The sequence below is a fragment of the Xiphophorus hellerii genome, chromosome 11 (assembly GCF_003331165.1).
Source record: "Xiphophorus hellerii strain 12219 chromosome 11, Xiphophorus_hellerii-4.1, whole genome shotgun sequence".
Classification (NCBI taxonomy): domain Eukaryota; kingdom Metazoa; phylum Chordata; class Actinopteri; order Cyprinodontiformes; family Poeciliidae; genus Xiphophorus; species Xiphophorus hellerii.
In genome coordinates this window covers 619,473-762,799 of record NC_045682.1, presented here as the reverse complement: position 1 = coordinate 762,799, position 143,327 = coordinate 619,473, and the positions used below count along the sequence as shown (strand labels likewise).

Below are 143,327 nucleotides of genomic sequence, written 5' to 3'. Positions count from 1 at the left end.
CAACATACTAATTTAATGAACAGGAAAAAACATTGACAGAAATGTAAGTACTTATCACTGATATTTGCTCTTTCTAAAACATGTTTTAGAAACACATTTCTAAAACATATTTCAAAAGTGTTTTGGTTCACATTTTAATAGAAAATGTCACTGAACCTATAATAACTCCATCCACCCATCCATCCATCCATCTTCTTCTGCTTATCCGGGGTCGGGTCGCGGGGGTAGCAGCTTCAGAAGGGAGGCTGTGATGGACCGAGTTAAAAACAGGAGAACTCACAGGACATATTAGAAAAATAGGGTTTTTTATTTTAACCCAAAGATTATAAATCACAAAAGATAAACTGAGCTCATAAAAGAGGTCAAAGAAACAAAACTGAACTCAGGCAAAAATGTAAACAAACTGGCTGCACAAACAAACATAACTAACCTAACAAAGAAATGACACACAGGGGTTATATACTGGCTGATCAGACAAAGTAAGACACAATAGGGGTAACTAAACAGAATACAATTACACATAACACAAAACAAATAACAGTACAGCTAAGTGTGGCTAAACTAAAGACCTAAATATGAAAATCAAAAATAGTAAACTTTAAATACTAATTTAATTAAATACAAAACTTATCTAAACAAAGAAACTACAAATTCCCCCTGCCAGCAGGAACTAGTGGTGGAGTCCAATCAGCATTTAAGCCTGCTGAGCCCTGGCCCCCATCCTTTGCTGTTTGGCTCAGCTCTCTCTTCACCACGACGGACCGGTACAGTGCCCGCTTGACGGCAGACGCTGCGCCAATCCGCCTGTCGATCTCCCGCTCCCTTCTTCCCCCATTCGTGAACAAGATCCCGAGATACTTGAACTCCTCCACTTGGGGCAGGACATCCCCCCTGACCCGGAGAAGGCACTCTACCCTTTTCCGGCTCAAGACCATGGCCTCGGATTTGGAGGAATTGATTCTCATCCCGGCCGCTTCACACTCAGCTGCAAACCGCTCCAGCGAGAGCTGCAGATCACGACCTGATGAAGCCAACAGGACCACATCGTCCGCAAAAAGCAGAGATGGGATCCTAAGGCCACCAAAACGGATCCCCTCAACACCTTGGCTGCGCCTAGAAATTCTGTCCATAAAAATAATGAACAGAATCGGTGACAAAGGGCAGCCCTGGCGGAGTCCAACTCTCACCGGAAACAAGCCCCACTTACTGCCAGCAATGCGGACCAGACTCCGACACCAGTCATACAGGGACCTGACAGCCTGTATCAAACGGCCCGGTACCCCATACTCCCGGAGAACCCCCCACAGGGCTCCCTGAGGGACACGGTCGAACGCCTTCTCCAAGTCCACAAAACACATGTAGACCGGTTGGGCAAACTCCCATGCACCCTCCAGGACCCTGCCGAGGGTGTAGAGCTGGTCCAGTGTTCCACGACCAGGACGAAAACCACACTGCTCTTCCTGAATCCGAGGTTCGACTATCCGACGGACCCTCCTCTCCAGGACCCCTGAATAGACCTTGCCAGGGAGGATTAAGAGTGTGACCCCTCTATAATTGGAGCACATCCTCCGGTCCCCCTTTTTGAACAGGGGGACCACCACCCCAGTCTGCCAATCCAGGGGAACTGCCCCCGATGTCCATGCTATATTGCAGAGTCGCGTCAGCCAACACAACCCTACAACATCCAGAGCCTTAAGGAACTCCGGGCGGATCTCATCCACCCCCAGAGCCTTGCCACCGAGGAGCTTCTTAACCACCTCAGCAACCTCGTCCCCAGAGATTGGAGAGCCCAACCCAGAGTCCCCAGACTCAACTTCCTCAATGGAAGGCATGTTGGTGGGATTGAGGAGGTCTTCAAAGTACTCTGCCCACCGGCCCACAACGTCCCGAGTAAAGGTCAGCAGCACACCATCCCCACTATAAACAGTGTTGGTGCTGCACTGCTTCCCCCCCCCCCGAGACGCTGGATGGTGGACCAAAATCGCCTCGAAGCCGTACGGAAGTCTTTCTCCATGGCCTCTCCAAACTCCTCCCACGCCCGAGCTTTTGCCTCAGCAACCACCCGAGCCGCATGCCGCTTCGCCCGCCGGTACCCATCAGCTGCTTCCGGGGTCCCACAGGCCAAAAAGGCCTGATAGGACTCCTTCTTCAGCCTGACGGCATCCCTCACCAAAGGTGTCCACCAACGGGTTCGAGGGTTATCGCCGCGACAGGCACCGACAACCTTGAGGCCACAGCTCCGATCGGCCGCCTCGATAATGGAGGCACAGAACATGGTCCACTCAGACTCCATGTCCCCCACCTCCCCCGGGACGTGTTCGAAGTTTTGCCGGCTCCTTCCCCACCAGAGAGGTGACATTCCACGTCCCAAGAGCCAGCTTCTGAGGATTGGACCGCCAGGGTCCCTTCCCACGTCCGCCACCCATTACACAATGCACTCGACCCCTTTGGCCCCTCTCACGGGTGGTGGGCCCATGGGAGGGGGGGCCCCATGTTTCCTCTTCGGGCTAAGCCCGGCCAGGCTCCATGGGAAAAGCCCGGCCACCAGACGCTCGCGTCGTGCCCCCCCTCCAGGCCTGGCTCCAGAGTGGGGCCCAGGTGACCCGCGTCCGGGCGGTGACTCTACCAGGGGCATGAAGCCCCAGACAGCATAGCTCCTAGGATCATTGGGGCACTCAAACCCCTCCACCATGATAAGGTGGCAGCCCAAGGAGGCCCTATAATTATATTTTTTAAAAACCTGTTAAAAACCTGTTGAATTAAACATTAATTGTGTAATAAAAAAAACTATACTAGAAATAAGGCCACCTTCTTATTTTTTCAACCTTGAATGGTGTGGCATAGAAAATTCAAGTTAGCAAGGAGGAAGGTATGGCTGGAATTACAAATACTGCTTTCAAGAGACTATTTTTGTCTTGCAGGAGGCTCTGTTTAGGTTAACAGGATAATGCCAAAAAAATAAGAATTAAAAAGCTATAAGTTGAACTGAACTATCACAAATTTAAGATTTTTTGGGAATGGTGTACACATACATTTATTTCTTGCTTTAGTTCAGTTTAGTTTAGGCATTCTGATTTTTGTGCAATATTTATTTAGACAATGCAAGAAATATTTCTATAACAAACTGTTGCTAGGCCTGAATAGTCATAAAATTAGCTATTTTTTGGGAACTAATACAGTTAAATAATTTGCGAAGATGTTTTTTTCTAAGAAAACACCCACACCGATTCTGGAGCACACTTAAATCAAGACGGTTAACTTGTTTCAAAACAAGAAATTTCCTAGAAATTCTGAGGTAGGAAAAGATTCATTTAGGAACACTGCAGTCAACTTGTGTAAAAGTCTTAATACTAGGTCTGCGAAATCATTCTCAAGATTTCTTGGATCACTCTTTGGAACATAGGACATCTTGGTTGTCATTTTATACTTTTTATGCTAGATAATAGCTAAAAAGTGGATTTTTACCACTGAATACCAGGCTTAATTATTTACACATCCCAGCATTGTTTTATACACATTTAAATAATAAAAACAAAAACTGCAAGAAAAAATTACTTAAAGGTTATTTTACCCACCTAATCTCAGAAAAAAAGCACTCAATGTTTTATGTGTACAATTTTGAACATTCACATCTCAAACTGTGATTTTATTCATTCAGGAAAAAACCTCATCAAATACTAACTCAGTTGCTGTTCAGGTGTCACGAGAGAGCAATCATTACGAAGCAACAAACCATTTTGATGAAGCAACCAACATTAAAATAATGACAAAAATTCCAGAAACCATGTCGCAAAATATTAAAAACAAAACTCCTTGTATCCAAGAGTCCAGATTCAGCCCGTGTTTGAAAATACGTGGTTTTAGGTTAATATTGTGTAAACCACTGTAACAATGACATTTCTGAAATTAGGGTAATGTGGTGTGCAGATATTTCAAACCATTTGCACAGATCAGTAGCTAAAATTAAAATCCAATCTACGGATAAACAAAACATTTCAGTGCCTGTGGTTAAAAAGAGGTAGTCTGGCACAAACACACACTCACACGTACAAACACACATATCTCAGCATTTAAAGGTGAACTGGAGATCATATATTCTTTTCACAGACATGAAGTTGAGCAGTTGGCTTTGGTTTGTCTGCACAGGTCAGAAGTAGTCATCCCAATCACAAACTGACCTGCTACTTTCATCAGTGTTGGCAAATGCTTCATATAAACAAAAAAAAGATAAGGATTTAAGGAAAAAAGGCCATCCATGGGAGGACTCTGGGAATGCTTGCAATATTGATATGCATGAGCATCTGCAAAAAATTACATTGAGACATAAACCGAGTTGCCCTTTAAGTGCAGAAACATCATTCATCCATTTACAAGGTCAGAGAGCCAATTAAAAAAATAATTTAAATGCAATTACATGTTCACTCTTGCACCTCATCTGAAGCAGCTGAGCACTTCTCCTGTTTAGACTCATTGTACTGAAACATTCGGTAACATACAAACCAGAGATTGAGTAAAAAAATAAACGTCTCAGCTTTCTCCTCCGGACAAAATCGGCAGGAGCGTCCATGTACTGAAAGAGGACGAGAAACTTTGGATGTACTTTTTTGTTCAGAATCCAACAACTCGACTGTCTGTTCTTTCTTCAAGTATAGCACGTTGTTGTGGATGATTCCCTCCTGCTGTGACATTCACTAACTCCTCTGCTAACTCAGCGCTCCGGGCCAGCACACGCTGCTGTTGGACTGGAAGGAAACAAGGGAGAGGAGGGCGGCAGCCTGATTGGAGGATGTTGGAGCTAAAGCCATGAAGGCGTATTAGTCAGGCTTGCCATGGTCCTCTAGAAATGGTGTCGGACACGTTCAACGGGTTACTTCTTCCTGTTATGCAGCCTTCGTGCCTGCAACCTCTGACGTGCACCGGACGGCTTCGATCCGGCTCCAATAGAGAAGGTGGGGGTTGCAGGAGACCCTGTGAAGTACAGAAAAATAAAACTTCTTTACATTCGGTTTAGACTTCTAGCAAATATTTGGCTTTTCAAACTCAGAAACTTCCACGATTTTTTCTCAAACAAATTTCTGAGATTAATCTTAAAATGTCACAGTTTTTTTTTTTTTTTAACAAGTGGAGGTAAGAAATGTCCTTTTCCTTAAAAGGAAATAGAATTTTTTCATGAGATGTAGAGAAATTCCCGAATCAAGTGGGAGAGAACAAGACTTTCTGCAGAACACCCGAAGGTTAAAACGATGTGATTTGTACAAATGTACCTCAATAAAACATAGACAAGAATTGGAATTAACAAAAATTAGAAGCAGCACTTTCAGGCTTTCAACTATAGGAGACCAGTCTGGAAATGGCTTATCACTATAACCTACCGAAAGGACCAGCGTTAAAGCCTTGGACTGGAGTTGCTGGACTTCCAAAGGGAATCGGACCTGGAGTGGCACCCTGGCCAAATGACAGGGTTGATGTCCCTGAAGAGAGAACCGCACAAAACATTATGATTTAAATGAAAGATTTACAGATATTCTGAAAATCAAGTTATCTTCAGAGCCCATTTATCTACTAACATATCATTTACTAATTTGAAAACTTAAGCAACTGAAGTCGGTTTTTCTCACCATGTGACTCGCAAGCTTTTAAACACAGATTACGAAATTTCAATGCCTATAGGACGTATTACACGTAATTCAACAGGTTTTATCACTTCTCTTACCACAAATTATTGCTAATGAAACACCCACATTCCTTTCCTGTTTTTTGCAAAGTTTTCCTCTCCATCTTTTCTTTTTTTTATCAGTTATGAGGCACCGTGACGGAATCTTAAACTACTGCTGTGAAAGTTACTCAACAGTTTGTTGCTAGGTAACCAAAGAGCAAGTGAAACAGTTGATGGCATCAACTTGAGCAGCTAAAGCCTTTAATCTGCCTACATATCCCAGAATGCTGTGTTGTTCTACTCTGGATCAGAGCCGAGTTTTCAGATGCATCATCTATTGATATTGATCACATGTCAATCACAATACATTTTGTTACTGATTAACAATACAATTATTGTAACTTTTAAAAATCTCTTCCATCATCCTGCTATGAGGCTACAGATGAAAGTTAGCCTCTTTGGCATATTTATATGATGTTTTCATGTTGATTAATATGCATTGCCCTCTTATAAATAAATAAAATTTTAAAAAATCTAATTTCAATAAAAACCTCACCAAAAGCTGGCTTGTCTGCAGCAGCACCTGCTCCAAAGTTGAAGCTTCCCATCTGCGGTGCTGTATTACTGGAAACTGGTGTTCCGAACTGGGGGCACGACATACTGGCTCCGAAGTTGAATCCACCAGTCGTAGGCTGAGCTGATCCAGAGGCTGCTGGCTGGGCGGCGCCGCTACTGCTTCCAAATGGGAACGTAGAGGTGGAGGAGCTCTGAGTCTGCGTTGATCCGCCGAAGCTTGGTGTGACTGAAGGGGCTGCATTGGCGCCAAATGCAAAACCAGTGGAGCCGGTGCCAAACACTGGTTTAGCTGGAGTCCCAAAGGTGGGAGCTGATGTAGCAGCGGCAGGAGCGGGCGCTGCGAACGTGAATGGAGCCGGTGCTGTGGCGGTGCCAGCAGTTGTGGATGATGCGGCACCACTCCCAAAGGTGAAGGGCTTCGGGGGAGCCGACGAAGAGCTGAAGGCCGGTTGGGCTGTTGGTGCTTCAAATGTTGGCTTTCCAAAAGTGAATGTGGGCTGTGTGGGCTGGGTAGTGGCGGTAGCAGCAGTAGTGGCCACAGTTGCAGTGGGAGCAGCGGTGGAAACCGTGTTGGCAAGACCAAATCCCCCAAACGAAGCAGTAGTGGTGCTCTGGCTAGATGAGGGTTGACCGAAGGAAAACACTTTGGGAGCTTGGGGATCCGGCTGCGCGGCTCCAAAGCTGAAGTTGCTTGTTTTGGAGATCGCAGGAGCAGATGCAGCAGTTGTTGCTGCAGCAGTGGTGGCTGCAGCTCCAAACTGGAACATGCTCCCTGTGCTCAGAGGCTGCCCTGAAGCAGAGCTGCAGCTGCTGGTTGTGGGCGGTGAGGACCAGTTCCCAAAGAGGGATTTAACCTCCGGCAGGGTTGCAGGCTGAGTCGTCGTAGTGATGCCAGCTGAAGCATTGTTAAAGCCAGAGAACGAACTGGAACTGCTGGTTGTCACGCCAAACACGGATAATGTAGTGGCAGAGAGGGTGGAGGCTGTGGAGGTGGCAGAGATGGAGGGGGGCTGCGGAAAGATGGGCTTGAAGTTCTGGGGCTGGGGTTTGGTTTCTGACGAGGATGCAGGTGAGGAAGTGGTTGTGGCGGCTGCGAAGATAGGCTTGAACACGGCAGTCAGGAGAGGATTGGTCGTGCTGATGGGCTGAGAGCTGCTGGTTGGAGCTAGAGGTGGAGCAGCGGTGGTGGAGACTGAAGGAACAGAGGAGCTGCTGATCAGAGCAGGCAGTCCAAACAGGGTCGGTCCGGTTATAGGTGCAGCAGGAATGCTGGTGGTTGCCTTGGAAACCTGAGCCAGCACCTGGGTGAAGGCAGAGGGTTGGCCCACAGTAGCAGCAGAGGAGGGAGACTGGGACTGAGAGGCAGGTGGGGCGGTAGGGATTGGGGTGGAGGTCTTCAGGGTAAAGGTGGTGGCAGGTGGAGCTGTGGCTGATGCAGACACTAGAGACACGGAAGAGAACAGCAGGTTCAAAAATGCATTAAATTACAGCGGAAGCGATTGTGATTAATTGATTATTGAAATATTTGTCAATTAATTTAGTAATAAGTTAATTTAATAATTGTTAACTGGCAAACACAGAGCCGAAATTATACAAAAAATAATCAAAATATTTCTTTAAAATGCTACTTTTTGTCTGTAAAAATATGTTCTACTCAGAACAACTCAAGTGGGAGTTTTAACTTCAACTGGTTCAAATTCTGTAACAAAAAAATATATATATATTTTTAAAGCACCTTTGCTGCTTCAAGAGCAGAAGAGTCAAGCATCACATGCTGATGTTAGAAGAAATGTTTAGCTTTGCTACAAAATGATCAAGCATACACTCAAGGTGTTTTTACACTGGCAAGTCACACACTAACCGGTTAATATGTGGTTCGGTTCTACCATAAGTAGAGAGGACATAAAAGCAGCAACTGCGGTCTACTCTCCGCTGATGTTTACAGTGACACTCAGTAACGGAGAACCTTGAGGTTCTGGTTCTAACAGGCCAAAATGAAACCAGTTATTTGATTTTGTCTTATAGAAATTCATTGCTGGCCCAAACATAATGGTAAAGACTCAAATCGGCTGATTATGTCACTACACATATAACAACATTCTGGCACTTTACTTTTTTTAAATGTGCAACCTTTTGGATTTAGGTAATGCAGTCAAAAGATGTAAACCAGTAGTCACACATAAACTTTATTATTATTAAATTTTAATACAAATAAAAAAAATAAAATTCACATCACAAGTTTTGATGATGGAGCTGCAAAACCGCAGCTCCATCAGAAAGTTGACCACAGCTGCACCGTTTCTCTCTTCTTATTATTGTCCGTATTTCAGAGACAAGCTGGTAGCAGCACTGCTAATTCAGTCATTCTGCTGCAAAAGTTACAACACGTGTTCCTGGCGTTGCTCCTTAATCTCATAATAAACTTCTCCGTACTAAACAGCTCTCTGAAAGCAGACAGCACGACCGCAGTCCACAGGTAAACTCTAAATGTTGTTTGCAGTTTTCAGGGACATAAATCACGAGCCAATCAATGAATGTGGACAGCTGTCAATGAAATCTTTTCTGTGCCGTACCCTGCTGTGTGCTGCTAGGATTATCCCTGAAGTAGGACTGAGCCACGCCAGATTTGATAATGGAAAACAAATCTGTCCGAGGCGGACTGAGAAGAGTCTAGTTTAAAGGCGCCTTAAAGGAAACCTTTTATTGCATGTTAGGCAATTAAATATTTTATTTAAAAAATAATTTAATTATTTGTTTATTTGCATATTTTTATGTATTTTTAATATTGTATAAGAAGGCTACAGTGGTTAAATGAAAAATTTGCTGAATGTGCAAATAATTTTATCTGATTAATTGAGTAATTGTCAGAATAATCAATAGATGAATGGATTAGTAACATAATCGTTACCTGTGGTGGTGTTGGCAGCAGACGTGGAGCTGGTGGGGACACTGATCTTCACTTTGAGGGCCTCCAGAAGAGTGCTGGGGCCTGCAGGAGCTGCTGCACTGCTGCTGCCACCAGGAATCGGGTCCAGGTTAATGACTGGAACGACAGAGGTGGATGTGGGCAGAGGAGCTGCCAGGAGGTTGCTCATGGCCATGGGTGCAGCAGGTTGAGTTGAAGTGGAGGCTTCTGGAGGCATGGACTTCTCTGGTTCTGAGGCTAAAAGTCAACATTTAACAATAAGATGAAAGAGAAAAGAGATAAAAATTCCCCAACAAATTCCTTTAGAGTTGCTCACCAGGAGTCTCCAGGACTTTCTGGATCTTACTGATGGCTGCCTTTTTCTCTTCGTCCAGATCTCTTGCTGTGATGGTGTAGCCCAGCTCAGGGGGTGGAGGCTGAAACCAAACGGGCATTTAGACTGAAATCTATGTTCCCAAAAATTAGAACCAAAAGGTCCAGACACGCCATAAAACTCCCAGAAAACTGCGCACAAGTCTGGGGTCATTAAAATGTTTTTATTTTTTTCAGAATTTGCTAAAGAGCTTTTCAGAGTTTTTGAAGGTTTACTAAGGCTTTCCTTTTACTAACTTTTATTCAGTCCATCACCTACCGAGCTGCCGAGAGTTTTAGGCTCTTTTCCCGTTTTTTTTTTTTTTTTTTATAGAACTGCATTTAATTTCTGCAACAAAAATCAACATCCCATATAACTGTAGCAATCAATTTTTTTGAAAACATTTTCTGTTTTTCTTTATATCAAAACCTACAAATAGGAATGAAAAAATACAACAGATTTTCTGCAGTAGAAATTTAATTAATCAAAAATTATAAAATGTATTTTTTCAAAATGTCACGTAATATTTGTGGCATCTCTGCACAGTAAATTTGTTATACATAAACTAAGTAGCATTTTCTATTCACACAATCAAATGTCAGGATTTACAGCATCAACAAGTCACCAGTTATGTGATGGTGTGAAATGCTGTTGAGTTGGATGTGAAGTTATGATTTGGGGCTCAGGGTTCCAACACTTTTCTGAACTCATATTTCATTAGTTTTTCCTTTTCAGGCCACTCAAACAAAATAGACAAATAATTATTATTTATGATAGTAATTATTTGTGCTAAACATATTTCTTCAGGGATCAGACTTTTAATTTGGTCAAAACGACATAAGAGATAAATTCAACTTTTAGAAAGAGAAAAAAAAAATATCATATTTGCCTTTTTAATAGTTTCGACTCAGTAAAAACTTAAAAGCAATCCCATCTTTTTCCAGACTGTAGGAATCTCTGATGCAAATTAAATGCATCGTTTAGGGTAAAGTCTTTACATTCTGAACTCCTTACCAGAGATATTTGATCATCCCGGTTGCTGGACACCAGCTGGATCTTTCTTTTTCTTTTTCCGCCACTTCCAGTTGAGTCTCTTGTTGTGACAGGAACTTTGGGGACTGGACTTTGTTTTGCTACAAGATAATCAAAGCTGGATAATTAAAACAAAGTTCCTACATTTTTCTCATAGTAAAATTCAAGCACTTTTCAAGATAAAATTTCAAACTTTTCCATCACCACATTTTGGAGTTAAAAGCATTACAAAATAACTAAAGAAGCAAGTTTCAATTCACTATTATATAAAAACATGTACTGCATATAACATCTTGTAATAGCATTGAACGAACGTAAGATGGGGGTGAAGGGCAGGAAATAGACCAGGGGACAGCCGAACTTAGGTCCAGGGCGAAAGACGACCGGTATACCAGGGGACAAAAGTAAGAACGGGGGGCAGCAATACGGGATATTTACGGCACCTTCGTTCACCACACTCAGAAACTCATCTACCAGCCATATACTGCCACAATGACTTTCGCCAAACGTTTGTTCAGACCGGGATGATATGAAATTTATTGTACGGTTCGTCCGTAAAGCTACACTAACACTGTAAGCATTAACTACTCAGCCGCCCGCCGTGTTCAGTCTATCTGCTCACCTGTATAAATACTCCTGCAGCTCTTCCCGCCATTCGCTTTCAACCATCGGCGGAGGAAGGCTGCCGTACTTCAGGCATTGCGCCAGTCATTTTAAGGATACTTATTGGTCCCCCAAAAATGATGAAAACCTGGACATTATCATTAATCAATAAAATCCCCGAACTTGAAAACTTGGACATTATGCCGCTAACACTTAGCCTTTGTCAACAGCTCAGAGGCGGAAGTCAGAGCTACGCGTAACGCAAGTAATGTTCTGGCCGGAACACGGTGCACTAAATAATAAAACATAAATTAACAAAGCTTCGAGGCAGGTAAAATTTCCTTGAAGAATTTTAATAATCGAGGTACTCGAATCATTCGAGGAATCGTTTCAGCCCTAATCTAGTGAAATATAAAACTAAACCATAAAATATGTGTTGAAATGTCTCTCACACATACCCGATGCACCTGACTGATAAGAGAACACAGAACCAATTTAACAAAAAAAGTCTTGCAATTTAAATGACTTTGTTCAACTTATAAATTTGTGTGAAATAGTTATTTGTATCTTTTATATAGGTGTATAGAAATATCAGAATAGAGCTGGAAGGAAGGAAGTCTCGACCCGACTCCAGATGTGTGTGTGTGTGTGTGTGTGAGAGAGAGAGAGATACAGGAAAGAAGGAAGGAAAGGAGGGAGGGAGGGAAGGAGGCAGGAAGGAAGGAAAGAAAGAAGGAAGGAATGAAGGAAGGAAGGGAGGGAGGGAAAGAAGAAAGAAAGCATTTGCCATTTCAATTTTAAAATTTTAAAAGTTCTTGAGAATAAAGGAAGACTGAAGGTAGATCAGACTTACAAGTATCGGGTGTTTTCTCTGACATTGTGTGATCTGACCTCACAGAAGATGCTGAGCTGGGAGACTGGATGTCTTCCTCTCTGTTTATGAAACAACATGTTTAAGACTCAACATTTAGATATCAGTGTGAATGACTGTTGGCAACCAGAGAGCAACAGACCTGGCTCTTTTAGAGGCTCCTTCTGGAGTCTGAGAGCGAGATGATTCGAGGCTGGACAGAGGAGAGCTGGGAGCTGACGGCTTCTTCCACTGCAGAGGAGAACGGGGATGTGAAAACTGAAGAATGCTTTAATGTCAGGGTTTCCTCTACATGGAATGGATCATGGCGCACCGTCACAGCAAAATAAAAGGCACCACACCTTCAGAATTAAGTTTTGTTTTTAAATATATGTTATTTTTAAAGCATGTGAGATGTATACAAATATAGCATATGCTGCACACTTGTACTAACCACAATCAAAGTTTGAAATGAATTTAAATATTATGAAACATTAAAATTTTGTTTATTTTGAAAACCCAAACAGAGCAGGCTCCTGCCTGTCTGGCTGTGAAGCTGGCTACTGTGCACCATTCTTCTCTTAGGAGTGCAGAAAAACTACAGACAGTCTGAAGTAGAAGGAGAGAAAAGGTGAAAGAAATGTACCTGAATGTATTTTTAGTTCAAGTCTGTGAAAACAACCCTAATGCGAATGTATGATGCATTTGAACAACAGTAAAGTTGTTAATTAATATAGTTTAGGGATGCTCTGATGAGATTTTTTTGCATGCATTAGCTGTTAATTTTCACTTTAGCAGTAGCTTGCTATACTACTACGTGATCTGGAAAAATGGAACCATAAAAAAAATTTAAAATCACCCAATTTAGACAAAAAACGTGCAAAAAACATGCAGGCACAATGCAGCAACTAGTCAGTCAAAAAGACAACTGTAAAACCTGCCATCATTAATACAATATTTAACAGTAAGGCTTTCAACACCCTAAATTATACATAAAGTCAAATAAATCTCACAACACTGCCTATATCAAATCATGTCAAGTAAAAAAAACAACAAAACATTCATTCCAAGTCAAATGCAGGTTGCATTAAAATAAACAATCCTAAGTTACTAAATCAAAACTGCCTGACAGTATGGCTAGTTCTGGTTGGTTGTTTCTGACCGGGCGGGTAATTCTGCAGAACACTGGGAGGAGGCAGAGGAGATCGATTTTTTTCACAGATTATCTCTCATGTCAGGACAGTGAAACTAGGCCTGTCACCATAACAAATTTTGATTAATTGTCCCAGAAATTATTGTAATAAACAATAATATTGTCATTTTGAGACCATTGTTAACTAATTGCATAAAAATTGCATAACAATGCAAGTACACCTACTTAGAGTACATTAAAATATTTTCAGAAGAAGGGATCCAAGGAAGATGCTGAGATAACATTAAATGGAGATGCTCAATGTTTGCCATAGAAATGACAGTGATCTGTACCAGGACATGTGTAATATTTAAATATTTCTAACTTTCCTTGTGTCATATTAGTTATTGAAACAAATCTACACTCACCCAAGAAAGCCCAACCCCACGGTTTAAAAACAATTGTAGAGAAAACCCTGTGTCTCTACTATGATGACAGTGCTGTACCTGGCTGAGGCCAATTGAGGAGCTGTAGGAGCTTTGGATGGCGTTTCTCCTGGTGCCGGGGGTTCCTCTGGCAGCATGAGCCCCAGTACCAGAGCTGATGGAGGAGGTGCGGGACCTCTTCATGGTGGTCTCGTCTATCGCCAAGGTCATGCCTCTTTTTAGGCTTCCTGGTCTGGGAGAAGAAGAAGAAGAAAAAACAATGACACAAACACTTAGCCTCACATTAACAGGGGTTTCTGAAAAAACATGGAACCTGCAAAAACCAGAGTGAGGAAAGAAGATGGATGAGAAACGCTCAGATAAATGGATTGCTGAGTGATAAACAGATGGATGGATGGATGGAGTGGTAGGTGAGACTTTTATACAATAGAATGGGGAATAAATAACGGTATTTTCCAAACTATGTTTCCTTTTTCCATATTTATCAAAATCCAGAAAACATTTAAAGATGACCTCAAAAACTTCCTTGAAAGGGCTAGGATAGGTCTGTGGACTATGCAAAACATGTTCATTGCATTTTTTACACAAAATCATTCTTAGATAATGAGATTTTAGTCTGCTCAGTTCTGCCCATTTTGAACAGAAATGGGCAGAACTTTCAGAATGAGCTGTTCTAGGGCCTCTTGTCACTTTAAATCCAAATAAGCTGCTGCTGGCCACACCGTCCAACTCAACTTTTTCGTTTACACTTGCACTTGAAAAGGCTGGAAATATGCAATTATACAATCCTACATCTTTGAAAAGCAGAAGTGGAGTCTCTTGCACAACCAACAAGAATGCAGCAAGAGATTTCTGAATGACAACCAAAAGTAAAACACTTGTGCGTTCTAGCAGTCATTGTACAGCACACATAGCAGCAAAACCACCTAACCAAAAGTTTTGAAGTTTCACTTGGGTTACTAAGTGATGGGCTGAGCTAGGCTGGGGTTACTAGGCAATGACTCAGTGTGACTCAACAATTGGGAGAATTTTGAAGTTGCTTGTTTTCTAGACACCAAAAAACATCAACTTATTGCCAAAAGATGTCTGGGTTTTTTAAGTGCTTGGACTGTTTTTAAAAGCAGTTGAAACTCAAATGGAAGTACAAAAACGGTCCCCTTTGAATCAAATTCCAGACTACGCAGAGTCTGTCTGACTTTGGAGACTCTTGACTGACTCACTTGGGGACCAGCTGGGATGGCGTTCCGTTGGGCAGCAGAGGCTCAAAAGCAGAGTGAGAACTTCCATCGCTGTCATTACGCCTGAGGAGGGGAATCAGAACTGATTAGTGAAAATGTAGGGTGTAGGGATGTGTAATGATCTTAGCCACTTGCTCTGTATTACTGCCAGTCAATTACGTCATCAACAAGAATAACAGCGATTAGCCAGTAGACTACAGATCTCTATCGTAGGTCAAATTTCTACTGTTTCTACTGTACAACGTTTATACCGTGCATTCCTAGTAGAGTGGAGTTTTAATTAATAATCAATAAGAGTTCAGCAATGTAATGCAACTCTATACATGATTAAAGTGAAAAAGTTTTGTTTGCTAAAAATCTAAAAAGGTTTTCTTTTCTCTGATAATTCATTGTCCATAAGTAGATTCCAGGTCATACTGTGCGTATAAAAAGTATTCAACTCCTTAGTGCTTTGACCAATCATGATCATTATAATTTGGCTTTTTTGCCCCCCAAAAAAAGATTAAACAAACCTTTTAATATCAGAGAAAATTAATGACAAAATCGCAATTAAATAGAACTATGCAACATGAGTGCATAAATATTGTAGGGCTGATCTGGTGAATACCTTTTTGATGACCCAATTAATAATTGGATAGCAAAAGGTGCCTTATATGTGATTTTCTTTAAGAATTCGAACCAGGTGAAGAATTTTTTCATCTTAAATTCAAAAGTCAAAAGAGTTTTGACTCAATTACTGCTCAGAAAATGCAATGTTTCAGAGTCTGTATACTCTGTATATATAGTTAATTATTCAATTACTAAATTAGTTGATGATTACTTCAATAATCGATTCATCCTTTTAGCTGAGTCTTCACATAGAGTGGAATGGAGACCTATCCACACAGACCTGAAGAGAGTGAATATTTTTGCAATAATTTAATTCATGTTATATATTTTTATTTAATTGTCATTATTTTATGGAACTTGGTTTTCACCTTGCAATTTTTCTACAAAAAATTTGATTTTGTTGGTCATAATTACTTTGTTAAAGCAATAAAAGGGTAAAATATACAATGGAATGAATATTTTTACAGATTTGATTGCTCCTACAACAAAACTACATTCCTCATATTTTAGAAATAAGAATGAAATACTTTCTAAATCTAAAGGTCTTTCAAGAAAAATAGATGTTATGTTAACTTGATCCAGTCATATTTACCTTCTTTTGCTCCTCTGCTCTGTTGTGAAGTTCCTATCCTCGTCCTCCATTTCCCTCTTGCGGCTCTCCTTCAACACCCTCAGGACACTCTCTCTGGAGCAGGGGTCAGCAGGGGCCCGGGTGAGCCCAGCACAGCTTTGATGGTTCACACTAGAATCCAGACCAGACATGCAACTAAACTTCAGGAGACTTGTTTTGAGTTTTCAGTTCAATAACCATTAAGATTAAGACAGTTACGAAACAATATGAGACCTGGGGTTCCTGTGGTCAGGTCTTGCGATCTTCACGGTGACAGGGCTGAGGGCAGACGGGGAATTACGAGGACTGAGGATGTTCTTCTTTCTGAAGCCATCCCACTTGACGGGAGGCAGAACTCCCACTGAGGACACACCGAGCTGCTGCAGGGGGTAGTGACGCTGAGGGGTGATGGTGAACCTCCCCGGGGCACCCAGCGTCTCACTGCAAGGAACATAGTGAGGTAAATGTCACTTCCATCAAGTAGAAATGTACAGCAAAAGTTTAGTATAGCAACAGTTTCTCTTTGATAACAACAAGTGTGACCAGAATAATAACAAGAAAAATATTGTCTAAAGAAGCCTGTCAGCTGTTCATTCAGGTTGCCATAGAAAACACGATTATATGAATAAATGAGATAATTTACAACAGTACAGTAAATAACTTCTTTATGTCATGTCATTTTATTTTTGCTCTCATAAGTTGGAGACGGCTGCTACTCACTTTAACTTTATCTCGTAGAAAATATAAAAATGTCTTGTCATGCAAAAAATTTACATCAAAGACAAACCTAATGAGCTATGATGTCTTGTAAAGGATATGAAGATAAAAACGACACAAAATCTCTGATTGGTTCATCTCAAATAATATATTCTATACAGACTACCTATGTCAAACTATTTACTATCAAATTGCTGGAATAACCTGGTCATTCAGTATGTTAAGCTGACTTCATAACGCTGCTGAACGTTATGACCAACTGCAGCAACCTCAGATCATAGCGATGTCTCTACAGGCATCACTTCATCAGATCACGACCTTCTTAAATCACTCCAGATAAGGATTCACAACCTTTTCGCAACTCAGAGCTACTTCACGAGTACTGAGTAATATGAAGGGCTAACAGTTTGATAGACATAGTTTACTTTTAATTATACCACTTAATTATTGATTTATCTATTTTTGGAACAGCTTGGGAGCAACATTTGAAGAAATGAGAGGCAGCTTGTGACTAACTTCTTAACAAAAACAAAAAAGGAGGGTTTGGAAGTTCAAAAAAAATTTCTTAGAAAAATGGTTTGTCTTCTCGTTTCTGCTTTTGACTTTTACTATGCAACACATTAGAATGGTAAAAGGCTTATATCCATCGAGTTTGAGTAGTTTCATGAGAAAGTAAATTAAAAAGTTGTATTTTTGCCTAACCCTAGTTAGCAACAAAAGTTCGCAATTTGATTAATATTTCAAAAAGGTTTTTACTGCCACGTTTTAAAAGCGTTTTTGTTACGTTTCTGCACATGCGAGCCTTATCTGTGTGCTATAATCCAATATAAGTGAAAGTGAGCAAATTTAAACCCGCCAATAAACTTTCATCTCGAGGATGAATGGGTTAGAAATTCTAAAGGAGGAGGTAGACACGTCTTTATATTCTTGTTTAATTACCCAGTGAATGAAAGTCTTCTGTTCGGGGTATAGACAGCATGGTTGGATCTGGCCAGCCTTTCCCGCAGCTGCTCTCGGGGGTTTCTCCCGACTCTTGGCCTCCCAGAGTCGGCGGTTGGACTTTCGGGTTTCCCGATATAACTCCCCATGAGAAAATCCCGGGGGCTGAAAAGAAATGAGTCGCTTGACAAGGCTTCTCTTCGATAAATCCCGGTTTCACTAGGTCTTTGTCTGAAGTGTCCCTCTGTTTCTCTGTGCTCAGCTTTGTAGCTGCTGATGCTCCTTTTCGGTTTTCCCCGTGCAGCCAGCGACACGCCGGTCGTCTCCAAGCCCGGCAACCAGCCCCGGAACACGGCTGGGATGTGTAGCCCACCCCGAGGATTCGGGCCTAACCTGGCGGGTAGATGTTCTCCACTGCGATAGTAAAAGGCAAAACAGCAGACTGATAGAATTAAAGTTCCGTAAATAATGATAGGTATATAATAAAATACTAGCAAAACTAAGCATAAAACAGAGAAAAGCGCTAAATGTTTCTCTCTAGGTGACATGGCGGTAGCGCGCCGCCCGACGACTCTCATATCTCTTCATGCTGCTTTGGGAAGTTTCGGTGCGCCAGCGCCCTCTACCGAGCAAAGCCAGGAATCACAGACATGAATGAAAGCACTTTAAACCTTTTGAAGAATGTCTTTTTTACAACTGTTAAATAGTTTAATCCATATATATATATATATATATATATATATATAAACTTGTTTAATTCTGTGATCTATTTTAATATTAGTTAAGTGAGGGTCAAAGTCTGTTTATGCCCAAATACTTCAATTTTAATTTTATGAACCCACAGGCCCCATCTCCAAAATTTTGCTGTCACTGTGTGCATTTGTAAAATGTAATCTGCATTCATGTTACTTTTGGTGTAATGCTGTTGTCCTCTGAGTGGCCTTGCAGCTCAAAATGATGTAACATTTGCTTCACTGTGGATGACGATATCTTCAGTCAGCATAAACCAAACATGCAAAACATGTTCAACTCTGGGACTCAGAACCCATCTCCTTCCTAGAAAGTTAGATGGACATTAACATACTTGCATATAATTCTGTGAATCAATGAACATGCCTATGAAAGTGTACCTTAGGGTTGAAGCAGATCTGTGTAAGTCCTTAATTGTCATTCTGATGTCACATCAGAAAGTAGTGCTGCCTTACAATGGAAAATATTAAATAGATTTAGGCAATAGATGCATGATAAAATAATCAATCCCAGCATTCCTTTCCAACACCAACTCATGAGTTTCAAGCATTCGATTACACCCAAATATGTTGTCTGACCACATTATTAAGAAAAGTAGGCAGAACAAAACATTTTCTTTCAAGGTCCAAAACTGGGTTGTTTCTCATTCTCATTTATGAGGAAAACAGAGAGTACAAGGTCAAGTTGAAAAGAAGTACAGTATTTGGGTTTATTTAAATACATTACAGAAGAATTCAGTTTCATGTCATTTGCAAGAAATTGACATGGATGATCTGTTAATCTTTCATGTAGGTGAAGGTTTTACATGAAACAATGAGTAAAAGTAAGGTCAGATTTTCCACTCAGCAAAAAGGTGCAAAACAGTCTGCTTGGTGCTTTTGTTGTTTTTCCATTAGTCTATTTGATCTTGGCTAAAGCAACAGCTCTCCTCTCAGTGTTCTGAAAGAGAGCTCGGACCAGACTCTTCACCTCCGAACTGGAGAACTCTACAGCCAGTGGACCCTTTCCATCAGTCCATCTGAGGAGAAGAATCCCAGAAAGAAGAGTCAAAATTGGAGGGGGAAAAAAGGGTTTTTGTGAGTTTACTTTCCATAAGAAACACCACTGGAAAGATTGTAATGATAAACAATAAACCAATTAATCACATGATAAATTAAAATGAGCTTGAGTATTTACTTTTAGACAACAATCATTAGAAAGATGCTCGTCTTCAATATTGTTAAAAAGCTGCTATTTTGAAAAATGCTCCAAACATTTGACTCTCAGTAGGAAGCAGATAGTTTGCACTACTTGTCACTTTTGCCTGTTTCCCATGTCTAAGGGGACATTTTTAAAACTAATTTTGGTTACAGAGATTTCATAATCCATTTTAATTATTGGGGTGTTTTGTTTATTTTGAATATTTAAAATGTTTTCCAGTTCCTGAGTTAGATGGTCTTTAAAAATTAAGGTTTTTGATCTCCAACAGAATGCTCTTGCATTATTATGCCTTCATTATTGTAATAGTTAAAAATGATCTCAAATGACAAGATCATTTGTCACAATAATTTCACGGATAATTTATTGTCCAGCTACAGTATATTTGTTATTGTGACAGGCAAAACATTGGGTCAATTAATTTAATTTTTACACAATTTATACAGCCTTATAATTACTTTAATCCCAACTAAGTAGAAAAAAAGTTTTTTAATGTTTGAACTCACTTAATATTAAATAAATTCTTTAAATATTTTAACATTGTCCTTATCAATACCTATTTAAAAAAAAGATCAAAGCCTCAGCTTGTGCTTTCAGAATGAATTCTCTTTGTACTGTCACGACTTTAGCGGTTCTAACCTGTCAACGATCTCTTGCAGGTTGGCTCGTAGCACAATGACGAGCTCCTTGAAAGCGCTCCACTTCTTCACGTAGAGTGGCACCTCCTCCTGATACTTCTTATTTTTGTTCTCCTCAGCCAGGGGAATGAAAACCAGCGGGCCTTCCTCAATGATGGTCTGGCATAGGGTATGGAGGTGCTCTCCATCCTCAGAGGAAATGTCCTGCACATAAAACCCCAATTAGTTCTATATGCTAGATGACAGATAGTTGAAAGGATGAATACAACTTTTAGACATCTGGATAGAACATTAAGGCTGGAGAAAATGTCCTTTCCCTTACTTATCTAGACCTGGAAATCAAATTCCAACCGTTTTCCTCATTGTATTGGAATATTAAATGTACTCAATATGTGGGTAAGTTTGTCATAAAGTGTCTTAAGATCTTATGAAAGCATGTATTTTTGAGTTTTTCTTTTATACATTTAATAAAAGACTTGGGTGTCAATTTTCTAAATGAGGTTACACTAAAAATGTAATAAAAACATATTACAATGAAGACTTGAGCAGAAGGCCATTACAATACGGAAAACACAGTAAACTTTTACTTAAAGGTTTTTTCTTTTTCTTGTTTTAAAGTAAATTCCATAGCAAAATGTAATAAACTAAGTACAATCTTAGGAAGAAAATTGTGAGCATTTTTCTAAGCTACTTATTTAACTCCATATATTTTATATAGTTTACGAAAAGGAATCTTGCCTTCTTAGAATTCAACAAATCCTTTTGGTCTGAAGCTGACTAATCTTAGCAATATTTGGTTCACCGTGAATTAAGAACAACATACAGTAATTTAAATTAACTTTTAACCCACCTTTAGTACATCACATGTCAACAACACATAAATGTAAACAGCATAAAAAAAAACCAAAAAAAAAACAAACCTCAAGCATCATGATTTTAGTAATAATTTCTGTGATGGCCGTGTTGAGCAGGTTGCCCATGGCTTTACAATAGATGCTGACAGGAAGCACGTCCTGCCACACAGTTCCCAGCTGCTTCAGCTGATGAATCACCTGCACATACACAAATACATCAGCAATTAGTGAGAAATCGTGTATAAATGAAAAAACATTACATAATAAAATAGCATTTTTTTCCACGTATCAGGAGTACATTTATTGTGTACAAGAGCTTGAAGTTTATTCATAAAATATAAATATATAAAACTGTTCCCGTACGACATAGACGGACACCGACAGTAAGCCAAGACAATGCCTTATTTACATTGTCACATCCCCACATAAACCTGCTGCAAAATGAAACAATAAAATCTCACTAGACACGCTGAACCGATACAGGTCTCTCTCTCTCTCTCACCTGTCTTACTGCTTTGCTAGCTGCAGTGTAGTTGTCCTCATCGTCCAGGTTGCAGAAGTTGTGGGCCGTGGACAGTCTCTCAAGGAGTTCAGCTCTCTGGACGTTCAGCTGGGCCAAAAAGCACTGAGCACCTAACAAACAGAGGACAGTCTGAAGCTTGTGCAGATCTAAATGTGTGTGGCTCCACAAATATACAAATAAACTTTCAGGAAGTTTTTAATGGCAAGATTTTTTACTTGTTTTCTAGAAAGTTAGAAAACCGAAGCCCTCTTCTTGACAAGCTGGCAAAATGTTTAGATATCTCTGCATTAAACACCAACTCATTATAAAGACTTTTTAAGACCATTATGAATTAAATGTAAGACTAGGGATGCTCCGAACAGGAATTTTGTTGCCAATTCCGATACCGATCATCCATGAGGCTGATCTCTGCCGATCACCGATCATTGCTGATCGCCTGGAATGGCTGTTAATTTTTCGCTTTAGGTATAAATGATACTATATTATCTGGCAAAATGGAAAAATTATCTGGCAATAAATTCACCTAATTTAGACATAATAGACATATTTTAATACATATCTAAAATCTTTTTCTTTAATTTACATGCTGCAGCTTTAAGCAGACGTTCGGTGTGAGAGTTCACTGTCTGGTGGAGAAGAAGGGAAAGGACATTTTCTCCAGTCTTAATATTCTATCCAGATGTCTAAAAGTTGTATTCTCCATCTGTGAAATATTACTACCAGTAGCGCGTAGCGGCGGTCCAAGAGCGAGAGCAGAACCAGCGTCTTACACCGGCAGCTCAAAGACTTGAATTGTTTTACAGGTTATTTGTTTAGCTTTCTGATCATCATGCTCTATTAGGACCATCATGCTCTTCCGGGTGAGCATGATGTGCACCGCTTTGCCTCCTTTTTCATGGAAATCGGCCAAATATGATCTGTGGCCGATCAATCGGCACACCTCTAATGTCTATATTTTTCTTAACTGCTGGCTCACCCAGCTTTCTGAATCCAGGCACCATGTCAACAAAAGTCGCAACGCCCTCGCTGAGGGGCTGTGGCAGGTGGGCTCGAAAATGGTGCCCCAGTGTGAGCAGGTGGTGCGCCAAGTACATGCAGTTGTTGTGCTGGACAGCAGCAAGGTGGGGAAACTTGAGTAGGTTCTCCCTAAAAAAAGTAAAATTACAAACATTCATCTCTCCAGAGACAGTACTTGGTTTATGCGACTTGGGACAGAAGCATTCTTACTTGTGGTATGTCGGCACAACATCATAGAAAAGCTGGAAAATGTTTCTCACTGTGAAGAAGAGCTGCAAGGCGCTGAAAAACAGAGAGACATATTAGCTGGGTTTTTCTCCCAAGAGGAGGCCGGCTGCATTTAAACAGTTAAAGTCTCTAAAACTTACCACTGAGTGGAGCTTCCTACAGCTTCACACAGCGTGTTGACAGCCAGCTCCATCAGCTGTTGCACAGACTCACTGATGCGACAGACTGGCAGGCCCAGACTGCAGGCAGACAACTGCTTGGAGTTCTCCATCGACACCTCTTCCTTCACCACCTCCTGCTTCACTTTCACCTCTGAACCGGGAGGAGGGAGTTTGGGCAGCCGCAGTTTCGACTCAGGGCTGATCTAATGGAGGAGAAAAGAATCGAAGCTACTGAGAGAAACAGACTACAGGAACTTGACAGGGGGGAAACAATGTGAGGATGCTGCTGAAAAATTCCCACATATTTTTTAAATCAAGATTCAATTCTAGTCCAGGCGGAACTGTGCCACATTGCTTGATTCACTTTTAATGCTTTCGTAACATTTTTTTCCCTCTTCCGTCTTGTTGTTATTGTCTTTTTCATCATCTGTACTTGTAAACTTAATCATTAAAAATAAGTATGAGAATTAGGGCTGCAACGAATGATTATTTTAGGAGTTGATTATTCTGATGATTAATCAAATAAAATAATTGGCAGATTTTACAAATTTTCCATAAAACCTCAAACATTTTTATTCAATATTAGGACTATATTAAAATATGCAAATAAACAATTCAATTTCATTTGAGCTAAGAAAACAAACTTTCTTTTGCCTAATATGCAATACAACATTCCTTTAGTGATTTTAAACCAGATCAAGCTAAAACTGCCACTTGAGGAGTTTTGGGTAAAACATATTTACATATAACGGTGTTTTATCTTAAATTCTAAATGTATATATTTCTTTGTACAGTTTAGGTTTAATTGCTGCTCTGAATGCACTGTTTTTTTTTCAGCATATTGCTTCTTTTTGAATCTGTTTAGTCCAGTTAGTAAACAATTAATTGATTGCTAAATTAGTTTAAAATCTGATAAAGTGCATTTTTCCCATAATTAAGAGTTGATTATTTACTCTTACTCATTAAGAATTGCATTCCACAATCAAGGAATAAGAGTTGATTATAATTAACTCTTATAATTGAGTCCTTAGCATCTACAGCACTATATTCATACATTATAAACCTCCATTTCCTGTGCAGACCTGACCTTGACTGTTGATGGAAACGTACTTTAACCGTGTTGTGCATCTTGGAGGTCATGAGCTTGCGCGCCGCTACGATGACGTCCCTGCACTTCTTGCTGGCAAAGTGGCAGTTGACATCTCTGGCGTATTTGAACAGATCTGTGGAATTGAGCTGCAGATACTCCATATTCTTCAGAGTCTCCTCGAATGCTTCCGTCTCTTTAATCACCTTGGACACAGAAAATGTGATTCAGTCAAAAGCATGATTCAATAAAGAGGCAGAGTTGAAGTGTTTTGGGTACGTACAATGTTGTATCTTTCAAGCTCGCTGCTGTTGGTGGGTATAGAGTACACAAGACAGTCATGGATGATGCACTTTGATGTTTCCTCCCAAACCAACTCTCCAAGGATAGCAGAGAGCTTTTTATCTCCAATGGAAACATCTTTATGGAAAAAAAACAAAACAGCAATTTGATTTTAGCCTAAGACTATCTCAAGATAAAAAATATAATATCATTATATGCCTTTTTCTACCCAGCAGGTGCATGTGTAGGGTCTTTAACAAGAGCAGTAGTTTCTTGTAGACTTGAGAAGGAGTGGATCGCTCCTTGTTCTCCTCCTCTAAACACTCCAGGCCCAAAATGGTTCCCTCACCTTGTTGCTCGGACACAATAAGCTCAAGGGATGCATACATAACCAGCGGCTTCAGCATGTTCTTCAACAGAACCTGACCTGAAAAGAAAAAATGAAAAAAGCTTGAATGTGCAGCACAAAAACAAAATAAAAAGATTTCATCAGCATAGCTTCTAGTCAAAGTTCCAAACTTGAACATTTGCAGCTGTCGAGCAACTACTTTATTGAAAAATAACTAAAGTCAAAACAGACAAGTAGAAAGAAGGATGGACAGATGGAAGAATAAAAGGATGTATGGAGAAAATAAGACTGAAAAAGGCAAACAGATAGAGGTACATGTTTAGACAAGTTGCGACCTATTTTGTTGTCCATTCCCACTCTTGGCTGGTGGTCAAGAGCTGAAGAAAACAATTTCAAACTCTACAAGTGGCTCCCGGGACACACTTTGGACATAGCTGGTTTAAACATATATGTCTAGACAGGAGGATCAGGGAATACATGCATTCCATGTATTGAGTTGCATTTTTACATTCTATTTCCTTTTTCCAAGCTTATGCAAACCTGTGCAAATACACAGAAAATTCTAAAATGTTGCTTGTTCTTACTGAAGAGTTTGATCTTGTTCTGAAGGTCTCCCTGGATCGCTAGAGCTTGCAGGACGGAGCACAGCAGAGGGGTTGGCTTCTGCTCAAGATCTTTACTGTAGGCTTCACTCAGCACCAGCTCTACCTTATGGAAGGTCTTCGGACCTGCAAATTCTAAAGAAAAACTTTCAACCATCACTACTACTGCTACACAGATAGTCAAAGAGGTATATTCGAAACTGTACACAACAGTTTGGGTAAATATTGGAAATATTTAAACAGAGAGAATTTCTTAGCTCTTTTCCACTAGACCAACTCCAACTAAAAATGTCTCACCCTTTGTGGACGGTATTCTCCAGATGACGAGGCGTTTCCACTCGTCTCCCAGGTGGTAAATTAAATTCTCTCTCTGCACTGTCAGCTCAGAGCTCAGGGAACTAAGCAGAGGAACCTGGGATGTTTTCCAATCCTTCAGTGAATCCACGTTTTTCCACGCCTGTACAGGAAGATGATCCATATACATGAATGTTTTATTTAGTTAAAAAAAATGTATGATCGGCAGCTGTAATTTCAATATTCACATGGATACTCAACCAGGTTTTTCCCTTTTTTCCTTTTGTAAATTCATTTTAATTAATAATGTTAGTTGTAATAGTTAGTTGAAAGCTGAAGTACCTCTGACCTTGATTTTTTTTCAATAAATGAAGCAGTGAGATATTAATTTAAATATTAGAAAAAGCTTAACGATTTAACATAATTAGTGATTAAGCTTTTAACGTTAGGCATTTATTGCCTGAAAAGTTAACACACACACAAACATAAAGAGAAATACGGCTTCATAAAGTCTGTGCACAACACAGAACAGAAAAACCCAGCAAACACTGTGTGACTTTAATCAACTTGCACTTAGCTGTCAGATTATCAACTAGGAATTCAAAAACCAAAGTAATGGTGTGGCAAGCAGAAATAAGGGATGTCCTTTCAATGTAATTTAATAATAAAAAGAGCTGAATGTGAAAACTTTGGAATTTGTATTTTGTAGAAGATGGGAGAGTCTGGAACAGCTTAAATTTCTTTTTTCTTTAGAAAAATGTAAAAAAGAAAGAAAAAAAAATCAAGAAATTTAGCTAATAATTCAGCTAATTTTATAAAATATTTTGAAGCTGAATTAAAGAATATTTTATTTTTCATAATCCTGCAAAACAAATCATGCCTACAGGTTGAGCAATTGCATCACCATCTAAACATTTAATCTATAAGGAAAGCAGATCTTACTTTTTCCAGATGGGTGGCAGCATCGACATACTTTTTCTCCTGTAGTGTTTTGTTGAAGTCTTCCATCGCACTGTGAAACTGAATCACAAAAAAATAATAGTAGTAAAATGAATCAAAGGCTGCAACATCCAGCAGAAAAGCTCAACAAATACCATGTACCTCTTTTAAATGTTCAAGCATTTTTATGATCATTGTGTTCTTCTCCAGCTGCTGCTTCAGCTTAATGTATTCATTCACTGCCACATGGATGTTCTGCTGCACCTAAATCCACACAAGAAAAAGCTTAATAGTCACAATGCTGCATAGAGTAGAGTGTCACTTGGACTAAATTTTATCTATACCTCAAATTCAATGCAGTTTTTAAGAGTTTCCATTTCTTTAGAGACCATATCAACCTGCTGCATCAGGTCCTCTGATGCTTGAAGGTTTGGGAGAAATTCACTGTACTTTTTGTTTATCATGTCGCACACTTCCTCCTGCATTAGAACACAGAGAAATTTGATGAAGAGGACTTTAGTGCATCAGCAGTCATATAACAGAAATACAAAGTTGAATGTAGCGTCCATCCATGTTGGTGAATGTTGTCATTCACTCTACAAATTTGGTCTTTCAGGAAGAAAGACATACGAAACTACGGTAGTTTATATGATCAGAGCATCTGTAAAACCTCAATTGCCTCTTCAGCAAATACTTGCATTAAATTTTCAGAAATGGATTTGTTTAAATGTAAAAATATAGTAAAACTAATGAAATAGTGAGAAGTGCAACATTTTTGCAGCAAGGCTGAAAAACCTGCATTCAAGGACACCCAAACAGACAATTAACAAAATGTTTTATACCTTTTATAACATCATGGCAGTCCTGTAGATGTACTGAATTCTGTTAAATAACTCTATGACTACTTTCTGAGAGATTAATGTTACTTTAAATCTCTCAACGGAGCTCAGCTAACAGCTAGGTGTTCACATCTAATCAAAGTTCAAACTTTATTTCACACTAATGTTAGCAGCGGCTAAAGCTAGTCAGAAAAAAAACTACCTTGGTATCTTCCACCTTCCGGGACATCCTGCTTATTTTGCTGGCCAGGTCCTCTTTCTCCAGCTTCCCGGAGCTGGCGAGCACCTCGGTAACAAACGAAGCCATACTGCAGACTAATGTTATAATGTCTGAACAACACGACGACACATCAGCAGTAACAGTCCACCCGCGCTAAGTACAACCCGCCTCCGCTACTTCTTCTGTGGTGGAGGTTGGGGGTGAACTACTGCCCCCTACTGGGCAAAGTATGCTGATATGCTCATCATTGGCATAAATGTCACTAAAGTTGGGCTTTTTGTAATGCCTTTGAACTGTTTTTTTTGTCAAAGATTAAATGATTACACAACCAACTACAAATGTATTTTAAAAGAAGAGTTGGGTGCGTAAATATAAATTTTTTGCAAATCCTAATTCATGGGGGGGCAAATTATATAAGTTCATATAGGCGCACCAACATTTTTATAGCCACGAACAAGCTTCAGGCAAAATTCTGCTTAAAATATAGTTTGGCTCTTTCTTTTTATCAGAAATTGCAGAGCTAAATTGTCGTGGTTGATTTTATGACACAGACATGGCAAGGTAGTTCATACATTTTAATGAGTTTGATGCTGAAGCCTTTACAGAAGTCTAATGTCAGTCTGCTTCCAAAACCAAGTCTGAACTTCAAGGTCCAGAGCTGCAAGTGGCTCTTTACCTTACTTGATTAAGGAATTAAGTGAAATATTGTCCTGTTTTGTTGTTGTTGTTTGTATTTGTTTTATTTGTTTATTTTGTGCCCCCACCATAAAAGACTGGTCCCATCATAATATTGTTCTAGAAAATCCAGCATTGTTATTGTGATTTTGTTGGAACAACCATTTTCAAGTTTCAACTTGGTAGTTGTTGATTTGAGGATTAGATGTAAAAGATTTGAAAGTATGGTTCTTATTCTATTCAGTTTTTCCACTGCAGCAGTACCACTGGCAGTGACACACCTGCCACCATCATGTTTGGCAGTCACTAAAGTGGTCAGTGTTCTTCATAATATTGTTCTTGGTCTGGGCATATGTAGAATTTACTGCAGCTATGGGGCTTCAATGGGATTTTGTGCAATATATCCACTCAGGGAGAACTCACATTTCACAAGCATCTTATTTAATTCAGTTTTAAGCTTGTCCTGATGTGATATTTTTGCTTAATTGTATTTTTAATTGTGCAGTATATCATTGTGAATAAATGTTTTGTTCAAAATTTTCTGTGTTTACACCTTTTTTTCATACTCTTGGAAATAGTGGATAAATAAAGTTTGATTTCCTTAACCATTTCCTTTGCCTGCATTTGTATTCTTACCATGAAAACCAAATATAATATGCTCATACCTCAGGGAACATTTAGCATCAATATAATAATTTGAACAAATATAACAAATTTCCTATTATTATTATTATTATTATTATTAAATAAATAATAATTATTAGAGTTTGCATGTTCTCCCTGTGCATGTGTGGGTTCTCTCCGGGTTCTCCAGCTTCCTCCCACAGTCCAAAAACATGACTGTCAGGTTAATTGGACTTTCTAAATTCTCCCTAGGTGTGAGTGTGTGTGTGCATGGTTGTTTGTCCTGTCTGGCTCTGTGACTGGCGACCTGTCCAGGGTGTACCCCGCCTCTGGTCCGGAATGTTAGCTGGAGATAGGCACCAGCACCTCCCGACCCCGCTAGGGATTATTTTTTATTGGCGTTTCTTAGATTTTCATCCAGATCAGTAGATGGCAGTAATGATCAATGGAGATCTCAAGCAAACCTTCATACTTTAAACGAAGAAAAAACCCCACCCAAAATCTCTATGGAAACGACAACCGTTAGTTGACGGTGATCTGTGCCGAACATTCGGAATCTTCTTCCTTTAGCTGCTGTGCTGATTAACTACCTCATCGAGTATTTAGTTTATAGACCTTCCACCTATAAAGTGTGTCTGGTTAGCAAATGTTAAGTTGATGCGGATTGACTGGCTAATGTAGAACACTGGTGGCTGTAATTGTTTGATAATGGCAGAGTGCTGGAACACACACACCGGAGATGCTGTTTATCGCTCCCGGGATGCCATCAAAAACTTAAAAATAAAGTAAGTAGCTTCTTGAATAAAGTTGTTAAATGTGACTGATAAAGGTCGGTTTCCATGGTATTCACATTTCTGTTCGCACGCCAGAGTCCGTATACAGAGGGTGACCTCCACAGCGGTCCTCTCACAGCACCTCCAGCACCAGGTTTTGTCCCAGAAATGCAGGAAGGATATTGAGCTGAAGACTCTCACCTCACAGGGCCAGACAGGTACTGTAACTACTTTACGGAACGGACAAATAGTGATGGGTCAAGAGCATATCAGAGGATGTTTAGTCACTGTAATGAGAGTGGATCTCAGTCATTTGGTATCTCGTTTTTTGTTGACAGGCGACAATGAAGAGGAGGTAGTGGTTGGCTGGCAGGAGAAACTCTTCAGCCAGGTAGAAGTTTTAGTGGTTTAGTGTGTTTGTCCCTGAAAACCAACAACTGGTCTAGCAAAACACCTGATTATATGCCCTTTTTGGTATTTGGACAAATATTCTACATGTTTTACACATTACAAATTATGTTGTAAAGAGTTGCTAAAATTCAAAAATGTACAATTTAATCAAAGTAATTTTATAATTTAACCCATGTTCCATCATTTGTGCTTCATCAACTTCAGTGCTACTTCAATGATTTTCCTTAAGTTCCAATCTGTTCTTTTTTAAATTTTAATTCTGTATTTGGTTTATACAAAACATGTCCTCTGTTTTGGTGTCCAAACTAACACTGTCTGGACCACTGGACAGGATGACAGTTGTTTTAAATGTCCTTCACTTGTGAGTATCTATTGAGACATCTTTAAACCTCCTTAAAGTCTTCAGCTGTGGTTATTCCTCGTCACTTTTATTGCATTTTACAAAATATTTTATGGTAATTGACTTGAGTTTCTTGATTATTTATAGTACTCAGTATTGCTGACATGTATCTTAAATATCACAGTCTCTAAACATGTCATAAAAACCACATGGTATCATAGGGTCTCCTATTTTTTGCCACATGACCTTAGCTCCTACCTCATGTTTCTGTCCGTGGTTCCAGTATGAAGTGGAACTGTTCCAGAACGAGGCAGCCTGTCAGACTCCGCTGGACCGCCAGTATCACTCAGAAATCAGGGCTCTCAACAAGGCCAAGGGGCGACGCAATCAGAGAATTTTCACATACACTGATCACGATCGATACACCAACTGTTTCCCACTCCACCAACTGGTGAATTTCTTTAAAAAAAAATTTTTTTAATTATTATTATTGTTATTGAATAAAATACTCTTCCAGAAGTTGGATCGAATTAGTTTTAACTGTTTGCTATACTCTGCATCTCTGCATAGTTTATATTTTTGATTGATAGCTTTGATCTTGTCTTTGATTTCCGTCTTGAAAACAGCACAATGACTTGGTCTCCACGACCAAATCAAGTCCCACCTTTCTGGCTGAGAGGATGGCCAGTGTCAGACACAGACGGCAAGAGAGGCGCACCATGTAGGTGAAAATCCAGCGCAGGCAAACATAAAATGGTTAAACAAAATAATGCTCAAATTTTTGCCTGAAAAAAATGGATGTGAAAAGTCCAATGTTACAAAAATATCTATTGTTTTTATAGGGATAGTAGCATCACTAAGTCAAGAATCATCAACTGGGATCCCACAGATGAGTTTGTCAAGAGCAGTCATGTGGTAAATAACGCCATGCAGACCATGCACATCATGGGTGACTTGGGCCCACCTGGAAAGTAAGACTATGAGATATGTTCATCATATATGAAAACTGATATGTTTCAAGTTCAAGCATATCAAGTGGTGATGATTTTACCATCATCACTTTTCACCAATCAACTTACTGAGAGTGCCTATTGTGAATATTATTTCATATTCTTTGCACCTGCTGTCTCAGGTTGGGCCAGAAAGAGAATGAGTGTTTGCTGGCAACCATAAAAACCGATGGTAGTGGAACTATCATTGTAAAACCCAACTTCAACAAAGGCAGAGAGCCCTACAGGCAAGTTTACAACACATCATAGCAAAAGGAAAGACAAGGAGGATCCTCCTAATCTTTTCTACATGTTGTCAAAAACTCCAGTGTGTTTTGCTGGGATTTTCTGTGATGTACCCACACAAAGTAACTCAGAATTGTAAAGGGGAAGGAAAATGAAGAATAGTTTTCTAAAAATGTTACAAATCATAATTGAAAAATTGTGACATTCACTCATATCCACCCTTTTTACTGTGGTACCCTTTAATTAGATCCATTGCAACCACTTACCTTCAGTCGTCAACTAATTTTTAGTTGACTACTGAATCAAGTTGACTACTTGTATCAAAGTCCTGGGAAATATGTGGAAGAAGGCTCATGAATATTTTTGCAAAGCAAAGCAAATAAAAATTCTGAGAATTTCATTGAAGAAACAATGTTAAGGAAATCAGCTAAAAGTCAGAGTGATGCTCTGTTTTGCAGGATTGTAACAGATGGGGAGAAGAGAGAAGTATGGCGCTTAACTTTGGAGAACGCATCCAGAGTGATGAAACCAGAGGAGCGAGAGAGAGAGCAAATCATGTACAAAGATGTATGAGATTATTTGTGTTCACTTGCTGCATTATTGGAGTCAAAGAACCAATATATTAATACATTCTCTTTTGTTTGCTTGCAGTTGTATAGCAGACACAAGGAGTACCTCAACAGCCTTGTAGGACAGGACTTTGAAATGGTAAAATACATATTAACAGAAGAAACACTTGTGTTGTTGATTGAACAGTTCAGGCCATACGGTCCAAACCTTAAAAATATTTTGTAATATTTGAAGGTATTGATTCAAAATTAGTATAATACAGTAGATTAAATATTATCTGCGCTTTGTCCTGCAGCCTCCTGTAGGTATCCTACGTTACCTGCTGCACGGAGAGATAGGTAAGGAAAGGTGTTTGGATCTTATTATGGAGATTCACATTTATACTTTGAAACTCCCATGTATCTTTCTTCTTTCCAGTGTCGGCTAACGACTTTGAATACGATAACTTGTACATCAACTTCTTCATGGAATTGCCAAATAGTGAGTCACATATAGTATGTATTTTTGGTTGTGATCGTGTTGAGGTTTAATTTTACCAGGTTACTTTTAGAGCAGCATATTACTGCAAAGATCATTCAAGTCTGGATAATAGCATAAAAATTTCTGTGCTCACCCCTCAGGTTATGTGTTTTCTAATATTTCCCTTTAGCCACTTAAATTTCAGGATGAAAGTCAATTTTCAAGATGGTTGAGGTTTACGAGTCAGAAATTATTGCCAGAAAACGTTACCCATTTTGATGACTTGAATTAACTTTATGTCACATCAGATGTTTTTGGTGAAGTCATCCTATTCATACAACTTTAAATGTAGCAAAATCAGAAACTGGAGGACTTTGCTGTTTGCGAATCTCACACCAGTAGTCATCAACTGGAAGAAGATGAAGATGTGTGACACAGACTGAGAGGCAGTTGTCTTAATGGTTAGCATTAGCTTTCACTAATTGTTTTGCTTGTTTAGTGGTTTAGTGGTTAGCTTCTGCTAATTTTTTATGTGCAAAAATACAATTTTCTTAATGATTATGACAACCATCTTTAAACTTTCAGTGGCTATGTGTTTTTTTTTTCTTCAAAAAAGCAGAGTCCTAGGAACATCTGTGCCCAGTTCGGTTTTTGTATTCACATGTGAAAGATTTTGCTTAAATATTGAATTATCTGCTGCATTATTTACTTGATATGTGTTTAAGATTGGTCCAGCTTACCGTTCCAGTCGATGTCAGGGGTTACTCAGACCTGCAGGACCAAATCACTGGGGAAGGTGTGTACTTTATTTATTAACTTTAGAGAATCACTGAAGAAATGTATTAAAACCTGTCATTTGAAATCTGTCAACAGGAAAACATAGCGTTCTTCAGCTACCCTTTCAGCTTTGAGGCTTTTCATATGAGTGAAAAAGAGAACGAAGGTCAGCAGCCCTTTGAATTTATTTCTTGCATAAACAACACAAAAATGTGGTTTAAAGCATGAAGGAGAATTGCCCCATGTACACTGACATAAATATTTTGTTAAATACATTTCTGGTCTTTTTGCATCTCACCTTCACATGCAAATAAAGTTTTTTGTTTTTTTTTAAATGATGTTGAAAAACTTCCTTTGTAGTGAATGTAGATTGGATATCTGGATATTATTGATATGCTTGATCTACATTTATTTGCTAGAAAATATAAAACATAGCAAAGCAGTTTTTTCTATTACAAATCTGTCTCACTTTATCATGACTGCTTCCACCAAATTTCAGCTGTAAGGTGAAGAAAATAATGTGAGCAAACAAGAGAAAAATGTATAGTTTCACAGAAAATGTGAATTACAGTTATTTTTAGCCGTGCTCAGGATCTTGTTCTTTAGACTTTGATGCAGTTAATTACAAGGTTATTCCCAACCCTGCTTCAATAAGAATGGAGTCATACGCATTCTTTATATGGTGATTATTTTTCAAGCACAAAGAAAAAGTTTTCATGTAAAAAATATCCAGAGTCGTATAAAAGGTTCTACAAAGGTTCAAAATTTCACTACATCTTTCTATAAAACAACGACTGAATAACTTGAAATAGAATAGAATATTTCAAGTTGGTCAGTCTTGAAATATTCAAGAATAGTATAGAATAGAATAATCCTTTATTTGTCCCTCATTTAGAAAATTCAGTTTATTAACAGCAAATATACCAGCTGAATTCAAAGCATACAGAAACACCTAAAAATTGTTAATATTAAAAATAAGACTTCTTTTTAATTTCAGAATTAATACCCCAGTGGCCAGTGCTTTACTTCAAAGTTCTGTCCCTTGACTTCTGGCAGCGTTACCGAACTGAAGGTTACGGATATCTACTGTTTCCCGACATGCCTGGTATGAATCCTCCACTAAAAGCTGGGGCTGAGGTTATGAAGCTACAAAACGTATAACTTTTTCTATTTTTGAGATCAGTCTTTTATTCTGATTTGTGAAACTTTTCTCTCTCTCTCTCTCCTTTTTTTATTTTTATTTTTATTTTTTTACATTTACTAACAACTTGTGAAAGTCTTTGCTTATATTTTACCAGAACTTAATGCTAATTATTCATTTTTGGCTTGATGGTGCAACATTACAAAACCTACATATGATAAATTAATGTGGTAAAGGTCAGAACATAAATTAACTACTGCAAAATATGATTTAGATGTGAAATGTTTTGTTCTAATAGTCTGCAATATCTGTTGCATCTGTGCAAGGTAAACACACAGTGACATGTCACACATGGAGACCTGTTCAGATGGGGACAGTTTCTGCTTTGAGGCGCTTCTTTATCGGAGGTTCTGCAGAACTTGAAGACAACAGCTACGTCAGAGTACCAGGGACGTTTAAGGTAGACTTGTAACTGTTAAACTGCACATAGAGTCCAGTCCATCATATGAGATATCTTCCATTTATTTATTGTTCATTTATTTTAGTAACTGAAGTCACCAAGTGAAACATTATATAGATTAACTACATAAAGACTGCTATTTTCAAGCTTTTATTTCTGTTGATCATAATTTTCCACTTTCAACAAATGAAAACACAACATTTAAAATACTACAGACAAATGAAAAACTTTTTTTAATACAGAAATGTGGGCTTAGTTAAACATGTGTTTAATGCTAGCAGGTGTTTAACACCTGCTAGAGGTTTGTTAGTTTTAAAATGTACTTTTAATCTGACAAACAAACCTAACTGTTTGTCAGACACATATCCTGTACTATATATAGCACATATAAAATAGGATAAGCATTACATATCCTATTTTATGGAAAATGACTACATATTACATCGAAGTGGATCTACAGGCTTTCCTAAACATACCCTTTGGCATCTAATTTTAATAAAAACTGTTGTGGGGATCACATTTATTGTTTATCTCTAACTTAAAAGTATCTATGTTTCAAAAAGACAAATGCAGACATTTGCAAGAGTAATGAAAGATTTAAAGCCCTCAATGTTTAGATGTTTAATGTTATGTTTGTGTTTGGCTTCAGGGAGAGAGGCTGAGTCGCTTTGGCTTTTGCACTGAAACCACAGGAAGTGTTACCTTTAGGCTGTACTGCATGCAACAAGCCAGGTAAACTCCTTCCACACATCCAGCTAACTAAAAAGAACAATGAATCAATTGATGAATACATTTTATATTAAAAATTTTCTGTTATTTCAGTCAAACGGGCCTACATAGAGTGTTTGTTGCTACTAGTTGAATGTTACTTTCATCTGACCGAGCCACATGGCTCCAGCTCTGTTCCCATTAGCATTCAGCAAACTCCATTCAGTCACAGTAAGGATAGTAGGAGAGATGGTGTCTAGTGGTTGTCTATAAGGACACTCGGTGGGGACCCGGAAATTCAACCACACACAGGAGTTTGCAAAGGAAAAAACAAGTTTAATTTAATTTTCAGATTCTGGTTGCTGCTCAGGATGTGATCATCAAACACAGCACTGAGAAAAGAGGGGAGAAGGCTGGTGATGCACTGATAGAGGGGTAACTTAGAAATGTTCAGCTTAACTGACCTGTAGTGCAGTGGACAGGTGGAGCAGAGGAACCAGGTAGAACAGGCTGCTGTGGAATCAATGAAACTCTCCACAAGGATATCCAAGAGGCAACACCCAGGGACTAAGACAGTAATCAGGCAGAGGTCATACACGGGAGGGCAGAGAGAGCAAACTTAGCTTGAGGGGCAGGCAATACTCGGTGGTCGTGAGGCAAAGCTTGGGTCAGGGTCCAGAAATCCAGAACAGTTGGGATCCGTGAAGGGCTTGGCAGGGGGGGGGGGGGCAATCCATGGACAGAAAAGGGTCGAAGAAACACTGAAGGCTTGGAAGGAAACGCTGGATCTCTACTGGCTCATGGCTGTCGATAATCTGGCAAAGAGGCAGAGGCTGAGAGGTGTTTAAGTAGGGCGGGGACCAGGTGGAATGGGTAAGCAATCAGGCGTGGCAGGTGAGCTGAATGAGTGTTTAAGCACAGCATGGACAGGACAGAACATGAATTGTGACAGTACCCCCTCCTCAAGGTCCGGCTCCAGAAGGACCACATGGCTGGTCAGGATTGGACCGATGAAACTCCCTGATCAGGGATTTGTCCAAAACATGTTGGACCGGCTCCCAGGAGCGCTCCTCTGGCCCGTATCCCTCCCAGTCCACCAGGTAATGCATGGACCGACCCCAACGTCTGGACCGAAGGAGACAACGCACAGTGTAAGCGGGGCCTCCATCGATGATCCGGGCGGGAGGAGGGAGTCTGGAGGAGGGTACCAACCGTGAAGTGAAAACAGGTTTGACACGTGACACATGAAAGGTGGGACAAACCCTGAGAGTCCTGGGAAGTTCAAAGCCGAACAGCCACAGGGTTGACCACTTTGAAAATTGGGAAGAGTCCTATGAAACAAGGAGCTAGCTTGCGGTTTTCAATCCACAAAGGGAGGTCTTTGGTGGATAGCCAGACCTTTTGTCCTTTGAGGTAGGTGGGTGCTGGGAGTCTGCGACGATTGGCAAATCTGGAACATAAAGCAGAGGTCTTCAGAAGGGCCCTGCGGGCCTGACGCCATACCTGCTGGCACTTCAAGGCAGAGGCATGCGCAGAAGGAACTCTAATGGGCCTTTCTTGAAGGGACAACACAGGAGGCTGGTAACCTTAGACTGTATAAAAGGGAGACAGGCCTGTAGAATTAGAAGGGAGAGAGTTGAGTGCATACTCCACCCACGGTAGGTTTTGTGATCAAGAAGAGGGATCATGTTCACAGAGCATACGAAGCTTGGTCTCCACTTCTTGGTTGATCCTCTCCATTTGAGGGTGGAACCCTGATGAGAGACTCACCGAGATACCCAGGAGACCACAGAATTCCTTCCAGAATCTAGAGACAAACTGGGGTCCCATGTCAGAAACAATGTCAGTAGGCAGACCATGCAGGCGGAACACCTCCCGGGCCAGAATCCCTCCCAGCTCCTTGGATGAAGGCAGTTTGCGAAGTGCTATCAGGTGGGACATCTTAGAGAATCGATCTACGACTGTGAGAAGGGCAGAATGGTTATTGGAAGAGGGCAAACCAGTCACAAAATCCATGGATATGTGGGACCATGGGCGGTGTGGAACAGGGAGGGGTCGTAGAAGTCTAGAGGGTGGCCTACGGGATGGTTTAGCCTGACAGCAAACTCTGCAAGCCTTGATGAACTCAGTAACATTTCGTAGCATGGTTCCCCACCAGAAACAACTTCTGATCACTAACAGGGTCTTAGTGACTCCTGCATGACAGAAAAGTCTAGAATCATGGCAAAATGACAGTACCTCAGGAATTAGGTGCTCAGGGACAAACAGTCGCTCTTTAGGACAGTACTCAGGGACGGGGCTTTGTTGATGGGCTTCTCTTATTGTCTGCTCCAGCTCTAGCTTGGAAACTGCTAGCCGCACAGATGTGGGGAGCACATAATCCTCTTGCTTAGCCCCATGCCCCTCCTTCATAGTCTCATGAAGCCTGGAGAGTGCATCTGGCTTAGCGTTCTTACTCCCAGGTCTGTAAGACAGTGAAAAATTAAAATGACTGAAGAACAAGGCCCACCTGGCTTGCCTGGGGTTGAGTCTCCTTGCTGACTTGAGGTACTGCAGATTTTTTGAACAGTCCAAACCACGAAGGGTTCCTTAGCTCCCTCAAGCCAGTGCCTCCACTCCTCAAGTGCCAGTTTGACTGCCAGCAGTTCACGGTCACCAACATCATAATTGGTTTCTGAAGAAGACAGTTTTCTGGAAAAGAAGGCACATGGGTGAGTGCCTTTACTACTGGCTCGTGGCTGTCGATAATCTGGCAAGGAGGCAGAGGCTGAGAGGTGTTTAAGTAGGGCGGGGACCAGGTGGAACAGGTAAGCAATTAGGCGTGGCCGGTGAGCTGAATGAGTGTTTAAGCACAGCATGGACAGGACAGAACTTGAATCATGACAGTTGTCATGGAGATGCCATTTTTTGCTGCAGTTCTGCAGCTGTGAGCTTTGCAGACTTTTAAAAACTCAATTACCATGCTGCTCTGTTTGCATTGCAAGATAAACTTTGGTCTACTTGAGAAACCTTTTAAAAAACAGATTACTTAAGTTAACATTTGTTTACTTAACTCCATGCTCTACCAGCTGAATCATGCAAGACAGCAAACATAATCATCAATCAATAACTAAAGAAATTACTCACATAATTAGAGTTGTGACAAAATAAACAGCTGACTGAAATACTAGAAAAATATTTGCCACATAGTAGAGAAGATTCAGAAGCATGCAGATGAAAAAAAGGTCTTACCATTATTATTATTATTATTTATAAATGGTTAAAGTCTAAATAAAATGACAAAATGTCAGATTTAACTCCTATATGCAATACACACTTTAATCTTACCAAAGAATAATTGAATGTCTGGTTCAATGTATGCATATTTGGTTTGTTGGTTTCAGGGCCTTTGCTGATGCTGCCCTTCTGAAGAAGAGAAGACAGAAAGTGGTCGACCACCTTGGAGGTTTTAGCCAGCAGGGAATGGTCTGCAGCATTCTGGGTAAAAACTGCTGACATTGAATTTCAGTTTTGATTTTAGGGAATTTGTGGTTGGGTTGCTGAAACTGCTCTTTCCATGTATGTTATAAACAGTTAGAATTTTTCTAAGTCAGTATAAAGACAGCAGAGATGACACCAATTATTCAGAGATGATTTTTATGTGATATTTAATTTTAATCAAACGGAAGAATTTACAGGCAACTGTGGCTCTGTGGGTAGAGTAGTTGTCTTGAGATCTGACGGTTGTAGGTTTGATTCCAGCTTCCTCTTGCTACATGTCTATGCGACCCTAGGCAAGGCACTTAATCTCAAACTACCTACTGATCTGTATATCATATAAATGTGTGTGCATGGTGAATGGGTGAATGTGACTCGAATCTAGTGTAAAGCACTTTGAGTGGTCAAAATGATTGGAAAAGCGCTATATAAGTTCAGTCCATTTAAGAATTTAGCTTTTCTGTCTCCTCTCCTCTTTGTGGGGTCTGTGAGACCAGTTGAAGTGTTTCTGTCATTTGGAGGCTTCAAGCACAAAAAATGAACATCTGTTAGCTCTATGACATTTTGTGGCACTAGAAGTTATGTGCAATGTAGTTCATCATATTTTCTATGTATTAAAATCTGATTTGAAGACTTAAATTTAACAGCATCATTGGTTTATTTTATTTTATTTTTTCAAATAATCTAAGAAAAAATGTATCTTAGAAACAGGACATGCTTACATCAATATGTCCTTACAGTTGAAATTTTTATGGTTTAAAAATCTGTTTGAAGTCTCCTTTCCATATCATTGCTCAAAATAAAATAATTATGATTTTTCTTGCACCTGTTTGTTTCCTTTTAGAGGCCTACCAGAGGGCTCATAAAAGGCTGCAAGAGGCCAGAGAAAGTCTTCCAAGAGATGTTCTTAACTCTGCTGCCCAACTCCAGCCGGAGTCCTCTGCATAGGAGTCAAAATGAAGCTGAAAGCAGAGCCAGCATATCATCTGTGCATACAGAAACACAAATGTGTTCTGAGTAATAGCTTGGTAAGCAAAGGAATACTAAGTTGCTTATATTCTTTTGTTTCCCTTTGGCATTATATTATTTCATAGTTATTGTTAGTCTTTGGTTAAAAAAGGACTGACTTTCAAAGACAAAATATTCTTTTTCTAATACTTTTGTCATTAATTTTTCATTCAATTTGTAACATTATGGATCTAGTGACATAAACGTACAAACACAAAAATTTGCTTATCTGTGTGTAGTTTTTTCCTTTGTGAATATAGCCACTTTCAATCTGTTGTCACATAAAATCTATTTATGTGACAATACAGTAAGTTTTACAGGAAAGCTACTGAGGGTGAACATCACATTGCCAATATTAGCTGTTGATCTAAGCTCAAAGACTTCAACTTTGAGCTGAGTAGTGTTTAGCATTGTTTGCAGGTCACATAAGAGAACCTGTCCTTCCTACAATAGAAGTCTGGAAGATAGTTATAGGTTTGGAATTACCCAGACCTGAATCTGATTGATAATCTGTGAGAATTACCTTGCAATCTGGTAGATTTGAAAAGTTTTTGTGAAAAATACTCAGACTTCTACCCCCAAAGACTGAATGCTGTAATAAAAGTAACTAAGAGTTCTTCAGTAAAGTATTAATTTAAAGACTTGCAGACTTATATAACCACAGTATTGTTTCCCAAACAAATAGATATAAGTTTTTTCTTTTCACTTGAGTTGCACAAGATAGTTTGGGGCATTTTTTGTCTTTCTTTTTCTTTTTTCACATCCAAGTGTGCACTGTGTAGGCCTATTATGATTAAAGGTCATTATTTTTAAAAAACTGAAACATTAAGAAACGCGACTTGAACCTGTTAAATATGCGTAACTTTGCATTCCAATGAAAACGGGTTCTTAAAGTGTTGCGTTCAAAACCGTGGGACATTAGTTCTGACAGCAAAAATATGGTTAATGTGAAAAAGATAAGAATTCCTGTGTACCTCTGAGCCCAGACTAGAGATGTTGTTGTTAAAAATAAACAAGCAAAAAGATTTTGGAAACAAACATCTTTGAGTTGTTTAAAATGTTAAAAACATTTAGTAAAACTTTCACTAACTGTTAAATCTACTAATTTGTAAAATCAAATATTGCTCATTTAAAATAAGGCATTTGTATACAATCTTGCTGTCATAAACAAGCGCTACAAACGTTTTTCTGTATGCTTAAAACAGAACAAAAATCTGAATTCCGAGGCTTTTCCGTCAGTTACAAAGGGAAGTTATCCGATTTCTCTTGACTGTGAAAGCACCATTCTCCATCTTCCTCTGAAAAAGGGAAGGGACCAACCTGCGTCCTGCTGCACCCCATTGAAAATTGTCTGTTACTTATTCTAGAAGGTAAGTAAATTATCTCTTTGCTAAATATTATTATGACACTATTTCATTTTTGTGACTTTTGTGTCAGTCAGTGTGTTGATCTGTATATTGTCTTTGGTGCATTAGCGTATGTCCTGTCAGCAGGAGCAGCGATGATGGGAACTGGGCCGCTGCTCTCTATCCTCCCGTTTTGCGTCAATTTTAACACAATCTTTAACTGAAGCCTCTTCGCACTGCTCGGTTAAAAGTTATTAAATCGAGAAATTAGTCTGACATAAGGCTTTTGGTCACTAGTTTTGAAAGTAACTGGAGATGGCGGTGCTCTTAGCTTGTAGCTAAGAAACAACGCTGAAGTTCACATACGATTTGGAGCTTTCTATTTGACTTAAAGGCTAATTCATTCTTTTTGTTAGGAACTTAGGCTACTTTTGATCAGATCAAAATGCAATGATCAAAACTGGCTCAAAATATTTACTATATTTCAAAATGCAATGATCAAAACTGGCTTGAAATATTTACTATATTTCAAGATAACTTAATCACAGGAGGTGGAAAAGCTATATTTGGGAAAAGACAAAAGAAACACTTTTCTGGCAATTAGCTCACCTCAGACGGAGTCCTGATTATAAATCACAATATTGTGAATCCGTACAGATTCCTCCAAAGCACACTTTTATAAGCAGTGAAGAACAATGTAGTCTGGGTATGACCCGGCAATGTATTTCAGATTGCTCACAAGAGCTGATTGTTTTAAAAGCAGCGAAATAGCCCTTTACTGATGTGTTTAATCAGACACTAACTTCAGCGCCCCAGCTAGCCAATGTTAGCAAGGTGGGAGGGTAGAGGTTGGAATAAGTTGTTGCGAACTGGAAATTTCGTGAAGGTTAAATAATGTCACAACCTGAAACCCTTTTAACCATCAAACACAATAATTCGGGGCTACAGAAATTATGTAGGGATAAAATAATGGCGTGGACGGATGAGGGAAATAGCCGTTTAATAAAGACACAGGTGTGAGGTGTAACGTTATCAACGTTTCGCTCCCTTACCCACCTTCCCCCCACTGACATGTCTGTGACGCAGTACCAATAAAGTGCAATAACGTGAGAAAGTAATCCACATTATTGAGCAAGGAGAGCGATGTGAGTGGCAATGTTGGTGTTTACCAAAATTATTTATATTTTTGTCTGCCGCAGTCTAAGCACATTGTTTCGCTTTGAATCCGTTGAATCGTTTTTTCATTTTGCATATTGGAAGTACATCTACAGTTAAAACCAGTAGTTTATATACACCGAATAAAGAGACACGCGCACATTTTTTTTCTTGGTCTGAAGTTAAATCAGACCAAGCTTCTCTTGTTTTAGTTAGAATTAGCAAAATTATTTCTACTTGCTAAATTCCACAAAATTGAGAAAATAACATGTTATTTATTTAGTAACGCATTCTACATACGTTTTCCTTCTACTACTCTCTCCATAATTTGTTACACTTGGGAAACACCACTCTAAAAACAGTTTATTTAGCTGTGACATTTTGTGGCTTAACCTGCCTGTGTAGATTGTCAGAAGGTTTTCTATTAAACGGTTTAAAATTAGTCCCATGTAGTATTTTAACTTCCAGAGAAACTGAAGTCTGGGTTTTGTTAAGTCAAAATTAACATATTCCCTTCTGTTAACAGAAATAAATGTTTAAATAATGCATTTATAAAATATTGGCGAAGTTATTTTTTTTCAATGTACAGAGACAAACCTCTAATTCACTCATTCAAATCAAGTGCAGCTAAAACAAACAGGACATAATGTGCCAATTAAATTGAATTTAAAATGTTATTTTCTTTTTCAATTGTTTTTCATTTCTGGATATTACATTAAAAATTACTGGGCATAGAATGTCATGGAATGAAGCTGAACAGTTAAACAACTCTGATTTATGATATAAAATGTTTTTGCCATTCCAAGCTGATGTGTTGAAAATAAGCTATGGTTTAAAAATAGTTTTCAAGAGGACCAATTTTCAAGACCATGAAAATTTGGGCCAATATCTAATATTATGATATTAGTACTGCCATTATGGCAGTACTAATGATATTTATGTATTTTATATGCATTTCCCTGACACCCCATACTGTTGCGCTGCCACATGACCAACCATCGTCCCTCACCCCTCTGAAACACTAAAGATGGATTGAAATATCAGTTATTAATATTGGTCAAGTTTTTTTTGTCGAAGCTATATCAATATAGCTTATAAAAGTAAGTGACATCAGCCGATACTGATGTTAATAACAATATATTGTGCACTGCATCCCAAGTTTTTAGTTAAATATTAACTAACTATAACGATTTCTTATCTTTGCTTTGGGTTCCTGGCAGACAACAAACACCACCATCATGACAGACTCCAAATATTTCACTACCAACAAAAAAGGTGAGTATAAAAATTTTTATCAAGACAGTTTTTTTCTTTAAAGAAGGGATCTGTTTTTTTTTTCTATGAAAACTTTTTTTTCCTTTAGACTTAAAGATAAAGAACACTTTAAAAATAAAAATAAAGTAATTGTCTTTCATGTCTATGTGTTTCATCTTTCAGGGGAGATCTTTGAGCTGAAGGCAGAGTTAAACAATGAGAAGAAAGAGAAGAGAAAAGAGGCAGTAAAGAAGGTCATTGCTGCCATGACTGTTGGCAAAGATGTCAGGTACACCAGCAGACTGGACTTTGCATGTTATTTGGGCAGTTTCCATTCATCCATTTTCTGTACACCCTTGTCCCTAGTGGGGTCAGGAGGGGTCACCACCATCGCAGGGCAACGCAGGGACAGACAGGACAAAGAACCGTGCACAAACTCACATCTAGGGAGAATTTAGAGAAACCAATTAACCTGACAGTCATGGTTTTTTTAACTGTGGGAGGAAGACAGAGTACCTGGAGAGAACCCACGCATGCACAGGGAGAACATGCAAACTCCATGCAGAAAGACCCCAGGTTGGGAATCAAACCCAGGACCTTCTTGCTGCAAGGCAACAGCTCTACCAACTGTGCAGTTTATCCCTGCTATAAAAAAAATGCAATCCTCAAAGGATGATGCTGCCACCACCACTATGTTTTACTGTGGGTATATTGTGTTCATAATGATGTGAAGAATTTATTTTTTCACCACAGTTTAAATATAAGCCAAGAAGTGCTTTTTCAGCAATATGCCAGATTTTATAACCACCCATCACATAAATATATTTCAATAAGTTTTAGTCATCACAGTTTTTAAGGTTAAGCTTGGGAGAAAAACTGGTGACATTTTTCTCCCCAGTATTTTCAAGATATCTCAGCTCTTTTGATCCCATTTGTTTGACTTTAAATAAAACATGCAAGAAACAATATTGAGCCATCAATGTTATCTAACCCCAGTTGTATTTGTTCTCAGTTCTTTGTTCCCAGATGTGGTGAACTGCATGCAGACTGACAACCTAGAGCTGAAGAAGTTGGTCTACCTCTACCTGATGAACTATGCCAAAAGCCAACCTGACATGGCCATCATGGCTGTGAACAGCTTTGTTAAGGTAAGACTTTTACTTTAGATTAAAATTAGAAAAGATTAAAAAATGTAAATTTAGCTTGCACAAGAGAGAGTACATGTCACTATGCTATCGTTCTGGACAGCTACATTTGTGTCGGGTCCTTCTGGATACAAACTTAACACACTTTAACCCAACAGTAGCTGTGTTTCCATTGACTATATAATTGCCCAAATTGAAATGACAAAAACACATTTGCTTAACGGAAACAGGAATAAAAGAAAAAAAAAAAAAAACTCACATTTTTTGATAATAAATTTTTGCATTAGGAGTAGGTGCTTTTTTGGCTGTATCAAAATGACTATTTCACAAAAATGCATTGGAAATTAGACACTCTTCCACACAAGTCATTTGATCAATAACTGGATGCTAATAGTGGTAGGAGGATGTTAGCATGGAATGTTTAAGTGTTTATGAATTTTTTATTGCATGAACAAACTTATTCATGTGTAATTTTAATTACTTTTCTTACTTAATGGAAACACCACAATTGAGAATTTTTTATTTTTTATTTTTTTACATTAGCAAAATATCAACAGTTTTGTGCGCATGTGGTGTGAGCAAATGAGGTTTCTCTTTACAGGACTGTGAAGACCCCAACCCTCTGATCCGGGCTCTGGCTGTCCGCACCATGGGCTGTATACGGGTGGACAAGATCACAGAGTACTTGTGTGAGCCACTAAGGAAGTGTCTGAAGGATGAGGACCCATATGTGAGGAAGACGGCAGCTGTTTGTGTGGCAAAGCTCCATGACATCAATGCCCAGATGGTGGAAGATCAGGGTTTCCTGGACTCTCTGAGGGATCTCATCGCTGACTCAAACCCCATGGTTGGCCTTCTTTTATTTTATTTTATTGATATACTTAGGGCTACATTTGTTTATGCCCAATCAAATAAAGTTGTTTAAATTTCATTCATGAAACGCTGTGTTTTACAAGCTTGACCGTCATCCCACAGGTTGTTGCCAACGCAGTTGCTGCTTTGTCTGAGATCAGCGAGTCTCACCCCAACAGCAATTTGCTGGACCTGAATCCCCAGAACATCAACAAGCTACTGACGGCCCTCAACGAATGCACAGAGTGGGGACAGATTTTCATCCTAGACTGCCTGTCCAACTACAACCCCAAGGATGACCGAGAGGCTCAGAGGTAGAGATCCTGGAATCCTTAAAGGGGACCTATTGTCCAAAATTCATATTTTGCTCATTTCTATACTTCTCTTTGGGTTTCTGCTGCTTCTGAAAATAGCAGAAACGCTTAAAAAACCACTGTCATTTGTTTTGGCAATAAGTTGATGTAAGCTCCTTTTGGACTGCACAGCCTGACCCAGGCCTGCCTGGTTCCAAACCGGGCTGAGCGTTTTTGCATTAGCACTTCCAGCCCAGTCCCACCCAGCTCTCTGGAACCCCTAGAGCTGCGGTTCCAACCGGGCCGGCCAGACGGGGCTCGTTTGGAGTTAGCTGTTGATTACTGCGTTGGCAGGACAGAGACAAGTTTTCTTCCAGATCTCTGGGTCAGAGTAGCTTTTTTTTTTAAATTTTTTTTTTAAGATGTGTCATTTTAACATGCAGGGTCTCGTCATCATCTATTTTTGTAAGTTTTTAAATGATAATAATAACATTCAATTGCGTTTTTCTTTCAGTTAATATTATATTCAAGAAGTTGAATTTAGGATCCACATCATGTCATCAGATAAAGCAGATAAATATATGTAACTTTTTCCCACAGTCGGGGAGAGAAAAAAAAGTACACTGACATTGGTCCCACTAACAGCATATAAATAATAAAATTAAATGATCCAGTTTAATTATGAGCTGTTCATCTGCAGTAGCCTGAACGTATATAATCTTATAACTTCCTGGTCTGTATTGGTTATACATAGTCAAATATCTCAGGGTTTTGAAGTTGATCTGGAGGATGGATCTGCACTCTGTGCTACACTGGGATTACAAGCGCACTTCAGCTAAACATTTTATTGGTAAATGTAAATAACATTTTTCCAAATGATGCGTTCAGAAGTTGGCAAGGCTCTGAACAAGGTAATTTTCGCATCTTGTGTCGCCCCAGCGGGGAAAATTCTGCAAGCCCTACAGTGCAAAAAGGGCTCGAGCAACCCAAGCGGAGCTGGTTTTATGGCTGTATGTGCTGTAAAATGGCAGCTGGAAAACACAGGAGTTTTGTTGTTGACTTATCATCCAGAGAACACTTTATGCATTCTTGTAGGTTGTGGAGGAGACTCCATTTCTGCTTTTCAAAGATGTGTGGTTGTATAATTGCGCATCTGTTTGGGTAGGCGTGGCCAGCAGCAGCTTATTTGGATTTAAAGTGACAAGAGGCCCCGAAACAGCTCATTTTGAAAGGAGCTCAAAATAGGGAGAACTGACCAAACTGAAATCTGATTATCTGAGAATGATTTTGTGCAAAAAAATGTAATGAACATGTGTTGTACAGCCCATAGACATATCCTAACCAGTTCAAGCAAGCATAATAGGCCCCCTTTAACTTAATCCGTCTTTAATAAAGATTGTTTTTGAGCCAAACTATGTCTCGTTCCTCTCTGAACTCATGCTGAGATTCTTCCCCTGTTGTGTCTCAAAGCATCTGTGAGCGTGTCACTCCTCGACTGTCTCACGCCAACTCAGCAGTGGTCCTGTCTGCCGTCAAGGTCCTGATGAAGTTCTTGGAGCTCCTGCCAAAGGACTCGGACTACTACAACACATTACTGAAAAAACTGTCTCCCCCACTCGTTACTCTGCTGTCTGGCGAGCCAGAGGTCCAGTATGTGGCTCTGAGGAACATCAACCTGATTGTTCAGAAGAGGTATGAGATCGACATAGCTGTTTGAGCTTGATACATTTTAGGGTGGAAAGCATTAATCTGATTTATCGCAGTAAATTAATTATTGAAATCGTAATTGACTAATTTAGTTGACGTATACGGCATATATGAAAAATATGTATATTTTGCACTTAAGTAAAAAAAAAAAGAAGAAAGAAAACTTTTCTGTAAATGTGTTCTACCCAGAGGTCCTCAAGTGGCAGTTTTAGCTTCACCTGGTTAAAATTCTTTTAACCAGGCACGTTTTGCTATCCAGTTATTAATCAGTTTATTCAAAAATAATCAAGAAATTCACTCTACATTGTATTGATGTTAAGTTAAGCAGAACGGACTGAGCTTTTCACGTGTTATTGTTAATATTTTTAGCTGCAGATGCATTGTATAAAAAGGCTTATATGGTTAAATGAAAAATCTGCAGAATGTGCCCATATTTTTACCCCAATAATTTATGACTAAGATAATCTCTAGTTGCATCCCTACTGCAACCAGCAGTAGGGATGAGATTAAGTCTCTTTGAGATTAAGACTTTGAGATTAAGTCTCTCAACATGAGCACAGATTTCCCACACACCTTTGTGTAAGGCACTTTTCCACTACACCACCTCTAACCGGTACTGTTCTGGTCCACCTCAGCAAAGATTAATTTTCCTTTAGCAAATCTGGCGCAGCTCTGCCTAGTTCTTCTCAGATTTTGGTACCCACTTCAGGGGTAGTACCAGCAGCAGGGTACGGCACTGCATTCATTGATTGGTTTGTGATTTACATCACTGAAAAGTGCAAACAACATAATTGTGAGCGTAATTATGAGTGCACATGCATAAACTCTCTGATGGAGCTGCTGTTTTGCGCAGACAGTGTGAAACACTGGAACTACGTAATATTAGCTTGTGATGTGAATTTTATTTTTCCTTTGGATTAAAAAAAGTAAAGTGGCTACTAGTTTACATCTTACCTTCAGCACAGCGCCAGAAGGTAATTATATTTATATGTATAATGAGGAACAGAACGTCTGATGGAAAAGCTCACTGCTGGGGTAGAACAGAGCTGCACATTAACTGGTTAGTGCACAACTTGACAGTGGAAAAGTGCCTATATTGAATTTAAGTGTTAGAGTTAGGATTTGTACAAGGGAAAAAAAATACTTGTGGTATTCAAAAGTATTTTTTTTTAAAGGCATTTTTCTTCTTCCATCGTTTAAGTTCTAAGTTGTTTTATGTTCTGTCATAAATTTGTAGCTTCTGTTTTCATAATGAACTTTTGTTTTTATTTTTTGAAATAAACAAGAAAACTTCCAACAGGGCCTAATGTGTGTGTGGGCGTGTTTGTGTTTTTTTTCTTGCAGGCCTGAGATCCTAAAGCAGGAGATTAAAGTGTTCTTTGTCAAGTATAACGACCCGATTTATGTGAAGCTGGAGAAACTGGACATCATGATCCGCTTGGCCTCTCAGGCCAACATAGCCCAGGTAAATTCCATGAAGAAAACACATTATTGTTATTTAAAGGCAGGCTCTATTTTCAAAATAAAAAAATAAACGTTTATGAAAAGCAGTTGGACATTACTGACCTTTAATATTGTCCAACAAAAAATTTCACTGACCTGCTTCTCCTCTAACTTTGCAAATATATACTGCCATTTTCCAAAAGAAAAATCTTGAAAATACAATCCATTTTTTTCAGTGCTTAGGCAGATGTGATATTTTGATTAGTTTAATGTTTCAATGAAAATATTTTTTTCTTGTATTATTTTTGCTCTGTGTATAAGGTGGGAGTGATATTTTTGGACTCTTACAGGTTTTGGCTGAATTGAAGGAATATGCCACAGAGGTAGATGTTGACTTTGTGCGTAAGGCAGTACGAGCCATCGGACGCTGTGCCATCAAAGTGGAGGTGAGAAGTGACTGCTGTCACCAGATCTATTTTTTTTCCTGAGAAGCCACCAGAATGAAATACTTACTAACTTAACAGGTACTTGTCTGTTAAAACCTCAGAAATCCAATCTTCTTCTAGTCAGTGAATGCTGACGCACCAACAGGTCTTGGTGACAGTGACTTTTTTATGTTGGGATTACTAGTGAGGGCTATAAGGCTGACATTTTATAGACAATTTTTAAAAACACAAGGAGACACACAAAAAGGTGGAAAAGTATTTTCTATGGCGGTATGCCAGCTGTCCAAGACACTACTGAGAGCTAGATGCCAACAGATAATTCCAAGGCTGCAGCAAAGTTGCTTTGTTTTGTCTCTCTATGCTGTGTCTGTTATGGAGCTTGCTTTATTTAGCAGCTTTTTGGAAATGCACACAAACATCAAGTTAAAGGACATTTTTCATTCTACAGAGAATACACACAGAGACCTATGTTAATTATTCTAACCCCTTTAATCACTAACATTGGAGGCTAAAATTGGCTTTAGTGGCAACACCATGATGATTTTGTATTAGGACTGGGCGATATGACTTAATGATAGAAATTCAGATCAGTTGGTGTAGTTCTGTCTTTGAAATAGACCCAGTTGTTTGCACCATCATTTCAACATTACTGACAATAATCTGATGCTGATGTGTTAAAAGATTAAATATAATCTCTGAAACGTATACCAAAGTTTGCACAACATTCGTCATTTAAATCTTTTGTTTTTTGTGTTGGCGTTCTCAGAAACTTCCGACTTCATTTTGGCAATATTACGATTTTATTCTGGTAATATTGTGACTTTACTCTCATAATTAAAAAAAAATGTGCCTGGTCTTATTATTCTGTAGAGTTCACCTGAATTCAACGTCCATATAAATAGAAGCTGTAAAACATGCTTGTCTAACAAGATGGCGGCTTTGGGCACACTGACCAGTCCACTCCTATGGGAACCCAAGGAAATTTGTGAAAGACAAATCCAAATATTCCTGAAATTAAATCTTAAAATATCAAACATTTTATTAATGGAGAAAATGTATTTATTGCCCAGCATTATCTTGTCTTTGTTTTTAAAATAACAATCAAACACAAACGAGGCGAACAGATAATAAATACTCCAGTAAGATTTTTTTAGTAGATGTATTTGTCTGGCCATGGCTACAAGCTCTGAAGTGGACTCACTGAAAGGATCTACTGTATTGTTGTATGTTAGTATGATTCTTTTATATTGAGGATGTGTGTGTCTTTTGTTTCTGTAGCAATCGGCTGAGCGCTGTGTCAGCACTCTGCTGGACCTGATCCAGACAAAGGTCAACTATGTGGTTCAGGAGGCTATTGTGGTCATCAGGGACATTTTCCGCAAGTACCCTAACAAGTATGTGAGAACACCCTGACTTACATCACCTGTCCAGTTATCTTTACGTCTAACCACTGAGATGTTGATGTTCTTTAGATATGAGAGCATCATCGCCACGCTGTGCGAGAACCTGGACTCCCTGGATGAACCCGATGCTCGAGGTGCCATGATCTGGATCGTTGGAGAGTACGCCGAGAGAATTGACAACGCTGACGAATTGCTCGAGAGCTTCCTCGAGGGTTTCCACGACGAGAGCACTCAGGTGAGTTGGTTAAAAAGAAGGGATGTACAAGTTCTTGTGAACTTCGCTTTCATCTCCTTGAATGGGCCAAAAACTAACTTGGATAGTTGTAGTGAAAGCTAACATGTTTACTAGCCCTTTCAAAAGAAATCAGTGCATCTCGCTGTTTACATTCTGCATAATTCCCCTGCTATCCATTACATCTATATACAGTTTTTTTCTTTGTTTTGCTTTGCAGGTACAACTCACTCTTTTGACAGCCATTGTGAAGCTATTCCTGAAGAAACCATCAGAAACTCAGGAGCTGGTGCAGCAGGTCCTCAGTCTGGCCACTCAGGTTAGTGTAGTTTCTGTTACAAAGTCAGTTCTGCAGAAATTAAATGGATTACTCACTTCATAAAAAATTATTTTGGTAATTCTAACTGACCTAAAACAAGAGAAATTTGTTCTTCTTTAACTACAGACAGCAAGAATAAAAGATGTGCTTGTCTTTTTGCTTGGTGTATGTAAACGTCTGGTTTCAACTGTATGTATGATTTAAACTTTAGCAGATGTTTTTCAAAACTGCATATTTAGATTTGTGACTATGAAGTAGTTTTGTGTACACAAAACAGTTACTTTAAAAATGTCTTGTTTTTGTTATTTCCAATATGAATTGGAACAGGGAGTAATTATTTTTCCCCTATTTGTGTTTGAGTTTTATCTTTCATTCTATGAACCACTTATGAACAACAGACTTTCACACCTGCTTCACAGAATATATTTTCTACTGAGTCAAGACTTCTCTGTTATGGTGGAAAATCATTATCACAATTTTGTCACTTCAAAAAATAAAAGTAAACACATATTAAACCTTTGTGAATGTGTTCTTAGTGAACTCAGAAGTGATGCTCAGAAATTTCCCCTGTCTGGTTTCTCCAGTCTCCAGTCTGAACAGGTCAGGTCACATCAGACAGACCAGAATCTGCAATGACCAGTGCTGTCTGTGAAACTGTTTCTTTATTGTAAAAGTCTTTGGAAAGTTGAGAATCTTTTTCCAACTTCACAGATTACTAGGTCAAATCCACACGTTAACAAAATTCATAACATTAGATGATTTTAACATTTGCATGCTGTGGAAATATGAAGTGTGGCATTAATTTTTTTTCATATGAAAAATGCTAATCTTATCACCTTCACAGTCTTCTTACATTGAGATTTATTTCAGTTTTTTTCTTTCCCCCACCAGGACTCTGACAACCCAGACCTCCGTGACAGGGGCTATATTTACTGGCGCCTGCTGTCGACGGACCCTGTGACGGCCAAAGAGGTGGTGCTGTCAGAAAAACCCTTGATATCCGAGGAGACTGACTTGATTGAGCCCACGCTGCTGGACGAGCTGATCTGCCACATTGGCTCCCTGGCCTCAGTCTATCACAAGCCGCCCAGCGCCTTTGTGGAAGGAAGTCATGGAATCCACCGGAAGCACCTTCCTGTCCAGCACAGCAGGTCAAACACAGAAAAACCTGAATAATTTATAAAGATCTCAGTGTTGCTTTATTGGTTCTCATGTTGTACAGGATGTCCGAGCATACCTCAAAAGTCTTACATAGGCCTGTCACGATAGCAAATTTTGCTGAACGATTAATTGTCTCAAAAATTATTGCGATAAACGATAATATTGTTTGAAGACCTTTTTACACTGATTTAATGGAAATGATGTAATAATGCATGCGATTTCCTGCCAAAGATAGATACACTTTATTTTCAAAAGAATATTTAACACTGGAAATGATAAACAAAATAAACAAAACAACCAAAAACAAAGATAAAATGGATTCTCAGTCTCCATTAACAAAAAACGCACTTGAAAAAAAACTAAACAACATAAAGCCAAAGTGGAAATAAATACTGCATTCAACCTAAAGACTGCAGATTATGAAGTCTGTATATTATGTTGCCCTTCAGTAATAATTAGATTTAAATAGAGAAGATGGGCACATCGACTACCTGATGCAATAGTTCACACTACATGATTTTTTGCTCCTATTTTTCCCCTTACAACAATCTTAGACCTTTGGTCTTTCTAAGATTGTGTGGTGTGTTACGGTAGATCATCGTGGCCTCTCGATCTAAATCAGGGGTTTTCCCCAACTGGGCGCGTTAACGCAGCCTGTTGAATGTGACAGGTAGCCAATCAGAAAGCGCGGATTCTCCTCCGTGTTTTCTGAGGGGAAATTACGTTGGGGAATCCCAAACAGCTGACACGACGCAACCCGAAGTCCAGCGGACATTGGAGATGATACGTGGAAACAACATTAATGTTTATTCAACATGCAAAGAATATAGAAATGACAAGAGGAGGAGTTGGAGCGAAATTGCTACCGCAGTTGATAAACCCGGTAACTTTTCAGCTGTTCTTCGTTAACGTGACGTAAATAGGTTATAATGATTTTCATTCAGTCAGGACTTTACGCTGACACTAGCCACATGCATTGCAGGAAGATTGTAGTAAAGCATTGATGAATGCCTGGTTTTTAAATTAATTCACTGAACTTGTAGCCATTATTTTGTGCCCATTGTTGGACACCACACGGCAGGAACGAACCCGATCGAACCATTATACCTAGGATTTCTGTCGGCTAATGTTTGGTCTGTCAGGTTTTGAAAATGAGCCGACAATCAGCCCGCAGCGCGCTGGGCTTTACACTAAGGAAATGAGGAAGGGAGGAGTCAGTGGAGAGCACCAGAGTTGAGCCCTTTTTCATTCAGTCTCACTAGCTGAAAGAGAAAAAGGTCGGATGAGACGATAGTGCCGATAATTAAAATGACGTCGATACAATTAATCGATTTATCGTTTATCGCGACAGGCCTAGTCTTACATTTATTTTTCTAATACGAAGGCCTTAAAATGTCTTAAATTTATTACAGAAAATGTAAGTTGGCCTTAAATACAGTAATCGCTGGTCTTAAATTTTGTTGTGGCAGAACTATTTAATCTTATATATTCTATGCAGGTTTTATGAGACTTTTTAATCAGACCAAAGCTGTAGTTGTGCACAGACATCTTCACTCACTGCGTTCTTTGATTCAGTTCGGTTAAGATTACTGCTAACAAGCTGCTAATACTTTCTTGCTATCTAGTTTGCTTGCTAACTAGCTGGCAAGCTAACAAACAAGTCATTAGCGCCTAACATATGGCTCATTACTAGTAGGCATATGGCTCTCTACCTAGCTAGGTAACTAGAAAGCCATTTTCATGATGTGAGGAGCACACAGTTGTTGCCAAGAGCCACAAAAATAACCCAGAATGTTAGAAGAATTATTATCTAGGTTCATTTACTTATGAGTTTATTTTAACAGTTATGTTTTCATATTATTATTCTGTTTTATGTTTACTTTATTAATCTTTTGTAGTACATTATTAACTTTGTTTAGGATGTTTGCCTGGAAGCTAAAAACGTTAAAACATTCATGTGTTATCAGTTTCCTGTGAAACTGATTGGTTGCGGTCAGCCTCATGCCCTTGTAAGGGCATGTCCACAGAAGGTTCCAGAACATCGTTGGTAAAGATCGTTGGTCAATTTTCTGTGTGACTGTGTGAAGAAGCCCAACCTCCTTTTTCTATACATAATAAAGAGGAATGCAGAGAAAGATCTGGTAGAGTTGATCACAGACAGTGTTTGACAGCGGCTAGCCGCGTCTGTTTTCAGCTCTCCTATTCTGCAGAAAAGTAATTTGTGTCTCTGGTTGATTCTTTGCAGGTTAGGACCTAAAATAAACCTATCACAGAAAGGTCACAGTTTTGGTCCCCTGAATTTCTTTATACATCTGTTGTGATGTGTGTTCATTTTATTCTTGATGGTTTTAAAAAGGTCTTAAGTCTTAAATTTTAGTTGGTAAAGCCTGCATAAACCCTGTTGTATATATTCAGCCTTGAGTCAGAGACTTCACTGATATTTTGAATGAAAGAAGTTGAAATGTACTATCTCTAACCACTTCTCCACTTCCTCCTGAACAGTATTGATACAGGCGAGAGCCCCGTGAGCGGTGGTCCAGCTGCTGCCATGGACCAGCCACATGTGATTCCCAGCCAGGGTGACCTTCTGGGTGACCTTCTAAACCTTGACCTGGGCCCTCCTGTCAATGTTCCCCAAGTCTCCTCCATGCAGATGGGTGCAGTGGACCTTCTGGGTGGAGGCCTGGACAGCTTGGTGAGCTCAGTCGCACAAATAAGTTACTTTTCCACCACCTGCATGGGTGCAACGTCTCACTTAGATTTTACTGTTGTACATAAACACTGACTTTTTTGCTGTTAACACCTTTATGAAGTTTATTTGTTCATGATGGGGTCCAGTTGTAAAATTGGATGGATTTCAGTAAATTACAATTTCACTGAAAAGTTTAAGTAATGTAATACAGAAAGTGTAAGGTATTATGGATTCATTGCACACAGATTAATGTTTCAAGGGTTTATTAATGTTAATATTCCTACAGCTAATGAAAACACCAGTTCTGTTTCACTGAAAATTTTCAAACCATTACTTTAGACCAATAAAGATAATTTATTTTTAATATAAAATGTTATGGCCATGTAAAAGTATCATCTACAACCATGCTTTTACAACTGTCTACAACATCCACAACAAGGTTAAACCACAAAAATCTTATTGCTAAAGGAAAATGGCTGTTCACAGTTATTGATCCAGACATATTAACCACTTGTAGAAAGCAGTTGGACTACATGTCCAAGATGGCCTACGGATCATATTGGAAGGGCTTTGCCCTCGTCTTGTGGTTGTAATTATACCTAATTATGTCTAAATTATCACAATTGCATAGTAAGTAATTAAATTCATAGTGCTTTGTATTTAGTTCAACAATATGCTAAATTGTTATTGTCACCAAATCAAATAACCACTTTTGTTTTTATAATTCTAAATAAATGAATGTAGTAGGCAGTTAATGGGGAATTGAGTGAAAGGGGGAAAAATGCATAAATTTTTTTTTTTCTAATTGTATGTTAAATTTTTTTCTTCCACACAACTTTTCAACAGCCTGCTTAGATAAAACTCTCTGAAAATCCATCTTATTTAGCAATGAGCCCTTTGTTTAAGTAAAGGGCCGTTGTCGATGATGATGCTGCACATAAATGTTCTGGAGTCAGATTTTTTTTTTCATTAATTTGATGTACCTAAATGTTCTGAGAAGGTATATTTGCTGTTTTTGTTAGCTGTAAGTCCTAATCATCAGAAATTTAAATATTACTCTGCTCGTAATAAATCTTTTAGTTTTACTTTTTGAATTTTATAGAATATATTTTTTTGAAATACAAGAGTGACATTGGCTCATAATTTGAATCTATGTTAATCTCAATTTTACATTTAACATCTCAGAAAGTCTAGAAGTCTTAGTAGTTTTGCAGATTTATTATTGAGGTAATATTTTCCCAGACAGTGAAGGGCTGCTCTTGATGGCTTGCGGTTGCTAAGAAGGTCTCCGTTTCTGTCTTTGTTTGTGTGTGTGTGTGTGTGCGTGGGTGTGTGTGTGTGTGTGTGGGTGTGTGTGTGTGTGTGTTCGGTCTTTCTGTGATGTTTGGATGCTGTCCTTGGGGGCGTCTCCTCTTCTCTCACATAGCTTGGGGGAGACCTGGGCGGAGGTGTTGGGGGAAGTCCAGCAGTAAGTCAAGCCCTTCTATTTGGCCGTTTTGCTGCATGCTGCATGCATCTTGAACTAAACTCTCACTGCACTCTTCATGCTTTCATTGTGTTAGAATCTTTTATTGCTTCACGCCTGCGTGCACTGCTTGAAAATGTCTTGTTTTGAATCATTTTGGCCTATTTTAAAACAAAATTTATGACTTTTATTTCAGTCTTATGATCCCAGTGAGTTTGTATTTTTGTATTTTATACTGCTGAATATTGTTTACTAGCATTAGATCAGTTTATGAAAACTCTTCATTAATGTTAAATTGAGTTGGGTTGTATACTTTGTGTTATTAAATAATTTGAAGTAAATGTTTTATGATTTATGGGCTAAAATACTCAGATGCACATAAAAGGTGTTTCTCAGAATTAATTTAGGTCTGCTTTTATTTTTGCTTTGGCTGAGTGTTCAAATATTATTTCCATATAATCATGCTTTCTTTTGCCAGTGACCTAACATCTAATATTCTTTGTGTGATTTCTTTTTGTTTTCTTCTTGGGCTTTTGGCATATTTTTGGTGAAGCTGCATAGGAAGCTTACTGAGATGGTTTTAACTAGAACAGTGTATTTTCAGTTTTTGTGCTATTGTCTCGGTACTCCTTTAGGTGGGACAAAACTTCATTCCGTCATCCGTCCCCAGCACTTTTGCTCCGTCACCAACTCCTGCTCCTCCAGCAGTCAGCAGTGGCCTCAATGACCTGTTTGAGCTTTCCACAGGCATGGCCATCACCACCGGAGGCTTCATAGCCCCAAAAGCAGTGAGTACACACAACTTTATCACACATGCAATGATAAAAGGAAAGAAAGAGTGTAGTGTCAAATTAAACTGAGTTTATTGATGCTAAAAGGATTTGAAAAATTTTTTCTAGCTAGATTTATTTTGTTAAAGTTATATTACATGGTTGGTTTAATTTGTTTAGACATCAGTGAATGTTTTGGATTGAGTTTGGTTTTGTACTTAAAGTTGCGATATGTAAATTTTGTAAAAATATGTTTTTTTTACATATTTTTTAAAACTGTCACTGTTTGGACAGTACAACATGAGATGCATAATATGAAACAAATCAAGCTCCTCTGCCTCATCCCTACTGCCACTTGCAGAAAAACACCACTCAGTCAGAAACAACCAATCAGAGTCAGGAGAAGAGTCTAAGCACTGTCATCATGATCGCATATGTGTTGTGCAATGTGTTTATGGCAGAGAAACAACTTATCATAACAGGAAAACTGTTTATCTGCTGTCACCAGTTACTGAAAGAGCAGTTGCACAGAAAAGAGCAAGGCGGAGGGTGTGAGCAACACTTGCCAGAGGATGATTGACACTTTTGGGCTGGACAATATGGTTGAAAAACGTATCATGATATAAGCATTTCATATGAATCGATATTGATAATTATTGACTAGTTTTTTGTTTTGAATATCTGAAATACTGCCAAACTGGTGGCATGACCTTTCCTGTTTTATCCACAGTTCCGACCCCAAGCGTAGTTTATTTCTAAGCAGTTATGAGGAAACCTTAACCTACTGCTGCTCAAGTTACTCAACATTTGTTGCTAGGTAACCAAATAGTGAGTGAGTGAGTTAGTTGATGTCACCAACCTGGCTTAGTCGGTTGTGAGAGTTTCAGCAGCTTAAGTCTTTCCTCTGCCTACATCCTCCACAATGCTTTGCAGTTCTGGATCAGGGTTCTGTGAATATTCTATTTATTGAATATTCTATCAGACATATTATCTATTGATACTGATCATGTGCGTAGCTTGATATATCTACTATTGATTTATTGTCCAGCCCTAACCCACTTTCATTTTTACTGATTTGATATTAATCATGCTTGAATGCTGCTGGATTTTTTTAGGAGTAAGTCATGGAGTCTTTCAAATCTAGTATAAAGATTAATAAAATGCTTAAAATATATAGCTCTAAAATGATTTTTTTTTTCTGGAGTAAAAACTGTAGAAACATCTGACTTTTTGAGTCTGTCTCTTCAGCGAAGGATAAACGTAAGACACAAAGTACAACAGCTCAGTTGGTAGGGAGGGTGCACCGTGTGCTAAGGCTATATTCCTCTATACAGTCTTTTTTCTGCATATCTTCCCCTTCTCTCTTCTCTCTCCACCCTCTTTCTTGTCAAATTGTCATTCAATAAATGTCACTAGAGCCAAAAAAGTCTTTAAACCAAAAGCTGCTTTTTATCAGGTGTGGCTTCCTGCAGTAAAAGCTAAGGGACTAGAAATCTCTGGAACATTCTCCCGCCGCCAGGGCCACATGTACATGGACATGTCGTTCACCAACAAGGCACTGCAACACATGAACGACTTTGCCGTCCAGTTCAACAAAAACAGGTTTGTGAACTGGAGGAGAGGAATTCTTTTTTTCAGGCACTAATTCACAAATGTTTGTGGAAAAGTAGCAGCCGAATAGGACCAGGTTTAGATTTCTGTTTTCGTTGCAGTTTTGGTGTGATCCCCACCAGTCCTCTGCCCATTCACACTCCACTGATGCCCAATCAGAGTATCGAGGTCTCCCTGCCTGTTAACACCATTGGGCCTGTTATGAAGATGGATCCGCTCAATAATCTGCAGGTACAGGAGCATTTCCTCACAAAATGCTGGTTGATCACTATCAAGTGACTTTTGGTTGGTCATCATTTAGATCAGGGATGTCAAACTCATTTTCATTTTGGACCATATCAGGATCACATTGGCTGGTTATGCCAAAATGCATTGATAGAACCCACTAACAAACTGCTGAAATATTAATAACTATTTGATTATTACTTCTTAGAAATAAATATTAATCATTTCACATCTTCAGTCCCGCCAGGATTTTACAATTGCTTTTGTGATTATTATTTTTTTCGCCCCCCTTTTTTTTCCCTTATCAAAATCACAGATTTTGTTGTTCTAACTTAGAAATATTTGAAGACAATTTTGCAAAATTCAAGCTTATGTATGATATTAATTGTGACTCTTTTCTTCTTTTTTTTTCTTTCTTGCCATGTCTATTACAAACTGTAACTTGACAACAAGTGAGGCTAAGGCAGCAGTGTTGTAAAAATAATACTTACAGTACTTTTAAGTAAGTATTTCTTAAAAGTAATACTGCTTTACCGCCACCTGCTTTACTAAAGTAGTGGTGTTAGGGCAGTGGTTTACTGCTTTACCGCCATCTGCTTTACTAAAGTAGTGGTGTTAGGGCAGTGGTTTACTGCTTTACCACCTGCTGGTGGAAGTTGGCAGTCACGTAAACCTAATGTTTTTGACAATTTTTGGGGCTAATTTGCAATAAACTTATGTGTATTAGCATGAAAATATGCGGGGTTTGTTGATTTATGCATAAATTTCCACGGTCACAGAATCGTGACAAACTGGAGAGACCTAATGATGTTAATATGACATCTACAGTCTAGACAATAATATAAAAAGCTATGGCAGGCTGGATTTTGACCTTGAGTTTCACAGGTGATTTAGATTGTGAAATAGTAGCTTTTGAATCTAAGGATCACTTTATTAGGTAAGAATTATTCGTTTAGTAAGCTGAACTTCACTCATAAAGTGATGTGCTGGACAGAAAATGAAAAACTTTTTATTTTTGATTTTATGTATGAAGATGCATGTTTATTACACATTTGTACTCTGTAGTCTCCAAAATTATTGTCTAATGTTCTTTCTCCTCTGTTTATGTGTGCACAGGTGGCTGTAAAGAACAACATTGACGTGTTCTACTTCAGCGTCCTCATCCCTCTGAATATATTCTTTGTTGAAGATGGAAAAATGGGTATGATTTTATCCAATTTGCTGATGCTGTGCAATAGACAGCAATACATCTTTAATCGTACTTGTTGAAAATACTAAATTAACAAAGAAGTAAAAATATATACATGTTCTATAAAGTGTGGACTGAAATCATCTCTGAGATCCAGAAAGTGAAGCAGAGTATAATCAAATTTTATCATTTCAAGAGATGCCTAAAGATGACCAAAAATTTCAATCTTATATAATTTAAAAGTTATAATTAACTCTTATGTGTGCGCCTTGCCTAAAATGATAAGAAAACCTACATCTTCCTTACAAATATTGGATCACCGGCCTTGTAAAGTAATCAAGATCTATATTGATGACTGTGTCTTATTGTTTTCAGAGCGACAGGTGTTTCTGGCCACCTGGAAGGACATTCCCAATGAGAATGAACTCCAGTACCAGATCAAAGATTGTCACCTTAATGCTGGTAGGCACCGCCATCCATGTTTTATTTGCATTTTAGTTCTTTGCACACTTTGAGTTTTATAGTAAATACTGGAGGCCCTTTACCAAAGATACACTGAACAGCTGATTTCAATCACTAGGTCTTGCTAGTTCAGCTTATGCCGACTTGATGTTTCAGGGTTTTGAGCAAAATTGGCTTAAGATGTCTATCATCTTAAGTTACATTTCCATTTACCTTAAAAGTTTGCAAATTGGAATTGCGCAAATTTGCTTAATGAAAACATACCAATTTTGAAAAAACACGTTTCTTGGTGAAAAGTTTTTTCTCTTTTTTCTAAGGTGGTTTTTCAGCTCTTTTAAAAGTACTGTATTTGAAACTAGTGCAATGGAAACGGTTCTTTCGCATCACCCAAGTCATGTAATCAACAACCTGATATTACTACTGAAGGAAAAGATGAAGAAGACGATGTTAAGTATACGGAGGTGATGGCGCAGTATATTTTTTGATGACATCATGTGAACAGACTTATTGATGTGTGATTTTAATTGTGTTTCTTATTTGAAGGAAACACCACAATTGTAAAATTGTGTTTTTTCTACATTAGTGGAATATCAGCAGTTTTGCGCACAAATAGAATGGAAACACAGCTGTATATTGGTCATTAGCATGGTTAGAATTAATATCAGCAAACTTGAGTCTCTGCATTTTCTCAAGAACAGTGATGTCCGTCGAGGTTCAGGTTTTAGATGTTTCTCTGTTTCTATGGCTCAGTTCACTAGAATCAAAAAAATGGTTCATCAGCAGGCCTCTGCAGAACTGGAAGATGTTTTCAGTCAGTTATGCTGGCGCAGGTAGACAGATGTGATGCGTTTAGAGATTAGAAAAAGATCGGGTTTTTGATCTAGTCGCTGGTCAGCGCTGATCAACCTAAAAATCTACTGAGTGTAATCAATAACTGATTTCTCTGTGAATCTCTAAGACTTACATTAACAACAGATTTAAAGTTTGAATTCTTCTGCGGTTTTACTGATCCTGAATTTTGAAGATATTCTGCTCAGTTACTGTTCTTAATTCTTCATTTGTCATATAATGTCATTTTTAGGTCCTGTCTCGTGTTAAGTCCAAAATCTTACTTTCTGATTTATTTTTTTTTGTCTTTCACGCACATGCTCACCTTTGGATACTTTCTTTTTATCTAAACTGTTCAACTTCTTTGTTTTTGTTTTATGTAGAAGGGCTGTTAATTGTACTGTTTCCCTCACAGCCATAAAAAAATCCATGGTGGCTTGCAATATGAGATAGATTTAGAGCCTTGCAATCTGAAGGTTGCTAATAGATATTCAATAAAATCCTCTTAGAGCTAGTTGACCCTGTAGCAGTAGATGAATTTTGACAAAATGCTGGTTTACTTAGTTGTTTTAGCCTCTTGTTTTTGTGTATCTGTTTATTTCCTTAGTTTATTATTACATCAAGCTTCATAAGTTAAGGTGTTTCATAATATGGACTGATTTTGATTCTGGTCTTTCAGACACAGTGTCTGGCAAACTACAGAATAACAACGTCTACACCATTGCCAAAAGAAACGTGGAAGGCCAGGACATGCTGTACCAGTCACTCAAGTTGACCAATGGCATTTGGATCCTGGCTGAGCTCCGCATTCAACCAGGGAACCCCAATTATACGGTACAGAATATATGTACATGTCGTACAGAGATTTATTTTTAGGAACTAATCAGTTTTACATTTGTATTCCCTGCAAAGTAATTTCTGTTAATTTTCTATTAGCGATGCTGCATATAAACCAACCTTGAAGGTTTAACCTGAAAGAAGCAGCAAAGCACTCATATGTCTGAGAATTCTGTGTTCTTTTTGTAAAAAGTAGTAGATTCCTACCATAAATGTACTGATATGCGTTTCTAGAAAAGGGTTGTAAGTATTCGCCTATTTTAGATATCTGCAGGTGGCGGAGCACAAACACCGGGGCTCCACTGTATTTGTTTCTTTTCAAGTTTTACTACTATTTATTCTACAAATAGTTTTTTCCCTTCTGTGGTTCTGACACCTTCCTTTCTGTTTTACAAATGAACTAAGCTATACATATAGAATTTCCCCCCTAAAAATAGGTGTTAAAACCTTCAGATATGAGAGGAAATTATATTGTTACTTTTTTCTTTTTTTTTTCTCCCCAGCTCTCTCTGAAGTGTCGGGCCCCTGAAGTCTCTCAGTACATCTACCAGATGTATGACTCCATCCTGAAAAACTGAGCTCATGGCTACTCTCCTCCTTCCTGAAAAGTGGCTGTTTATTTTCTGTGCTTGTAACCAACTGCCAGAACAAGATAATTTAAAAAGTAAATGAGAAATAATAATCTGAAATGTTAAGTGCATTTTCACTTTGAAAAGTTATTTTCAATCAGTTGAAATTATTGTGGTTGACATATTTGCATCTTCCGTTGTTTTGGCAGTCTGGAATCGATGCTTATATCTCTGAGTACACTCCCTGTTTATGCTTGTGTCCTAGTAAAAACGCTGATCATTCCTTCCTTAACTCAGTGTTCATGTTGTGATTGATAGTGAAACTGTCCTGAGAAAGCTTCAGTGATGCCATTTTTTTGTTTCCTCTGATCTTCCTTTCTTTTGGATCTGCCTGTAGAATACTGTAGTTGCTTAATTGCTTGCCATTATTTTTTGTGAAGCATCGCAAGAATCACAGTACACACACAAAGCACATATTAAATAGGTTCACAAAAAAAAGTGTGTCAAGAATTTAGAGGCAAACAGTAATGTTTTTTATAATAAAACATAAATTGTTGCAAAATGACAAATGTTAGAGAAAATGAAGAATTTAGTTGAGTAACATCTTGACCTCTAATAAGTCAGATTTATTGACTACAATTGGGTGTTTGGTGCTTGTTCTCTACTGCCATGTGTTTGATCTAAATAGTGATGCATTAAAAGTTACTTTTTATGCATATGATGTTTTGCCTCATATTGAACTTTTGTCCAGCAGCCTGTTGATAATTTCAGCATTTAGTTCATGCCTGATAAACATCTTTAATCTAAAAGACAAAAAGCACCTTCTTAATTTGACCATTAAAATAATCACATTAGCTGTTTTTCCCATACATTTTCATTATAAATATTGTTGAAATGCCTTTTTTTCCTCCAAACATCTGTGCATGGCTTTGACATACATTTATTTCTAGTTCATCAAGTATCTACCTCCATGTTTTCTTTTCTTTGTTTCTGCAATGTGCATTATTTATCCTTTTTCTCTTTCGAATACTGTTCTTGTTGTATTCATGCCAGTTTAAGGTTGTAGCGAGCCAGCCAAAATCCAGCTCATAGGACCAAGTGTTCACTGAACTGAAATGCCAGGTTTATGTTTAATAATGTCTTGTCCTCATGAACTGACTAATGTCGGCATTGTGTGGTTCTTGCACCCTCAGGCACAGAGCTGTAGTGTGGTACAATAGTTTAGTGTATGTTGTGTAGCGAATACAAAGCTTTTATCACACTGAAATTTAAATAAAGAATTCCCTCTATCTATTCCACAAATACAGATGCATTTTGCTGTTTTATTTATTGTATGTGCTTTTTGTCTTTACACATTGAAATATATGTGAGACAGCATGAGCCCTGGGCAATTTTACATAAAATATTTTTGAAAATCAAGAAACTAAAAATGAATTGTGATAACTTTAACACTCTATCGCATGGATCCGTTGTGGCAGTGTTTCAAAGCCCAGTTAGCTTTGGTGGAGTAGGCAGTTCATCAGTCTCATAATCTGAAGTTTGTAAGTTCAACCCTCACACAGGGCATGTTTTGGATTTCCTCTCCAGAGTTCACAAGCTGCTCAAGCCTTTGCCAAGTGTTTAGTAATGGAAAATTTTATAATGTGCTCCTCACCCCTCTTCTGATTTAGGTATTTCTACATAGTCTTATCATGAAATTGGTCAAGCTGCTCTCACATAGACTTCTACGGTGTCATACAACAGCAGGGGAGAGCTCCTTGATCCTGGAGAATATCTGTTACTTCCCCAACGTAGAACTTATCTGCCCTCTTTAGCATGACAGAACAACCTCCTTTCCTTAACAATAGACAAATGGCAAGACCATCTCTGTTGGGCTCCACAGAATTCCTGGTACATCACAATCAGGGATTCACACCTCTAGTCCAATCAAGTCTCTCTTCTCTGACCAGAACCTATAAAAGGAAGCCAGATCCACTGTTAGTCAGAGCAGACTTGACAGACTCCTTTGACTCTGTATTTCTGTTCTCACCTTGCAAGGTTTTAATAAATGTCTTATTTCTTCTCATCCAAACTCTTGTTAAAGTCATTTAACTATGACTCTCTTAAGGTAGCCAAATGCCTCGTCATCTAATTAGTTTGCGCTTGACGCCACCTAATTAGACATGACATGGTTCAAACATGTCACCATGTTGGAACCATGTCAGTCGTGGTTCCAACATGACAGACATAGACAGCAGGGCCGGCCCAAGGCAAAGCAAACTAAGCAGCCTCTTAGATCACCAGGGCCACTAAGGGGCCCCCTCAGAGGAGCTGATTTATTTATTTTTTAGTAATAATTTCTGTCATTATAATATCAAAACACACAATTTCAATATGAAGTATTTTTACAATAATATATATTTGATAATGTATGTATAAATCATTATTTTATGGATAAAAAGAAAAAATAAATAAATTGCTCCTGGGGGGCCGGTGTCATGAGCTGCTGTGTAATGTGCAATGTGCATACAACCGTCCAAAGCTCCGGTCAGAAGTTAAGTAAGCAAAACAATGTCTCAAAAAGAACTTATCCTTTGGGGAGGGAGAAAAGATAAAGGTTTGTTTTAATGTGTCTTGGTAATGTAATGTACAAGATTTGTTAAGCTGCTAATAGAAAATCTCCTTGGTAGCGACCTGGAACGGTCCAGTTCAACAACCAAACATTTATGCTAGGGTCTTTGTGTTTGTGTAAAACTGAGTTTTAACTTTAAATGAGTTGATTCTCCTGCTTGGCTCTGTATATTTCTGAGGTGTTTTTGGCTTCAAAACGCCGTGTTTGATAACTTTGACAACAATAATTAAAGCTTCTCAATGTTTGACATTGTTTAGCAAAATGTTTTTACGTCAGGCTACTTAGCTGCTACATCGATGAGCTGCTCTATGCTGTAGTTGGGGACATGTTTGCTGTTGAGCATATTCATTTTGTGGCTAAAACAAACATTATTTTTACATCAACTTCTAAGTTATGTGAAACTTCTGTAAAAATCATTTGAAAGCTCAGAATCAGTCCAGTACCAATCCACATTCTCAGGGGAGAAAGACTCACCTGGTATAAATTCTATTTTTAGATATTGGAGTAACGCTTAAGAGGAATGTATTGTTGCGCAACACCCCCCCAGGTCTCTCACTCTACTTCTCGCTCTCTACTTCCTCTTCTGAGAGGGGAGATGTGCTACCAGCTCTCAGTCTAACTGGTGAAATGAGTTTCCTTAGTGATGTTACGTGATGTGCCGAGGCTTCGAGGCGTGTGTCGAGTAATGGAGGGGGCGTTTCCGTAAAGCGCGTATCGAAGCTTGCTTCGTTTAGGGGAGGAGCCGAAAACGATGACGTACGAAGCCTCGCTGCCCGGCTGTACCACGTGACTGCTTCGGGAAGTGGCTCAGATTTTGGCGCGGGGTTTGACAGCTTTAGAAACCCCACAGGCTCCATTCAAAATGTGGGTTGTTGTAGGCGAGTTGCGGTCAGTTGAGAGAGTGGATAGAGTTTTGATAGTTTGGATAGCAGAGTTTGGATAGTGGTTATTAAGTTTGAGACAGTTAGTTTGGTGTTTGGAGAGTTTAGGAGAGAGATAGATAGATAGATAGATAGGAGATTTAGGAGCGCGAGGACAGGATAGGAGTAGGATGGAGCCGGCGAGAAAGAGGAGGATTTCCCCTATGTGGGAACATTTCGATTTGATAAGCCCTAACAAGGTAAGGTGAACTGAACATTTGCAGATGCATTAGGTTTGCTTATGAGGAACTGTATTTTTCACTGTTTCTTATTTTCTGTAAAGGTGAGGTGTTTATTGTGCTCCAAGGAGTTGGGGTACAATAATAACACCTCATCCATGCTAAGGCACTACCGTGCCTTGCATGAGAATAGGGAGGAAACTGGAGCTTCACCCAGCCAAGGTATTTCATTACTATATTACAAACACACTATCACAATTTTTGCATGCTGATGTTTGCTTGTTGTGCAAATAAAGACAGGTAACAGACACTGTATTTATTCCCTTTTAACCAGCCATCAGAAAACAAGAGCTGGATGAAGCTCTAGTCTCCATGATAGTGAAGGATACCCAGCCTTTCACTATTGTGGATGACGTTGGATTCAGGACATTTGTGTCTAAGCTGGATCCCAATTATGTTCTCCCTACAAAAAATACATGAAATGAATGACTACATTATTGTATGTGTCACAATTCAGCAATATATATATTTCTTCCTTTAGGCTCTGAAGGCCATGGTGGAGGCCAAATGTGAGTCTGCTAAGGAGCACGCTAAGGCTAAAGTAGAGAAGGTGGCTGCTGTTAGCCTTACATCAGATATGTGGACATCCATCAACATGGATGCCTACCTGGCAGTGACATGCCACTTTGTGGAGGAGAACGAAAAGCTGAGCTCGGTGTTGTTGGGAGTGCAGGCATTCCCCCAGTCTCACACTGGTGAAAATATTGCTTGTGTGAAAGCCTCCCTGATGGAGGAATGGGGAATCTCAGGCAAGGTAACATGCATGGTCACCGATGGTGCTCCTAATATGGTGGCATGCGTGAGAGAGCTGAAGCTTCGCCACCACATTTGTGTTGCTCACACCCTCAATCTTGTTGTGAAGAGGGCGCTTGACCAGCACCCTGTGCTCTCTGGCCTCCGGGCCAAAGCAAGGAAGCTGGTTGGCTACTTTAGAAGCCAACCAGCTGCTAAGGTATGCTCTTTTCTTTTATTCCAATATATAATGTTAATAGTTTGTCTGTACTCCTACTGCAGTGACTTAATGGCCTACTGTTCTGTATCTTTAAAGGAGAAGCTTACACAAGTGCAGCTTCAGCTGGGCATGCAAGCAACCAAGCTGATGCAGGAGGTGGAAACAAGATGGAACAGCACCTACTTGATGCTGCAACGTCTGGTGGAGTTGAGGGAGCCAGTAGGAGCGGCATTGGCTGGATTACACACTGACATTCCCTTTTTCAATGCCAGTGAGTTTGACATAGTTGTAGTGTGCCTTTCTTTACTCTCTCCTTTCTATGACGCCACCACGGAGCTCTCTGCAGAAGAACACGTGTCGGCATCAAAAGTTATCCCCCTCCTGAAAATGATAGAGAAAGCCCTTCAGGACGGAAGACACCAAGTCGGCACCTGCAGTAGCAGTGGAAACAGGAGAGCAGCTCATCAGACAGCTCAGGGAGAAGCTGCACATGCTCCAGTCAATGAGCATCTTGTCGCTGGGTACACTCCTGGACCCACGATTTAAACTTATAGCATTTTTCAGCAACACAAAAGCTGCTGAAGCAGTGAAGCGCTTGACTTCAGAGTGTGCCACCGTCATCTGACGGAACACAGAAGAGAACACTCACGAGATTCCTCAGGCTTCCACCTCTCAAGAATTCACTGGAGGTAATCTTTTATATTACATTTTGAGATTACTTATTCCTATTACAACACTTACTAACATGACCTGTGGTTTCCATTTAGGTAGCAGACTTTGGCAAAGATTGGACACTAGTGTCATGGAGGCAAAGAGGACTCAAAATGTGTCAGCAGATGCCACCATAGAGGTCCAGCGCTACCTGTCAGAGGCAAACATAAGCAGGCTGGAGAACCCCCTGGAGTACTGGGCTAATCATCGGTCACTGTACCCCAATCTGTACAAACTTGCACTTATTTATTGATGCACCCCGGCATCATCTGTGCCATGTGAGCATGTCTTTTCAAAGGCTGGAGAAGTAGTGTCAAAAAAGAGAAATCGTTTGAAACCAAAAACTGTGGAGAAATTGTTGTTTCTTAATAAAAATGCATGAAATCATCCAAGTTACACAAGCATTAGCCTATTCACTACCCCCTCCCTAGTTCCACAAGCACTTTCACTGTCCTCTGCCTGATTAAGCCCATGCCATTTTTCTAGAGTCACAGAAAAACAATACACAACATGCCATATCACATGACACTACTATTTTGGGAATAATTACACACAGAGAATATATTCAAACAATATTTTATTATACACATATGTGTATACATAATTTATGTAGACAAATGATTTCGTCCTACACCTTTTGTGAAGTCATTTCCAAGAGCCATAATAGACAAAAATTCAATGCATCACACGTGTTAAGATACAGCTGGCTGTGATTATACACCTGGCCAGTAGGTGGTTTCGTGTGCACATGAAGCTTCAAGAAATGAACCCTTTCTCAAACCAGTTGGCTCAAGTGGTTCAATGCCTCATGAGGCTTCGTCTCACCATCACTAAGTTCCTAAATCTGCTGGGATTTACCCTGTCCAGAACTTAAGTCAACTCTGTTTAAACTGGTGTCTAGAAAGACTCGCCTGGTTTCTGACGGCCTACATTCAGATGCTCCAACCTTCTTCCCCCTGTGAATTAGCCAGACTTAGCAGACTGCAGTCAACTAGTTTCACAGAGCACACCTGTTAACTGTCGCTCTTTCTCTTTATTACAACTTGCACTTGTTACTGAACCAGGTTGGTTTTAGTGACTCGGGCGAGACCCAAAAATGTTGTTTTACATATAGTTTTGGGCTAATAGCAAACTATAAAACATTTTCCAGCTCTTCCTCTCCAGAATCAAACATCACAGCTATTTTACAACCATCAAAGAACTTTGAGGTGACTCATTAATTGATCTCAGGGATCTCTGTTGGTCTGATGAGCTTTTGTTTCTGCATGGATGGTGAGGTCACAAAGGACTTGGGTGCTGGCAGAAAGAGTACTGACTTAGAGCGGCAGGTCTTGGGTCTTAGGGTGACTTCCTCATGTGTGTAGCGGTCCTCAGCTTCTTGCCTTGCGCCTCTGAAGCTCCCTTCATCTTGTCTCACAATCTTTCTGGTTCGTTGAGATGTAGACGAGCTGACCTCATGGAAGGAAGGCACCAGTTCTTCTTTGCCTTTGTTCTTTGTCTGCCTTTGTCTTGGCCTTGACCTTGGTCTTTGGGGTCTGAACCCAGCTGATGAGAGAAGTGCGATTTGAAGCCACATGTTGCGGGGCTGACGGGTTGATCCCCATGCGCCGGACAGTCTTTGGCTCTTTGGCCCCGGCTCTTCTTCAGCTGCAGAGTTCTTTGTCCATCTTGAGCTTGGCTCAAAGCTGCCTGGAGGATCCAACCAAAGGTTCCTCTTTTGCACCCACCTATTATAGGGTTTATCCACCCTTCTGATGTGTTTACATTGGCTAGCACTGTTTCTGTGCTTGTTTCATTGGCTGACTGCTTGGACAGATGATCTCATATCCATCGTTGTCTTAGAGACATTATACTGATGTCTGTTCTAATGACCCAAGGTTGCTCAACGGTCCTCCTAGTCCATTGCCTGCACAACCTTTTCTTTGAAAAGTTTAAGTTGTTCAACAATCTGTTTCCAAATAAGGCATTGATCATCTCTGCTCTCCTGTTAGTTCCCACTTTTCCCCTAACCTTTCACCTTTCACCTACCATCTACCTCCAACACAACATCAGTGATTTTTAATTACAGTTACATGTTTTACACCATTTCAAGTTCAATGTCAAAATCACATTTATAACTTCTTTAGCTTCTCTGATTTAGCAATCATTTATAATTTTATAACCATAACTTAATTACTCTTTTTACAATCTTAATGTGAGTTATTACAGATGTTTTCTGAAAAGAAACCAAGAATAATCCATGATTCTAATTATTTGATACCAACGTTACTTGTTTTCCTTGTATTTCCACAAGTGTAAGTGTAAGTATTATCATAAGTAAACCAATAATAATATAAGTATTTTACTTTGAATCTTATCCAATTACTCAAAATGTTTAGATTTAATTCTTTAAAACTTTCATGCTTTGAAATAAGGAATAGTCTCAGCTATTTTTATAAATCTGCAGGCTGGAAACTTACTTCCTCTTTTTCCAGGAAACCTGCTCTTCCTGTTTCATGACTCTCTCTGTCTGATTATGATTTCTTATGATTAGATAGAAAAAAGACGTAGAATTAAAGCAAAGTTTGCAGGAGACAAAAACAACACACAACCAGATTGATTTTATTGAAGTTTAAGTCTACTGCTGGGTCTAGATGTCACTTGTGTGATTAATTTTAAAGGTAACTTTATTTATTGTTACTGTTAAACTAAAATCTCCAGCATGGGGAAGTGGGATGATCTCTGGTTTTCTTGACACCCCCTCTTCGAGGTCAGACCTTTCACATGTTGGGAGTCCATCGCCCTCCTGCAGGTCTATGTCCTTATCCCCTGGAAAGAGAAGAAGTTCGTCTGGGATGTGAAGATGCAGATTCTTCATCCTCAGTTGTCACAAAGTGCTCAGTATAGTCATCAAAACTCCACTTGTCTTGACAGTATTTAATGAAAGAATGTCATGAATATGTGTGTATGTATTCCATCTTAAGTAGGGCTGCACCGATTGCAGTTTTCTGGCCGATCCCTGGTTACCGATCTCTAAAAAGCTTGACCTGCCGATTTTGATTTTGGCTGATATGAATATTTTTTGTCTGAAATGTTGCTAAATATAGCAAGAATGTCACAGTGAGGTGAATATTGTTAACTGTAAACGTGCAGACCTGACCTGGTGGGTCGGTCTGCCAGTCAAACCTCTCACTGTAGAGCACCAGAGGACAGAGACTGATTTTTAAACCTTGGCTAATGAAGATAAGATTAGGGGATAAGATGGGCTTCACATGGAATATCGGCCAATCACGATTCCCCAAAATTAAGGAAATTGACCAGAAATTCGCTGGTCGATAAATCAGTTGGCCAATAAATGTATCCTATTATACATGCATGTAATGTAAACAGTAGTACCAGAGATGCAATAAGTTTATAGCAGGTGTGTGAATGACCTAATGATTGGACTGCTGATTGCAGCCAGTCCACATTCTTAGCAGAACTAGAGGGCCCCAAAACCACATTTTGCTTAGGGCCCCATGGAGGCTTGGGCCAGCCCTGATAGACGGATTTTATTGTCATTCAATTGTACATTTAAAAATTTACATATTGAAAGAAATTTTGTTGCTAGGCTCCAATAATAATAAATAAGTAATAATAAAAGTATCAATATAAATATATACAACAAAAAAGATTAAATTAATGGGAGTTTAGTAGTCTTATGGCATGAGGAATGAAGCTGTTGTGGAATCTGGTTGTTCTGCATAGAAGCTGCTGAATCTTTTCCCAGAGGGCAGCAGGGAGAACCAATCCCGGTGATGGTGGAAGGGTTTCTTCTGTGATTGGCCGAACTCTGGACAGGCAGCGACTGGGAGCCGTGTCAAAGATAGAAGGAAGCTCAGTGCCCATGAACCTTATCACAGGGGCCGCGTTTCATTGGCTGATGCCCATTCTACGTGGTCTCGTGCGTGGCCGTCTCACAAATACACGCTTCTCGTTAGCTAAGTACAGCATAATGGCAGAACTGATACAACTTCTACACCTTGAAGCCTGTCTGCTACACAGTCTTACGTTAGCTAAACAGATCAATATGCAATGTGTCTGTATCTGACATACACTAAAGATTTTATTTTAGCAGAAAAGGCTTTGGACTAAACTGTTACTCGTGTTAGCCACTCTAGCACCAAGTACAGCTAGTCAATCAACCATGGCTGTGTTCAGGGAAGCTCTGATTAATAATCGAGAAATAAATATCAAGCCTGGAAACTTGATATCGTAACGGACTGAATGTTATGTTTTTAACGTAATCTTTGCTCGTCTTGCGGGGCGCAGGCGGTTGCCACGGTAACAGGTGTGCTTAAACTACAAAGAGAGAGAGAGAGTAAAAAGGTAGGAGTGGTTTTGAGTCGATCACCTGTTCGGGTTATTTTACCTTTGTTTCCCTTTGCTGTGGCGCATTACAGCCGCTGTAGTTTCTAAACGTTGGACTAATTACCTCGTTCGTTTGTGAGTATACATCATTCACAACAAACAACAAATAGAACAAATATATTTCATACAATTTTAACACACAAATGGCTTCTACCGCGGTAATTATGTGAAATTAAAATAATTATATCCCAGCTTCAGAAGATTTGCCTTTACCTTTACAGAGCTCTTTGGTTCGTCCTGTCAGTCTGTAGCTTCTCATATTGACGTCATCAAACCAAATTTCAGATCTACCATAACTGACTGACACCTGCTGGCCTCAGGTTTGCAACCAGCTTGTGACTAAGAAACCAGTAACCTCCTCCCAGATGATGACATGAACTTGTTAGTTCCTCTGTCCATTGTAGTAGCTGATATATTGTGAAAATCCGGTAGAAATGATGCACTAATCGAGCCATGTTTACATAGAAACAACGCGCCGTTTTGTTTGTGAGACTTGCGATGACATGGGTCGGTTGTGGGCGGAGCTTGGTAAGGTCCATGACTCTCTCATCTGACCTCACCACTCGTTGCTATTCAGAGGTGTTACATGCTCCAAACCATAGAGATACTGCTGGTCAGTATACATCATTAATGAGGAAGGGTGTGTGACTTGGCTGATTTTTCCTGAAATCAACAACAATTTCTTTTATTTTGTAACATTCAGGATTAGATGGTTTGTATCACACCAGTCCACCAGATGTTTCAACTCCTCTCTGTAGGCCAGATGAAACCCACCACTGTCGTATTATCTGCATACTTTAAGACATGGTTCATACTGAACTTAGCATGGCAGTAAAGGGTCATCAGGGTGAAGAGCAGTGGGCTCAGTACACAGACCTGGGGGGAGCCAGTGCAGAGGGAGATGACCCTTGAAGTATTTTTCCCATCTTTCACAAGCTGTGGTCTGTCTGCGAGGAAATCCAGCAGCCAGTTGCAAGGGGGGAGTTGAGCCTAAGGGTAGCTGGTTGGCTCACCAGGTGCTGGGAGATGATTTTGTTGAATGCTGACACACGGGGGGTCAGACCTTCAGTTCTTGAAACTCCCCACAAAATAATCCCTCATAAAAATTAACCTGCTGGACAGCAAACAAGGTAAAAAGCTGGCTGTGTCTGATGGAACCTGTCTCTTACAGCCATATTAAACACAGTGACAGATTAGTGGATAAGACCAAGCTAGCATGTTGCTTACTTATGTCAATGCTAAATTATTCTTCCATCAAGCACAACCAGTTTATAGTTAACATTATAAGTTAACATTTTAAACAAATGACTTGATTTAATTTTTTCTTAATTAAAAAAAAACTGGAAATCTGAGGTGTTTAGTTTGAGTCCACAAAAGATTTTCTTTAACATTTTTAAGTAAACATGTCTTTTTATATTTCAATCTTATAAACTTAAGCATGGTGATTTTTTTGAGTAGAGTTGATAAATCACAGCTCTAAAGTGTGAAAATCTGGTAAGATTTCTTTTAATTGATTGACAATTCTAATATATTAGGGCTGTCAATCTATTATATGTGTGTGTATGCATTACAAAGTACATGAAACACATCTCTACAAAAGTATTCCAAGTTCTATCTTCTAAGATCTCCATTAACATTTTCCAGCCCATTGAGTTTCCATTGAAAGTGACAAACATCCTCTCACAAAAGCTCCGTCAGCACCTCAGTGACATCCATTAGGTAGTGTGTGTGTGTGTTTTTTGTACAAGCACATAAGATCTTTTTCTAGTGTAATCACATACCTTCTGAAAACTATAGGCTTTATAGGACTCATTATTATACCAAATTGCCCTTATGTGGTATAATAGTTTGAGCTATGGTATAAATTAAGTTTGTCTTGAGGTTAAAGCTACTAATATACTTGTAGTTCTCAATGTTCAGACAAGTGTTGGGCTTTGGCACAAGTAGGGAGACTGACATAAAAACCTATTCAAAATCCTAAATAAAGTCCTAGAATTTGTGTGTCCTACAGGAGAAAACTACAAAAAATATTTTTGTGAATAATTTTTTTAAGCTTAGTTTTGTCACGATGTGGTGTGGCGGTGGACCCAAACGCAGCAGGCAGTAGACGTAGAAATAAATGAATGTCTTAATGAAGAAAATTAACCAACAAAAAATCCAAAATCCAAAAACAAAACAAACTGGAAACACAAGGGAACAACAATCAGGGTGATGAGATGGACTGGTGCCTAGCTAGATGAGAAGAGTGATTGCAGTAGTTGGCACAGGAGCTGGCTGAGGGGCGGGGAGAAGGTGGAAACTAAGGAGATCTGCTGGGAACACCAAAGGGAGGAAACTGGGAACTGAAAAATACTACTTACTAAGAGTAAGGAAAACCTGATGAACTAGGAGAGAAAGATATGAGAGAACCTAAATTAAAACAAGGCTGATCTAACAACAATAAAAACTAAGGAACATAGAGCTAGAGAAACTAGGAGATCTAAACAAAGAAATTACCTTAAGGACTGAAAATAAGGAAAGCAATAAGAATTCTTATTTCACTAAATACCTCAAATAATATCAAAAGGACCATGAAGGGATAAACTGAAGTGAACTAAAACATGAAGCTAAATAAAATGAGAAGCAAAACCAACCCAAAAACCCAAAGTCCTGACAAGTTTACCACTAAGCTAAATTTAGTTAACCACTTTAAATACAAATAAGAAAACTCTAGCACACAGACATTTTACTCTCTGCTTGTTAAATATTTTTTTTCTGCTCCTTACCTGTTTATATATTAAATGGTTGAATGAATTTCAGTTTGTTTTATACATGGAAAAAAATACTTTTGTTTTCCTGCTTTATACTTCTTACTTTATCTGTGCTGCATTCATTTAAACCAGGGGTGCCCAAAGTCGGTCCTAGAGGGCCGGCATCCTGCACGTTTTAGTTTTCTCCCTGGTAGTACCAAGAACCTTTTCAGCATGTCAGTGTTCTTCTTAGGCCTTCTAATGAGCCATCATTTGATTCAGGGAGAGAACTAAAACATGCAGGAAAACTGGAGGACCGACTTTGGGCACACATGATTTAAACAATCGCAAATAAATTATCCATTTTGTATAGAATTGCCTGCCTTTCTGTTGCAAAGGAACACTAGATTCACTCTGAGCAACGTTATTCCAGCTCTTTAGAGGGCCAGCAGTATGCAAAATCTTTTTTTTTAGATTTGCATTATGTGTATAATGTTATTCCCTCATCAAAAATATACCTGGAGAGTTGCCTTGATTCTTTACCTGTTTGAGAAATCTTTTAAGCTCTATGGAAGCTATTCAGCTGTGCAAAATGCCTGGGTGGCTGCAGTTTCTATGCTTCTGAGCTTCAGCCTCACAGAGCACCCTTCCCTCACTCAGTTCCTTCAAACTAGTCAGCAAAATTTAGCAAACATTTGGTGGAACTACGCATCTTCTGAGCTCATTATACGAGCTGCTATTCAGTGAAACTCTGGTGAAAACGTTAAAGTGTTAATAGAGGAGCGATGTGATATCCTGAATTTGAGAAAGAACAGGAGTTTTTAAAGAGATAGAGATCCCATTTCAAGGCATTAAATTATGAAGTAAAATTTCTTTTAAGTCATATTTGATATCTGCAGCATTTTTCTAATAACTGAAGGTAACACAGTTACTTGATTGTACTATAAAGTGGCACTAGGTACCTGGAAAATACATAATATTGTCCTTTTAATACATTTTTTGAAATAAAAATATGTTGTAGAAGGCAAAAATCCTATTTCACTGGTCCCTGGTGTAGACTAATCTTTCACTAATTTAGTGTAATTAAATCATAATTGGGTTTTTCCAATTAAAAAATGTAGCAAGGACATGAAGAAAGCATTATTGGTGTTCCTTATAATCTGAAGGTAAGGTGAAAAGATTCTTAATAAAACTACTAAATAAACCATTTTTGAAGCAACAAATCCCAATTATTGCCACCTTTAAGTCCTAATTGTATTTGTATCTTGTTTACTATTTCAGGCCAGAAAGAAAAACAACAAAAACACTTATCAGATAGAAACTGATTAGAAATCCAAACTCGGAAGGGATTGGATTCAACTTCTTTAACTTCAGCAGATGGAGCAGAAGGTTATTAGCAGATCAATATTTGTCAGTATGAGGTGATTGGATTATTTTGGCTCATTAGCTCTTGTTTGCTTTAGTAAGTGCTGGAACCACTCAATCAGAAATACAAAGTGGTACTGAGCATATGCTGACCAGCAGCTTAGTTCACAGACGTCACACCATCATTATAGTTTCTAAGTCTTTTTGGACTCAGTCAGACTTACATTTATTTACCTTTAAAATATGTATTTGCTTACATAAAACAAGTGACATGAAGAGCATTTTCTGTTTGTTTTTATCATGAACTTGTGCCTTGAATTGCTTCATCAGATGCATGTTTCCATTGTAAAACTAAAGAACTGAGAAAGTGGGGTTGGGCTTGTGTTTGAAGAAGTGTTGGGTTATAAAAGGAGGCGACTCCTTTCATTCCGCCTCACACTAACCTGCTCTCAGCTGCCTTTGCTCTTAGTCTTCATCAGAGCTTCACCTCCTCCTTAGACTCACGACAAGTGAGTGATTCTTCTCCACCTCTCCTGATGACCTCCTCTTTGTTTTGCTGCTCTTGTCTAAAGAATCTGTCTGTGTGTCTTCAGTTCTCCTCCAGCATGGCAGCATTGTGGCTTCAGTCCTTCTCTCTGCTGGTCTTACTGGTTGTATCGTGGCCCGGCTCCCAGGGCGTTGCACCGCCGCAGCATCTATGCGGTTCTCACCTGGTTGACGCTCTCTACCTGGTCTGTGGGGACAGAGGCTTCTTCTACAGCCCCAAGAGGGATGTGGACCATCTCCTGGGTGAGACATCAAAATTTTACCACTTTTATTTGTTGGAGAAAAAAAAAGTAAACCCCCCCCCCAGCTTTTTAAGTAAAGAAACAAAATAGTAACTCTAAATGCTCTAAGCAGGACTTTTGTGTTGGAAATCACATTTTTAAACTGTTATTTGGCTCTTTTATGTGCAGTGTATTTTTTAATCCCTTTATTATTTTTGTGAATATGTTATATCTGTTTATAAACATGTTTTGTTCCAAGCAAGCTTTTCAAGGGGTTTCTTCCTTGTTGCCATGCATATATTATGTAATTATTCTGGTCGTCTGTGACTCTTTCTCAGATGACCATTATTTTAGTCACCTGCCTAAAATAATGACCTAATTCATTTTTTTGCCAAAATCACTTTTGGCGAAAAACGACGATGGCAAATAACATAGAAAAGTGACAATATCCTTACCTTTGCTCTTATTTGTGGTCCTCTGAACCCTTTTTTCAAGGCTTCAAATTGCGAATCCATTGTGTCCCACTCAGGTTAGGATGTTCAGTTCTGCTTCCTTCTTGTGCTGGATTTTAAAATATATGTTATTTTCTTTATATATTGTTATTACTAATGTGATAGGTGACTGTTACCTCTTGTTTAATACCAATCAACAACATGCATCAGTACTTCCCCCCCTGTGTTTCTAGTCAATGATTTTCTATTTGAACCCTTTCTTCTCTTTGTTTTTCTCCTCCAGGGTTCCTCCCTTCAAAGACAGGCACAGGGTCGACTCATGGCGGTGAGAACGAGGTGGCTGAGTTGGCTTTTAAGGACCAGATGGAGATGATGGTTAAGAGGTCAGGCATCGTCGAGCAGTGCTGCCACAGGCCCTGCAGTATCTTTGACCTGCAGAACTACTGCAACTAATCGGCGTGCAGACAGTCCATGTGGAGCCAGTGACTGAGCGCAGTTTGATTTGTTGGTTAATTTAGAGTGAACCTTATCTTAGTAGCGTGAATCTCTTCCAGAGAACCGTCTGCAGTCAATGACCTGCTGAGAGATGGATTATTTTTGCAAGAAAATAAAGTTTTATGATTTGAGACAACATCAGGGTACGTGTGTTTTCTTAGATGGACTTTTATACTTAAAAAGAAATTTGTAAAATGTGTCCTTCATCAAATATTATTTCGGATCATATTTATTAGCATCCCTGGTAAGAAATATGGAAAAAAATACTTCTTTTTTTTTTTCCAAATCATTATTTACAAACTCCCACCTTCAATTTGAGTAAATCTAAATAATGCTTGCTTTTTTTTTTTTACTTTATGTGAAATCTTGCTTTGTCGTTAATGTGTGCATTCCCCGTATGCCAACAGGACAGCACTTGGATTTCATTTATAACATACAATGTTGGACTTTATGACTCTTATCCATTCCTCTTTGCCCAATTTCTGTACAGTACATCATCCTAGATTGTTTTTAATGCTTTATTTTGCAATTGGCTGCCCAATACCCAAACAGTCACATATGTTCCCCATATGTTCTTCAATGCTTACGTGGGCAATGACAGTGAGACCTGGAGGGGCGTAGTTGGGAGGAACGGCCCCCCCGATCTGAACTCGAGTGGTATTCTGTTGTTGGACTTCTGTGCTCGTCACGGATTGTCCATAACGAACACCATGTTCAAGCATAAGGGTGTCCATATGTGCACTTGGCACCAGGACACCCTAGGCCGCAGTTCGATGATCGACTTTGTCATCGTTTCATCGGATCTGCGGCTGTATGTCTTGGACACTCGGGTGAAGAGAGGTGCAGAGCTGTCCACTGACCACTACCTGGTGGTGAGTTGGCTCCGGTGGTGGGGGAGGAAGCCGGTCAGACCTGGCAGGCCCAAACGTGTTGTGAGGGTCTGCTGGGAACGTCTGGCGGAATCCCCTGTGAGACGGAGCTTTAACACCCATCTCCGGCAGAAATTTGAACACGTTCCGGGGGAAGTAGGGGACATTGAGTCTGAGTGGACCATGTTCCGTGCCTCCATTGTTGAGGCGGCTCATCTGAGCTGTGGCCGCAAGGTTGTCGGTGCCTGTCGTGGCGGCAACCCTCGAACCCGTAGGTGGACACCTTCGGTGAGGGATGCTGTCAGGCTGAAGAAGGAGTCCTATCAGGCCTTTTTGGCCTGCGGGACTCCGGATGCAGCTGATGGGTACCGGCGGGCGAAGCGGCATGCGGCTCAGGTGGTCGCTGAGGCAAAAACTCGGGTGTGGAAGGAGTTTGGAGAGGCCATTGAGAAAGACTTCTGTACGGCTTCGAAGCAATTCTGGTCCACCATCCGGCGTCTCAGGAGGGGGAAGCAGTGCAGCACCAACACTGTTTATAGTGGGGATGGTGTGCTGCTGACCTTGACTCGGGATGTTGTGGGTCGGTGGGCAGAATACTTCGAAGACCTCCTCAATCCCACCAACATGCCTTCCATTGAGGAAGCTGAGTCTGGGGACTCTGGGTTGGGCTCTCCAATCTCTGGGGACGAGGTCGCCGAGGTGGTTAAAAAGCTCCTCGGTGGCAAGGCCCCGGGGGTGGATGAGATCCGCCCGGAGTTCCTTAAAGCTCTGGATGTTTTAGGGTTGTGTTGGCTGACGCGGCTCTGCAATATCGCATGGACATCGGGGGCAGTTTCCATGGATTGGTAGACTGGGGTGGTGGTTCCCCTGTTCAAAAAGGGGGACCGGAGGGTGTGCTCCAATTATAGGGGGGTCACACTCTTAAGCCTCCCTGGCAAGGTTTATTCAGTCCTGGAGAGGAGGGTCCGTCGGATAGTCGAACATCGGATTCAGGAAGAGCAGTGTGGTTTTCGTCCTGGTCGTGGAACACTGGACCAGCTCTACACCCTCGGCAGGGTCCTGGAGGGGGCATGGGAGTTCGCCCAACCAGTCTACATGTGTTTTGTGGACTTGGAGAAAGCGTTCAACCTGTCCCTCAGGGAGCCCTGTGGGGAGTCCTCCGGGAGTATGGGGTACCGGGCCCCTTGATACGGGCTGTCAGGTCCCTGTATGACCAGTGTCAGAGTCTGGTCCGCATTGCCGGCAGTAAGTGGGGCTCGTTTCCGGTGAGAGTTGGACTCCGCCAGGGATTCCCTTTGTCACCGATTCTGTTCATTATTTTTATGGACAGAATTTGTAGGCGCAGCCAAGGTGTTGAGGGGATCCGTTTTGGTGACCTTAGGATCTCATCTCTGCTTTTTGCAGACGATGTGGTCCTGTTGGCTCCATCAGGACGTGATCTGCAGCTCTCGCTGGAGCGGTTCGCAGCCGAGTGTGAAGCGGCCGGGATGAGGATCAGTGCCTCCAAATCCGAGGCCATGGTCTTGAGCCAGAAAAGGGTAGAGTGCCTTCTCCGAGTCGGGGGGGATGTCCTGCCCCAAGTGGAGGAGTTCAAGTATCTCGGTATCTTGTTCACGAATGAGGGAAGAAGGGAGCGGGAGATCGACAGGCGGATTGGCGCAGCATCTGCCGTCAAGCGGGCACTGTACCGGTCCGTCGTGAGCCAAAAAGCGAGGCTCTCGATTTACCGGTTGATCTACGTTCCCACCCTCATCTATGGTCATGAGCTTTGGGTCATGACCGAAAGAACGAGATCGCGGATACAAGCAGCCGAAATGGGTTTTCTCCGTAGGGTGTCTGGGCTCTCGCTTAGAGATAGGGTGAGAAGCTCAGTCATCCGGGAAGGAGTCAGAGTAGAGCCACTGCTCCTTCACATCGAGAGGAGCCAGTTGAGGTGGCTCGGGCATCTGGTCAGGATGCCTCCTGGACGCCTCCCTGGTGAGGTATTCGGGCCACATCCCACCAGGAGGAGGCCCCGGGGAAGACCCAGGACATGCTGGAGAGACTATGTCTCTCGGCTGGCCTGGGAACGCCTTGGGATTCCCCCGGAAGAGCTGGAAGAAGTGGCTGGGGAGAGGGAAGTCTGGGCCTCCCTTCTGAAGCTGCTACCCCCAAGACCCGATCCCGGATAAGCGGAAGAAGATGGATGGATGGATGGATGGATGGATGGATGGATGGATGGATGGAGTGAGTGAGTGAGTGAGTGAGTGAGTGAGTGAGTGAGTGAGTGAGTGAGTGAGTGAGTGAGTGAGTGAGTGAGTGAGTGAGTGAGTGAGTGAGTGAGTGAGTGAGTGAGTGAGTGAGTGAGTGAGTGAGTGACCGAAAAAGCTTTATCTCAGAGAAAGAATTGAAAAATGAACAATATGTGAATTTTCAGCACACAATTCAATTTTCAGCCTTATTAGCTTTGAAACAGCATAGAAATGCTGAGAAGCACTAGTTTTCATAAAATAGGAAAACATGAAACAGACTTGTAATTATTCTAATCAGAGGGAAACAGTGGAACATGTCTCACTAGAATGTGATAAATATTCAGAAGAACGTTAGCATTTACAGTCAATACTAAACACAAGGGAAAAAGATTTTCTATAATATTTTAGGATATGAATCTAAATCTGTTAGACATCACTTAATCAGACTTTTTAAAAAAAATTATAGGTTATTTAATTATATTTAAAAGTATATATGTATGTGTGTGTATGTATGTGTGTATGCGTGTACATACATTTGCATATATGTGTTTGTGTGTGGGGCTGGGCGTGTGTGTGTGTGTGAGAGAGAAAAAGAGAGAGTGTGTGAATTTGCACACTCATACACACAATTGTGGTGCGTATTATTTGATTTTTTACTCTTTTATGTTTTATTTCTTTCTTTCATGGAGGTGCGTAATATTAAATTCCATGTGAGTATCGTTGATGACCACACTCCAGTCCAGTAGGCGGCGGTGAATGCACCTGAAGTTGGTTGCCATCTACCAATAAAACACAAAAGAAGAAGAAGAAGGGTCGGGGAAAAGAAGAAGAAGAAGAAGAAGAAAGGGAAAAGATAAAGATCCAAATCTCTCCTCTTAATAAGGACGTTAGGTAACCTTTAACTATATTTTTGCCCGCTTTAGGTGTATCTCTTTTTACTTTCGGTATTTCTTTGATTACAGTAAGTGATGCTTACTGAAGCGCTTGAAAATATTGTGGCTTTTGATTGTTAAACCAAAACTGTTTCCCGTTTTTGTAATGGGTTGCCAGAACCCACTTCACCATCATCATGTACTATTTACTTGCGAGCTTCACCACAATAAGTTTTAAGGTAGTACAATGTGGTGCGAAGAAACTATAGAAATGGCATTCTGGAACGATGACAGCTCCGCGTCACGACGCGGTAGTATAGTATAACTAGAACGAGCTGTTCAGTGCGATTTTTTATCTTTTATTTTTTATTTCTGAGTAATTTTATAAATGCAGTGTACGAAACAGGGGGCGCCGAGATTAATGGAATGCATTGTGCATATATTTACACTATTGCCAAAATTATTTGCTCACCCATCCAAATGATCGGAATCAGATGCTTCAATCACTTCCGTGGTCACAGGTGAATCACCCAGGCATGCAGACTGTTTTCACAAACATTTGTGGAAGATGGGTTGCTCTCAGGACCTCAGTGGATTCCAGCGTGGAACTGTGCAACTAATCCAGTCATGAAATGTCCTCGCTCCTAAATATTCCAGTCAGCTGTAATGTAAGAAAATGGAAGTGTTTGGGAATGACAAGAACTCAGCCACAAAGTGGAAGGCCACGTAAACTGATGGAGCGGGGTCAGCGGATACTGAAACGCATAGTGCGAAGAGGTTGCCAACTTTCTGCAGAGTCAATCACTACAGACCTCCAAGCTTCATGTGGCCTTAAGATTAGCTCAAGAACAGTGCACAGAGAGCTTCATGGAATGGGTTCCCCATGCAGCTGCATCTAAGCCAGGGGTGTCGAACTCAATTTCGTTTTGGGTCAAATCAGTATAAGGAATGTTCTTAGAGGGCCGGTTGTGCCAGAATCTATTGCTAAAACTCATTAACCAACTGTTAAAATGTAAATAAATTCTTAAAATGAAATAATATTGAACGTCTTTTCAGTCCCTCCATGATTTTGTGGCTGTTTAGGGCTTTTTTTTTTTTGCAATAACAATCAATTTAGAAATATTTGCACTTACTTATAATGGAAAAATGCAACTTTTTATTACTTGTTATGGATTTTAACTTGACATCATGTGAGGATGAGTCAGCTGCTTCGTAGAAGTAAGAAATGCATCCACCTGTAAGTGGGAATAAAAATACGTGGATCCAATAGTTTTCATCATTTTGCCCAAAATCTGCAATAAACTTACAATTATGCATTAGCACAGGGATTTGTTGATTTTTATGTAAATTTCCACAATAATTCGCAAGAAAGTGGAGGGACTGATTGATGTAATTTGGCAGTAAACTAAAAAACTGCTTTGATTTTATTGATGAAATAATATTTAAGCACACTGTCATCTTTTTTGACGGTTCTATTTATGTGTTCCTTTAGAGTCCAGAGGGCAACATAAAAAGCTTTGGAGGGCCATACTTGGCCCCCCGGCCTTGAGTTTGACACATGGGATCTGAGCCATAAGTGTAATGCAAAGCGTCGGATGCAGTGGTGCAAAGCACGCTGCCAATGGAGTCTAGAGTAGTGGATCTTAGCCAAAAAGTGGTTATTGTAAATAGGAATTTACAATAACTTAGTTGGCAAGTTTTAGGGGAGGTTTTTCTATATTACTGCTTGACATAAGTAAAAATGAAAGTACACCAAATTTAGATAAAATATAAAATATAATTAGGATTAAAATTCCACAATAAAACATTCTTTATCCAATTGAAGATTGGATAAAGAATTAAATTTTTTAACGTAATTAAAGATTACGTTAAAGTAAAACTAACCCCCAAATCAAATGGTTTTGTTGACAAACTGTCTAAATAGGTTATTTAGGGGTCTCTATGTTTCTGTGCAAATTTTGTTCTTCACAGCACTACACTTGGCTTTGCCTCTTGGCTTGGTCCACTCTACTGAAATTTTTTAAAATTTGCCAGGGGTGGGGTTTTGCTTTCAGAGGGGGTTAGTTACACTTTAAATGTGTAATTTAATGATGAGAAGTCTAAAAGAATTAGGCCACCTGAGTCTATTGAGTTTACAAGCACAGAACTATTGATGCAATGTGTGTTATTCAGGCACATAACTTTATAGAAGATATTTTATCAATACGTTTGAAGGTAGAGGCATTGATTAATTGATTAATTGATTGATTAATTGATTAATCGTTTAATCACTAACGTTGTAAGTTTGAAATATAAATATGCACGCAGTTGTGCAAGCCCCTCTTGCCGCACTCCAACCAATTAAAATGCAAGCAGTTATCTGATCTCCTCCATGGGCTGCCACCTTATCGTGGTGGAGGGGTTTGAGTGTCCCAATGATCCTAGGAGCTATGCTGTCTGGGGCTTCATGCCCCTGGTAGGGTCACCCAAGGCAGACAGGTCCTAGGTGAGGGACCAGACAAAGAGCAGCCCAAAGACCCCAATGATGAAGGAAAACTTTGGACTTGGTGTTCCCTCGCCCGGACGCGGGTCACCGGGGCCCCACTCTGGAGCCAGGCCTGGAGGGGGGGCACGATGGCGAGCGTCTGGTGGCCGGGCTTTTACCCATGGAGCCCGGCCGGGCTCAGCCCGAAGAGGAAACATGGGCCCCCCCTCCCATGGGCCCACCACCCGTGGGAGGGGCCAAAGGGGTCGGGTGCAGTGTGGGATGGGTGGCAGCAGAGGGAGGGGACCCTGGCGGTCCGATCCTCGGTTGCAGAAACTGGCTCTTGGGACGTGGAATGTCACCTCTCTGGTGGGGAAGGAGCCGGAGCTAGTGCGTGAGGTCGAGAGGTTCCGGCTAGAAATAGTCGGTCTCACCTCGACGCACGGCTCTGGTTCTGGAACCAGTCTCCTTGAGAGGGGCTGGACATACTTCCACTCTGGAGTTGCCCAAGGTGAGAGGCGTCGGGCAGGAGTGGGCATACTTGTTGCTCCCCATCTCGGCGCCTGTACGTTGGGGTTTACCCCGGTGAACGAGAGGGTAGCATCCCTCCGCTTACGGGTGGGGGGACGGGTTCTGACTGTCGTTTGTGCTTACGGGCCGAACGACAGTTCAGATTACCCACCCTTTTTGGAGTCCTTAGAGGGGGTACTGGAGAGTGCTCCTCCTGGGGACTCCCTTGTTCTGCTGGGGGACTTCAACGCTCACGTGGGCAATGACAGTGAGACCTGGAGGGGCGTGGTTGGGAGGAACGGCCCGCCCGACCTGAACTCGAGCGGTGTTCTGTTGCTGGACTTCTGTGCTCGCCATGGATTGTCCATAACGAACACCATGTTCAAGCATAAGGGTGTCCATATGTGCACTTGGCACCAGGACACCCTAGGCCGCAGTTCGATGATCGACTTTGTCATCGTTTCATCGGATCTGCGGCCGTATGTCTTGGACACTCGGGTGAAGAGAGGTGCGGAGCTGTCCACTGACCACTACCTGGTGGTGAGTTGGCTCCGGTGGTGGGGGCGAAAGCCGGTCAGACCTGGCAGGCCCAAACGTGTTGTGAGGGTCTGCTGGGAACGTCTGGCGGAATCCCCTGTGAGACGGAGCTTTAACTCCCATCTCCGGCAAAACTTCGAACACGTCCCGGGGGAGGTGGGGGACATGGAGTCTGAGTGGACCGTGTTCCGTGCCTCCATTGTCGAGGCGGCCGATCGGAGCTGTGGCCGCAAGGTTGTCGGTGCCTGTCGCGGCGGCAACCCTCGAACCCGCTGGTGGACACCTTCGGTGAGGGATGCCGTCAGGCTGAAGAAGGAGTCCTATCGGGCCTTTTTGGCCTGTGGGACTCCGGAAGCAGCTGATGGGTACCGGCGGGCGAAGCGGCATGCGGCTCGGGCGGTTGCTGAGGCAAAAACCCGGGCGTGGGAGGAGTTTGGAGAGGCCATGGAGAAAGACTTCCGTACGGCTTCGAGGCGATTCTGGTCCACCATCCGGCGTCTCAGGGGGGGGAAGCGGTGCAGCACCAACACTGTTTATAGTGGGGATGGTGTGCTGCTGACCTCTACTCGGGACGTTGTGGGCCGGTGGGCAGAGTACTTCGAAGACCTCCTCAATCCCACCAACATGCCTTCCACTGAGGAAGCGGAGCCTGGGGACTCTGGGTTGGGCTCTCCAATCTCTGGGGACGAGGTCGCCGAGGTGGTTAAAAAGCTCCTCGGTGGCAGGGCCCCGGGGGTGGATGAGATCCGCCCGGAGTTTCTTAAGGCTCTGGATGTTGTAGGGTTGTGTTGGTTGACGCGACTCTGCAATGTCGCATGGACATCGGGGGCAGTTCCCCTGGATTGGCAGACTGGGGTGGTGGTCCCCCTGTTCAAAAAGGGGGACCGGAGGGTGTGCTCCAATTATAGAGGGGTCACACTCTTAAGCCTCCCTGGCAAGGTCTATTCAGGGGTCCTGGAGAGGAGGGTCCGTCGGATAGTCGAACCTCGGATTCAGGAAGAGCAGTGTGGTTTTCGTCCTGGTCGTGGAACGCTGGACCAGCTCTACACCCTCGGCAGGGTCCTGGAGGGTGCATGGGAGTTCGCCCAACCAGTCTACATGTGTTTTGTGGACCTGGAGAAGGCGTTCGACCGTGTCCCTCGGGGAGCCCTGTGGGGGGTTCTCCGGGAGTATGGGGTACCGGGCCCTTTGATACGGGCTGTCAGGTCCCTGTATGACCGGTGTCAGAGTCTGGTCCGCATTGCCGGCAGTAAGTCGGGCTCGTTTCCGGTGAGAGTTGGACTCCGCCAGGGCTGCCCTTTGTCACCGATTCTGTTCATCACTTTCATGGACAGAATTTCCAGGCGCAGCCAAGGTGTTGAGGGGATCCGATTTGGTGGCCTTAGGATCTCATCTCTGCTTTTTGCAGACGATGTGGTCCTTTTGGCTTCATCAGATCGTGATCTGCAGCTCTCGCTGGAGCGGTTCGCAGCCGAGTGTGACGCGGCCGGGATGAGGATCAGTGCCTCCAAATCCGAGGCCATGGTCTTGAGCCGGAAAAGGGTAGAGTGCCTTCTCCGGGTCAGGGGGGGTGTCCTGCCCCAAGTGGAGGAGTTTAAGTATCTCGGGATCTTGTTCACGAATGGGGGAAGAAGGGAGCGGGAGATCGACAGGCGGATTGGCGCAGCGTCTGCTGTCAAGCGGGCGCTGTACCGGTCCGTCGTGGTGAAGAGAGAGCTGAGCCAAAAAGCGAAGCTCTCGATTTACCGGTCGATCTACGTTCCCACCCTCATCTATGGTCATGAGCTTTGGGTCATGACCGAAAGAACGAGATCGCGGATACAAGCGGCCGAAATGGGTTTTCTCCGTAGGGTGGCTGGGCTCTCCCTTAGAGATAGGGTGAGAAGCTCAGTCATCCGGGAGGGACTCAGAGTAGAGCCGCTGCTCCTTCACATCGAGAGGAGCCAGTTGAGGTGGCTCGGGCATCTGGTCAGGATGCCTCCTAGACGCCTCCCTGGTGAGGTGTTCCGGGCACGTCCCACCGGGAGGAGGCCCCGGGGAAGACCCAGGACACGCTGGAGGGACTATGTCTCTCGGCTGGCCTGGGAACGCCTCGGGATTCCCCCGGAGGAGCTAGAAGAAGTGGCTGGGGAGAGGGAAGTCTGGGCCTCCCTTCTGAAGCTGCTACCCCCGCGACCCGACCTCGGATAAGCGGAAGAAGATGGATGGATGGATGGATGGACAGTTATCTGATTATTTTTTTTGTAGCAGAAAGCAGGTAGTAGTCTGCCAGTACTCACCGTTAAGGAAACTTACTCCTCTACACATTCATGCAAGTAGTTAGTAGTAGCAAACTTTTTTAGGAGACAACTGACAGATAAAACATATTTTATTTTCTAGTTTTTGGGTGCCCCATCCCTTCCTGATGCTGTCCTGGGCAAATGCATAAGCAAAATAAATATTCTTTTGTGGATAGCTCACCAAAACAGTTTTGTTTTCTGCCACTAAAACATTTTTAAATCACCTAATTGTCTTGTTGTTGGTATCCCTTTTAGCAATGATGTTGCATGGCTTCAAGAGCAGTAAGCAGGATTTCACTTTTGGATCATGGAAGGTGACAGCGGCAAAAAACCACATCATGAAATCTAAAGACATTGAACGGTATGTGTCTCTCAAAATTTAATGGAATGTTTTCACACTTGATAAAATGGGTCACTGTGATAGGTCACTCTTTTTTTGCTTTTCCTTTGAAGATGGCACCACATACCCTAGTAAAATAAATATTTAATATATCAACATTTTTCTCAATTTGAATACATCTAATAGGGCTATTGACAGAAAATTTATTCCAGATGTTGGCAACACCCCTAGTCACCTACACACAAAAAAATCTAATCATAATAATCAAATCAAACCTGTCAACAAATTTAGTTATGGATAAAAAACTGAGATGATATAGTTATGAAACACACTTCCAGAAATGTATTATTTACTTTGTGAAAATTTCCTTTTTGATACTGAGAACTTGAAGATGTCTCCTATATAAATTGTCTCTCACTCCCTCTCTTCCTTCCTATCTATCTACCCACTTACCTACATGTTGCTGGCCACATCAACAGGTGTGATTGTGATGCAACTTAGGTGATTAACTGTGCCATTGTTGCAGTTTTGCTTTCTTTCTTTAAAACGATTTAACATTTTATGTAGCTGTGTGGATAGTGTCTGTGTTATGCCAGTCATTTAACTATTGTTCATCAGTCTAATAGCTGAAGGAAATAAACTGATCAGGCAGGAGACTACTACAGGCAAGTAGTCTCCTGCCTGTCTCCGGTAGGAGACTACGTTCACTCAGGACTAAGGAATGTGCTGAGGACAAATTAAGTCAACAGAGAGGCCAGCCTACCAAATTCAGAGGTGAACAAGCAGGTGCCACAATATCTCATGAGACCAATGGTGGGGAGGGCCATTTGACCACTAATACACTGTGGGAAACCATGTTTTGCCAGGAGTGGGTAATTTAAGCACAGTGCTGACATGGTTCGGAAGGTTTCCTCTTTCTTGTTTCTAATGGAAGCCCAAAATGCTGCCAAAAATTATTAAAAGTAGCTGGGGTATAACAACTACATCAGGCTTCATGACTGCTAGTGACTAGTGCTCGTGAGATAGCTCAACTAGAAACATAATATTTTAATCTTGTGAGATCTTTCTGACATAACCTAGTTTTGTAGGTTATTCTTTTTGTGTTGAATGCCTTTTTTTTCTTGTACCATTACACTTAATTTCACATAGCTTAACTTATGGAGTAACATTTTTTATTTTTGCTGTACGTATGGATTACTCGTCTTACTACATCACATCTGATGTGAATTTCATGTCAATAGGATACTAGAATTATATTTATTGAGAAAGACATTGATGTTTTCTTTACTAATATTACCTGCTTTTACTGATTTGATAAGAAGCAACGACGATATGAGTGTTAGTTTATCACATTAGCTAACAAGAACTAATAAGCACAACTGCTTTAGAATTTTGACCATTGTCCTCTTTTATACGTTTGTTTGGAAAACTGAATGCATGCATTTGACCTGCTGACTTGCTGTAATCCTACATGGACACCAGCATCTATGTTTTCACCATTTCCTACATGTTCTACCAGTTTAAGATCAAAGAAGGTTGTAGCTTCTATGGACCTTACCAAGCTCCGCCCACAACCGACCCACGAGACCGCAAGTCTCACAAACAAAACCTCGCGGCGCGTTGTTTCTATGTAAACATGACTCGATTAGTGCATCATTTCTACCAGATTTTCACAATATATCAGCTACTACAATGGACAGAGGAACTAACAAGTTCATGTCATCATCTGGGAGGAGGTTACTGGTTTCTTAGTCACAAGCTGGTTGCAAACCTGAGGCCAGCAGGTGTCAGTCAGTTATGGTAGATCTGAAATTTGGTTTGATGACGTCAATATGAGAAGCTACAGACTGATAGGAGGAACCAAAGAGCTCTGTAAAGGTAAAGGCAAATCTTCTGAAGCTGGGATATAATTATTTTAATTTCACATAATTACCGCGGTAGAAGCCATTTGTTTGTTAAAATTTTATGAAATATATTTGTTCCAATTGATGTTTGTTGTGAATGACGTAAACTCACAAACGAACGAGGTAATTAGTCCAACGTTTAGAAACTACAGCGGCTGTAATTGCGCCACAGCAAAGGGAAACAAAGGTAAAATAACCCGAGCAGGTGATCAACTCAAAACCACTCCTACCTTTTTACTCTCTCTCTCTCTTTGTAGTTTAAGCACACCTGTTACCGTGGCAACCGCCTGCGCCCCGCAAGACGAGCAAAGATTACGTTAAAAACATAACATTCAGTCCGTTACGATATCAAGTTTCCAGGCTTGATATTTATTTCTCGGTTATTAATCAGCGCTTCCCTGAACACAGCCATGGTTGATTGACTAGCTGTACTTGGTGCTAGAGTGGCTAACACGAGTAACAGTTTAGTCCAAAGCCTTTTCTGCTAAAATAAAATCTTTAGTGTATGTCAGATACAGACACATTGCATATTGATCTGTTTAGCTAACGTAAGACTGTGTAGCAGACAGGCTTCAAGGTGTAGAAGTTGTATCAGTTCTGCCATTATGCTGTACTTAGCTAACGAGAAGCGTGTGTTTGTGAGACGGCCACGCACGAGACAACGTAGAATGGGCATCAGCCAATGAAAAGCGGCCCCTCTGGTAAGGTTCTTGGACCTTACCAGAGAGGCCGCGTGGTTTGAGTGGTACGAGTGGTTTTGAGTCGATCACCTGTTCGGGTTATTTTACCTTTGTTTCCCTTTGCTGTGGCGCATTACAGCCGCTATAGTTTCTAAACGTTGGACTAATTACCTCGTTCGTTTGTGAGTATACATCATTCACAACAAACATCAAATAGAACAAATATATTTCATAAAATTTTAACAAACAAATGGCTTCTACCGTGGTAATTATGTGAAATTAAAATAATTATATCCCAGCTTCAGAAGATTTGCCTTTACCTTTACAGAGCTCTTTGGTTCCTCCTGTCAGTCTGTAGCTTCTCATATTGACGTCATCAAACCAAATTTCAGATCTACCATAACTGACTGACACTTGCTGGCCTCAGGTTTGCAACCAGCTTGTGACTAAGAAACCAGTAACCTCCTCCCAGATGATGACATGAACTTGTTAGTTCCTCTGTCCATTGTAGTAGCTGATATATTGTGAAAATCCGGTAGAAATGATGCACTAATTGAGTCATGTTTACATAGAAACAACGCTCTGCGAGGCTTTGTGAGACTTGCGGTCTCGTGGGTCAGTTGTGGGCGGAGCTTGGTAAGGTCCATTGTGTAACATCTTCCAAATGAAAGTGCTGTACAAGACAGATCCTAGATAATTAACATAACCATTTATACACAAAAGACACACTCATTCCCTTATTTTCTAATGAATATTTATTTCCTTCACCTGCTTATTGCTGTGTGCCCATGAAAAGCTACATCAAAATTTATTAGGAACGAGAAATGTTACTTTTTATTCTTTGCCTGGCCAGATTAGCAGATGAACTGAACATGCCTTCACTCCCAGAGATGTTGTATGGGGATAATGTTCTGCGGATCCAACACACAGACCACTACGGCATTGAATTTAATGCTATTGATGCTCTCAAGAAAGTCAACAATATGGAAGACACTGTGAAGGTAGCCTGTGCTCAAGAATGGCAGGAGAGCAGGTAAGGCACACAAGCAAAAAATGCCAACATACACTGAACATAATCATGTCATTGATTTATGGTAAAAGCAAATCTTATACGGCATAACCAGCTTCTTAAGTACCAAGTGAAATACTCCCTTCTAAAATCTTATTTTATGGTGTTTCGGGATCAACAAACTAATCTGACCTACCTTTTTACTTTTTTGGCTAGCATTCAAACTTTTTTATTGTACCAGGAAACGTGTTTTTACTATGCACATGAGAATAAAACCTTTAACTTAAACTTGAATTAATAAGAAAGCCCTGCTAAGTCCAACGCTAAAGCTCTGTTAGGGTTAACACTGTAGCAACCTTAAGCTCAATCTACGTGAGCTACAATCATACATTCATTCCTTCATTGGTTAAATTTCATAAAATATTTACTTAGTTTTACATTAGCTAACAAGAGCCAATAAACACAACTGCTTTAGAATTTTGACTATATCCTCTTTTATACGTTTATTTGGAAGGCAAACAAATGTTACTACATAAGTTAAATTATGGGAAGTGGGTCATACAATTTTCATAGAATTTTTGTTTAGTTTTACATTTGTCCATTTCAAGTTAGTTCATTGACCATTGTGGACTTTTTGGTAATTAACAGAGAACTGCCCAGTGCCAACAGTTGGTTGCTATTGGTATCACTACAGTGGCTGAGAATTGCACAGCAAACGGTGAAACGCACGACAAATAGCTGTAAACGCACATCAAATGACAAAATGAGCTGCAAATGCATATAAAAAAAACAAAAATGCAATATTTTGCAGCATCTTCAACCAACTGACAAATACAAACAAAAAAATGCTCCAACCTCAAACAAATATCTGCAACCACATGAAAAAACAAGCAAAGGGGGGGGGAGTGTTGCAAATAGTAAAAACAACAGCACAGACGCTCCACAAGATGGAAGTGCTCCAGACCACTAAGGGGAGTTAAACAAAGAACAAATCACATCAAACCAGACCTTCATTAAAAGCACACTGGTTTTTTCATTTATTAAACAAAAACCCAAAATACAATTTCCAATTTTGTGCACAAAACTAAAATGGAATGAAACGGATAACAAGCACTCTATTTTCATTTGGTTTGATTTTTTTGATACAAGTGGCCTGACCCGGAAGTTCTCACACTGTGTAGAGACCCGTTTGTGTACACTCGTCCAAAATGCCGCACTACTAATTTGATCATGATACCTTCACACAGAAAGCCCTATACTTTGACTTTGTTTTGTATACAAAAGTTTCTGATTGTAACTTCCAATTCGGTGTAGGACTAGTCCACCCAATTTTTCACATTCTTGAGTGTCTACTCTTTCTCAACAATTACAATTGGACATGTTCTAACTGTGGCTTGAATATTCTGGCAGTCATTCATCCATCCATCCATCCATCCATCCATTTTCTGTTCACCCTTTGTCCCTAATGGGGTCAGGAGGGTTGCTGGTGCCTATCTACATTTCGGGCAAGAGGCGGGGTACACCCTGGACAGGTCACCAGTCTGTCGCAGGCAGTCATTCAAACACTGTGTTTTTTTATTATTTTTTTTTACTGTCGGTTTTTCTGTAATATGATTAGCGTTAGCCTACCGATTATAATCCATTCTGTCATGTATAAGCATGCAGAAAACTATTTAACCATGATTATCCGAAGTACAATGCAAATAATTAAGCTTTTTTCCGAATCTACCAATTAGGAAATATTTGAAATAATGGACAAACATTATTATAGACCAGGGTTTCCCCCAAAACACTTGCTAAGCCCAGTGGTCAGGGCACCGAGGCGGTTCACCGTGTTTTTCTATTAAAAGATGTTAAGTAGACAGGAATAGTAAATATTACTGGGTAATCTTATGCTACGAGAAAACATCGCCAGTGAAATGCTATTTAAACCCTTAACTAGTCTTAAAAATAAATAAAAAAATACAATTAAATTGAATATCAGTTATTTGCACTTCTGTTAAGTCAGAGGCTCCATACGGCCGCCCAGGGCATTAGGGGCCCCATAAATGCTAATATTTTTACACAGACCACAGATACATAAATGCAACGTTTATTTATTGAGATTATCAATGCTGATAAATTTGATTTAATGGTTTCAGAATACATAAATTAAAATATTTTAAATTGTTTAACATTTAAATGTAAGATTTTAAGAAGCTGGCAAGTTTACTTTGGAAAAGTTCAAAGAACAATATTCATAGTTAGATTGTTTTGTTACCATAGCTGCAGTCTGATGCTATGAGTTTAATCTTTGAGTTTTAGGTCTGTTTGTTCACAAATACATTTTAGTAAACTGCAATTATAATTTATTGCTTTTTAGGTTTTCTAATTAAACTACAGTAGTCCCAGATTTCACTAAATCTAACACAGAAACTGTTAGAGGTGCTGATGTTTTTAGCAACAAAAGGGACCCCTAAGTCAAATTCTGTTCAAGGCCTCATACTGCCTTGGATGGCCCTGCATGATGAGTTAAATCCACTGCACTGCGCAGCGATTCATAGCAAACGAGAGATTTAATTCAATGCTGCTAATGTGGCTTTAGTAGCTCTTCCATTTTGTTTGTTGAGTTTCTATTAAGGGCCACAGAAACTACCTTGATTGCTCAAGTTTGTGGGACGAGTTTGTCAGATCTCCGCGTGCATTAACTCTGGCTGACTAAGTGGATTTAGTCATTTGATACTGTTTAATGCATCGTGTAACCAAAAAAATAAAATTGAAAATAATATTTTTAATATTATTTTTAATAATATTAAAAATAATAATATTATAATAATATAATAATAATAGAACTCGTAATAATATACGAGTAATAATATAATAATATTATTACTTAAACCAGAGTGAAGCGTGACTACGAGGAAAGCGTGAAAACGCCTCACCGGGCTGCTCCTGGATGATGAGTGGTTAGTGGTGGTTCGTTAACCACTAACAATTATATAAAAGATGAGGAGACAGAGAAGAAGATGATGACATGTTAGGCGGGGGAAGAGAATCCTGGGTGCTTCTGGGAAGCTGCATCCAAATATGGAACTGTGACTCGTAATGCCTGCATAAAACAATGAAAAATAAGTACAAAAGTTTGCACTGCACGTAAGAAGCTAATCAAAGGGAAGAGTGTATTTCATAAGTGTGTATTTTATACACAAAAACATGCAAATAGAAGTAAATGTGTTCTGTTTGATCATTAAGGGGTACTGTCTTAAAATATTTTTCTTACTATGAATTTACATTCTAAAACAAATCCAACGAAAGGAATATAAGTAATTGGTATTGGAAGAAAACACTGTGGCAAAGTTTTGAAGATACTAGTAACTTCAGATGTATTGAAATTTACAGAAAGAAATATTATATTTTGATACACATATCAAACAGCACATATACAAATACATTAAGCACTTTATATTGCACTTTCCATGCTACGAACAGATAACAGGCAGCGGAAAACGACAGAGTGACTTGCCGAGATCATGCCGCAGTGAATGGGGAAAGCACACGCCACCCTCCCGCTGAGCCTACAGTAGTCTAGCCCTGTTAGCAGAGTTATACTACTCTGAAAACACAAAGAAGCCTCATTTTGGATGAAGTAAGAGAATAAATTAAGCTACGAGGACTACTTTCTTGCCTAAAACCATCTTAAAACTGTTTTTTATCACAAATTAATTTTATATTCAACTCTATTTACCGCTTAAGCTTTCTGTTTTTAGTGAGGGTGTAGTCCGATACGATTTTGTTCTTTGTTTGACTCCCCCTAGTGATCTGGAGCACTTCCGTTTTGTGGAGAGAGTATAGTGTTGTTTTTACTATTTGCAGCATTTACCCCCCGCTGCTTGTTATTCATGTGGTAGCAGCATTTTGTTTGTGATTGCAGCATTTTATTTGTGATTGCAACATTTTTTGTGATTGCAGCATTTTATTTGTGATTGCAGCATTTTGTTTGTGTTTGCAGCATTTTGTTTGTGTTTGCAGCATTTTGTTTGTGTTTGCAGCATTTTGTGTTAGCATTTGTTTTTATGTGTTTTGGTATTTACGTCATACACCACTTCGCAGCTTGTTTCACCATTTGTTGCGTGTTTGCATCTGCTGGCCACCATATATCATAGATAAACATCGTATGTAACCTTGTCAACATGATGTCATTTCAGAGCTGAGTCTGAACATGCCCAAGAAGTACTGAGGCCTTTCGACTGGACGTTCACCACAGATTACAGAGGAACTCTTCTAGGAGAAGAACTCCAGATAAAGGCTGGTTTCATTTGGTTCTTTCTTTCTTTCATCTTTTCTCTCTCATTGACTTTATCTATTTGTACAGGTAAGGTTTCTCTGTAGATTTTTCTTTAGTACAGAGTATGTGTAACTTATTTTGTGTAAATTCTCTCTGGCTTTATAAAGGTGACTAATACAGAGGAACGCATTGACATAGAGAAGCTGAAAGCTCGAGAGCACATCATGTTCTTTGAAGAGGTTTTGCTGTTTGAAGATGAGCTTCATGACCATGGTGTCTCAATGATTAGTGTCAAAATTGTAAGTGTGTCTCTTATTATTAACTATTAAGTTATACATTTTTATACTGGAATTATACAATTTTAAATCAGGAATCATAATGATAAGCTCTAACTGACTAGGTTCACAAACCCTGAAATCTGTTCATATAGTTTGAATTATTTTGCTCTTTGAACTCTTTGACTCTAAATGTACTTCAATATACCTCACAGAAGTAGATATCAATGTCTTTTCTATATTTGTGGGGAGTAGATAGTACTGGTAACCATGGGTTTGATTTGGGAGACATAGAACATAGGGTGGACACGGAGATTTGGACGACGCCAGAGACAGCGCTGTGGGGCTGATGATTGACTTGATGACATACAGACGAATAAAGCATGGAGCAAGCTTCTTCGAGATGGATCTTAATGGAATATCTCTAGAAGATAGCCATACTTCTGTCCTGGTGCATATTTAGGTGCTGGTATGAGTCTGCAATTGGCGAAGCGATGGTTCCGGATTGCAGTGCGCTGACGGGCTGAAAGGGTGTTGGACCAGACGGGTCTATAACGTCGAATATGGTGGCTGACTGAGGTAACGGAAATGTCCTTCTCGTCTTCAAGGAAGAGGGGAGGCAGGCAACCTCAGGAGATCTCAAAAGGGGAGTGGCCTGTGGCTGTGGAGATGTGAGAATTGTGAGCATATTCTATTCAGGGAAGAAACTTACTCCAGTCTGAGGGATAGGATTATGAAAGACAGTGGAGGGTAGATTCGAACTCCTGGTTCATACTTTCTGTCTGACCATTGGACTGGGGGTGATAACCAGATAAGAGAGACCTTAGCAGTTAGGGCAAGACAAAATTGTTTCCATACTTGGGAGATGAATTGTGGTCTGACAAGATTTCCACGGGGATGCTGTGCAGCCGGAAAACATGCTTGCAGAGGAGCTGAGCGCTTTGGAAAGCTGAAGGGAGTTTCCTGAGGGAGAAGAGGTGACATGCCTTTGAGAAACAGTCGATTATGGTTAGAATTGTGGTCATATTTCTAGATCCCAGATGGTCGAGTTACCCCCTGACAAATAACTTATAAAACACCGTTTTTAGTATTTACATGTCATGTCGGGGAGTAACAAAAGGAAGACGAGAGGAATTCAGCAAGAAAACACGAAAGAAACTGTTGTTTTATCGAAGGAGATCTCTGAAGATAGCAAGCTAGCAGCGGACAAAGCTATGGAAGCTAACATTCTTACAGAGCTGAAAGAAGTCCAGACGAACCTTAAAAAGCAAATCACTGACCAGTCAGGACTTATAAAAAAGGAAATGTCTGAGTTTAGAAAAGAGATGGGGAAGCGGCTTGACAACATTGTTGCAGACCTGAAAGATGTAATGAACAGAGTTGAGGAGGCTGAGCAGCAAATAACCGAGGTAGAGGAATTCAACATGGACGTCAAAGACATGCTGAGCCACACGCTTCAGCTACAAGAAGACCTACAAACGCGTCTAACAGACCTGGAAGCCCGTTCACGCAGGAATAATATTCGTATTCATGGGGTCACAGAGGGAGAAGAAGGCGACAACTTGCAAAAATTTATAGAGAATTTTATTAAAACTGAACTCTCCCTCATGGGCATCACACTGGGCATACAGCGCTGCCACCGGTCACTCGGGCCCAAACTGCCGTCCGGCTCCAACCCCAGATCCATCGTGATACATTTTCTGGAGTATACCACAAAGGAACTAGTTCTTCGTTCTACGTGGGGTAAGAAAGTGATACAGCTGAAAGGAAAGCGCGTGTTCTTCGATCAAGATTTCCCCAGTGATAACCTCGCTAAACGCGAGCATACAATCAAAAGCATACAATCCCATCAGGAAGCTTTTAAAAGAGAAGGGACTTCGCTTCCAGACCATGTACCCATCCAGACTTCGTGTGTTTTACCAGAACGGCCACAGGGTTTACAACAGTGCACAGGACGCGTCTGACGACATGAGGAAGAGGAACATGTTTGAAGCGGCGGACAAACCAACGGAGGACGCCTCCCAGCCCAAACCGAGAGCCTTCTCCCGGGAAGGAGCGAGCGGAACCCAGTTGTGGACCCGGGAAATGCGAGTGAAACACATTCAGGAAAAACTTAGGGCCTTCAGGAGCAACGACAACACCCTGTAACTTTCTTGTGAATTCCTCTGTAAAGTATGAGTATTACGACCGCAGATCTGGGAACAGGCATGCTTTCTCCAAGGGCGCTGCCATGATGGACGAGAGACGAGGGGCAGCACCGCAAGGAGCCCCCTGGGATTCTAGGGACTTTCCTCACTACTCTGAAGGTGTACTGCTACTTCACTCTTGGAAGTCACGTATGTTATGTGTTTTGTTTTTGCAGACCCCCCCTTGTTCACCAGAGCATTTGGAAAATAATAGGTATTCCTTGTTTGTATACTAATGACAGAAGTGAAACAACAATATAAGGTAATTACTCTTAATGTTAACGGCTTACATAATCCCATTAAGAGAGGCAAAGCTCTTGCAAAGATGAAACAAGAAAAGCAAGATATAATTTTTTGGCAAGAAACACATCTTTCAACTGCTGAACATGAAAAATTGTGCAAAATGGGGTTTAAAAATGTGTACTATATATACAAAAAGCAGCTCTAGAGGAGTAGCGATTTTATTGTCTAATAGGCTGAATTTTTAGTTCTCCTCACAAATTAAAGACAAAGAAGGACAGTATATACTGGTCAAAGGATACATAGATCATAAAGAAGTAACCTTACTGAATGTGTATAGACCACCTGGAAATAATAAACAGCTTATTAGGAAAATTTTTGACATAATTGCAACAGAAGTATCTGGGATATTGATATGCGGGGGAGACTGGAACGTTCACTTCAATCCTTTTCTGGACTCAACCAGTAAAATTACAAAGGCTCAAACAGGAGTAATATATATTAAAAGAATGTTTAAAGAATTAGGGTTGGTGGATGTATGGAGGAACTTGCAAAGAAACCCTGTGGAGGCTTAATAATAGTTTACTAAATGATACTAAATTTGACAGCTTCGTAGAAAAAGAATTCAAAGACTATATGGACCACAACAACACAGAGGACATCTCTCCCTGTATTTTATGGGATGCAGCAAAGACTGTTCTGAGAGGGAAGTTAATTATATGTGGTCCTCCTATAAGAAAAAAGAAAAAGAGAAACGCTTAAAAGATCTTACTATAAAATTAAAATCTCTAGAAATACAGCATATGGAAAATAACAATGACCACACCCTACTACAAATAAGAGAAACAAAACAAGCTCTAAACTGCTTATATGAAGACCAAAGCTAGAAGACATGATAAAAATCACGAACAACTATTGTAATAAAAAAAGGTAACATAAAAACAAACAAAAGAAATAACATCAAATAGTTTTTTTTGTCGTGGAAAAAAACCCTATTTCCAAGCACTGTTCAGGTGAAATCACTCAATCCGGTTTATTCATATATTGTGCACAACTCAGAGAGCTCACAGGACAGTCAATAATGAAGCAAGTCTGAAACGGAAAGCTCTGCCAGGCAGAGACAACACATGAGTTTTGTACAAAGGGATAAGGGATCCAAAGCATGGGAATCAGACTGGTTCCCATGCAGCTGGGGAAAAACAACGTCCAACCTTGTGCATGTAACCCAAACAGCTTTAACTTGGTGGGAATATACAGAACTTAGAATAAACATATAGCAATACAACTAGCAGGTGTGACCTAATTGTAATTTTTCCACATCATTTCCCCCCTTTTGATTATAAGTAAGTATGTAATATTTAATATTAATCATCATTTCCCTCCGAGGTTAAAAGATACAACATAACACTATCCTGGAAGATGTAAGAAAAGGAGAAAAAATGAAAATAAAAAACGCCCAAAAAAACAAAACGCATAGAAAACAAAAAAACAAACAAACACATATACACAAGATACGAAAACCTACCGGCATTCACTTATTCAACCCTGTAACAATATCACTGTGTTAGGTAGGAAAACTTATCTTGCAACCCCTCCTTGCCAGGGAGGCGGTTCTGTATATGTGCTAACCAGGATAAACACGGAGACATCACAAACTGAGTGAAGACATGATAAAAATCAAGAACAACTATTGCAATAAAAAAGGTAACATAAAAACAAACAAAAGAAATAACATCAAATAGCAAAAAAAACAAAAATCAATGTCGAACAAAAAATTTAAGCTCAGTAGAAAACACCCCTATAAGTAGCTAGAAAAACAATTCATACTGAAACACATATATGACTTCGAGTAATGTAAAATCAATGTCACAACAACAATGTTCAACAAGGTAAAACTCTACGCCAACTAAACCTTAAAAGGGAAAAATAACATAATGCTAGATCAAAGGAAATGTAAAATCAAAACATAAAATGCATTTGCAGAAGATGTAGAAAGGACAGGCATTTGTTTTTGTGAAACATAGACATTTCTATAATGAGCAAAACAGGATAGGAAAACTAAGCTAGGACACTAGCTTGAAAAGACAAATGATCATCACTATTTAAAGACTAAAAAAAAACTTTCTACATATTAACCTCCCATGCAGCCATTTAACATCTCTCAGTTCATGTAGAGGAAAACTATCCACCTCATCAGAGGGAAATAAAACCCACCACCTGAGTGATACAAACAAACAACAAAAAAGTAAAAATAGCCAACACAAATGTCTGTAATTGGAAGAAGATGAAGACGTCATGATGAAATACTTTTCATCGCGTCACTCAGGAACTCTTTTAATATTTATTTTAAATCTTCACACCCCACTTTGACCACTCACCAGCGGACCAGCAATAGTTCGTCGGTTGGGGAGCCTTTTTTTTTTTTTCTTTTGACCCCTCCAGGGGGTCTTTTGTGGGCTCTAGTGTCCCTTATATGACAGCAGGCTGACAGGAAACGGGGAAGGAGAGGAGGGAAGACATGCGGCAAATATCGTCGGGTCCGGGAGTCGAACCCGTGACGGCCGCGTCAAAGACTCAAGGCCTCCAAATATGGGTCGCGCTAACCGCTACGCCACCACGGCACGCCCGGTTGGGGAGCCTTTTGACGTACAAAAGCAACCAATGTTCGTTGTTATGATCCCTCTCTGCCGTATTCCTTCATTGTGTCCTTTCCTCTTTGGGTGTCAGAGGTTACTAGCACTTAACACCAATTGTAATGAAGTTTTTTTCAGTGATCCAGGAAATTAAACGTGGCTGTCTGCGGTGTCAGAGGTTACTAGCACTTAACACCAGCAGCAGTTAAGTAATTTGTCCTCATTCAGAAAGTTGCGCGTCGTCCTCCTCGGTCTGTCGTTCCGACGACTGGTGGACTACTGTCTCCCCGTCAGGATGAGTGTCCTCCTGAGGCTCCGGCACCCGTTTACAGTGGCTGGCATGAATCCACGTCGCCCGCTCTGCAACCTTAACAGCTGTAAGCGTGACGAGCAACACTTGAAAGGGTCCCCTCCAGCGTTTGGAGTTCCAACGCGTCCTCCGGAAGTCTTTCACCACGACCCAATCACCTGGCGTGATGGCATGGAGTGGTGTCTCGGCAGGACGCGGCAATGCGTCTTTCACCGTCTGAAAAACTTGAGAAAGCACATTCGACAGGTTTTGACAGTAAGACAACATTGCATCATCACAGATAGAAGTGGAAGGAAGGACCTTTCTCTGAGGCCCTAAACCCAAATTAGGAGGCCGGCCAAACAGGATCTCAAATGGACTGAGGTTAATCCTGGCTCTCCTCCGCATCCTCATGTAAGTCAAAACGATCGGTAGGGCCTTAACCCAAGACAGACCTGTTTCTTCACAGCATTTAGCTAGTTTGGTCTTCAAAACGCCGTTAACGCGTTCAACAGCGCCAGAACTTCACGGGTGATATGCACAGAGAGTTTTCAAAGTCGTACCTAAAAACTTTCCCACTTCAGTTAATGCTGCATTAACAAAGTGTGTGCCATTATCACTGCTAATTCTGGCAGGAATACCCCAACGTGGGATAATTTCAGTCAGCAAAGCCTTAGTTACTGTGTGACTGTCTGCATGCTTCGATGGGAAAGCTTCCACCCATTTGCTAAACATGTCAACAATAACAAGCAAAAATTTCTTCCCCTCAGCAGGGGATAGTTCAATGAAGTCCATCATCAAATAGTCAAAAGGTCTGTCAGGCGGAGGCTGTGCAGCCTGAGATGTGCTCGCACCTCTTCCTGTATTGTGTGTTGCACAAATCATGCATGCGTGACAGTGTCTTTGTGCAAAAGAACTGAATCCCTTTGTAAACCAGTGTGCTGTAAGTGCAGCAATCATTCCAGACTTCGAAACATGGTCAAAACCATGAGTTAGGTTTGCGAAGTGTGGAAAAAAATGTTTTGGAAGGCATGGTTTGCCATTCGGACCCATCCATATTCCATTTTCATAAACAGCCCCTGAGGATTTCCAAACATGCCTCTCTGTTCCTGAAGCAAAAGACTGTAGTGCTTCAATATCAGAGAGGGGAGGGGGAGAAGGTGAAGAAGTGTGGAAGGAGGGGCAGCTTATCATTGAAGGCCGCTGTGCAGCCTGTTTTGCTGCCATATCAGCTCTTGCGTTGCCACGGGCAATGGTATCGTCAGAGTTTGTGTGTGCCTGACATTTAGTCACAGAGATGGCAGAAGGTAACATGATAGCATCCAACAAATCTGCAACTTGAGAAAAGTTCAGAATAGGTTTACCATCTGCTTTAAGGAATTTCCTATGTTTCCAAATTACTCCAAAACTATGCACAATTTTAAATGCATAGTTTGAATCAGTAAATATTGAGGCAGACTTACCAGCTGCCAGTTTACATGCCTCTGTTAGTGCCTCAAGCTCAGCAGTCTGAGCAGAAAAGTGTTTTGGTAAGGAGCCAGAAACTAGCGTTTCATGCAAAGAGCAAACAGCAAAGCCAACACGGTTAGTACCAGTAATAGGATCACGTAATGCAGAGCCATCAACAAACAGCACTAAGTCAGGGTTAGTTAGAGGTGTGTCACATAAATCAGGTCTGGGTGTGCAAACTTGTTCCAAGACTGCCTCACAATGATGAGGTTCACCATCATCAGGAGTCGGCAAAAGAGTTGCTGGATTCAGAACGGTGCAATGTTTCACAGTGACATTCGGCATATCCAGAAGAACAGTTGTATACCTTAGCAGATAGATGAGAAGTTTTCTGCTCCAAAAGTATGATAGAAACAGAGTGTGGAACCAGTAAGGTGAGGTTGGTATGACCCACAATGTCACGTGATGCAAGAACAGCTTTTTCTGCAGCAGCCACAGCACGTAAACAACCAATTAGCCCTTCAGCAACAGGATCTAGCTTAGCTGAAAAATATGCAACAGGTCTCAATTTTCCTCCGTGTGATTGCAGCAGGACGGATGTCATGCAGCCCTTTTTTTCATCCACTGTTTGAACAAACGGTTTGTTTGGATCAGGAATGCCAAGTGTAGGAGCAGTCTGTAGTGCCAGCTTTAGCTGAGTAAAAGCAGCTTCAGCCTCTGGAGTCCATTGGACAGTGTCTGAAGCCTGAAGACCACTACTGAGAGCTCTCAAGGGACTCTCCAGAATTGAGTAATTCAGAATGAAGTTTCTGCAGTAAGATGTAATACCCAGAAAAGACAGAAGCTGTTTCTTTGTGACAGGCCTGGGTATGTTTTGAACAGCAGAAACACGATTAGGTGAAAGGGAACGACCCATTTTTGAAACAACATGACCTAAAAAGGTTACTTCTTCTTTGACAAACTGAAGTTTAGAAAGACTGGCTTTGTGACCCCCAGCATGAAGATGCTTTAGCAAGGCAACTGTGACCTTTTCACATTGCTCTTTAGTTGGACTGCATAACAGAAGATCATCAACATACTGAATAAGAGCAGAACCAGGTGAAAGTTGGAGCGAATCCAAGCTAGCCTTCAGAGCAGCATTATAGATAATGGGGCTGTCACAAAAGCCTTGACACAACCGGGTAAAAGTCCATAATTTTCCTTCAAATTCAAAAGCACACCAGAACTGACTTTTCGGGTTCACAGGGACAAAGAAAAATGCATTTGAAAGGTCAATCACCGAAAAGAACTGTGCATTTGAGGGAATCTGAGAGAAGATCGTATGAGGATTTGGCATTATTGTTGCATGTGGTAAAACTGATTTATTTACTAGTTTTAAATCTGGCACAAATCTCCATTCCTGACGTTCCCCAGGGATCTTTGCCTTTTTTACTGGAAATATTGGTGAGCGAACTGGAGAATCATTACAGGGAACAATGATGCCGGCGTTTAGTAAAGCTTCAAAAACAGGTTTTATGCCCTCAACAGCTTCAGGTTTTAGGGGATACTGTTTTTGACATGGACGGAAGTCAGATTTTGGGGTAATAATAACTGGTTCACAACCTTTAATTAGACCGACATCATATTTGCTTTTAGCCCAAAAATCATCAGGAACTTTAGATAGCGCTTGTGGTAGTGAAAACAGATCTGTGTGAGATAAAAAGCATGCTTCAAAATTTGGTTCTGTGGTAGGAATCATTTCCACAGTTTTTTTTTACAGTGCACTGTACAATGAAAAACTTTTTTGAAGGCTGACATGCGCTCAGAAAACATCACATTTGGGTCAGTAGGTGAAAGAATCCAATCAGTCTCATTTTTACACGCACGAATAAATGACCCTACATCATTCCACTCCAAATTTTGCGATTTTGCCAAAGGAATGTGTGGGTAGGAATTAGGAACACAAAAAAACTGCCTCTGCTCAGCTGAGAGAGAGACAGCTAGCTTGTGTGATCCAAAACAAAGCAGATGTTGACAGTTTCTCAGAAGGAGCTCGGAACCATCGCTTCTCATAATCACAATCAGCTCCCAATGAAACATTTGAAATGCAGCTTAATTCATCGTGCTGTTTAAAATCAGAAAAGGAGAAATTAAAGTTTTCACTTTTGCAAGAAGTTGTTGTGAAAGAGATGAATTTGGAAGCTTCCATTCATATAAGAGCAGACGAGTCAAATTGCACAGCTGTGTGAGTCCAATCAGAATGTGATGCAACTTTTACACCCTCCGGTGTTGAGACAAGATCAATCCCTAAAAGGCACATCAGATCTCGCCCAATAAGATTTACAGGGCACAAATCTGACAACAAAAATGAATGTTTGAAAGAGAATCCTTGAGGAGTTTTACATGAAATAGGGGTAGTAATTCTCTCCTTTACTACTTGACCTGAGGCAGACACTGAATAAACATAGTTACCACTAAGTTTTGGTGGAATATCAAATTCTTTTTTCCTCACAATTGAAGATGTTGCTCTGGAGTCAACCATAAGGGACACTTTTTTCCCTGAAATAGTCAAATCAAAAGTAGGGAAGGCCTTGTATGCGTCAGATGCAAAATGAGCATAAGTCTGTGTTTTCAAGCCATATTTCACCTCCAAGTCAGAAATTGCATTTAGAATTTTGTCAAGTGTGTCACTGTCAGCAAGCAGCTCTTCTTTGCCAGAAACAGGAAAAACAGGAGACTCGTTCAAACTCTCACAATCAGCAAGCAGCTCTTCATTGCAAGGAGCAAGATCATTTACATTCACACAATTTGTTTGTACGGGTGTGTGTGTGTGTGTGTGTGCGCGTTACGTTACCCTCGGTTGAGTGCACCCCCTGAGCCGCTCCGTCCTCGCACGCCCCCTCTAGTCAATCTGCCATGTTCCTGTAATTCCTGGGACAGTGTCTCTGCAATTGTGACAAACATCAGCATCTCTGTTGTGAGGGGTGTAGCCTCGTCCTCGTCCTCGCCGCCCACGGCTTCGTCCCCTGGATTGTCCTCGTCCTCTAGGTTGGCCTCTTCCTCTCCTTGATTGATCATAGTACATTGTAACAGCAGCCAAATGAAGTTCTTTTTCCACCTTGTCTTTTTGCTCCCTGGTGCGGTTGTCCACTTGCTGCTGTGCATGTCTGGCATAATGTCTGATATCTTCTAAACGAGGTTGCTCAGCCCAACCCACATAGCTCTGTTTCAGTTCCTTTGAGATGTCTGGAAGCAATCCTTTAATTATGGGGTCACAGGTAATACTTTCCCAAGGGCCAGGTGGAGCTTGATTGTTGAAGGTGTCTGGCCTGGCATGGCCTCCGTATGTTGCAACGGTGTCCATAAGGCGATGAATGAAGTCATCAGTTGTCTCATCCGGTCATTGTTTGGATGTATAGATGGAGGTCATGTTTATTCGGACAGGAAATGTAGTCTTTATGGCATCTATAAGTCCAGTGAGCATTGTTTTATAATTGTCATTGTCTGTGTTATCCCAGTCAATGTTCTTTAATCGGTCCTCAGGTTTTGGCAAAGAGGAGTGAATTTTTGCTAAATCAGTGGGTTTAAATTTTCTAGCCAGAAGTCTCTGCAGTTCTGCTCCAGTAGGCCGAAATTCACGGCAGAATTCACCGAGCTGATCAGCAAACACAGTTCCAGAATGAAGGGGATCAGTTAAATTTTTCCCAGCGTCCTCAATGTCCTGGGTAGTCCAAGATCGGAAGACAAGATCTGGTCCATCGGCTCCCATAACTTCAACCATGGGTCCATTTAACTCAGGATCCACACTTAGCTTCGAAGATTGTCCTTTGTTCTTGTCTCTGGATCTGAGATTACGTCGGGTAGGTAGGAGATCATCCTCTCTTTTATCTTTTTTTCCACGTCTTATGTGGAAAACTTGTATTGGACGTGCCATCTCTTCATCCTCTTCATCACTGAACAGTTCTTCATCCTCAGGCACAAGAATGTCTGTCTCCTCCTTAAAAGGAGCAGCTGCTGCTGCTGCCGCTGCAGCCATTGTTGTTGTTGATATAGGCCGTGCTGAAGGTTGAGGGACCCCAGCAGTTGGTGCAGGTACCGCTTGTCGTGGTAGTGGAATCGGGTAGGCGTCGAGGTCCGGCTCCAACACAGAGAGAGCACTCAAGTCCGGGCACAGATGTGTGGGGAGAGAAGAAGAAGAATTGTAAGGTAGGGGTTTAACTCCCTTTGTTTTAGAAGCAGTCACAGAAGCTGAAACATTTTCAGATTTAATCATAGAAATAGAAGCATTGTCATGTCGCCCCGCTATTTTCCCAGAATCATCCTCACATCCAGCCATTTGTTTAGCATTTTTCCGTTTTTCCCTACAGTCTTGTTCTTTCATCCAGCATTCCAAACTCTCTTTATGTTTTTCAAGATCAACAAGACTCCTAGTCTCTATCTGTTTTTTGTCTCTTAAAGTACGTTCTCTATTTTCTATTTCTCTGTACTTTTTTCAAAACAGAGAGTTTCAATGAACCACCCGCAGGGAAAACACCACATTTTATCCATTCATGCACTCCATACACACTTTTTTTCTCCATATTTTGTTATCATATAGTCAAACAATTCACCCTGAGGAGGAGATTGCGTTCTGGAACCACGTAGACCCATTCTTCTTGAATTGGGTGGGATATCCTCTTTAGACTGCAAACGTCTTCGCAGAATCCAACAAATCAGCTTTGTGGTAGCACTGCCTCTTACTCCTTTAAGAGGGGCCTTTATTTCCGATAAAGGTCTTTAGGATTCTCTAAAGGTTTAGTTCCCCTAATTTAGAAAACCAAAACTTAAGAAAATACCTGCCTTATTCACCGATAAGGTCTTCCACTAAGACCCTCAGCCTAGAAACCCGTGGTTCCCTTTTTTTCTTCCGTTTGAGACTGTAACTCAAACAATTCCGGAGGGACTCTTTCCCATCCGTTGTTTTCTCTTTTTTTAATTGTTTTTATTTTATTTTATATATTTTTTATGTATTTTATTTTATTTTTATTTTCCCCGTGGGATTTTAACCCAACATTTCCTCTTAACACCGTCAATCTCTATTCCCCAGGGTGAAAGATTTATCGGATCCTTAACTATTTTAGATTTAATAATTTGGAATTTGCAAAATTAATTTGTTAGCCTGAGTGAGTATCCCACCTGATAACAGTGGTTTTGGTTCGTTTATCCCAGCGCTGGAGCCGTGGAGCCGACCAACAGCTCTCGTCTCTTAAATCGAGGTTTGAGGCTGGAATTTAGTCCAGGTTGGCCAAACTCTGTTCGTCGACGTCCTCGGATGTCCAGTCGAGGGATCCGGGTCACGGTACCAAACTGTCGTGGGAAAAAAAACTATTTCCAAGCACTGTTCAGGTGAAATCACTCAATCCGGTTTATTCATATATTGTGCACAACTCAGAGAGCTCGCAGGACAGTCAATAATGAAGCAAGTCTGAAACGGAAAGCTCTGCCAGGCAGAGACAACACATGAGTTTTGTACAAAGGGATAAGGGATCCAAAGCATGGGAATCAGACTGGTTCCCATGCAGCTGGGGAAAAACAACGTCCAACCTTGTGCATGTAACCCAAACAGCTTTAACTTGGTGGGAATATACAGAACTTAGAATAAACATATAGCAATACAACTAGCAGGTGTGACCTAATTGTAATTTTTCCACATCACAAAACAAGCTCTAAACTGCTTGTATGAAGACCAATTAAAAAAAAACCCCTAAATTTATTAAACAGGATTATTATGAAAATGGACCCAAATCAAAGAAACTTCTTGCCTGGAGAATACGTAAACAACAAATTGATAGATTTATACAGAAAATTAAAAATCTAATAGATAAAACGACATACCACTCTCTAAGAGACATTAAAAAATCTTTTGAATTATACTACACTCAATTATACACATAGCCTCATGTAGTAGACCCGTCCTCAGGGAGAGCATTTCTTGCCTCACTGGATTTACCATCGATAGGAACAGATCAAAATAATAGGTTAACACAACAGGTAACTGAGGAGGAGGTTAATAAAGCAATTTCAAAAATGAAAGGGAATAAGATGGCTGGTGAGGACGGCTACCCGGCGGAGTGGTACAGACACTTCCGAAAATTATTTACTCCTCTGCTTAAGGATTGCTTTAATCATGTACTTTCTGGAGGGGAAACACCACCATCTTGGAGAAGAGCAGTGATCTCAGTGAGGCCAGGTAAAGATAAAACAGAATGTGGTTCATACAGACCAATATCAGTTTTAAACATTGATTACAGGATATTTGCAACAATACTGGCTAAAAGGCTGGAATTTATAATCCCAGAAATTAGAGACACAGATAAAACCAGTTTTGTTCACAACAAGCAAACCCATGACAACGCAAGACGGGCTCTTCACCTCATAGACCAAATGAAAAACACAGAATCGATAGCTCTCAGTTTAGATGCAGAAAAGGCGTTTGACTCAGTGTGTTGGAACTATCTTTATTTGGCTTTGGAAAGATTTGGCTTTAATAATCAAATTATAGGTTGCTTTTGGTCTCTGTATGAGTCACCCTCTGCCAGGATTAAGATTAATGGGGATTCATCAGATAAAATACAACTAGGAAGGGGCTGTCGCCAAGGCTGCCCCCTCAGCCATTGTTTGCGCTTTTTATTGAGCCTCTAGCGCAGGCCACAAGGACATTATGGGTGTAACCATTAAAGGCACAATGCATAAGATATGCCTCTATGCTGATGATGTACTCGTAACGCTAACTAACCCGGAAGTCAACCTACCTAATCTTCTTTACTCAAGACATTTGGCACTTATTCAGGGTATAAATCAAATCTACAGAAAACACAAGTTCTTTCATTTAACTACCAACTGTCACTAAAAATTCAGAAAATGTCCAGGTTCAACTGGCACAATAAATCTTTAAAATATCTAGGAGTTAAAATTCCTGTAGAGTTATCCAACCTTTTTGAGTGCAATTACATCCCACTGACAGTAGAGATTAGGGCGGATCTACAACGTTGGTCTTTATTACCCTTGATTCTACATAATCGAATAGATATAATAAAAATCAACCTTTTACCAAGGCTTCTGTATCTTTTTCAGGTTCTGCCTATAAAGGTACCTGACAAACAATTCCGCGATTGGGACAGAATAATCTCAAATTTTATCTGGGCTAAAAAAAGACCAAGAAAAAAATTCCAAACACTACAGCTGTCAAAAGAAAGAGGTGGATGGGCTTTACCACACCTAGAGGACTTTTACAGAGGAGCGCAGATGAGAGTGTTAGTTGGTTGGTGTGACCCAACATATGACACTAAATGGAAAGAGATAGACCTTTCTTATAGAGATATACCTCTACAATCCTGGCTCGGAGATCATTGTCTTATTAAAAAACATATAGATTCTGACCTAATACCCCTATGGATAAAAGTACCATTGGACGTATGGCATAAAATATTAAAGCAAGTACAAAGTGAAAGAAGTGCTCGAATTCTAAGGTGGCCTGCTTATGATAGAGATTTTCTCCCTGCAAGAATGGATAAGAGATTTACACAGTGGTCACAAAAAGGTATAACAAGTTACTGGAAGATTACAAAGAATAGTGAATTAAAAAGTTTTAAACAACTTCAAGATAACTATAACATGGAAAAATGTGACTTTTTTTTAGATACCTCCAGCTAAGACACTACTACAATAAAAGTATAAAATTTTTGGAGGAGGACGAGACAGGTATACTTAAAATCCTATTAGATTCGAGCAACAGAAGACCTCTCAAAAAAACAATATCCAAACTATACTCCGGTTTACTCCTGTTACGGAGAGAAAATGTAATACAACATACTGTATATTAAGGTTAAATGGGAAAAAGAGGCCACAATAACAATAACTGACCATGTTTAGTTAAATATATGCAATTCTGTGATTCACACGTCAAGTTCTGGCCTGTGGAAGGAATTTTCCTGGAAATGTATGGTGCGTTTTTTTGTTACATCTAACATTAAAAGTAAATATTGTAACGATACTGAAAAGGCAAAATGTTGGAGGAATTGTGGAAATGTGTCTGCAGGACATTTTCATGTCTTCTGGGAATGTATTAAGATTGCATCCTATTGGTCAGAAGTGATAAAAGAAATCAATACTAAAATGGACTTAAATTTACGCTGTGATTTTCCTGTGGTTTTCCTGGGTAATTTACCCCAGGAACTGAAGAAGTCTGATAGATATCTCTTACTAATATTATTAGCAGGTGCAAAGAAGGCTATAACTCGCAGGTGGCTTGATGTGGAATCACCGTCATGTTTGGACTGGAAGGACATAATTGAGGAAATCCACGCAATGGAGAGACTGACTTTTTCATTAAGACTTGCCACTTAGAAATACAATAAATACTGGAAGAAATGGATCACTCATCATAGCTTGACACCAACCTTATAATTAATGTAATTACCTATTTTCATATTTTTTTTATTTTTGTTGATTATTACTCAACTGCTTCTGTCACACTAGGTGCTCTGTAATTTTTGTTAGAGGGGGGTCTAACTGTTCAATGTATGTATGTGTATCTATAAAACTGCTAAAATAACAAAAATAAAGTTAAAAAAAAAAAGAATTGTGGTCATACCTTGGAATGTGGGGAGTCCGGTAATAAAATCTATGGCGATGTGGAACCAAGGATGTTGGGGTGGAGCAGATCTGCAGGTGGTCGAAGAGAAGGTTTATTACGAGCACAGACTTGAGAGGCAAAGACAAACTCCTTAATGTCTTTATGTAAGGACAGTCACCAGAAGCGACAAGAGATAAGTGGAATGGTTCTGCTAATACCTGGGTGGGCAGAAAACTTTGTGGAATTTAACCAGTAAATAAGACGAGAACGGGCGGAGGTGGGAACATAAGTCCTATTGGAAGGACTGTTACCTGGGTCAGGTTCATTCTGTAAGGCTTGATTTACAATGTCCTTTATCTCCCATGTGACCGCACCAACTGTACAGCTGGGGGGTAAAATGAAAGCCGGGGTCTCTTCAGCACAGTCGAGAGGGTTTGGTGTTCTTAGAACCTAGTCTAAATGAAATGGAAATTAAACTTAGAGAAAAACATGATCTGCTTCCTTGGTCCAAGTGAAAGTGATCTTGGTAGAGGTTAGTGCAGTTAACGGTGCGGAGGTTTGGCTGTAATTTCTGATAAAGCGTTTATAAAAATTGGAGAATCCTAGAAATCTTTGCAATTGTTTACGTGACTTTGGAACTGGTCACTCCATGACCGCCTTTATCCTTCCTGGATCCAGTCGAACCTGCCCGCTCTCAAGAATGTAGCCAAGAAAGGAGAGGAGGAGGAGATTGTTTTATGAAATGTGCATTTCTCGGCCTTAACAAAGAGACGGTTCTCTAAAAGGCTTTGGAGAATGAGACGGATGTGTCTGCGGTGGTTCTCAATGTTCCGGGAGTAAATCAGGATGTCATCCAAATAGATGAAAACAAAAATGTTCAAAAATTCACTGAGGACATCACTGATGAGGACCTGGAAGACTGAAGTAGAATTAGAGAGATTAAATGGCGTAACAAGATATTCGAAATGTCCAATAGGCATTTTGAAAGCCATTTTCCATTCATCTTCTTTGCAGATGCAGATGAGATGGTAAGCATTGCGGAGATTTAGCTTAGAAAAGATTGTGGCTTCTTGTACGGGTTCAAAAGCAGATGAAATAAGTGGAAGTGGATATTTGCTGTTTTTTTTTTACAGAAATGTGGTTTAATCCCCTGTAGTCGATGAGAGGTCAGAGGGAGCCATCCTTCTTATCCACAAAGAAAAACCCTACCCCTTGTGGTGACGACGAGTGTCTTTTGATACCTGCTGCTAGGGATTCACTGATGTACTTCTCCATGGCTTGACACTCCAGTTTGGAAATGTAGACACAGCTGGTTGGCAAAGGGGCTCCGGGTAGAAGCCCCTTTACCAACCATCGCAACCTCATCACCCCTAGTATCGTATGGACGATTACATGGTAGGGATAGTGCTTTGTGTTTACTGAATACCTGCTGGATGTCGTGATATTCCCCAGGGATTAGAGTTTAGATCGATGAACTCAGAATCTTCTGCAGCTACAGGACAAGGAGTCAGAGCAACACCGGACTGTAGACAGGAAGACAGACAATTAGTGGACCAAGACGCTAAACAATTATTGGACCAGTTGATGTGTGGATTATGGTGTTGAAGCCAGCTAAAACCTAATGCAACAGTGGACTGGAATGTAGAAAAAACAAAAACAGAAATAGTCTCCTGGTGATTACCTGACACAGTAAGTTGGAGTGGCTTGGGTTCATAGTTATCTTAGGCAGAGCTTCACCATTTAAAGCGGACACATTGAAAGGGGAAGTCTGGCTGTTTCAATCTTGCTCAATAAATGATTTATCAATAAGATTTTGTTTGCAGCCTGAGTCAATAAGTACTGAGAGAGGAACAGAATAATTATTGAAATGTAGGATGGCTGGAAGCAAAACACGGGATGAGGCTGTGATACTCCTTTAGTCCGTCAGTCAGAAAAACTAACGGAAAACTGTTAATGCGAACAGGACAGGATGCGATGTAATGACCAGACTTGCAGATATGCTTCCTGAACAGGTACTGAAGTGGTTTTAACCGTGACCCTGTCATTTCTCTGACCTCTTCTCTCTCTGAAACTGTTATCTAGGCAAGTAGCAAGTGTTATCAACTCATTTAAAGTCTGAGGCTCGTCAAAAGGAGCCAATTTGTCTTTAATAGACTCATTCAATGCGTGAAGAAAACGCACTTTTAAGTGTGCAATTGTTCCAGTCCGACGCTGGATGGATATCAAACGTTTAGTCAGAATAGGTTAAACAAAAGGGGAGGTGGTGTTGCACTCTCTGTTAGGTCTGGATTGAGATGTACGGGTATTGCTAAAATGAGATTTACATATCAGTGGTTAAAGAGTTACTTGAGTAATAGATTGCAATATGCACAAATTAATAACACAAGGTCACAAATTGAAATTGTAAAATGTGGTCTTCCTCAAGGCTCAGTTCTAGGACCTAAATTATTTATACTTTATTTAAATTATATTTTTGCAGTATCCAGTATTTTGAAGTTTATAATGTTTGCTGATGATACAAATTTCTTTTTCTCTGGAAAAAAATATGGATGAAATAATAAAAAGTAGAAGAAGAGCTAGCTGAGTTGAAAACATAGTTTGATTAGAGTAAGTTATCAAGGAAAAATTAATGATCATCTCACAACTCATGGCATTTTCTGGTGATCAGACCTATAATAATGTAAAGTTATGCATAAATGGAGTTGAAATTGATTACTAGGGGGAACCGTATCTGATGGGCAAACGCAGATTGACGTAACACCTGTAAGGACACCCAAAATAAAAGAGATTTTAGAATTGTCATGGGGAAATGATTGGGGCGCACTGAAGTAAAAGGCCCTTGTGACCGCCACTTTCCCCAGAGAATTTATTTGTATTCGGAGCTCTGAATTCATGGGTAGAACTTATCTTTTGAGCTACGCTAACCCAATCAATGAAGCCATCCACCAGGTCATTTTACGTCGCTCTATGATTCCTTCTGCTGATTTAAGTTTCCAGTAGAACTTACCAAAGGGTTCTAAAAACTGGCTAAATTACCTTGGTGTCACTGTTCTTCATTTGCCAGCAAACTGGTTTGACCTGAATTTGACAAAGGAAGATTAGCGAGACCAGACCCAGCAATGCAAGCCATTAGCCTGGGCGTTCATTTCACCTCAGTTATGCCGTAGACAGATTGCATCAATGCCATGCCATAGAAGAAGGCCCTATAGAGGATTTAGTAGGCAGAAATAAACATGCTTACCAGAACCCTGACATTTTTGTTGAAAATATTCTGTTTTTACTTTATGTAAAAGTCTACCTGTGGTTTGAGGTTTTGTTTTTTATAAGCCATAACCAACAAATTTACAAGAGATGCTTAAAATATTTCACTGTACACACACTCAGTGACAAAAATACATAGAACATTTTCATAATAATCAAATTTCTTGAAATGTAAAATAATATACAAAATGTAGAAAACAGTTAAGGGGCTTGACGTATTGTAGTTCTGATAGAAAGCTAAAATTTTACAGTAGGTTTCAAATGCATATTGCTTCAGTTGGACATTTACTGAAGTTTAATAAATGTGCAACATCCTTCCTTTTTTTTCTATACACAGAGAGTGATGCCATCCAGTTTCTTCTTATTGCAGCGTTTCTTCCTGCGTGTGGACGGAGTCTTGATTAGAATAAATGATACTCGTGTTTATTATGAGGTAAGTTGATGTACCAACCCAAATAAAGTGCTTACTGACAGAATGTAATATCGTGTAGTGCTTATTATGTCCTGATATGTTTATGTTCCTTAGCTATTTTCAGGTATCAGCTTTATTAACAACGTACTCTCAATAAGATCATTTTGTGTTCCTGGTTAGAATGGTCAGAAGAAAATGTGACTGACCGTAGCAAAGCCATAAACAAGCCTCCTCAGAGGTCTTTTGAGTTATTTACAGATTCTGAAAGTGTTAATTCAGAGTTTTTTAATTATGTCGAACTGGAAATTCAACCAAATTACCAATATTGAATAAACAGGTTCGAATCCTGCATGGGTTCCGTCAATTTTGCATTGGCACTTTGAGCCTGGGTCCCTCCCAGCTCCCTTGGATCCCGAGAACTGTGATTCCATTTGGGCTGGTCAGACGAGGCTGGTTTGAAGTCAGGCGTTTATTGGTTAATTTTCTGCAGAGGTGGGTACAGAGATGAGTCATCTGCCAGATTGCTTAGTTGGAGGTTGCATTAGACTGTCTGACATTTTGACAGTCTAAACAATATGCACTGGGTTTTTTTTCACAATGCCTGGAATATGTTACTGTAGGTCAACATGCTAGTGCTAGGCTAGATGCTAACAATAGTATTTCAGCTAGCTTTACCTTTTTAGCTCATTTTACCTCATAAACTGCAGTGCCCTTACAGTTTAGCTAGTAAGCACTGTTCTGCACTAATTTCTAATACTCTTTGGGTGGGATTCTTGCGTTGATTAAAAGTTTTTACTCCTCTTCAGCAGTTTTATCTTTATGCAAATGACAATTTGCATGATTTTGCTTTATTCTGCTGCTTTTGCCTACTTCCTGCATATCTGCAACACTTCTGAAGTTGGCTCTAAATGCTTCTGTAATTTTCACCAAAATCGTTCAGCTTTCAGCATTCACACTGCATTTTCACAGGAAATGCAAATTGTTCTAGTTATTATTTTTATTTCTAGGACTATTTCCATCTAAAACATGTCTTTGAAGAAACTTGTATATCTTGAGTTGCAACATTTCATTCTTCTTCTGAATTGATTGTATTTTGTCTGTATCTGTATTTTTTAATTGAATTCTCCCTATACCCTGGAGGCCCACTGTAACTCATTGTAGGATATTGCATTAGAACCAACTGTGGAATAGCAAGGGAATCACCTTAATGCAACCCATAAACAGTAATTGGAATTTTGTCATATTTGCAGTAAAGTCAATATACTGAATGTACATGTATATTGGAAATATTAAGTGAAAATAAATTTTTACTGTTTAAATTTCAGGATGGAAAAGATTACATGCTGCGAGAGTTCAGTACCAGAGAAAATACAATAACAGAACTTAAGGTGGGTACTTCCATCATATTGTGATATGTATATATAGGAAATAACTGTGACAATAGAGCATGAGCAGACCCTTACAAACTGTTATATGCCAAACATCAGGGGTGCCCAACCTTCTTTGACCTACTTTTGAAGTTCACATCACAAACATACAAATATATTTATGCAAACACATGCACAACAAACAAACCCAGTTATGAGATTTTAAAAAATGGAAACACTTTACTTAAGCTATTTTAAAATAAATGTATATGTCAGTGGGATTTCTCACACTGGGAAAAAGAAGCCAGGTTCTCACAGGCTGGGAAGTATGAAGTATTTGCAAGGTATATAGGCAGCTCACAAGGTCAAAGGTCATATCATTCAATGTGTATCTGTACTTGTACTTGATGATTTTCATGTGAGAAAAAGTAGACTCGCTTAATCCAAAAAGACCTGTCAAGTTCAAGGCTTGTCTTCTGACTTTGGGAGGCTTTACCTGTGATAGTAGGCTTCAGAACTTCCATACCAGGTGCTGCTCGTGATTGTATTTCTGTCCAGGTGAAAAGTGAGACTGACTTTAACACAGTGTCATCCATATCAGTATGTGCTCTAAAAGGAAAATATAGTTGAAACCAGAAGCTTACATACATTACATAAAAAGACACATATGCATTCTTCTACACAGTCTGATGTTAAATCAAAATAAGCTTTTCCTGTCTAAAGTCATTGAAGATGACAATTTTTTTCTATTTGCTGGATGTCAGAATAATGTTCTGCTTGCATGTGAGGGAAGTTCCTAAGGTCTCTGCGTAGCACCCATGTTGAAAGTAGTTTCAGTCTGCTTTTAGCATGTTAACTGGGCTGACCATGTGTGTTCCAAAATGACTGCACTCTTTTAATAGCAGCCACAAGCTCACTTATTTTCTGAAAATCATTGATAAATACATCTTTTGCAACTTTGTCTGCCTTTGAAAGGCTTTTTATGCTTGGCAAAAATGTGACTGATCTGATAATTATGCTCTTGCACTTGCTTTTGGGTTTACTCCACAGCTAGCTGCTTTTTTTTTAAGCTCCATTACTGTCTAGGCTCATAGAGCTATTAGCATGAAAATCTGCTAATAATGGATTGTCTTAAAATGCCTCTCCACATTACCCTTTTTAAACTTGAGTGTGAAGAAACTAATCAGTATTCATTCACTAACATGAAATGGGCAAGACTAATAATAGATGCAAATCTCTGAAACTTGCCCAATAAAAAATAGACATTGCTTTTGGGTTGTGGTTCAACTGAATCATTAAAGAAAACATAGTAATGACACAAACCTAGACAAAAATGATGGTACCTGTAACCTAATATTGCAACCTTTTGAGGCAATCACTACAATCAAATGATTTCCGTAAATGTCGATGGGACTTCTGTCCACAGGTATTTTGACCTACTTTTTGTCTCAGATTTTAAGGGTACTTTCTCCAGTTGGTATGTTTCAGCTAGAAGGTCAGTTCAGAATTGTCCACTGTTTTGCTTTTAGTCATTTTTGTGTGTTTTGAGCTGAATAGGTGTTCTAGATTGTGTTTTGGGTCATTATTCTATTGGAAGACACATGACTTGTAACTGAGACCAAGCTTTCTGACACATTTTTTCTTCATAATGCTTTGATATTCTGAGATTTCATTGTACCCTACACAAATTCCCTGTTTTACAAGCAGCTAAGCAGCCCCAGAACACAACTGATCCTTCCCCATGTTTCACAGTAGGGACAAGTTTTTTTTTAGTTTGCTTAATTTTTGTGTCTATAGACATACAACTGATGTGCCTTACCGAAAAGCTCCAGTTTTACACTAAAATTGTGGTTTCCATTTTCATCTCATCTGTCCAAATGACAATCTTCCAGAAGCTCTGTGGCTTATATGCATTGTGTCTTATTTTTTTGTGCTTTGCTTTCCTTCTTGGTCATCTCCCACAAAATCCACTTGGGCTCAAACAATGATGGATGGTGCAATCTGACACTGATATACATTGACCTTGGAATTGCCCATTAAATTCTGTGGAAGTTGCTTTAAGCACTTTGGTTACCATTTATATTGTCCTTCTCTTCAATTTGTCATCAGTTTTCCTCTTTAGCCACAGCCAGGGAAGTTGGCTACAGTCCTGTGGTCCTTAAACTTCTGAATAATATGTACAGCTGTAGTCACATTATATATTATTTGGAGTGATGTTGTCTTTACCTTTAACATGCTTGTCTATAATTTTCTTTCTAATCTTCTGGGACAACTCTCTCTTTCGCTACCTTTGGTCTATTTTCAGTGTGGTACACACAATGTAGCCAAACAGTACCATCTACTTGTCACTCTTTTATTACACAAACTGACTACAAGCTTGAAGACACCTGTAATGCTACTAAGAGGACACATCTCAGTTTAACATGTCTCTAAGGTCAAATTATTTTCAATCTTTTCCAGAGGTACCACAATTTTTCTCCAGGCAAAAGTCTACTAAAATGCAGCATGAATGTTCTGACTTTGAAAACTATCAGATACATATCTGATTTGGTAACACATGGAAGTAGAACAAATCTGATTTTGTAGGAGTGAAAAGATCTGAATTTGTCTCTTCAGGCTGCCTTGAAAAATCTAACTTTTTAAAGGCAGATATGAAAAATTACAGAAAAGATATGGCTCACATAAGAGCAAAAATCTGGTTTGAGTCGTATTTGCCTCTCTACCTTAAGAGTTACAGGACAATAGTTTTCAAGGATTGGACTTGGGCACCCCTGTCTTTGAGAGTTCTGCTGGTGTACTGATTTTCCTCGCTTTATGTCAAACTGGTCAGAGGGCTGCCTTCTTGTTTGAACTGTAGAGCCATTTTGCTAGGGCGAAATTAAAATTGCAGAGGTGCCTGGGCACCTCCCCAAACTACCAGGAGATTGGAAATATTATCCACTATATCTGATGTACACCACAAAACTGTAAAATTACATTTCTCAGTTTATGTAAATATATGCTGTTTCACCTAATCTTCTTATTTGTAATTCATAATTAAACCTGACCAGTTATATAACTAGATTATATAACTGGAAAGTAACACATTCTGTCCATTTAATTTAAAAGAAAAGGGGTGACACTTAATGAGCAGACTTGTTCAAAGTTATCAAGATTATTTACATCTGATTAATTTCTTGATAGTGAAATTCTTGTATAGAATTATGTCATTTTTCCTAATTCTTTTTAAGTGAATCATAACTTTTTAATGACATTTTAAGAGTTTGTATTGTATTGTGCATTTACTTGATATTTTTCTATTGAACAGAATATTCCTGCAGCATTCTACACAGATCCCAATGAGATAGCTCAGCATCTAACCCTGAGAGTAACAAAGTGTGAGAAACTGGAACTTCCTGTGATGCATCGTGAACCTTCTGTCAGTGAAGCTATTTAGTAACTGTTACACTGTGACAGCTACACTAATTTGTTCTGGTTATGTCAAATCTATACTGAGCAATATAAAAACTTTTGATCATCAATCCAAATATTTGTACAGCAACAGATTAATAAAGAAACGTAACTGCAGAATTACTTTAAAATGACAAAATATCCCTTGTCTTGTTTGAAATTAAATGTGCATTTAAATCTGTTAAATTCAACATAAATGAACACTGTAAATTGTGGAGTCAGAATCTATTTGTGAAACTATTGTTTGTTGTGTATTGTATAGAAGCTCATTTCTGCCAATCTGGTGGACAAAAATAACTTTTATCTCATAATTCTGACATGGTCATATTAAAGTTACTATCTCATTATTATGGCTTAGCTTTCACATAACACTGTGCATGTGCATCATCATGAGTCTTTTCCAGCCTTATTTCTAACTAATGTCTGGAGGCTTAATTTGACATTATGGGATTCTTTGAAAACTTGCAAGATTTCAACATTTGTAAAACTACTCAGTGTTACTCAGTTGTATTAGCAAGACCCATTTCTGTCTACCAAGCCGAACTTGTCTCACCCGTCTCCTCAGTATGCCAGTGGCCCATTATGAGATAGCTAAGTCATAATTAATAGATAATATCTCATAGTGAAATGCCACATCATAATTATTAGACAGTATCTCATTAGGATAACTAAGTCATAATAATAAGAAACTACATCATAATTATGAAATAAAACTTTTTTTCCCCGTCAAAGTGACAGAAAAGTGCTTCCACAGTATTGAGATGATACAAATAAATTGTTTTAGTGCATGTGTGTTTGTTTGGTGTGTGCTGAAATCTTGATTTCTGTTATGAAGCCTAAATCACTATAAGTTTATTCAGCACAAAGAAACTGAAAAGGTCAGCTCTCTGTCTGATATGGAAAGATACTCTAACCTGGAGGCAGAACTTGTCCTTCAGATTATTTGGATGCAGCTGCTTGAGTTCACAGCAAGCAGAAGGGGCAAAGAGGCAGTTGCCTAGCACTGGTCGAGGTTGTACAAGTGGGCGAGTCTTGGACCAAGGAGCTTCCCACAACAAGTGTGTCAGGAGATGGAGGAAAATATTACAAGAAGAGGTACGAACAAAGTCCACATATGACTGCAACAGAGTGGAGCTCCTTCCTGGATAGAAACTCTATTTTTGGTTATATTAAAATTTTCTATGTAATCTCCCATTTTAACCATGCGTATCTGCTCATACAAAAACTTAGAACACAGATGGAAAAAGGAGCTTTTGAAGATTGTGGTTGCTGGAATAGAAATTCAGATCTTTGGAGTTGTAGCTGTAACTGCTTTTTCTTTGTAATCACTTTTTTTCTTTTTAAACTCAAACTTGCATCTGGGAGTGTTGTTTTATTAAGTGCCCTTCAACTTACAGTGCCTTGCAAAAGTACTCATACCCATTGAGAGTTTCCATATTTTATCACATTACAACCATAAACAAGCATATTTAATTTGAATTTTGTGTGAAAAACAAAATGTTTGTTTTTCAATTGTGAAGTACAAAGAGGACGTCTCGTGAAGCACACTCCATACCATTAGGCGGCGGTAATGCTTTCTTAACGCTTTTCCCCAACAACCAATAAAAAAAAAAACGAAGAACAACAGCAGCAGCAGCAGCAACAACATGGAGCAGACAGTTGACAAGCTTGAGAGTATGGTACTGTGTAAAATAGTTTCATTCTTTTCTTTAGTCTTTTCTGAGTTTCCACTTTCTTTGGGGGTTTCAACAAGCATTTCTTTCTCATTTAGATAAACTATTATTAAAAAACCTTACCTTATGGGGCGGAAGTTGCAGAACGCGGGAAATCTTTGAAAATGTGAACTTTTTGATCTATATCGTTTTGGATTTGATGATGCATAAACCCACCAAACGGGACGATAACTCAGGTAAATGATTATGATGGTATGGACTTTGACGACAGGACTCTGGTAGGCAGAGGTAAGGCGAAAGCTTTAAAAGACGACAGAGAGCATGGTTTTAAAAGCAGTAAGAGAAGCCTTAGGAGTGTAGTTCAGATGATGAAAACAGAAGAAAAGTGATAAAGGACGAATTTAAGGTCATACTTAAAGTCAGGAAAGAAGATGAGAACATGAATCAAAGCCTTATAACGGTGTGCAGAGAACTACAAAAAGAAACTAGGTGGAGAGAAATTTGCGAAGATTCTAAGTAATAGGATTTGATCAAATATAACAAAACAAAAACAAATAGACCTAAGTAAATTGTTTTCGCCAAGATTTTTCCTTTCACTAACAACCTTTTTGAAAATCTCAAAGTATCTCGTGGTATTATCTCTGCTATTCTGCTTGAGAAAGATCTGGAAAATCTTAGAAATATTCATGGTCCTGATATACGGAGTTTGAAAAGGTTGCTAAAACAGTAGCAGAGGAAGGATTGAGAGTCTCGGTACTTTTGACGTTTGTTCTGATAAAATGAGAATTATATCAGGACATATAAAATTTTATATGGGGAAAAAGCTGAAAGGAAAAGAAGAAGCACTTTAGAAGTGAAGGGGGCGCTATTTCCTATATTATCCGCGATCTCCCGTTTTTATTTTCTTTTGAAATACAGTATGTGATATATCTTAAATTTAAGGAAAGAGTTTCACTCTCAACATATATTCAAACTTGTCTCTTTTATTTACTTCAGCGCAGTTCACAGTTTTTAACAAATTCTGTAGCTTTCTGTGTACTTCTAAATCTGCTCCTTAGATGTATCTTTTCGGGTCTACTGCTGCCTGTAGTGGGGATGGTAACACAACTAACATACTACATCACTAAATGAGAACAGCACAAAGTCTTTATTATTTACTATTGATTCTGGCGTTACTGGCACTGTAAAAAATAAATTCTCTAATAAGACACCATACCAGCTAATTAAATGACTTAAACAAGACCTTTAAATATTAATAATAATAATATATAATTGATATATCTCCATCAATTATAGAAGGAATAAAATAAATAAGGAGACATGAATAGCAACATAATGAACTATAATAAAAACCATTTACAAGGTATGCATAAGAAACTTAATAGAGCAAAAATCAATAATTATAATAATCAATAATTAGGTTTACAGAAGAATAACAAACCTGGTTGTTATAACCAGGGATGTTATCCGATACAAGTAAAAATTCACATTTTTGCCTTTACGCTGCCATATATATTATTCTGAGAGATTTTTGTTGTTGATAGAGTTATACAAAGGGAAAAATTAGATGAAACACCATTTAATTTATGATGGTGGATATTTTCCTTTGACTCTAGAGTGATCAAATAAAACACATTCATAGAATCACAATATCAACAATTTGTGCATTGCGTAAAACACTTAGCATGCTGTAGGTAAAAGTTAGCATTTAGTTTGTTTAATAATGATTATTGCACTGTCAATAAATGACTTTAAGCGATTTTCTTAGTTGCCAGAGGAACACAGTAATGCCTTCATGAGCTCAGAGGGTCAAACTGATGAAAAAAGAGGATGGATGCTAATTTCTAAAATATTCCTTGCCATCTTCCATGTTCTTTCAGCAAACAGTTGAGACAGAGTTGTTTTGGGTTTCACTGCTATTTTCCTGCTATTTTAGTTGCCATTGAAAGTATTCTTAAAAGTTTGTCTGTCATTCTGCAGCTCATGTGACCAAACCTGCCGAGAAGATGAAAAGTTAAAACACTCAACATTGTCTTGTACACAACCTCTAGTTGGGTAGCCCCAAGATCACTAGGTCTTCTTAAAATATAGTCTCTCTGAAAACATTTCTTAAAAACATAGCCAGTGTTTTCAGCAAAGTTGAGCTGACTGTCTTATGTCCTATGTCCCACAAATATCCTGTTGATATGAAACTCATGCAATTCTCGGCAGGCATGCGTTTCTCGGCATAACACCGGTTAGCCAGTGCGTTATGGACTGGGGGTTCAGCCCATGGAGGAGCTTTCACGCTCGCCTCGTGACTAGCGCAGCACGCTGGTTTATTTTTATTTTAGTTTATTTTTACGGCAACACAATGCATATCAAATGCTTTGTCTATTTAAAGTCAGGTAGAGTGGCTGCACGGCCTCGTGGAGAACAGAACAACTCGTCCCATGAAGCTCGATTCTCTGTGGCACCTATTAAAAACTCAATAGACATGAAATAAAAGAGCTACTAAAGACACATAAATTAAATCTCCCATTTGTCCCTCTACATTCAGCAGCAGAGATACGCTGTGAGTGGATCTAGCTCATCATGCAGGGCCGGTCCAAGGTTCAATGAGGCTAGAATCTGATTTAGGGGCGCCTCTTGCTCCAAACATCAGCACCACTAACAGCATTTCACCAGGAACTCAGTGAAATCTGGGAGAGGGGGGCTAGTTTAATTGACCGAGCAGTCAATTATAATTGTAGTTTGCTAAGATGCATTAATGAACAGCTAAAACTCAAAGATTAAACTGAGAGGATCAAATTGTTGCTATGGTAACAAAACAATCTAACTATGAAGATTGTACTTTGAACTTTTACAAAACTTATAAAACTTGCCAGCTCCTTAAAATCTTAAATTTAAATGTTAAACAATTTATAATCTTTTAATTTATCTGTGCTGAAACCATTGAGTCAGATTTAACTGCATTAATAATCTCTTAACTCATTTATGCCTTGGGTCGGTTCTAAATGTGATCTGCATTACATCATATTTTTAGATAATTTAATTATTGAATAACTGAATTTGGATTTAACAGAAGTGCAAATAATTGATATTTATTTTAATTGTATTTGTGGGTATTAGTATTGTCGGCATTGTCTTCCAGTAACATAATTAACCAGTAATATTTTACATTTTCTGTCAACTTAACATCTTATTTAACATCTGCCCCGACCACCTGGCTCAGCAAGTTTTCTTGAGGAAACCCTGAAAGGTACATGCTTGGATAATAAATTGGTCATTGTCAAGAAGACTCCACAGCTCCACTTGGGTGCCTTTTATGCCATTTATCTTTTGAGAGAAAAACCTTTTTTTGTATTCATGTCATTTCAGTTCTTGAAGTCAGAAGCAGACCTGGAGTACATTGAAAGGCGGCTGAAGCTGGATTTCATCAACGGTGCTTCAGAGAGTGGAAGCTTTGCTAAGGTGATAACTCACAGAATCTTACTCCCAGTATCTCTGTTGTTTATAAGACAATATGTATGTGCTTTAAGCTGGTTCTAAATGCATTTTCCTCAATTATTGTCAGATTTGTTGGAAAACAGGAACATGGATGACAGTATTAATTGAGGTTTTTGAACATCCTCTGTAATGTACACAAAACTGCAAATTGTACGACAATTTGAAGCAGGTAATTTAAAGGTTCAGCTGATCATATTTTCCCTCCTATTCAAAAATTACATGAGGCCACTGGCACTACCCTCTGTTTGGTTTATAACTTAGGCCAATGCCCCATAGCAATTACAATTTGTTACAGCTGTAGTGTATAACTTTTATAACATTTTTTTTTTTTTACATATTTATTGTAATAGTCTCTATGTTGTGACATTATGGTAAGAGGCAGATAATCTGTGAAAAAATTAAGCTCCTCTGCCTTCTCCAGTGCTACCTTGAAACAAGCTATCAGAGCCAGGATCTTAGCACTATCAATCACAATCTTGTGTGGCGCTGCTCATCCTTTTTCCCATCTACTCTCTGTTACACTAGCGCTAGAATAGCTTCTTGTGAATTCTTAGGCTATGCTTACCTGATACAGCTGATCATATGAGCTAGGCTATGAGCTAGCATAGCCTGAGCATTCCACCAATGACACCATTGGTCACCAATGACGGCAGGTAAACGGTTTTCCTGTAACAGTAAGTTGTTTCTCTACCATTACCACATTTAGCAGTGAGTACATGAGTTTGGCTGACATCGCTAAGATCTTCCTTCTGGCTGTGATTGGTTGATTTTGGTCGAGAGTGGTGCAATTCTTCAGGCGACAATGGTAACTCAGGGAGGAGGTGGAGGAGATAAATCTATTCACAGATGATCTGTTTCATAACAATCTGAATGATGGAAAGCAGTGAGTGCTTTCAAATAGTCACTCACTGCAATATAGTAGGGTGGAGATTAACACTTTAAAATTAAAGTTGGGCTAATGATTTTCTGTGCAGGAAAATGTGACTGGGATCCTGGAAAATTTGAAGTCTATGAAGGCCAAACACTCTCTTCTCAGGTGTCAGGTCAGCCAGATCACAGATGCTCAGAAAGGGTCCATGGAGTTAATCAGAAACAGACTCGGCACGGCCATGGAACTGATCAAACATTGCCAGCAAACTTCTCATTTGGAGGTAACAACACTAGCATAATACCCATTATTCAAACATCATTGTATGTCATGCCTCCCATGAGATCCACTGTGTATTCAAACTAAAGGTAAAGGTAATTTTATTTATATAGGACATTTTCAGCAACAAGGCAATACAAAGTGCTTTACAGGATTTAAAAGTAAATACAAATAAAATAACAAACCAAAGGAAAGAGTAAAAGAAGAAAAAGCTAATAATGTTGATCCAAAGTAAATGAACTAGATTCTCCTATTCAGGATTGCTAGATAAGTATAAGTAAGTATCCTCTGGTCTAATTCCTTTTCTGGGTTTGGAGAATAGGAGTCTAAAAAGTAGTTACTAAGGTAGTTTTTCTGGATTCCAAGTTCTAATCCCTGTTCTGGGTTGCTAAATAAGTGTAAGTAAGTAAGTATCCTCTGGACTTTGTAAGTGTGCTCTAAATTTGTAAAAGTAATGAGTACTCCACAATTTCTAAGTAATAATAAAAACTAAATGTTCCTGTCCAAAAACATGACTGTTAGGTTAATTGGTCTCTCTAGATTCTCCCTAGGTGTGAGTGTGTGTGTGCATGGTTGTTTGTCCTGTATGTCTCTGTGTTGCCCTGCGACAGACTGGCGACCTGTCCAGGGTGTACCCCGCCTCTCGCCCGGAACGTAGCTGGAGATAGGCACCAGCAACCCTCCCGACCCCATTAGGGACAAGGGTGAACAGAAAATGGATGGAATGGATGGATGTTCCTGTTCTGGAAGAATTTTTTCTGGATTCTAAGTTTGTTCTAATTCATTTTCTGGGTTGCAATAATAGGAGTCTCTCTGCATCTAAATAGTGAGTACAGCTAAAGAGTGACTAATAAACTAGAGTCTCTGGAATCCAAGTTTGTTCTAATTCCTTTTCTGGGTTAAAAATGAGAACTCCGCAGTTTCTAATAAAATAAAATAAAAAAAAGAGGAAAGGACACATTAGGGCACATGGCAACATTCAAACAAAACAAAGACATGATTGAAGGCGGTGACATCAGAGGGCCATGAAACCACGTTGCTCAGCCTCCCGGCAGAAGTCCGATAAGGTGTTGTTATCAAGGCATGTCCTTGGGAGCGCTCAGCTGCACAGTTGCATGAATAACAGGCGGGGCTGGGAAGGAGCGTTTTGCTTAGATATCTTCAAGGAGATTGGAAATATGCAGCCCTTCCAAGGCAACACGGGAAAAGCCAATTCAGATAGAGAATGTCTTAGGTCTGGTAGATTATAAATTTCAATCTTCCCTAAAGTCTCTCTGGTACATCTCAGTTCCCAATTATCCAAATTAGTTTGGCTGTTCCACTGAGCTGAAACTAGCAACTTCTCCAAGATCGATTCGATTCCGTTGGTGAGTTTTGGAGCTGGGCTGCGAGTCTCAGCAAGACTCCGCTCCAACTTGCGTCTCTGTCCACACCAACCCTCTGAGTGTTCACTAGTTCAGCCGAGTCCATCACAAATTTGTCGATAAGCTAGGTATCCACAAGCTCCAAACAGCAAAAATCCTGTTTGATGAATAAATCCAGGGTGTATCCCGCCAAGTGTGTCCCCGCAGGACAAGAGGGCTCTCCTGTGCCCAGTCTTCTCGTTGAGAAAATTTGATCAATTGCATTGAGAGACCGGTTGACAAGATCCATAATTTGTAGATTTGGAGGATGTGCAAAGAAAGGCTCCAAAAATAGAGAAAAACACAGCACAAAAACAGAGCAAGCAGGGGAGGCATGGACAGGAAGGGAGCAGAGGAAAAAGGCGTCTGCTTTCACCAAGAGCAAGAGAGGAAAAACTAGCAGAAAACCAATTTGTCTTAGTATGTCCATAACAGCAATTTTCAAAGTGGAGGCTGCAGCCCCCTCAGGGCCACCAGTGGGACTCAGAAAGTGGAGGGCGGATGAGGAGAAAAAATATGCAAAAAGCAAAAAATAATAAATCTAATAGATTTTTTAATCATAAAAACAAACAATTTTTTTTAAACATTATTAAAAAATATAGGTTAAAAAAATTTATTGAAATGTTACTTGCCATGCTCATCTCTCTGTGCTGCTCAACCTGGTGTAGTGAACACAAAATGTAAAAGGTTCTAACAAGAAAAAGACAAAAGAAGCCTTCCAACAGCACTTTTGTGGAGAAAACCCAAAAAACTGATGACCAACTAAAATCAGACAGTATAACGCAACATTTACGCAAAAAATAAAATGTAATTAATGAATAGTGAATAAAAGTGGGGAAAAAAGACATTCTGAAAGTCAATGTTTCTTTACAGATTTTGAAGCATTGTTTGTGGATTTGCAAAGCGAGTACCTGGCCTGAAGCTAATATTGTTTGGGCTGGTCATGACATCGGAATTTTGGAAACTACTGGTCTAAAGACTGTAAATTGATAGTAAGCAGTGCCAGATTTCATTGGCAGTTTCTTCTCGGTTAATTTTTAATAACCTCATAATAAAGTATTTTTGAACAAATATGACTGAGCATGGGATTTCCCTGGAAGATAACAAATGTGCTTTCAACAATATTACCATATGACAAATTCTGCTTCTTAGGATAACTAGCATGTAAATTAAATTTGAGCAATGAACTGTTTATACATAGTGATGCCTGGCTATTAAGTTGATTTAGTCTTTCAATGTATGCTGTTATAGAGTTATGGCAATATCTATGACAACTTTTAAAGGAGGAAAACTTGTCACTCCAAAACTTACAACTGAAGAATTCGACAGAATCATTCTTTTCTAAAATCATTAACAAGAACATTAATAATGTTTATGCCTTGTTTGCCACTGCTCAGAAATGAACAAACCTTCATATGTCTATGGCATCTGAATTCTACTCTAGCAGGACCTGCAATGAATTTGGTAACTTAGAATTTGCTAACTATCATTCTGAGCAATTTTTTAAAATCAGAGGGTTACTCTGATTTTTAGAATTTTCTTCTGTACATCAAAACCAAGACCAGCACCGATGTTGTACCCAATCAAGGAAATCTGTAGAAAATGACACACTTGACCAAATTCTTTCCTGCCAACAGCCATTACCATCTTCAATAACTCTTTGAGGAATCTGAATTAATGAGCTACAATGATATTTAGGTTTTAATTATAACCTTTATCAAAAGGAAAGTTTTAAGCTTGGTCTTAAAAGATTACCAGGTGTTTGCCTCACTGACTAAAATTGGGTGCTGGTTCCACAGGAGAGGAGCCTGATGGCTCAAGGATCTGTCTCCCATTATACTTTTAGAAAATCTAGGAACCACAAGTAAACCTCTGTCTGAGAGTGAGATGTTCTATTAGGAACTATCAAGGAAGGATTTTACATGAAAATCCAGAAAATTATTGACAATCTGGAGCATCAATGAGACTGTCATAGAAAAACAGTGTCTTCAGTCAGAAGCTTCTTCAATTTTGCTTTTATGCAGACCGCTACAGGAGATCCTTCCTGCCCACAGCCATCAGATTGTACAAAAACTCTAAAGAACCATGTATAATGATTCACAACATTTAATTCCGCCTTTTGATAAATAACATATATTAAAATATGAATTGAATTTGAACTGAGAATGTTCAATCTTGCGTGTTGTGAAATGAAAAGCAGCATTTGTGAGTCTGCAGTTCGAGGAACTGCTTGAACTGCAGACTCGAGCCGTTTCTGTTATTGACCAGTCTGTCTTACCACGTAATAGTGAAAAGGTCAATGTTCATAGAACAAATACTTAAAACTCAAATTTTGCCATTTTAACTCTGAGCAACTGCAGACAAAATATTTCATAAGTTTCTTAATTTGTGATGTAGTGTTTAAGTGCAATCAAGTATTTTTGAAAATATATCGTATCTTAAATAAATGATTAAAGCAACAGTATGTAACTTAACAGCCTTATATGAGACAGATAATTTGTGAAAAAAATGTAGTTCCTCTGCCTTCTTCCAGTGCTCCCAGTTCTGATTTGACAAATACGCCGCTCAGTCAAAAACAACTGATTAGAGGTCATCGGCAAACAACTTGTTGCCGATGACCTGTATCTCACTTCACACCTGTATAAGCTGTGTGTGCAGCTTATCTTCTCTTTCCTTCACACTGCACATGTGCGCAGCAGCAAATCCTAAGCATGTTGTGTGGAACTATAACACTGTGAGAGTGAATGGGGAAGTTTGCATGTTGTGGCGGAAAATTACCTCGGGGATGAAGCAGGTTAAAATGCATAAACACAACAAATCTAATATGATATTTAAAAAGCAAACACTTGACGGCGTTTGGCTACATCGAGACTCAATGAGGAACAAAAAGACATCCGGGGCAGCCAGACGCAGGCAAAGCAGCGCACAGCTACCAACATTCACCCAGATAAGCGTGACAGTCAGAAAGCTAAACAAATAACTTGAAAAATAATTTAAGTCAATGAGCTAACGGTGTAAGACGCTGGTTCTGCTCTCGCTGCTTTCTACTGGTAGTAATATTTTCAGACGTAGGGCCGTTTCTGCTCCACATGGCAGTGAACTCTCATACCGAACAGCTGCTTGAAGCTGCAGCATGTAAATGAAACAAACAAACAAGAAGATTTTACATATGTATTAAAACTTTCGCTATCTCCTAACATAAGACAGATAATCTCTGAAAAAAAATCGATCTCCTCTGTCTCCTCCCTGTGTTCTGCAGAATTACTCACCTCGGTCAGAAACAGCCAATCAGAACCAGTACAGAACAGCTAGCTATGCTGTCAGGAAGTTTTGAATTTGTAAGTCAGGATTGTTTATTTTGATGCAACCTGCATTTGACTGAGAACCTTACTGTTAAACATTATTTTACTGATTGCTGGTTTTTCAGTTGTCCTTTTGACTGAGTAACTGCTGTATTGTAGCTGCAAGTATTTTGCATGTTTTATATCTAATTTAGGTGAATTTATTGCCAGATAATTTTTCCATTTTGCCAGATAACATAGCAGCATTTATGCCAAAAGTGAAAAATTAACAACTAATCCAGGTGATCGGCAATGATCGATGATTGGCAGCGATCGGCCCTCATGGGTGATCGGTATTCTAATCTCTGTCTCTCTAATAACTGTCTCGTGTTGTTGAAAAAAGCAACATTTACATCTTTTATAATAAAAAACAGTAAATGTTTGTGAAACAGTAACTTTTATAGAACCAAAATGAAAGATTTTACCTTTAGCAGGATGTGAACTGCAAACATTCATGCACTATTAAAATAAATAAATGAACAAAATAACAATCAAAAATATTCTGTGTATTTATTACTCATAACATTTGGTTGTATTATTCTATTCCTCAGGTTGAGTCACTGGCAGAGTCAGAGCAGGGGTCAGCCATGTTCCTGGATTCAACCATTAGTTCAATCACAGCTGAAGTAAGATTTCTAACAAAAGCTTGACACAAGATTCTGGTTGATTTTGGAGCATAATGTGAAGTTAAGCAACCATTTATTATGCAAATAATGCAGCTTGTTACCTCATAAATCCCCCAGGATAATTGGTTAGTGTAAAAATTGTTAGATTTAGCACATCTGATTTAAAAAAAAAAAATTCCGACATGGTAAATAACTGGACTGATATGAGAGTTGCAGGCAAGTATTCCAGTACTTCAGAGTTCTTGAATCAACCAGTTAACATTCCTGAATCTGTAAGCAAGCAACCCATCTCCATTCCATCCATTCCCAGCAGATGTCACTGATTTATTAATACACACAGGGTGAACTTCATCCATTAGAGCATGAACATGATATGATTTTAAGTGGTCAACATTAATTGCTTGCAGTTTCTTCCGCTGTTATGGACTAGCAATAAGATAATTTTGTCCCGACAGCTGTTTCACAACTGCATATGGCCGAGAGACTTTTGCTTGACAGGTGCTTCATCTTTTCTTGGGCAGATGATAATTTCCCTTTAGCCATAAGTGTAGTGGTAGAATCTCTGCCTAAACCCATTAACATAATGCAAAACATTTTGTGGTGGTTCAGATGCAAATCCAAGTCACGCAATTTCAAAGGGACAACAGCCTGATTAACTGGCTCCCCAATAATACTGTCACCACATGACACCCACTTTCTTAACAATACCTTGTTTTCAGCATGGTTCTGTATCTCATCATCAGATAAAGCAGACTGAAACAAGTCCTGCAATGTAGGGTCAGATCTTTGCTCCTGCAGCAGATCAGACCTTGAAATAGACACACAGGCATCAGACAAGCAAAAAGAGGACATCTGTGTCTCTTTTTCCAAGTCTTCTTTAACATTTGTAGCACTGGGTATATTCATTGACTGTGTCACAGCACATGCTTGGAAAAACTTAAAGGTGTGATTTTTCATTTTTGTCTGGGCCACTGCTGATCAAAGGTTCTGAAACAACAACTGGACCCTCTGGTTGATCAGGCGAGAATTTTCTTCCAGCTATCTTGTTTTCCAAAAATCACTGTGACACCATCTACAGGAAGAACAGGTTGAACACCCATCTTTACTTCTCCCTCAAACAACTCGTCAAACTTATGCACTGTAATACAAAACACAGATATACCAATACCCAACACAGGTATAGATGATCCAGTGTCGGAATCATCTGAAAAGGGTAAAACTGATGCCAGGATGAATGAATCATATGCACCTGGATCTCTCAAGGTTGTAACTGGCACGTCAACGTCACTCCCTACTAAAGACACTTGTCCTACCATAAGAAATGGCTTGAACTCAAATCAAGTTCTTCTAATGGCACCTAAGTGATTTTGTCTGAAACATTTAAAAGAAATGATGCAGCAAGTGCTGCTGGTTTAAATTGAGATACATTTTTGTTTCTTGATTTCAGCAGTCTTTCTTCCAATGACCTTTTCTGACAATAATTACAAATTTTGTCCTGTTACTGCAGTCTGGAAAACACCTCCAGAATGCGTTCAACGCTAATTTGAAGCACTCATCCAATCGGTATCTTTATCGCTCATTCTCTAGTGTTGTCTTGGGGATGATGTTGTATTCATGTCCCCAAGACAACATCATCAGCCAACACTGCAGGTTCTGATGCAGTCTTTACCTTTTGTTCATTAATATACACTGCAATATGTTCATTAACAAAATTCTTAAATTGTTCATTCTTGAACCATTAAATTACAGAGGTCATCAAGTGTTTTGATCTGAGCAGAAGTGCACCACCAATTATAATTAATCTCTCAAATTTCTTGGAAACTCCACATAAGTTTTGCCACCTATTTTTCAGTTCCTTGACTTCTGTCTATGCACCTCAGGGACCAGTTCATATGCCTTAAGTATTGCAGCTTTAACCTTGGAATGATCCTCACCATCACTTAAACAATGTATAAATGAAGCTTCTTGAGCACGACCAACTAAAACACACTGACTCAAAATTGTGCAGCCCGAATCAGGCCAACCCCTTGTCTCTACAACTCTCTTAAACGAAGTGAAAAAAGTTTCAACATCCTTTTCACTAAACTTAGACACCAAGAGCAAATCACTCAAAATATCAGAAGATTTACATTTAGAGTCCACAATACAAAATTAAATATAGGTCTGTTATTAAATTATCTTGACGGAGAGAAGGTTTCTTAAGTAAATTTCTTAACTACAGCTATCTTAAAAAGCCTGCAGTAGATGTCCGTTTCTTAGGATAGATTAATTAAACTAAAATAGGCACCGTAATCAAAGGAAGATACAGATGCACACAAACCAGTTCCCTGACATACCAGGTTGTTTCTGATATGAGACATTCTGATATGGTTTCAAATGTGTACAATAAGACTGCAAAGTAAAGCGCTGCAGCACACAGGACACTGTTACTCAACAGATGTTTGAGCAATATATAGACAACTAGAAAATTTCGGAAGAAATTTAGCCGGGGCCTGCCAAGGCGCGCCCGTCGGGCATGGGCCCGGCGTCGTCACGCCACAAATCGGCGTCGACGCTAAAGAACGCCGCAACGTAATCAGTGGCACGCGGAGAACCGCAAGAACGTTAAGCGAGGCGGACGTGCACCATTCAGTATTATAAAGTAAGTATATCAGCTAAAATCAGCAGAAACGCTAATGTTAGCGTCATTGCTTTCATCAGTATGTGGGAAATCACTAGGATATTTTCTGTAATTGATTTACTCCATTCAGTATACTAAACATTGCTAAAAAGTAAAATAAATAGCTAATAGCTTATTGAAGCTAAAATGCTAACGCTAATGAACCTTGCATTGAACTGTTACTAAACAGTTCATAAACTGCAGGAAGGCAGTTCATTAGCATTTACCTAATGATTGTCACAAATATAAATTTTCAATAACGCACACACAACATATCACAGTTTAAAAATATATATTGACCTTATGTTAAAGATTTCTACAAACTTTTTACAGGTAAAGTTTACAATGAACCAAAATTACAACATTTAAAGAATACCATAAATTTAAGAATCTAATGTCTCTGCAATAAAAAGAAATTGCTATCTTTTTTATTTTTAAACAACACCTCATATTGTTAAATAACTGATTTTATGTATTCAAGTTTTAAATATTACATTTGAGTTTGCATGGATGTAAAATTACTGCTCAGTTTAAAAATTACAGTATTTTTAAACTGAGCAGTTTAACAATATGCTCAGTATTTTTAAACTGCTCAGCTAAACTTCGCTCTTTAGCTCGTTAGCTTGTCGATGTTTCAGTTTTATTCGCTGGGAAAATTATTCTTTGTCTGCTTTGAAGATAAGCAGACAAATAATAAAAAACAAGTTTTGATATTAACTCTCAACTTCATTCACAAAACTTTTTCGTTATTTATTACACAACGAACATGCATTTCACATAAGAACAAAACAATGAGGTGACGTTGCCTGTCCTTGAACACAACGCTGATCCCTCTTCACCCTGTCACCAACTCACACACATCCTCATTGCGTTGTGTTCTGTAAATAAACAAAACACAAGCAAAATCAATAAACTATATGCATATTCCAGTATACTGAGTTTTGGTTTTACATTCATTCTATTTAAATGTAGTTTGTTCGTGCTTACCAATGTTTTCTGGCCGGATGTCAGGCACCGTTTTCCCCTGGTCAGTTCGTCGATGTCTGGTTTTAGTTCTATTCTGTGGCAATCCGCAAAACGGCGTGTAGGTTTTCGTCAGTAATGCGCGATCTGTGCTTGGCCTTGTTTAAAGTCATTATTGAAAACATCTGTTCGCACAGATAGGTGCTTCCAAACGTGGACAAAACACGAGCTGCATGGAGTCGAAGCTGTGGCATCAAATCAGGGGGCAGTAGACGGTAAAAGTCCTCGATTGAAACATCACGGGACTTCGCTCTTTAGCTTGTTAGCTTGTCGATGTTTCAGTTTTATTCGCTGGGAAAATTAATAATCAGCTTGAGGTGACTCTGCTGCACTCTAGTGGCGAGAAGCCGTAATGTTGGTTGGTAAGAATCGGAAGGCATTATGGGATATGTAGTTTGTAGTCAATTCGTGCTCAAAACCTATTTTAAGTCAATCAATGGGGCTGTAAAACGGTGGTAGGGGGGAGAGGGCGACATTAAATGACGTAGCCGGCCACATGTGGCCCGCGGGCCTTGAGTTTGACACATGTGCAATAGAGGATCTATCTGCTGCTCATGCAAAACAGTCTATTTTAATCCCATGTGTAATAGTCATTGGGTTAAATCAGTTATATAATGCTGAAAAAGCAAGTAGTTGATGTAAAAATATTCAAGGCTTTTATTTTGAAATTTTTGGTATGCTTCATTTCAAAGGGCCAAACTAATCCCCTGCGTAATAGTCATTGGGTTAAAATAGTTATATAATGCGCAAAACACAAGTAGTTGATGTAAAAATATTCAAGGCTTTTATTTTGAAATTATAATTATGCTCCATTTTAAAGTTCCAAACTAATCCCATGTGTAACAGTGCTTTGGATGAAAAAGTCATATACGGCCAAAAAGAGCAATTACTTCATGTAAAATATTCAAGGCTTTTATTTTGAAATTTTCAGTATGCTTCATTTTAAAGTTCTGAACTAATACCACGTGTAAGAGTGCTTTGGATGAAAAAGTCAAATAAAGCCAAAAAGAGCAATTACGTCATGTAAAAATATTCAAGGCTTTTATTTTGAAATTTTTGTTAAGCTTCATTTTAAAGGGCCAAACTAATCCCATGTGTAACGGTGCTTTGGATGAAAAAGTCAAATAAAGCCAAAAAAGAGCAATTACGTCATGTAAAAATATTCAGGGCTTTTATTGTGAAATTTTCAATATGCTTAATTTTAAAGTTCAAAACTAATCCCATGTGTAACAGTTACTGAGTTAAATCAGTTATATACAGCCCATAGCAGCAATTAGTTCTAAAGGCCAGTTCAGTCAACCTCTGTTTCAACTGAGTATTCCACTATAGATAGAACTACAATGATGCGTATTTGTAGTCCAAATCAGCAGCCAATAGCCTCTTGAGATCCGTTGCTATGTTAAATAAGTTTCACACCAAGGTGTGAAGTGTTAGTGAGACAGCCTGAGAGCCTCAGAAAATCCTGTCGCATGACTTTGCTCTGAAGCACCGTGACAGAAAACCGTACGGTCTAGATAAATTTCGAAAACATTTTACCGGAGCAGACAGGCGTATCAATGTGAGGACCGATTTTGATACTAATCGTGCGATATTTGTGGGCGTGATGGCGATTTCAAAAATGATTTGGGTTGAAAAAGTTGTCTTGATCTCTCACTCTAATCAGCGAGAGAAGCACTCTAACTTTAGGAAAAATGAGAAACTTTGGGTCGCTTAGAGACAAATTGTGGACAAACCGTAACTGGTATCGACGAGCCGTCTTCACTTTCGAAGAGATCACAGACGTATCTACAAAATGAAATTTGAATGGCATTTCTAGGTGAATTTGTGACGACACAGAAAATCCTCAAAAATAGGGTATTTCTAGGATTTTTCCCATTGACTTATAATGGGGTTTTTTTCGTAGTTTTTTGCGAATTATGTCGCCACGTTAAGCCCAAATCCCACCAGAAGTAATAGCTCCAATGGCGTGAATTTTCTGCACGTTTTGATACCTCATTTGTAGGTGTGCACCCAGCGGTACGAGCCGCATTAACGGTTACGGAAGAAAAATAAAGAATACTAGAAAATTTCGGAAGAAATTTAGCCGGGGCCTGCCAAGGCGCGCCCGTGGGGTTTGGGCCCGGCGTCGTCACGCCACAAATCGGCGTCGACGCTAAAGAACGCCGTGACGTAATCAGTGGCACGCGGAGAACCGCAAGAACGTTAAGTGAGGCGGACGTGCACCATTCGGTACGATTTAAAATGTTGTCAAGGCTTTTATTTTGGAAGTTTTGTTAAACTTCATTTCAAAGGGCCAAACTAATCCCATGCGTAATAGTCCTTGGGTTAAAATAGTTATATAATGCTCAAAACACAAGTAGCTGATGTAAAAAAATGCAAGGCTTTTATTTTGAAATTTTCAGTGTGCTTCATTTTTAAGTTCCGAACTAATACCACGTGTAAGAGTGCTTTGGATGAAAAAGTCAAAAAAAAGCCAAAAAGAGCTATTACCTCATGTAAAAATATTCAAGGCTTTTATTTTGAAATTATTATTATGCTCCATTTTAAAGTTCCAAACTAATCCCATGTGTAACAGTGCTTTGGATGAAAAAGTCATATACGGCCAAAAAAAGCAATTACATGATGTAAAAATATTCAAGGCTTTTATTTTGAAATTTTCAGTATGCTTCATTTCAGAGGGCCAAACTAATACCACGTGTAACAGTGCTTTGGATGAAAAAGTCATATACGGCCAAAAAGAGCAATTACGTCATGTAAAATATTCAAGGCTTTTATTTTGAAATTTTCAGTATGCTTAATTTTAAAGTTCCAAACTAATCCCATGTGTAACAGTGCTTTGGATGGAAAAGTCAGATAAAGCCAAAAAGAGCAATTACATGATGTAAAAATATTCAGGGCTTTTATTTTGAAATTATTATTATGCTCCATTTTAAAGTTCCAAACTAATCCCATGTGTAACAGTGCTTTGGATGAAAAAGTCATATACGGCCAAAAACAGCAATTACCTGATGTAAAAATATTCAAGGCTTTTATTTTGAAATTATTATTATGCTCCATTTTAAAGTTCCGAACTAATCCCATGTGTAACATTGCTTTGGATGAAAAAGTCATATACGGCCAAAAAGAGCAATTACGTCATGTAAAATATTCAAGGCTTTTATTTTGAAATTTTCAGTATGCTTCATTTTAAAGTTTAAAACTAATCCCATGTGTAACAGTTACTGAGTTAAATCAGTTATATACAGCCGATAGCAGCAGGTAGTTCTAAAGGCCAGTTCTCAGTCCTGATCTGTTTCAACTGAGGGTAGATAGAACTACAGTGATGCGTATTCGTAGTCCTAACCAGCAGCCAATAGCCTCTTGAGTTCCGTTGCTATGGTAAATAATGGTCTCAGCAGGTGTGAGCTGTGAGCTCTGAGCTCTCAAACACACAAGTGTGTTTGAGCAAACACACTTTACTGAAAAAAAGCATTGGAAACAAATCCTTCTTGTTCGGGAACCGTAATACATATTGGAAAAGCGTTTTAAGCGTATGACAGTTCAATGTGTCTTCTGCGATAGTCCCGAGATTCATATCTGTACCTCACTCAGAACATTTACAGTGATGAGAGAAAGAAATGTTGTGCCCAGATATGAACCGAGATGGGCTGTCACTCTAATTTGAAGAAAAATGAGAAACTTTGGGTCGCTTAGAGGCAAATTGTGGACAAACCGTAACTGGTATCGACGAGCCGTCTTCACTTTCGAAGAGATCACAGACGTATCTACAAAATGAAATTTGAATGGCATTTCTAGGTGAATTTGAGACGACACAGCAAATCCTCAAAAATAGGGTATTTCTAGGATTTTTCCCATTGAGTTATAATGGGGTTTTTTTCGTAGTTTTTTGCGAATTATGTCGCCACGTTAAGCCCAAATCCCACCAGAAGTAATAGCTCCAATGGCGTGAATTTTCTGCACGTTTTGATACCTCATTTGTAGGTGTGCACCCAGCGGTACGAGCCGCATTAACGGTTACGGAAGAAAAATAAAGAATTATAAAGAGACACTTTGTTGGGTGTAGAGTAATAGGTTCCTGCCATTGCTTTGCATGGCAGGCCCCAAATACTTAAAGAGACGCTTCTCTCCGACAATAGTAATAGGTTCCTGCCATTGCTTTGCATGGCAGGCCCCAATAACTGGTTTATTGAGCTGTGCCCACCAACTCCTATGTGAAAACAGCCCTAGTGAGGGTAGAGTCTACTTCAAACTGCATGATTCTGTCAAGAGGAATTGCCTTGTTGTAGTTAGTGAATTAGAGCCAAATAATAGGCTTAATAATTGTTAATTCATCATTCAAACTTCTAAAAGGATGACTTATTTTTTCACATGGGCCAGGTAGAATTGGGTAGCTTTCTTCTCTTAGATGAAGTCAGTTGAAAACTGGATTTGTATTTAGTCATGTTATTTTTTTAATCTTAAAATGTGTTTGTTGATCTGAAACATTTAAGTGTAGGATGAAAAGTCAAAAACAAAAGAAATATGTAGGGGGACTGTAGGATACTGTATGCAAAAGATGTACGCTGCTAAGCTTCATGTTGTTTTGTATGTTTCTTCCATGTTTTGTAAATTTGTAGATGTATAGTTTAATTTCTAATTATAAAAGGATAAAGGACAAATGTAGTTCTTTTCATGTGATTTTAAATCTGTACAGTTTACCCTCAGTAGACCTAAGTTTTTTTCCCTGGCCCTAGTGGCCTTTATTTGATTGATAGTGGTCAGACAGGAAAGTGGGTTGTGAGATAGGAGGAAAACATGTAGCAAAGGTCAACGGTCTGGAACTCAGTCCTCACCAGCACCATTGCTGCCCACAAATTTTAATCATCTAAGTAATTATAAATATCCTGATTTGCCTCACCCACTTTCCTGTTTTTTGTTTCCAGCTTAAGAGTTAGTCACGCGGAATCCAGTTAAACAAGAATCTACATCGCCAAGTGAAACGGAAGCCATGGAAAGTGAAAAGAGTCAGCTGGAGTGAATCGGAGAGCAGTACCTCCACATGAACTATTAATTATATTGGTTTATGATTAATATGCATATTAAAAGTTTAATTAAAGTAGTTGTTTTATTGTCATTGATGGCAGTATTCTAACCAAAGCCTCTTTCCTCTCATGCTTAGTGTTAAAAAGGATCCACGACTAGTTGAACATGTTGGCCTAAATGGCCAACTCTTCTGTTTAGTCCTCCTCCTCCTCATCACCTCTTCTGATTTCAACGTTCCAATCGATTTCAATTCTCTCTGGTTCAAATTGAAAAAGCTTAATGTTTTGGCTTGAGGAGCCAGGCAGTTGGACCATTACAAATCATTTACCCAGAATGCATTGCAGCGTGAACAACATGGCGACATTCCTGTGAAAATATTTTATTAAAATTTATAAAAACAAAATAACCTACAGTATTATTACTGTATTGTTTCTACATCTAAGATAAATATTATCGGCCCAAGCCTCCATGGGGCCCTAAGCGAAATGTGGGTTTGGGGCCCTCTAGTTCTGCTAACAATGTGGACTGGCTGCAACCATTAGGTCCGATCATTAGGTCATTCACACACCTGCTATAATCTTATTGCATCTCTGGCACTGCTGTTTACATTATATACATGTATAATAGGATACATTTATTGGCCAACTGATTTATCGACCAGCGGATTTCTGGTCACCAATTTCCTTAATTTTGGAGGATCGTGATTGGCCGATACTTCCATGTGAAGCCCATCTTATCCCCTAATCTTATCTTCATTAGCAAAGGTTTAAAAATCAGTCTCTGTCCTCTGGTGCTCTACAGTGAGAGGTTTGACTGGCAGACCGACCCACCAGGTCAGGTCTGCACGTTTACAGTTAACAATATTCACCCCACTGTTGCCAACTCAATGACTTTCTTGCTATATTTAGTGACATTTCAAACAAAAAAAAACACCCTTGTCCCTTAGAGCAGTGGTCCCCAGAGAGCTAAACATGAGCTGCAGGTTGCCCTTCTGTGCATAACCTCCCATAACCTAAGTGTAGTGGTGATTGTTTGTCAAACCAAACATCCAATAAAAGTTCCATCAGCCACTATATGGCACAGGGGTCAAGATTCTTTACGCAGGCAAAAGAAGTTTAATGTCCAAACTTGTTGATTATCTTGGTTGCTTTTATTTTCCTTTTCAGCAATAAATTACAACGTTCAAACTTTCCTTTGTTCTCCTGTCTACTTCTGTCGCTCTGTTGCTCTGGTAAAAACCATAGGCCCCAAACCCAAATGCCTGCTGGTCCTTTACCAGGCCCCTACACTTATAGAAAGTGGATTGATCCACCTTACTTCCTGTCTTAGAAAGCAAATAAATAAGAACAAATAATAAAACAAAAGATAAATAGAATCGACAATTATTAACCTGCAAATAAACTCTGCAAATAATACAAAAACTAGAAATTTAAGAATAAACTAACAAAATTCAAATGGATAAAGAAATAAAG

At 39.6% G+C, this 143,327-nt stretch overlaps 6 protein-coding genes and 1 long non-coding RNA gene across 22 annotated transcripts; 4 read left to right on the top strand and 3 right to left on the bottom strand.

The window, feature by feature from the left end:
• Positions 1-3,221: 3,221 nt before the first annotated feature.
• pom121 (POM121 transmembrane nucleoporin) lies at positions 3,222-18,290 on the bottom strand. Its single transcript, XM_032576545.1, has 13 exons — positions 17,687-18,290; positions 16,265-16,471; positions 16,013-16,162; positions 14,794-14,874; positions 13,634-13,805; positions 12,159-12,247; positions 11,999-12,078; positions 10,525-10,643; positions 9,475-9,574; positions 9,141-9,395; positions 6,213-7,673; positions 5,373-5,471; positions 3,222-4,968 (listed from the first exon to the last, which is right to left on the bottom strand). Exons 1-13 carry the CDS (start codon positions 18,262-18,264, stop codon positions 4,868-4,870), a joined length of 3,492 nt encoding a protein of 1,163 aa, XP_032432436.1. The 5' UTR covers positions 18,265-18,290; the 3' UTR covers positions 3,222-4,867.
• Positions 18,291-19,115: 825 nt separating this feature from the next.
• On the bottom strand, positions 19,116-27,849 carry zw10 (zw10 kinetochore protein). Its single transcript, XM_032577201.1, has 16 exons — positions 27,649-27,849; positions 26,952-27,086; positions 26,770-26,871; positions 26,611-26,688; positions 25,672-25,831; positions 25,357-25,509; positions 24,653-24,850; positions 24,425-24,561; positions 24,165-24,347; positions 23,034-23,257; positions 22,876-22,947; positions 22,625-22,794; positions 21,628-21,758; positions 21,192-21,323; positions 20,273-20,475; positions 19,116-19,454 (listed from the first exon to the last, which is right to left on the bottom strand). The coding sequence occupies exons 1-16, from the start codon at positions 27,751-27,753 to the stop codon at positions 19,334-19,336; spliced, it is 2,304 nt and encodes a 767-aa protein (XP_032433092.1). The 5' UTR covers positions 27,754-27,849; the 3' UTR covers positions 19,116-19,333.
• A 1,602-nt stretch (positions 27,850-29,451) lies between these two features.
• mks1 (MKS transition zone complex subunit 1) lies at positions 29,452-40,344 on the top strand. Of its 2 annotated transcripts, XM_032577268.1 has the most exons (18): positions 29,452-29,750; positions 29,835-29,956; positions 30,077-30,129; positions 30,773-30,940; positions 31,116-31,210; positions 31,332-31,460; positions 31,622-31,726; positions 32,183-32,291; positions 32,376-32,432; positions 32,590-32,632; positions 32,712-32,774; positions 33,479-33,549; positions 33,627-33,696; positions 34,528-34,635; positions 34,998-35,131; positions 35,781-35,863; positions 39,223-39,320; positions 40,161-40,344. In XM_032577268.1, exons 1-18 carry the CDS (start codon positions 29,674-29,676, stop codon positions 40,262-40,264), a joined length of 1,689 nt encoding a protein of 562 aa, XP_032433159.1. In that variant the 5' UTR covers positions 29,452-29,673; the 3' UTR covers positions 40,265-40,344. The 2 variants fall into 2 exon arrangements, with proteins under 2 accessions (XP_032433159.1, XP_032433161.1); XM_032577270.1 differs by lacking the exon at positions 29,452-29,750 and having other exon boundaries at positions 29,876-29,956; positions 31,332-31,404.
• On the bottom strand, positions 36,161-36,743 carry LOC116728924 (uncharacterized). Its single transcript, XR_004341044.1, has 2 exons — positions 36,304-36,743; positions 36,161-36,231 (listed from the first exon to the last, which is right to left on the bottom strand). It is a non-coding gene; the product is annotated as an uncharacterized LOC116728924 (long non-coding RNA).
• A 1,237-nt stretch (positions 40,345-41,581) lies between the features above and the next one.
• Positions 41,582-65,034, top strand: ap2b1 (adaptor related protein complex 2 subunit beta 1). Of its 3 annotated transcripts, XM_032576251.1 has the most exons (22): positions 41,582-41,694; positions 44,046-44,100; positions 44,263-44,368; positions 45,092-45,227; positions 45,826-46,071; positions 46,200-46,390; positions 47,840-48,061; positions 49,421-49,541; positions 49,870-49,965; positions 51,244-51,359; positions 51,438-51,603; positions 51,821-51,919; positions 52,811-53,070; positions 55,583-55,775; positions 57,199-57,240; positions 57,873-58,025; positions 59,464-59,609; positions 59,720-59,849; positions 60,960-61,044; positions 61,408-61,494; positions 63,002-63,156; positions 63,663-65,034. In XM_032576251.1, the coding sequence occupies exons 2-22, from the start codon at positions 44,064-44,066 to the stop codon at positions 63,735-63,737; spliced, it is 2,862 nt and encodes a 953-aa protein (XP_032432142.1). In that variant the 5' UTR covers positions 41,582-41,694; positions 44,046-44,063; the 3' UTR covers positions 63,738-65,034. The 3 variants fall into 3 exon arrangements, with proteins under 3 accessions (XP_032432142.1, XP_032432143.1, XP_032432144.1); XM_032576252.1 differs by lacking the exon at positions 57,199-57,240; XM_032576253.1 differs by lacking the exon at positions 41,582-41,694 and having other exon boundaries at positions 44,057-44,099; positions 44,261-44,368.
• A 13,009-nt stretch (positions 65,035-78,043) lies between these two features.
• ins (preproinsulin) lies at positions 78,044-79,494 on the top strand. 2 transcript variants are annotated; one of them, XM_032575790.1, is made up of 3 exons: positions 78,044-78,153; positions 78,238-78,433; positions 79,147-79,494. In XM_032575790.1, the coding sequence occupies exons 2-3, from the start codon at positions 78,250-78,252 to the stop codon at positions 79,314-79,316; spliced, it is 354 nt and encodes a 117-aa protein (XP_032431681.1). In that variant the 5' UTR covers positions 78,044-78,153; positions 78,238-78,249; the 3' UTR covers positions 79,317-79,494. The 2 variants fall into 2 exon arrangements, with proteins under 2 accessions (XP_032431681.1, XP_032431680.1); XM_032575789.1 differs by lacking the exon at positions 78,044-78,153 and having other exon boundaries at positions 78,160-78,433.
• Positions 79,495-83,236: 3,742 nt separating this feature from the next.
• tiprl (TIP41, TOR signaling pathway regulator-like (S. cerevisiae)) lies at positions 83,237-141,931 on the top strand. Of its 12 annotated transcripts, none has more exons than XR_004340946.1 (11): positions 83,237-83,349; positions 89,376-89,481; positions 92,898-93,077; positions 97,238-97,337; positions 97,485-97,616; positions 116,581-116,676; positions 117,981-118,043; positions 126,506-126,598; positions 127,671-127,785; positions 133,077-133,151; positions 141,756-141,931. XR_004340946.1 is itself a non-coding variant. In XM_032575885.1 (11 exons), the coding sequence occupies exons 2-11, from the start codon at positions 89,378-89,380 to the stop codon at positions 141,765-141,767; spliced, it is 1,032 nt and encodes a 343-aa protein (XP_032431776.1). In that variant the 5' UTR covers positions 83,237-83,349; positions 89,376-89,377; the 3' UTR covers positions 141,768-141,931. The 12 variants fall into 12 exon arrangements, 11 of the variants coding, with proteins under 11 accessions (XP_032431776.1, XP_032431780.1, XP_032431777.1 ...); XM_032575885.1 differs by having other exon boundaries at positions 127,609-127,785; XM_032575889.1 differs by lacking the exon at positions 141,756-141,931 and adding an exon at positions 132,444-132,522 and having other exon boundaries at positions 133,077-133,157.
• The last annotated feature ends 1,396 nt before the right edge of the window (positions 141,932-143,327 follow it).

Excerpts from the sequence above, each read along its gene's own strand:
- ins (XM_032575789.1), top strand. The coding sequence starts at position 78,181 with ATGACCTCCTCTTTGTTTTGCTGCTCTTGTCTAAAGAATCTGTCTGTG. Across the intron at positions 78,434-79,146 it reads GGATGTGGACCATCTCCTGG|GGTTCCTCCCTTCAAAGACA; the intron begins GTGAGACATCAA and ends TTTCTCCTCCAG.
- ap2b1 (XM_032576251.1), top strand. The coding sequence starts at position 44,064 with ATGACAGACTCCAAATATTTCACTACCAACAAAAAAG. Across the intron at positions 49,542-49,869 it reads CTCAGGCCAACATAGCCCAG|GTTTTGGCTGAATTGAAGGA; the intron begins GTAAATTCCATG and ends GGACTCTTACAG. Across the intron at positions 59,850-60,959 it reads ATCCGCTCAATAATCTGCAG|GTGGCTGTAAAGAACAACAT; the intron begins GTACAGGAGCAT and ends ATGTGTGCACAG.
- mks1 (XM_032577268.1), top strand. The coding sequence starts at position 29,674 with ATGGCAGAGTGCTGGAACACACACACCGGAGATGCTGTTTATCGCTCC. Across the intron at positions 32,633-32,711 it reads CCTGCTGCACGGAGAGATAG|TGTCGGCTAACGACTTTGAA; the intron begins GTAAGGAAAGGT and ends TCTTCTTTCCAG. Across the intron at positions 33,697-34,527 it reads GAGTGAAAAAGAGAACGAAG|AATTAATACCCCAGTGGCCA; the intron begins GTCAGCAGCCCT and ends TTTTAATTTCAG.
- tiprl (XM_032575885.1), top strand. The coding sequence starts at position 89,378 with ATGATGTTGCATGGCTTCAAGAGCAGTAAGCAGGATTTCACTTTTGGA. Across the intron at positions 97,617-116,580 it reads CAATGATTAGTGTCAAAATT|AGAGTGATGCCATCCAGTTT; the intron begins GTAAGTGTGTCT and ends TTCTATACACAG. Across the intron at positions 126,599-127,608 it reads AGAGTGGAAGCTTTGCTAAG|GAAAATGTGACTGGGATCCT; the intron begins GTGATAACTCAC and ends TTTTCTGTGCAG.
- pom121 (XM_032576545.1), bottom strand. The coding sequence starts at position 18,264 with ATGAGAGTCGTCGGGCGGCGCGCTACCGCCATGTCACCTAGAGAGAAA. Across the intron at positions 16,472-17,686 it reads AGAAGACTTTCATTCACTGG|TGAGACGCTGGGTGCCCCGG; the intron begins GTAATTAAACAA and ends TGTTCCTTGCAG. Across the intron at positions 14,875-16,012 it reads GAGCAGAGGAGCAAAAGAAG|GCGTAATGACAGCGATGGAA; the intron begins GTAAATATGACT and ends TCCCCTCCTCAG.
- zw10 (XM_032577201.1), bottom strand. The coding sequence starts at position 27,753 with ATGGCTTCGTTTGTTACCGAGGTGCTCGCCAGCTCCGGGAAGCTGGAG. Across the intron at positions 27,087-27,648 it reads GGAAGGTGGAAGATACCAAG|GAGGAAGTGTGCGACATGAT; the intron begins GTAGTTTTTTTT and ends GTTCTAATGCAG. Across the intron at positions 24,562-24,652 it reads CCTACACATGCACCTGCTGG|ATGTTTCCATTGGAGATAAA; the intron begins GTAGAAAAAGGC and ends TTTTCCATAAAG.